This window comes from Nymphaea colorata, chromosome 8 (genome assembly GCF_008831285.2).
Source record: "Nymphaea colorata isolate Beijing-Zhang1983 chromosome 8, ASM883128v2, whole genome shotgun sequence".
Classification (NCBI taxonomy): Eukaryota; Viridiplantae; Streptophyta; class Magnoliopsida; order Nymphaeales; family Nymphaeaceae; genus Nymphaea; species Nymphaea colorata.
This window is the reverse complement of record NC_045145.1, coordinates 10,483,442-10,627,620: the sequence shown is the minus strand read 5'-3', so window position 1 is coordinate 10,627,620 and position 144,179 is coordinate 10,483,442. Positions and strand designations below refer to the sequence as shown.

Sequence of the window (144,179 nt, the reverse complement as noted above, 5' to 3'; positions counted from 1 at the left end):
CACCAAAAGAGACAAAAAGGAACAAAGCACCCGCCTGCACCTGTAAGTGATGATTTTTATTTTTTATTTTTTTTTTAACTTTTACCCTCATAAAAAAAGAATGAAGAGCAGCCTCTACACCAGAGGCTACGGACATTCCATCCAATGTTTGCTAGAGATGGAACTGACTTTAAAAACCTGGATTTTAATCACTAAACTTGGTTCGGATCAGTATAAATCGGACGATATTAGATTACAGAATTGAACATACTCTCTTTATATTTTTCTTTTCTGTCCACCTGTCTTATTAGATCCAAACAGAACCTTATGATGGTGCGGATAATTCCTGTGCATCAAAGCCCCCTGTTTTGAGCCGAACAACGGGCCGTCGTCATTTTCAAAAAAGTCCGGCAGCATTTCCCGCTCCCCCACCGACCATTTCCCGCTCTTCCAACAATCACCCTTTACTGTTATGAGACAGAGCTGCGAAAGTTGGCTTTGTGCTCACCACGCGGCTGCGTGCAGGCGGGAGGGGAGAAGAGAGAGAGGGAAGAGAAAGAGAGAGGGCTTCCTCTCCCCCAACAATCCGGATCATTTTCCCGCTTGCCTAACGATCACTCTTCCAACCACGAGGCAGGAGAAGAGAGAGAGGGACAGACAGTAATGGAGGACGACGGCTTCATCTCCCCGCCGAAGGAACTACGCTGCAGGAGGAGCGACGGAAAGTCGTGGCAGTGCCGCAACTGGCGGATCCACGGGCAATCGTACTGTCAGGATCACTACCTACAGATAAGAAGGAAGCAGGCGAAGAAAAAGGTTTGGGCTTGCGAGCCCAAGGTCGTTAAGATGGTAAGTGGGAAGAAGAGAAAGCGCAGGAGGAATACCGGTGATGGTAGAGCGCAAGGCATTACGATGATCGAGGACTCTGCCGGCAAAAGGGATAAGCAGAAAAGGGGCAGGAAACGAAAGAAACTGAAGGCTGCTGACGAGGGCGAGAAGGTCGGGTCAGACGTAGCGTCTTCGAGTTCGAGTTTGAATGCAAAGACGATGCACCAGAGCGACGACGGCATGAGAGTAGCCCGAGCTCAGGTGAAAGAGGTCTCCAAAGTGGCGCTGACAGAAGTATCTTCTTGTCCGCCTCGGATATCTTCTTGCAGCCTATTTGCTGCCCCTCAATGATTTATTGTGTTCTTGTTACTTCCTTCTTTCGCTTGGTTTTTGCTACCGCTATTGTTTTTCTTTTGTTGTTGGTCCTATCTGTTTAGTTTGGTAATGACGTTAGGCTTGTCCTTACTCCTCATTTCTTAGGTTTCTGGAGTTAAGCGTGTGAAGGCTAAACCAGGGCACAGTAACATGTGCCATCAATGTCAGAGAAACGATAAGGAGAGGGTTGTCCGTTGCAAGAACTGTAAACGAAAACGCTACTGCATTCCCTGTGTAAGAAACTGGTGCGTCCATATTCTGCTGCTCACACTTGTCGCCTTAATTCAAAAGAAACATGGTAAAACTGTAAATTTATATGATACCGAATTTCTTTCTATCTGAGTTTTCAGAATTTCATTCTATCTGAGTTTTGGTAAATGAAAATTTACAAAGATGGGAATGTCTTTGTTTGGTAACGAAGATATCATCCAACAAGCAATGAGAAACAAAGGGCAGAAGGCTGGTACTCATCTGATTTCATCTCACAGAACTGAGAAATGTTAACCGATAATCGGACTGAGTCATTTAAGTTCACCATTCACCATTAAAGCATAAGCTTGCTGAAAGAAACATTTCAAAATAAGCTGTGGATGGAATAAACACAAGATGAAACATTACAAATTTTGCTTTCTTTGTTTTCGTTTCCGGGCAAGGGTTAGATGTTACGGTAACAGTGCTTCTCTTCAATTGGTAGGGTTGCGATCTATTGTTAGAAGTTGTCCTTTTTAGTAGCAGTTTCTTTGAAACTCATTCATGCAGTGTAGATGGTTTTTATTTTTTTTTCCCGCTTTAAATTTCGTAGCCTTTTTTCTCATTAAGTTGCCTGTAAATGCTTATTATTAATTCTTCAGCTGATATAAGTAACTGCCACAACTTTTTTTTTTTAAATATTTAAACCATTTATACCGCAAAGGCCTGCCAGCTATTTACTCAAGTCTCCTTGAAATGGATAGTTGATTACACGAGGTTTAGATTCAGTCTTTCTAAAAATGGATTTTCTGAGTCTCGTGCTTTCTTCCTTTAATTGTCGTTTTCAGGTATCCTAGGATGTCAGAGCATGAAGTTGCAACGTGTTGTCCTTTTTGTCGCGGAAATTGCAATTGCAAGGCATGCTTGAGAACCGATGGAAAACTGAATATCATGGTAACTGACATGAATTTTTTTCATTTTCCCTTTACATGGTTTTTTTGCTTTTCTTTCTCCTAATGAGCTTGTCTAATTTGTCATTTTCTATTATTGCTATAGGGTTCTCTTGGAAAACAAAGTCCATGTGATAGATCTCTGTATGCCCGATACTTAGTGGGTGTGGTTCTTCCTTTTTTGAGAAAAATGATACAGGAACAGAACACTGAGAAAGAGCTAGAAGCAAAATCTCAAGGTGTGATTCTGATATTTTGTTGTTTTCATTTATTAAATTTATTTAATATTTGTTGTACTCTGTTACATTCAGGAGTTCCATTGTCTGAGCTGCATTTGCAAAAGACGGTTTGTCCCAGTGATGAACGTTTATATTGGTAATTGTTTTTAGTTTTTTTTTGCCTGAAGTTATTTTGTAGCAGTCATTAATTGGCTGCTTGCATTTTGAATATGTTATCAAAGGATGTTGTTTCCTCATTTTTATCATGTTACTGTTTTGTTTCAGTGACAACTGTAATACTTCTATCGTGGATTTGCATAGAAGCTGCCCAAAATGTCAATATGATCTTTGTTTGAATTGTTGCAAAGAAATACGTGAACGGCAGTTAATTAGTGATGGTGTCACAACATCATCCAATAAGTCTACATCTCCAGAAGCTGATGGACATGATAAAAATCTTGTTTCCGAGGATCTCTTGGAGGAGGAAAAACCAGGTGTAAGAAAATCCTGTTCTGACCATGGAGTTCCTTGTCCTCCAAAGCAAATGGGTGGTTGTGGTGGTTGTCTTTTGGAGTTGAAGCATATTTTCCCTGAAAAGGAAGTCGCTGAGCTGCTAAGAGAAGCTGAAAAAATACATGATAGCAGTGGATTATGTCTGCTGCCGGATGTTTCTGCTCAATGCCGAATATGTGGAGAAGTGGACAAGCAAGCTGCTGATGGGAAGAAAGAAGTTAGAAAAGCAGCTAGGAGGGATAATTCTCATGACAACTATTTGTATTGCCCTGATGCAGATGGCCTTTGTCATGAAAATCTCAAGCATTTCCAGTGGCACTGGAGGAGGGGTGAGCCTGTGATAGTACAGAATGTTCTCAATATGGCATCTGGGTTAAGCTGGGAACCAATGGTTATGTGGCGTGCTATTCGTGAAGTGCACAACTCCAAGGGCACAGCCCACCATAAAGTGATGGCTATCGACTGTCTTGATTGGTGTGAGGTGAGTAGTTAGTTGGCAAGGAAGTACCTACTAGCTAGGTTGTAGTGTTAAAGTTGGTCCGTGGCTACTCATGCTCAAGGTCACAAGTTGACTTCAAGTCTCTTTTTATTATTGGCTCTATGAAATCAATAATCAGTTCTCTTTTATTCTTTCACATTCTTTTGGTTAACATAGCACTTTTGGTCGGGGACGATAATTGCTTATGTACTTTTGTTGCCTTTTCATTGAAAAAGTTTGTTCATTGGTTCACTAACCTATAGAAAGGCTATTCATGAATGAGGGTTGAACTCTATTTGTTAAACACACACTTAGACCCCTAAAACTAGGCTGGTTGCCCGGGCGACCTGCATTTTAGAAATCCAATGCCATGACTGCCCTAGGCTCACTCATGCGCCTAGGCTTGCTTTTGCATTCAAGACTTTTTTCTCTTCTTCTTCCTTTTTCTTGTTCTTCTTCTATTGTCTGAGGCAGAAATGTTTCTTTTTTTTTTTTTGCGAATTGAAGGCCGTTATTTTTCTTCTCTGCTTTTATGCAGATTTTGTTTCCCTTATTCTTTTCGATGTTGCATGTTGTTCCGTGTTAGGAGGAAACATCTCTCTCTCTCCCCCTCCCTCACACACACATCCCTCTTTCTGTCCTTTATTAGGTTAATAACTATGCCATTATGTGGCGTGCTCTTTGTGAAATGTACAATTCTAAGGGCACAGCTCACTGTAAAGTGATGGCTATTGATTGTCTTGATTGGTTTGAGGTTAGTAGTTTAGTTTGTTAGGAAATACAAACTCTCTAGGTTCTAGTGTTAAAGTTGGAGTGTGGCTCTTTGTGTTCAAGGTAAGAAAATTGGCTTCAATTCTTTTTTTTCTATTGTCGGTTGTACAAAATCAATACTCAGATATTCTAATTCTGTTTTTTTTTGTTGACACACTTTTTTGGTTGGGAAGTGATGATTTCTTATGTACTTTGGTTGCATTTCAGTGTAATAGATTTGTTGATTCCTTCCCTGATATATACAAAGGCTATTAATGAACAAATGCTGACCCCTTTGTCAGTTTGTTGTTAAAAATACAGTTAGGCCCCTAAGCTTGGTTTGTTACCTGCGTGGAAATGCCTATGCCATCACCTAGGGTTCCAAGGCTCGCCTACGCACTATGCTTGCTCTTCTATTCAGTGCTTTGCTCTTTCTCCTCAGCAGCCTGCACTTTTTTTTTCTCTTTTCTTCCTCTTTGTTAGGTCTTCTTCTACTGTCTGAGATAGATTTTTTTCTTCAGGAAACAGAAGGCATTTCTTTTTTTTTTCTGCTTCTATGCAGATTTTCTTTTCCTTATTCTTTTTGGTGTTGCATGTCATTTTGCCATATTATATCTGAGAAAAACCTTGCCGTTTAAAACCTGTAAACAATATTTGTGACACTGGTATTAATGTATATATGCATGTATATAAGACAGTTTTATAACAAACAGAGTCATCATGGAGGTTGCTACTATGTTGAGGATTTTTGTTCCCTTTTTTAACTAAAAAATTAGACGTGTAATTTTACAGTCCAGGCTTTTATGCTTTGGATATTAGAATTTTGGTAGCTGGTATAGGTACTTAGATGACTTTGCATCCTCTATAGCAATTGCAAAATAATTGTTCAACTTTATGAAGTTTACTTTGTGAAACTTCAATGGTGTTTAGTGTTATATGCTCTCTGGGCTGCTCAATGCACCTACTCTAGTGTTGCCTAGGCTTCAGGCTTAACTGCCAACCTAGTCTGTCTCGAGTGCTTTTAACAATGCAGTTGAACACATTGAAAAATTGTTCGTGCATGTGAATAATGGCATGGTAGGCATATCAAGTCATTAAAGAATCTGTTTGTCTTTTTAAACATTTCTTTTTCATAATTACTTGTAGTTGTCGATGTGCAACTATGTTGCTTTCTCCTCGGCTCTATGAATATTTACTATCTAGAATTTGTGTTTTTTTTAGAAAAATTACAAAAAAGCACCTATTATTTGAACAAATAACAAATCATCCCTTAATTTTTAAGGATCAAGAAATAAGCTCTCAACTTTTAAGGGAATTCCTCAATGGAAAAGGTTAAAGTATGGGAATACTTTAAAAAATTACCTCTTCTAGTAAGAAATATAACATTTTGCTATTTTAATGGTTTTTATCCAAAGGCAGTTTGTAAAATTTTCTCAAAAGTTTGAGAGCCTATTTTTGACCTTTAAAAGTTAACTGGTGGTTCCTTATTTGGTCAAAAGTTGGACTACTTTTTGTAATTTTTTCTTTTTCTTATTAGGCTTCGTGTTATGCAATATCTATTTCTTTCAAGTGGTGTCTATGCTTGTGCCATGTGTTTGTTAAATTTCTCCCAACAATCACGGCAAGAAAATGTAGGCAAGAAAGAAGAAGGATGCAGCAACCACTTAGAAGTTAGACGTCTCAATCAGTTGAGATGTGGTGGCTAATTACATTATAATAGGACTTCACACTAATTAGAAGAGGTAAAATAATGCTCTTGCTAATGATGGGTGGATTGCACATGTGAATAAAGACAATATACAAACCAAACAAAGGGGTCTGGATTCATATCCAAACCCAGTACAGAAAGGGACCAAATAGTATGTTTCCCTTAACAGTTTTCTGCTTTTCTTGTCTTTACTCTGTGAAGAAACAGGCCTTAACTAATTCACTCTTTTCTTCCCATTTCTAGACTTTTTGATAACTGACAATATTTTGCAATATAATTTACAGGTTGAAATAAACATTCACCAATTTTTTAAAGGTTATATGGAGGGTAGAACACACAAGAATTCATGGCCAGAAATGCTGAAGTTGAAGGATTGGCCTCCTACAAATTTTTTTGAAGAACGCTTGCCACGCCATGGTGCAGAGTTTATCAGTTCCTTACCATTTCAAGAGTACACTAATCCAAGGTTTGGTATCCTTAATCTTGCTGCATGCCTTCCTGAGGGGATCCTGAGACCTGACCTGGGGCCAAAAACTTATATTGCTTACGGATTTGATGAAGAGCTTGGTCAGGGTGATTCTGTGACTAAACTTCACTGTGACATGTCTGATGCGGTATTCTTTTGTTCACCTTTTGTCATTGAATAATAGTCTGAGGCAATTTTAAATCTCGTTCACTTGAAATTTATAAACCTTCATACTGTTCCGAACTTTTCCATACCATGGTTGTATGCTGGTGCCTATTTGTTTCCCTCTAATTTTGCATGCTAGTCCCCATTTATGTCACCCATTTCCTATCCCTTAGTATCTCATTTTATATAAATACCATTTAATTAATAAAATGGGTCTGCTTGTATGGATATGTTGTTTATGTCAATACTGAACTCCTTGATAGTGTTGTATGCTTGGAGTTACTGATTTTTGAAAAAATTTACAAATAAGCAGTCATGTTTTGAACCTGTAACAAATCCATCCTTAAGTTTCAAAACCTAACAAAGTGGCCCTCAACTTTTGCTCATTAGTCACAAACCACTACCTTTGTGATGGTGGTTGACGGAAAAAAATGACTCAGCTACAAATTGTACCAAACAGCCCTTCTCTACTGCCTAAAACACTAAAAGGCCCTTAACCTGAACTATAACTGAGTGCAAATGTAATTTTTTTTAGAAAAGTCTAAATAAGTTACAAACTTACAACTTCAAATACAACTGCACAATCATGGTGATATGGAACATCATCAATGTGATCCCTTTTTCTTTTGATCTCTTTAGTTTTTTCAAAACGTGAACTTTAAAAATGGTAGTATGAGTATGGGCTTTAGTTCTCTTTCTCGTCCTTCAGAATCTATGAAGAGGCAATTCACAAGAAGAACTGACCCCACCTGAGGTAGAGCCATACCATGTTTGCTTGGGTAAAAGTTAAAGTGGTTTTCAGTTGAAGAGCTTTATATTACCAAAGATTAAGTATAGGCGTGCCTGCATCTCATCCCAAGAGAAGAGTTTTCTGTTAAAAAAAAATGTGAAAGAAGAAATTAAATATGACAACTTTTATGTATCCACCCCAAAAAAGCCTTCATTATCTAAAAAAATAAAATTGAAGAAAATGAATCATTAAAGCAGAGGTGGGGCGATTCCGAACCTACCTTGGAAAGAGTGGCCTGATCTTGAACTCTTCATCTGTATGTTGATTTTCTATCTGGTTTATATGTTCAGAAATTTCTGTGCAAGTCAACATGTGTTTGTTCGTCTTTTTGTTATGGTTTTCTGATGTCGATAGCTTGGAAATAATTAGATATCAGTTTCAAATTCAAAATATTAAAGTAGAATTGACCTCAAGAAGAAAATTAAGATCTGGTTAGTAAATTGATCTCTATGTTGTATGTGTTTTTCTTACTGAGTGATAGATATAAATCAGACGTGAATTTGTCCCTTTTATAATGAAATCTGTTTATATTCAAATCTGAAGGTGATTAATTTCCCCTCAAATTAAGCAAAATTGAATATAACAATGACTATTTGGAATTAATCTGACCAATTAATGTGCCATCTCTTGGTGAACTAGTCAATAAAAACAAGATCTAGTTATTAATTGGATTCAGATTCAACATGCAGCTTCAGCTTTCAGTCTGAAATCCTACAAATATCTGATTCATTTACATATCTTAAGCCGGTCCGTCCTAGATTTTATTTTAAACTGTGAGATCCAAGTTCAAACCTGCAGAATCAATATCTGATTAGTTGGACTCGGTAAAGAGATCAAAGTCTCAAACACCTTAGAACAATGGAAATGCTCCAAGTTGGATCTGGATGATCGATCCTTCTTCATGCTTCCTTAGTTAACCTCTAATGCACATATATACTAGAGCAATGCATTGAATACTACTAAAGAAAGATACTACAAAATGGCCATTGGGTGTGAGTTCTTAATTCATGTAATGTAAGATGTATGTTCATGAAGCAATGCCGATTAAACTTCCACATTCAAAAGGCATAATAAATTGTAGAGGTCGGTACTTCTTGTGCATGATATATGTGTTGGTTAAAGAAAAAGCTTTTGTTCATCTTGCTTCTTTCACTTTCCTCTTCCCACCATTTAGGAGGGTATTCTCGTCATTAAAATAAAAAAGCCATCCTCTTTCCATCTCTGTTGGGTGGTCTTTTGTGAGCCTTGGCTAAAAGATAAGGGCCTCATTGTTAGACTTCAAAACTTGAGGACTGATTTGTTATAGGTGCAATACATGAGTGCCCATTTGTAATTTTTTCTTGATTTTTTATAAGCAAAATGTCTTTTTCCATTATAATTATGCTTGTATAATGTTTTGTCTATTTTCTGACTTCCTGGCTTTGCAACACAATCATTTTGTGCTCTTCTAGGTTAACTGTATGTGGTTGATAGGTTGGGGCTGACTACACAATTATTGACATAGGAACCATAGCTAGATGCATGTTTTAGAGTTATGACAATTATAACATCTTCTCATGTTAGCCGTTACAATGCATTGCTCCAGATCAGTCATTACTCTTGGTGGTAATTTGCTGATAATCACTTCATTTTAAGGTGCTTAAAATTTAATATCAAAAGAATTGTGAGAAAATTGAGAAAAATGAATTTAATTTTTTTAGATATCTCTCTCACCCTCTCCTTTTTTTTTCAGGTGAATGTGTTGACACATACAGCACAAATGACACTGAGTGATAAGCAGCTTTCAAAAATAAGAAGACTTAAAAATAAATTTGCAGAAGAAAAAGGAGAGCAAGTAAAAGATGGTAGAAGATCTTCCTTTTCTAAAGATATCTGTGCTTTGGACATGAATGAACACCAGTGTGTCTCTGATAAGCAACCATTAGAGGAGGGTACTAATGCCTGTGAGAAATGCCATAAAGCATTAGATTCAGGAAAAGTCCAAAATGATGAGCATGCCGTTGATGTCTCTGCGCTAGATGTTAACATGGATGACAGCTGCGTCAAAAGGATTTCTAAGCTTTCTGAAAAGTCGGATGAGGTTGAAATGAGTCGTTTTATGCAATGTGGTAAGCCTGATGGTTCAGACAGTGAAGTAGATGCGAAGCATGAATCTGGTGGTGCCCTGTGGGACATATTTCGTAGGGAAGATGTTCCAAAGTTGGAGGCATACTTAAGACATCACTCAAAGGAGTTTCGACATGTTCATGGTTCTCAAGTTGAAGAGGTGAGGTATTGGGGGGGTGGGGGGGGGGGGAGAGAGAGAGAGAAGTTGGTAAAAACATACACCTAGGTCAGGAAAAAACCAGACTTTTTTTTTTTTTTTTGCAATCTAACCTTATTGATATGATCTTTAGAATGGGTTGATGCAAAGCATATACTAAGTTGATCATTTGTTATTCTTTAATGGTGTTTTTATAATAAGGAGAAATAAACAGCCCCCATGGTGTGATAATAAAAAAATCAACATTTTTCATTGAAAACTTCTCTCTCTGTCTCTCTCTCTCTTATATATATATATATATATTTCACACATACACACACACACAAATCATACATATTTTGGAGGGTCTAAGTTTTTGCTACTGCTATTATTTATTAGGTTGTTCATCCAATTCATGATCAGACCTTCTATCTGAATCGAGCTCATAAACAGAAGCTGAAGGAGGAATTTGGTATGTGCATTGACACTGAGAATCTGAGCATAAAGTGTTGATTTGAAGAATGTAACTGAGATTTTGTTACCTTTATGCAGGGATTGAGCCTTGGACTTTTGAACAAAATCTTGGAGAAGCTGTCTTTATTCCTGCTGGTTGTCCACATCAAGTTAGAAATCTTAAGGTAGACATGTTTGTGTGCCCTTGTCCGGTGGTTTTTCTTCTTCTATCTAGAGTCCTACCATACGTTTTTCTATCAAAATAGGCCATTAGTTTATATGAACTGCCAATAATTGTTTGTGGCCTGGTGTGGTACATCGCCATCATCATTTCTCTCTCTCTCTCTCTCTCTCTAACTAGCTGGGGTTAGGCAGAAACCTACCTGTTTTTGCCAAGTATTGAATTCATGATCTCCTTTGCCTTGAATATCCTAAATCCAACTCCTATTCAGGTGGACAGGACTCTTGTTGTCATCTGTCTCTCTCTCTCACACACACTGACTATGCTCTGGCTTATTGTAGTCGTGTATCAAGGTTGCACTGGATTTTGTTTCACCAGAAAATCTGCATGAGTGCATTCGCTTAACCAATGAGTTTCGATATCTTCCGAAGTGCCACAGGGCAAAAGAAGACAAATTAGAAGTATGGTGTTGCAGCTTCCTATTTTTCTTTGTTTTTCTTTGCTACATTTTCAGTAGCATTTAGTTTGGTTTTGTTTTTGATTTTTCTTGGTTGTTTCTGTACCAGGTGAAGAAGATGATTTTTCATGCGGTTAGAAAAGCACTGAAGGATATGGAAGCATGTGACGATCAAGCTGCACGCTCCGCGTAAGTTTGTGACATGGTCTTTCTTGTTCTAGCTCATGCTTAAACCGGGGAACTGATTGCATTTGCTGGTTCATGTTCTTGTCCTTTCATTTGTTGAATATGGAGTAGTACCTGTTTAATGCAAGTCATTTGTCATATGTGGTGAGCTTATGCTAACTCACCCATTTTTGTTTAAGAAGGCTAATCACTAGAGTTAGCCTGGGTTCATTTTCATTATCCTGTTAGGTGTTTCTTTAGTTTATTTTCTGCTGATATTTTTATATTTTAATTTTGCATTCGATTTTTTTAAAATTTGTTACTGCAGTACTGTCTGACGACTGACCTGTGTATGTTTACATTAATATCTACAAGTCAGAAATGACATTAACAAATACTAAATTTTTTGGTTTACTCTAGACCTATTTTGGAGATTCTTTGCAGCCATGTATTTTTTGTCATCATGGTGATTATCCATGCTTGCTATCGACCTAGTCCTCCAGTTTCCTGGTTCTGAACCTAATTGGCTGCTGGAAATTTATCATAGTCGATTTGCATGAGATAGGGTCAAGACTGCATTGGATATGCCCTGCTTGTGGTCATCTTTGTCCTGCTATACTATGGCTATGCTGTCATTGATCCCTTGACATAACTGGTCAATTTTCAAGTAAATTGCTTATAAACCAAAGCTTCAAGGTTTCTCTAAATTTTCAGATTCTGCCTAGTTCTCTATTTGAGCATTTATGCATGTTGTGTCAGGACTATTATCAAGGTGGAAACAGTGGAACCGGATGAAGTGCCTTCATCTTCTATAGCTAATCGCCCCACATCTCCATCTGTGAAAGAGTCCCCACCACTTCAGCCATTACCTGCATCATCAGGGAGCACTTGATTTTGGCATCAGCTAAACAATACCAGAAAGTGGTGGCTTTTCATCATGTTTCGATTCCTTCATTGAAGAGATTTTGTTAATAGCGCATACATATTCATGCATCACTCGTGCAAATCATCTGAAGCCAGTTTTTGTTAGGTTATTTCTTCTCAATTTCAAATCAATTGGTTTTGATGGTATCTTTAGATATGTGACATGCATAACCACAGATCGTTTCAGTCTTGAAATTTAGGATGTATGTGTTTGTTGCTCTCTGCTGTTTCCCACGGTAAATATGAGTAATTTCCCTACTCTTTTTTTGGTTTACTTGTGCAGGAGAGTGTAAATTTTGTGTTGATGTATCCATACAGCTGAATCACATAATATATGATATTGACAGGTTGTTCATATAACAAAACATTTTTTTTTGGGGCAGCTTTTAATATGTTCAGCCATTAGACAACTTGTGGTTTACCCAATTAGTCCATATTGCTTTCTCCTCCGCAGTCCAGCATGATGTAGTCTTAGCTCATTGCAGACTGTATGCCAACCAGGTGTTGGTTTCTCGCCTATCCAAAAGAAACCCGGAAATTCCGGGTATGCATTGTAGGATCCTCATAAATAACGTAAAACTGGAATACACTTGTGGTAGAATCGGCTAACTTAATCACTCAGTAACAGAAGGAAAACACAGAACACGCACACCCAAATAACCTTCCTTAAGCTAGGGTTACCAATTCGTAATCGGCTTCATTAGTCCTCACCATACTTAGACGGTGAATAGCAGATAACAGATATGGGTCTGGTATTGAACCTAGGACCCACTTGTTTCTCCCTCATTATACTTTGTTGTATTTGCCAAAAGGGACCCAATTCTTTTTGTGTTTACCTAATGTTGTTAAGTGCATTGATGCAAATCGATGTGGTAAGTCTGTGAAGTGATTTGTAGCATACTGATGGGTAAGTATTATAACGATGTGTAATACCAAGATACAAAATGTCTAGTATATGATATCCGTAAAAATAATTTTAAACAACAATCAAAATAGCATGTCAGTAAAGGACCAATGTAAAGTAATCTTTAAATTGACCTTTATTAAACAATATATGCTATGAGTAAACCATGGATATCATGTGCAATACAATCAGATTTAGGTTACGTGCAATTCCAAGTTTCAATCATGCACATCATTATACAATACAAACAACTTTAGGTTAAATATATATGTTATAATAGTTGAAATTTGATTCAAATCCAGTGCAAACTTAATTGAGCAGACCTATTCTACAGGCTGCAACATTCTTCAATCTTCACTATCTAGCGAGTCACCTTCAATCATGTATGGTCTATTTAAAGCTTGTTGACCTGCACTATTGTTCAATCTAATTGGCATTGTACTACTAACGGCACGATATAACTAGAAAATAATTGTTCTAATGGTTTTACTAAGCTACTACACCAGGTGACTTGGTCTTCAATATTTTTTGTTTGAATTATTCTACCATGTAGGCCTTGCATCATGGGCTTTTCGTAATGTAAGTATACCAATGGTAGCCTAAGTTCAGCTCCATCATGTGGCTGACCTTGAAATTGATTTCTCGTATGAGCTTTTGATCAAGTATATTTTTCATTGAGACAAAGCCTTGGATTTAAGTGTTTCTGTGCATTTATTTGTTTTTTCCCCCCCTTAATCATGTGCGTGAAGGTGTGGTTATAATTGCTTGGTGAAGAAAGGCTAAGCGATGAGAAGAGATAAGTGTTAACCGTGGAAAAGTGGAGTTCAAGGATAATTAATGTTGGCCCTTAGGAATATAGTAGCAGTTTTCAAGTTATTTGCCTATCGGTTCTTTACTAGTTGCACATGTCACCACTATATTGCCTTTAGAAAATGTAATAGCATTTTCAATCTAGCGCATGCCACCACTAGATTGCCGGGACATGTAAAATTCCTTTTTCGTGAATTACCCAAAAAATCAACAAGAAAAGGTACATCAAAATTTTTAAGCTTGTGATAAACAAACAACAAAGAAATAGTTCGTGCCTACCGTGTCCCCACCCCGTGCGCTAAGAAAAGAGCGAAAAAAACAAACGTATTGCCAATCCTTAGTTGCCACTTTATCTGGAAGTAGAAGAAGTAAAAGAAGAGGCAGCGTTGGTTGAAAGATAGTGAGGAGAAGCACGAGAGATGCCTATGGCTCCTACGCGCAGTGGATAAACAAACCTAATATGAGTAATTTACAGAAGTAACAGAAGGAAAAGTTAAAGACTGTTAAAACAATGAAAAAAGAAAAAGTGGGTGCGCATCAGGCACGCACGATGGCTCGTCCTACTGCGTGCGCATCATAGGGTGATACGCACGCATTAGGTCCACTGCCCCTCAACCTCATGTTTGGATGCGTTCATCGTGATGATGCATATGCATCATGCGTTGATCCGTGCACAGTCAATAACACCAATGCTAATTACCCTCCCCTCATAATCTACACCGTGTCCTCAATGTGAGAAGTGAGGAAAACACAGTCTCATATTGGTAGGATCAGGATTCGGTGCTTCACCTCCTTTCCACTCCAACAACCATTGAGTAGAGGACTTGTGTGATCCTCTCATGGTCCTTTCTCACAACACGTGCGTTTAGAAGGGAAGGAGGCAGAGACACTAGTGTTGCATGCTCAGAAGTTGTTTGTGGCAGGGTTTCATTTTGGACACATGAAAAACTGAATGGATATTCGTCTCGTCTGGTTTAGTAATTTATAAGCCACAACCCCTATCACGGGCCGACTCCTTCGGACCGTGCGGCATGGCAAACTCTCGCCAGTAAGCCGCAAGGCTTCGCCTCGTCCAAGTGGGCGCAGATCACTTACGTTTTTCGAAAACACAAGACACAAAATACACAAGAGTGTGGAAAGAAAACTCGCAATATATTCACTTAAACAGTTGAGTACATCACGAGGGAAAGCAAGTAAGCTTTTACATTTTACTTACATAGGATGGCCGAAGCCGATTATCCAAAACAAGGAATCTCAATATTACACTTGGAGCAGTTTTGGGAGGGTGCTCCGACACAGGTGAACGCTAAAGCTTACACCAAGACTCAACATAAGCAAAGAAAGTACATTGCAAAGCAAAGGACTATACAGGCTCTAGACGCAGGGAAACATGCACCCCACTTCAAATCAAGCGCCGTCCTCGGTGCTAGCAGCTTCATGGTAGACCCTGACTTCTTCTGGATGCTTTGCTTCAAACGGAAGGCATACTCCATCGTTGGCTGGTCTTCGTCTACCCACTTGACCAAGTATTGCTTCGGTTTGCCAAGGTAGTTGATTTTTGCGCCGAAGGATTTGGTCCAACTGTCGGTCGGTGATCCTCCGGGTCGAAGGAGTTCGTTGCAAGATTGGTTCTCGCCACGGCTGGCTTCTCTTCGGGTCTTCGGCGTCGGCATAGAAGGGATGAAGGTTGCAGACGTGGAACACATGATGCGCCTTGAAGTCTAGCGGAAGATCTAACTTGTATGCCAACTTCCCCATCATCTTGACCACAGTAAATGACCATTCATACTTTCTTATCCTTGCTCGGCGACCTTGCCCTTGTCTTTCCTCAGTGTTGCCGCTGGCACCATGCAGGGATACTTCTCATTCATAATGCTGACACTATTCAAATGCGGCATCGGGACCATCTTCGCTGCACTAAGGAGCTCAATGCCAAGAATCATATGGTAATCGTCCATCGGGACCACGGAGAAGTTGGCTTTCTCTGACCAACTCTCAATCTTCACAACCACATCCCAGACAACTCCATGGATGAGTTTTGCCTTTGAGTGCAACTCTCCCATCTCAAGGGTGTATCATAATCTCCTTGCCTCCACAACTGAGACGAAATTGTGCGTGACCGTATCTATCATAGCCACCGTAGGCTTTCCATTCACCAGAATCTCAATATACATGAGTTCCCTGGAAGACGTCATTATCACCTTGGCTTTCTCTTCACGTTTCAGTGAGTTGAGAAGCTGAAGTGCACCAATCCTTGATCCTTCCCCTTCTTCAGTCCCGTCTTCAGTAGCTCTCGCAGCATTGGCCTATTCGGTAGGTCTCACCCGTTTTGGGCAGACATGCGTATAGTTCCCTCCTCCGCAGACCCAACAAGTCACTTCTCTTGGTGGCCCATTGTTGTCCTTGCGAAAGAAAGGTTTTCTTCCGGCTGGCTTTTGGGACGACGATTCATTTCTGTTGTCTCGCCGTTCCTCTCTCTTACCGTCATGGTCAGACTCCTTCGTAGACTTGAAGGTATCTGTGTAGCTTCTACGTTGGGTGTTGGCCAAGCGCTCGGCTGCCACATATGCCTATTCTAAGGTCTCAGGATTCGATCTTTCCACGTCGGCTTGGGCCCAAGATTGGAGCCTTATGATGAACCAGTGAAGTTTATCTTTTTTCTAGCATCATAGGCACGTCCAACATGACATTTTGATAGGCCCAGATATAATCTCTCAAGGCACCAGTCTATTTCAGGTTTGCAACCAACCTATAGGCGTGCCTTTCAGCATTCACGGGCATAAAATATCCCTTCAACTGCTTGCAGAAGTCGTCGAAGGTCCTAATTGCGTAGTCCCCATTATCGATGTCCAACATCTTGCGCCTCCACCAAGCCACAGTATCTCCCTCTAACAACATTGCTGCGGTCTTGATCTTCAAGTCCTTTTCTACTACGTTCTGCGAGTCCAGGTAATAGTTGACTTGGAACAAAAAGTTGTCGATCGCCCTCGCATCCTGGCTACCACTGTACTTCGCCGGACGTTGAATGTCGATCCTACTGGTCCTCCCTTGGCTACTACTGGCAGAATCAGTATGTAGCAGTCTCATGACAGAAAAATGTGAAGAAATTCAGAATGAACTAGAGACAAAACACTGGATAGACAAGTAGCCATGATGTGACGGGTGCGTCAATCAGACGAATGGATGTTGGCTCAGATGAAAAAAAATGAAGGGAATGGTTGCTGAACTTCTCTCGCTCGGGGCAAAGTCACTGAGGACAGTGACGATTTTGGCGGTGGGAGAATGTTGCCGGCCGACTGTGTGTGGCCCGGCCAAGCCAGTAGAAGGATATGCTGCTTGGCCAGTTTAGGCATAGATCGGGAAGCATGTGAGATCCAATCGAACGCTAAGTCAAGCAGAAAACAATGCATGTGGAATATGCAGCGCGGTGGTGCAGCGGCGAAGTGTATAAATGCATCATGGTGAACAGTCCCTTTGGAAGTGCAAGTCCGTCGTTGGAGAATCAAGTGGGTTCCCTACGAGTAGTGCTTGGATGCACAAGGGGATGCGCGTGGGTTAGGGGCAATTCCTCCAGTGGATGCATATGTTGCATTTTCCAACCGCGTAGAGTCACGCGGGGGTAAGCAAGTGAATGCTCATCGTCAAGTAGGGCGATAGTCGGCCGCCTTAATGACATATAGTCGTCAATTGGCTTCGGCTGGGGACTTCCTCCCAAGAGAAGTCTACCCCCACCCAAATTTCGTATGGAAGTAGATAGACACTTGGAGGAATGACGAAGTTCTGATAGGGCCTCGTGGCCACGGCTTGCCGATGGTATACAATGGGATAAACCTGTGTGATGGTGTGCCGAGTGCTTTCCACTCCTCGTCTAGTCCACAGTCCCAAAAGATTGATGAACGCTTCCGCTAACTCAAGAGAGAGTTGAGCTGGCCGAAGGCTTTGGGGAAAACCTTTGGTGCCACGCGGACCGGATAAGGCTTGAAAAAGTTTGCCCGTGACAACCCCAATCGTTTTCACAATTTGGAAGGGTCCAAAATGTCATGCTGACAGTTTGTGTATCTCTGTTGATCTATGACACACTTTCCCTCAAGGGAAGTTTTTGAGATACACTCAATCACTTGGCTGATATTGTATATCCTTCTTCTTTCCCTCAAGGGAAGTTTTTGAGATACACTCAATCACTTGGCTGATATTGTTTATCTCTCTCTTTATCATGTTGTTTGGTTCGATTTTGCGCAGTGAGGAACCTATCTTTTACGGCCTCAATTGTCTTGTCCGAGTTACATATCTACTTCATCAAGCTAGTTGAATTGTGGTTCAAACCTCCACAATTCTGGTTTTGATATGCCATAAACAACATCGAAGGGGGACGTCCCAATGGCTGATTGGAAGGCTGAATTATATGCATACTCAGCCCAAGGGAGGTATTTAGTCCAATTATGTGGCCGATCCTCAGTATAGCATCATAGATAAATTTCTAAAGCTCATAGATAAATTTCTAAAGCTCTATTAATATCTTCTATCTGCCCATTTGTTTGCAGATGGTATGTTGTACTCATTTGGAGGGCAGTCCCTATAGCTTGAAGTAGTGCTGCAAAAAATGACTAAAAACCAAGGGACCCCCAACACTAACAATGGCCCTGCGCATGCCATGGAGTTTTCCATGTGGGCCTGTAGGGCTTTAGCAACGACCTTAGTTGAAAATGAGTGAACTAAGGCGATGAAATGGGCATAATTCTACAAAAATTAGACTTACCATTAGATTTTGGAAGCCCCTCAATGAGAGAATTGGAAAGTGCTGAAAACAGGAGACCTACTGGGCTACAAACTTTACAAGCCTTCATGTATTCTCGAACATCCCTTTTAAGCCCAAAACAAAAAAAAGTTTGTCGTATTCCTTGAACAGTTTCTCCTACCCCGGGTGGCCAGCCTCCATAGTGTCATGGAATTGCTTTAATATCTTGATAGTTGGAGAGGAGTTTCGTGGAACAGGCACTCACTCTCTTTTGCAAGTATAAATAGAGTTCATTCCACCGGTACCCATATGTATTTTGTGGGTTCTCCTCGAACCTCATTTTAATATCTTGTATTTCTGTTGAAGAACAATGTTCTTCTTCAAGCTATTGCCAAAATTGTGAAATGACTTGAATTAAAATACATAGCTGAGCAACGATGCACGTTTGTTCCCCTTTCTCCTTCTCATAACTATGTGATAAAACTATCAAGCAGAATAAATATACACTTCCTTCTTGTAACGCACTTCAAAATCATATCATAATAATTTTATTATACACTTCTGCAGCTTAGAGGTGATGATTTCCGATCGCATACATTAGCGCTGGCTGCTATGATCTCTATATGCCAAAAAATCTTCGCCCAATGAGTCAGTGATGCCACTTTTGCACAGCAAACAACAAGACAATAAACTCCCTCTCATAGGCCGATTTCTCTTTGAGATGTTTTCCCATAGCGTTACTCACAAATGCTATGAGATGTCTTTCTTGCCTCAGCACTGCACCTATTCCCACTTCAGATGCATTTGATTCAACTATGAACTGTTTGTCAAAGTCCTGTAGAGACAAAATTGGCGCACTAATTATGCCTTCCTTTAATCTCTAAAAGGCTGCCTTTCTTGAGTCAGTCTATTCCTAACGACTCCTTTTAAGCATGCCTGTTAGTGGGGCACCTATCTCTCCATAGTGGTGCACAAATATGCGGTGGCAGCCAGTCAACCCAAGGAAGGCCCTCAGCCCCTTCACTCCTACCAGTAGTTCCCAACCTTTAATAGATGATATCTTATCTTCTTCCATACTCTCTCCTTGTTGTGAAACCGCATACCCCCCCTAGTAGGCGACTTGTGAGCTTTCGCTCGTCTGAATGATCCCTTCACTTAGCATTTTCCAAATTATTTTTTCATTCCCTTTCTTCTTCACGTGGCTATATCGATGGAAACTCTGTTTGACAGGTTTAGCCCCTAGTTCCAACTCTATTTTGTCGTCCAATTCCCTAGTCGTTAGAAGTCCACGCAGTTTTACAAAAACCCTTGAAAATTCGTGCTACATAGAATGAAGAAATGAAGGTATAATAGAGTAATGAAGTGGCTAGACCTTCCTTGCGTTCACATTGGTTGACATTAATAGTAGGTTCAGACATTCCTCTTCTTTAAATTTAACAACAGTTTTTTTTTCCAATAGATTTCCACGATATATAATTATTAAGAGCTTGTATGGACTACTCACCATCATTGCCTATAAGCATCATCTTCATGGCAGCGAAATCTCATTCCACCTTCCCTAACTACCTCAGCCACTGAATCCCTAGAACTACATCAGCTCCACCTATTGCTAGAGTGTATAATTCCACTGCAAATTTTTGTCCCTGAATCTCCAATTAACTTGGACAGCTCCCTTTACATGACAAAAAAAAAAAACTATAATCTCAAACACTCGCACGAAACTCCGGTTGCTCCACCACCTTGCAGCCACATTCCTTTTGACTTTTTCTCACACACGAAGTTGTGTGCTGAGGCAGTATCAACTAAGATACTCACTCAGTGCCCCTTAAGCCTGTCTTCTATCATCATAACTTGAGAACATTATCCCCTGTCAGAGCATGAAAAGAAATATCTGGCATTGCATCAGTTGTATCATCCTCTGCGTTTTCCCCTTCTTCATTCACTAAATACACTCAAAGTTTCTTACACGTTTGTTTAGGAGACCACCCCTCGTCATAGTGAAAACGTAAACCCTTCTTCCTTCTATCTCGCATCTGTTTTGGGCTCAGACGTTTCACCAAAATTGGTTTGCCTTCACTCCACCTTTTAGCTACTGGTAATGAATCAGTCCTTTTATGCTAGGATAGACATTGTTCTTTTAGGTAGAGGTCTTCAACAATTTGGACTCTCTCATGCTACTTCCCTAACACTTAGTCTTCTCTTCGGCCAAGCCTGCTAGCTCAAGCTCTTTAGAAGTATTTGAGGTTTTGCAGCCTGCATTTCAATGCTAATTTCTTCCTTCAAGCCTCCAACAAACGGCCAACTAGAGCCTCTACATGCCAATATGCCATCACCTTACCGTATTGTCAAGTGCTCCGAACTCGGCCTGATATTTGATGACATTCCCCTTTTGTTTTATCTTCGACAACTCTACATTATAGTCGAAATATGTTGAGGGACTGAAATGAACAGTTAAGGCCTGAATGGATGATTCTCCCGTAGGTTGATCGTGTTGCGATACCAGCCACCAGCACCATTGAATGAATGAACCTTCTAAGTCAATAGCAACGAGAGTGACTCTGTTCCCTATTGGCACCGCCTAACATTCAAAAATATATTTGGCCTTGAAAACCCAGCTAATAGGATTTTTACCTGAAAACTTGGAGAAATCAAGCTTGGGGGTTTTAACATAGCCCATATCTTCCCTAGTTCTGTGCGATGTCTCAAGGGAACTGGACGGGAGAGAAGGATGAGACGACGTACATGTGTTGCCATTGGAAGGTGAACATGGGCTGTTATTTGAGCTACCTCCCGTACCTCCACTCTCCGGTAGCTGGTTCTCTGAGGAATGGTTGCATAACGTCGGTCCTACCTTGCTCAACTCATCCCGTAGCATCCCCATAATCGCCTGATGATATGCTAAGCTTGACTACATGTATAGGTCCACATCTGTGATTCTCTGTCCGAGCACTTCGTAACCTTTCTTTACTCCATTCAGACATCCCGCAATGGTCTGGCGATCTTCCTGCGCATGCTTTTGGAGGCCATCTATGGTTGCCAATGATTCTTTGGTAATCATTGACTCCGATACCAATGGCAGTGTCGACTACAGAGGGTGAATTACAGATACGGGTCTGGTCATATAACCCAAGACCCACTTATTTCTCCCATATTCTACTTTGTTGTATTTGCCAACATGAACCCAGTCTTTTCCGTGTTTACCAACTTGTTTAGACCAAAAAAAATTTCACGTTCCTTGTATATAAGTATGCATTCATAATTATAGATGAAACCAACAGTAGCTTCATGGTATATATTTTAACTTGTTATTGTGGCATGGTTTCTGCATAAGAATCAGACACATTCACTTGCAGAAACTTTGCAACCACTGGTATTATAAAATTTCAAACTACAATCTGACATCTACAACCAACTACTGTGGAATCTTAGAGCATTCTCTCGTTATTAATAACTTGCTTACCTTGAATTATGACAAATATAGATGGACCCTTCAGTCTCGCTTGCAAGAAGAGAAATGTCTGACTGCTAAAGAACTTAAGGAAACAATCCATTGATTCCAAAAATTCACAAGACCTGCTATTTGACTTCAATGGTTAAATATTAATCCTAATAATGTATCAAATATTTCTGGAGCAATCAGGTACTTTGTTGTGCGGAAGTCCATTGCCTTGACTATTGTTATCTGGTAGACGAAAAGACCATATGAAAACACTCCATAGCGTTTTCAGTTTTCTGCCGGAGGAAAAAAGACTACCTGAAAGCATATCATTTGGATGACACATTAAAAAACTTGGTTTGTGAAAACTAGGTTTTTTTAAAAATGGGGTTAGAAACTGGTTAGTGTGTTTGGATAATAGTACCAAAACGCATTTTTATTTGTGAATAACTCCATTTTGGAAAACACTTTTTGCCAAAATAAGGTTTGATAAAACTCATTTTTAATGTCACCAAGAAGGAAAACCAATTTTTTCCTCCAAAAATTGGTGTTGGGTTGCCATGAAACGTCCCTTTTGTCTCATCATCAGCTACTATAGAACTAAGAGCATTCCTAATTTACAGCGGAAGTTGCTGCATTTCTCCGTGTTTCTTAGACAACTAGTCTTCAAGGACCAAGGCCCTATCATGTTTACGAATGAAAAATTTTATTGCCACTTTGTCTAAGCCTCGGAAAAGGACAATGCACATTAAGTCCTACCCCCTGATACACTTTGATGCCCATTGCTTGGTTCATGAACATGTTGTGTCAAACATCATCGATACTTTCCTCATGTTCCCTTGAGATGGTAGAAAATGAATGAAGAAGTGATGAGAGAGAGAGAGAGAGAGAGAGAGAGAGAGAGAGAGAGAGAGAGAGAGAGAAAGAGAGAGAGAGATGGAGGTTCCTCTATAAATAGTTAAGTGCAAACCCAAGTGGTCAATATCCTCTCTTACTATAAAATGATGTTGGGGGCATTTTGATTACCCCTGATATAACATACATAGATATAATGAGGCAAATGACACATAATCCATGGTGCATTTACTTATTTACACTAGCATAGGCTCTGATCTTAGTTGAGAACGAGAAGGGTTTGTTCCTAAATTTGTGGACGTAAGACGATATCAGATTTGAGGTAACCAAATGCCCTCCTTGACGAATTAGCTATTTTAGAAATATTTTACTTCACATCCCCATTTTTCAGTTCCCATATTGATGCCCAACGTAATGTATTATTATTTTAAGGTATAAGCCATTCATAACCTTGTTTTTTTGCACTTATTGCATGCTTCAAAAGCATGGCACACAATAGTAAAGGGTTATATAGACTTGTAAAACGACTTGCTTTTTTATCCTAAAACTTATGGTTGTATTTTATATGTTAAATACTTTATATCAAACTCGAACTCTTATTCACCTCAAAGAAAAGTTTGGAAAATAAGTTGATTCACTATGATATTTGGGGTTGGTTCAACATATCATTCAAAAAAGGAGAGTGATGATCAGGTTACTCCTTGAATGACAGTCCCATTTACTCCAGCACTCAATGCCTTCAGTGGTAGGAGCAGAACCACAAGGACCTAACTTGTTATCTAGAATATCATAGAGATAAGAGGGAGAGACTATCAAAGAACTTGAATGCTTAGCAAAACATGAATCCCTAGTGCAATCCCAATGAACTAGTACAAGGTCCCATCTGTTGGCACTCACACATATTCAACAACCTCTTAATGAAGACAAACAGTGTAGGGTATATTGTTACTCCAAAATTATCAAATCACATAACATTGAACCAATTGGGAGATGGGCCTTCTTACACAAGGTACTCTAAGGATTCAGCCAAGAAAGTGCATCCAAAAGAGTTCACAAGGAATGTAACTCCTATGCAAGTTTCAGCCAGGATGGGTATGTTTGCATGGAGTTGGAAATCAGCCTGTTCAGTCCCAAGAGCTCAATCATCAGCTAAGATCCAAAGTGGCACCCCACCTAATTGAGTTGTGTGCACACCTCTGTGCACGCAACAGGTATGCACGTAACGGGGCTGGGCCGCTGGGGGTATTTTTAAAAATTTTAATGAAGTAACTTTCGTGCTTCGCTTATAAGCCGAACGGGAAAGTTTCTTCCCCGAAAGCATGTCTCTTTGCATACGCCTGCGTAATCTGTTATTATGAATCTTTGTGTTTTATGTTAGAAGTTCTGGCCCTAGCCAGGATCTATGCGTAGAACCATGCTTTATATGGAAGAACTTGCTGTAACATGTTTTGTTCATGATCTGATTCCCGTGTTTTTGAGTTCTTAATTCTCTGGACGAGCCACTGTGTAAATCCTTTAAGACCAAAAGGCTATTGTGGAAAAGAAGTACCCGTTAGGCGAGGAGGCCGTTTAGGGGAAAAAGTACACAAACGGTGAGGTTTTAATGGGATGACAAAGGTGTCGCACATGGTGTTCTATGAAAGGAGAATACAACAAGTTTTTAAAATCGGGGGAATCATACCATAAGCTTACCATGTTTCAGTTTGTTCTTTTTTATAATAGATGTGTTATCTGTTCATAGAACCCTGTTTCTGTGAAAGGAATTTTTCCAACTTAAAACTTAAGACTCGTAAACAGAGTATGAAGTTGTATGCATGATACATAGGACTGTGGGATTAAAAGAGATGAGTACCTAGTAGGCTCAAGAATCTTTTTGATTTCGAAAAATCATACCTTAAGCACCCTTTGATTTCTGAACACTGTGTTTTTCATAAAATCCAAAAAATTTCATATTTACTATAATAGCCAAAATTAGTAGTTTAATTAGTTTACTGAATTTTCTTTCGTATTATTACATGCATAGAATAGAATATTTGAATCCTGAAAAACATAAGACCCTAAAAAATAGTAAACCTTACAGACACTTATGTGTGATAAAGAAGACATCTACATACAAAGTCTAAAAAAAACAAGAACCTACTACCCCGATGCAGAAGGACTAACCAGATACGATCCCCCCAGTAGTTCTGATAAACTTATAGTTCGTCAACTAAACCTGATAATCATTATGATGATAAAACTAAACCAAAGACTTAGCCATCTCGAACGAACCTTAGGAAAAAAACCAGAACCACAGGAAGCAAACTTAGAGGAATTAACCAAAAGACTAGACAAACTAAACATAGGAAATGGTGGGATCAAACCTACTCCTACCCCTATTCCTAAAAGTATAGCTTTTTCTAGAAGATAATGACTGTAAGACGTTCTTTTTCTAGTCTTAGTAGAAACCTCAGTGATACTAATGAAATAAGGCGAATAGACGAAAATCTGTTAACTAGAATGATCCGAACCCAGGGTCCTAGCCCTAGAACATTAGAAGAAATAATAGATGTCAACAGAGATTTAGAAATATACAATAATCACCAACTCTCTCTATTAAACCCTCGAACTTTATATAGGACAAGGTTTTGGAGTATTAACCCACAGTTAGTCAGAATAAGTGGAGAAGAAGAAGTTTGTGTAACTACTGAACACCAAAACATTGGCATCGTTGGTCATGACAGTATTAAACAATTATTACGAAACCAAAATAGATTTATTCATCTTGGTCTGATAATTATAGGAATTAAAGGCCTAGCCAGAAGAAATCTAGGAACTAAAGTACTAATCACTCTACTAGATAAGAGATGGGCAAACGATGCTAGGAAGGCCATTATAGCAAGTATGGAAATTGATATGTCTAACAACAAGGGCATATTTTATTGTGCACCTGATTTCTTGCTAAGCATAAGAGACCTTGAACATATTATCATAGGAATTCAAACTAAAGGATATGAAACATTTTCAGGAAAAGCTAATTTACTTGTAAATGTCGGATTCTTAGGAAAAGTGACAAATAGTAGTATTACAAAGTACAAAATCGATACTAAGGCCATAATCGAATCTATGACTAGTAAAGGTATCAGGATGATTAAGCCTATGGCTATTGATTCGGAAGAATTAGAAGGCTTAGATTGGAATATTAGTAAAAATCTAGAAATAAAATCTAATCTCAAAGTTCCTGAAGAAAGTTTAATGTTTAAAAACCCCAATGGTAGCTATGCTGTGAGATTTTTAGACTATAAAGAAAAACAACATAAAGAAGAAAACGAAGCTGAAGAATTTCGTAGCCAGATAGAAGATTAATGGAAGCCTTGGAACATAATTGTATTCTACTTCCTAAGAGATTTGACTTATCAGAAGACGATATCCTTAGACTAGAAATAAAATTAGTAGCAGAAGGAAAAATTCAAGAAGAAGACAACCTATATATAGATCCCACGGGAAATATCAGGATAAATAGACTAGAAGATATGCATATACAGAAACCTATAAAAATCTCAAAAAATCTTATGGAAATAGATGCTCCAGAATCATCCCTCGTGACCAGTAGAAGATCACCACAAGATCAACAACAACCTCAACACCAAACACAACCCCCAATACAACCCCCGTCAACTTCACCTGTACTATTCTATTCACCAGGACAACCCCCTAGAAGACCTTATGTAGAATATAAAGAAAGAGATACCTATACACCTAAGGGTAAAATAATGCCTTTAGAAACCATAGACAGAAAAGATTTAATAGATGAAGGAAGAATTGTGAACATAAGTGCTCATGATCCACAATTATTACCCTCAGTAATAGACATGTGGACTCAACGAGTTGCTAGGAAATGGGATAGGATGAATCAAGAAATGTGGACAACAGAAGAAATGTACAATTGGGCCGAAAATTTTTTAGGAGAAATCGCTAGAGAATCTTGGGAAGCATACAAAAGAGAACACCCACAAGACTTACAAAGAGAAATTCTTTTAGGCAAAAATATTTATAACTTCACCAATAAGATACAATTATTCTTACTAGGATACCAACCAAATACAGGGTATGATAAACAACATCAAGACTCTATTAGAAATCTAGAGCAGCTCCAAATTAAAGACTGGCGCTATATTAAACCTTTTTTACAAGACTTCTTTTATTATAGTTTCTTAGCGGGCTGTTTTTATAATAAAGAGATAGGAGAAAGCCTATTTCTCAAATTATCAGATCCCTTGGGTTTTGAGATTCATAAAAAATATAAATAAAAAGAGATGATGCCCCACCTAGAAAACATTAGTATAAGGATTCAATTTATTATTGAACAATTAGTAAAGAAATGTACCGAGATAACCATTTCAAAACAATTAAAAGGAGAATATAGCTTTTGCAAACAAATTTATACACCACAAAGATATGATAAAGAACCTAAACACCCAAAAACCTATAAGACAAGATATAAAGATAAACGACGAAGATACTACCTTTGTAAATCTAATGCTAGAAAACCCTATCTTGACAAACATAAACATGTTAGAAAATATAATACCCAAAGAGATTATAAAAACAAATTAACATGCTTTAGGTGCGGCAGTCCTGAACATTTAGCTAGGGACTGTTCAAAACGAAAAAATCTCTACAATAAAGACTCTATTCTTGTCGACTGTGTAAATGAGGATGTATTGGCTTTAGATGAATATATTAGCGATACTGAAAGCATTTATAGTATTGTATCCATAGAAGAATCATTTCATGCTCCTAATTCTTCTGATGAAGAACCTTGTAGCTATAGCTGCATGGGCCATAACATACTCGAATCAAATAGAAAAAATGGTGAGGAATTTCAAGAAAAATTTTCTACTTTAACGAACCTACAATACATATTAGATAACATGGATGATGACTAATATTGTTCGATAGCTTTTTGAGCATCATATAGGATAAGTTTGATCTTCTGTAAGTAGACATTAGCCACGGTAAACAAAGTAGAATGCATTCTTTTATTTAACAACAAAATTTTGTTTCAGGAAACATGGCCTTTTCTAGCCAAACCCACCTTGTCCAAATCGACCTAGACCTAGGCCTACCTATATTACCCCCAGATTCCAATCTTACATTTTTGACCTTGCCTGGTATGAATCTTGACCAAAAAGACCATATTATATTGGACAACCTCTGGCACAATAGGAAAAACCCAACCTTCTCTAAAGTCCTTAGCATCCTTGCAACCTACCTTAGCATAAAAAACACACAAAACCAAATCACACAAAGCCAACTTAAGCTCTTTCTAGATCCTACCCCTAACCCCGTATTTTTAGACATAGCCCAACAGTTAGAGGCTGCTAGTAAAGAGTTAACTCTTTGTAAAGAGACAATAGAGGATCTGACTGAAAAATTAAAACAATCAACAGCCGAGGTCGAATTACTGAAAAAGCAATGGGAAAAGGAAATGAAAAAACAATGGGAAGAAAAAAGAGAAAGCTTTCCCCCAATAATTGATGAAGCTAAAGAGCAAGTCTACAAAATCGTACTCCAAAAGCAGAAGAAGGAACAAGGATGCATCCAAGATATACTAAGATTTCTTGCAAGGAACCCTGGACTACGAAAGAAAGAAATGAAATTCTGTTTAGTCAAATATCAGCAAGAAAGACATATTGATAACTCTTTCTGTGAGTGCAATAAAGGATTTGGGATCGTCCTGGCAAGCATCAATATCAAGAAATGGGCAGACACAGAGATGTTTGATATGCAGGTCTCCTTGAAAAGTTTAATGGAACAAAGATATGTAAAAAGGATTATCGTAACAGCCGTGGAGCAGACTCATATGCTGTGATTCAATTGGCGTCTGGCCCACATAGTAGAACAAATCTTCCTAAACAACTGAGTTACAAAGGGATTTATAAACCTGGACATCAATACAATCCCACCAACATATGATTATCCATGTGATGCAAAACATGAGATAACTATTCAGACACACTCTTTTGCCACCCCTCTGCAAGCCTCCCTACCTCTCGCAGACATACCAGAAGCAACTACAGATGAGTGGTATGATGAACTTACAAGATGGAGGGAATTCAAAATGTTCCAACAACTGAAAACATGGCATCACCCACATAACCTTATCTTAGAAGACAGAAATACTAGGATATACACATCTGACTCTGAACATGTAAAAATGGTGATACCATTCCAAAATCATGTTTGTATGAAACCAGGCTTGTGGGAACATTTTGCCCAAATTAATGTAAGATGACAAGTTCATGAAATAGGAGACACAGGCAAAGATGGTGCTACAACTATTCTCCAATTCTATCAGCATTCAGATAGTGAAGGAGAAACTGATCCAGCATGGTAGTAGACATCCTCTAAAAGAAGTAGGGACGAAGCTGCTGAGTCCTTAACCCTGCAGCCTAACGTTTGTCAAGACCAGAAAAACTTGGCCCTTGTAAGTCATGGTTAAACTTTCCATGGGTACAGTGCTTCCCATGTAAAACGTAAGCATCATCCGTTTGAGAAGAAACGTGATAAACTTCTCTTTGGGAAAATCCCCCAAGTTAAACATAGAATTTGCGTTGTAGATCATCGCTTCAAAATCTACCCTGGAAAAACACTCTAGGATAAATATGAGTTTACGTTTGTAAATTTTCGGCATAAAAATTTACCCTGTGACGCACCTCATAGGATAAGCTCTGGGTCACATCCTGAAGCAAATAGTTTCGAGGCGCTTCTAGAAGATTGTTGTAGTTGCCGACCTTCTTTATGTAAATAAAGCAACGTTGTGTGAATAAAGACGAAGGAATATTACACACGTCAAAAAAGTGAACACGTGGCATCCTCATTGAAGAAAAGACGAAGCGGCTACTATAGCAGTTCCTGTAGCAATTACTGTAGCACTTCGGCGGACACTGTAGCACTTTTTGGCTTTTTGGACACGTTCGACTGCCACCTCATCCAGCACACGACATCTGTCCACATTCGAGTTCCTTCGAATGTAACTACTTTTGTTTGTTTGTGTTTAGCTTGTTCGGGAAGGAATCCTATTCCTTTTCCATATTGTAATTTGTTTTGAAGTGCGGTGCCTATAAAAACACCACCCCAACGTCTGTATCCAGCATCCTCTTCTATCCTCACATCCCCCAACACATCCTCACCTCCGAGCACTTACTTCCGAGTGCTTGAGTCCCTCTCCCTTCCTCACTCCCCTTCCTTTTCTTCTCCACTCCCATGCTGTTGTAAAAAGCGAACCGGCGCTTTCATTTGTAAATCCGGCCCCCTCTTTTAATAAAGTATCTGCTAGGAAGATGCGTATATGTTTATCTTCAGCAACCATACAAGTAGATCTTGTCCACCGGGTATGTTGGTCTGCAACTATGGTATAAGCTCTCCAACGGTTTAGTTGTGAATATATATCTTGAGTAATGAGAAAGATATGTTGGTCGTTACATGTTCCTATGCACAATTTTTCGTGCACAGGGGTCTGCACATAACCAACTTTACCGTCGAGGGCTTCTCAAGATGTCTATTCCTTTTTCTTTCTCCATTTTGTCAAGCATGCCTTCTGTTGAATCATTATAGCACGCTTTTTAATGCACTAGCACCTCTGGTTGTATCATTTTGCGTAGAGTTTAGTCATTCTAATGCCATCTAGCAAATTACATTTATCTGGCAAATGACATTTTCTTTACGAAAAAGTTTGCACTCGTTCACTAAATGTCGTGCAATGTTTTACATTTAGGGATGTTAATAAATTAGATTTAGATATGATCTCTGATCGAACCACATAAAAAATTGGGCATGGAAAAAAAATTGAATCCGATTAAGTATTCACATCAGATTCAGATATAAGAAATGGCGTCTGATTGGATTTGGATTTGGATTTAAATAAGTAAATATTGACCAGATCAGATTTGGATTCAAATTATAATTTAAGTAAATATTGACTGGATAAATATTTAGATTAAGATCTGATATAGTTTTAAATAAATGTCCTATACTGAACGTCTTTACTATGGTTTGGAATCAGTTTAAAAGGTAGATTCAGACTCGTACGTTAATCTAAAAATTGGATTTGGATTATGAATACGGATTTCGGATTCAGATATGGTAATTATTTTTCTTCATCCGAATTCTAACATGAATTTAAGTTTCTGCTGCAAACCTGCTGTGGGAGAGTTCCCATTCTTTATTATAAAAAACAAATATATACAAATGCAAAAAAGGACAAACGAATGCACTTTTTAGCTTACAAGAAGAGTGTCCCAAAACACTGCCGAACCTAGAGGACATGACATCAGAACGGAAATGATTTCCAAAAGAGGGTTTGACAGTGCCAGCACTAAACGTTTTCTACAGGAAAAGATGAGCGAATTCCTAACTTGAGCATCAAATGGCCTACTTAGGTATCTTATTACATGGCACCTCCAACTGGCTGGGCTGATTGACAAAAAGGCACTAGTAGTGGGATGGGAAAGCTGTGGAAGGGTGTCGTCTGTCTAGTATCTAAACAACATCACCAAAGGTGGAAATGTGGCAGCAGAGCAGTCCTACTTTAAACGTTGAGCCATCTAGATAGAGGATGAGGTATGCAAACTTGTAAATGCTTTCCTTCTGAGCAACTGTAATTTGTAGGTGATAGCACTTATTGTCCGGAGTTGGCCATGGATCCTCCCAAATGCCGTGCGGAGCGAGACCGTGGCTTCCTCGAAAAGGTGATTACTACAATTGCTGCATATGTAACCAAATGCGTGAGAGTGAGACGACAGTTCTAGCCGAGCGAAGAAAATCAGCATGTAAATTTTGATTCTTCAGCTTCCACATATTGCCCAGAACCAGAGGGGGAATGGTGATCCACACCACACGCATCCACCCTCTTTTGAAACTGGCATGGTACCACCAAATAAGAGTATCTCTGATATCCTTACCAAGAGGAACTGCTCTACCGAATCTCAAGGCGAGCTGGCTCCAGACTTTCTACATATATTTGCAGTAGATGAACATACAGTCATTTGTCTTTTCCTCCTCCCTACAAAGGGCACACCGATTGGCCAACATAATGCTATCCATTTGTCTTGGGTAAAGAGTTAACCATTGGCAGCCAGTTAGCAGAACCAGGAGCAGCTAGGAGGCGCTTTAGTGTTCCACAGGCAGGTTCTCCACTCTTCAGCCATTTCGCGTGGTTGGATTTCCTCGTAGATGTCCACATTTCGGGAAGCACTTGCGTCTCTACCATCCCACGTAAGTAAATTTGGATACACTGTCATAGCCTTGATAACCATTTTAATCCAAGGGGATGAAATGGAATTAACTAACTGGTCTCCCTGCGTAACAATATCTTTTACATTGAATCCTAGCGAGTGTTCCACCTTCCCATAATCCTCAGCCGTAAGGATGGGGGATAGAATAGAAAGACCCCACCCCCAAGAGTCATACCAAGACTTGACGCAGTCACCTAGGCCATAGTCCCAACAAATAAGGTGCACAACCTCAATCCAGCCCCAAAGGATGGATTTCCACGAGGCTGAGTGTCCACTAGACAACTTAGGGCACCATAAGCTGGCATTTTTGGAGATATTTCTTTCTCACTAATACTGCCCACACTGAGTTGTCACGGTGAGCCTTGATGCCCCACTTGATCTGAAAAGCCTTGTTCAGGGAATGGGTATTCTTAGACCCAATACCCCCCTCCACCAATGGAAGGCAAGGAGTGTTCCAACCTACAAGATGGGGTGTCTACTCCCCTTCGAGTCACCATAAATGAAGTTGGCCATAACATTGTTGATCCTCTTTGAGGTGTCTTCAAGGATCTGGAAAGACTTGGCCCAGAAGCTGAAAATCTGTATGATAAGGGAGTTTCAAAGCATACTCTCCCGGGATAAGAGAGTAAGGTTCTTTTCCACCCACTGAGTTTGTTGGTGATCTTGTACATAAGGGGCTTGAATAGTTCATCCTGCCCACAAATAGAGAAGGCCGAGGTAAGAACTAGGGAAGTTCTTTAAGGACCAGCTTAAGATGTCCTTGCTTTCCTCAGCAAGCCTATGAGGAACATGAAAGACTGTAATAGTAGATTTATCATGGTTACATTCCATACCAGTACACTGCTCAAATTTTTGGAAGGCAAAGAGTGTTCCAACCTACGAGATTCCCCTTCGAGTCACCCTAAATGAAGTTGGCCATAACACTGTCTCTTTGAGGTGCCTTCAAGGATCTGGAAAGTGTTAGCCCAGAAGCTGAAAATTTGTATGATAATGAAGTTTACAAAGCATAATGTTCAGGCATAAGAGAGTAAGGTTCTCTTCCACCCACTGAGTTTGTTGGTGATCTTGTACAGAAGGGGGTTGAATAGTTCATCCGTTGGCCTGCCCACAAATAGAGGAAGGCGGAGGTGAGAACTAGGAAGGCTCTTTAACGAAGATGTCCTTGTTTTCAACACCAAGCCTTTGAGGAACATGAAAGGCTGTAATAGTAGATTTGTCATGGTTACATTTCATGCCAGTACACCCCTCAAATTTTTGCAAGGCAAAAAGTGTTCCAACCTAAAAGATGGGGGTGTCTACTCCCCTTCGAGTCACCCTAAACGAAGTTGGCCATAACACTATTGATCCTCTTTGAGGTGCCTTCAAGGATCTGGAAAGACTTGGCCCAGAAGCTGAAAATCTGCATGATAACGATGTTTACAAGCATACTCTTCCGGCATAAGAGAGTAAGGTTATCTTCCACCCACTGAGTTTGTTGGTTATCTTGTACAGAAGAGGCTTGAATAGTTCATCATTTGGCCTGCCCACAAATAGAGGAAGGCCGAGGTAAGATCTAGGGAGGTTCTTTAAGGACCAACTTAAGATGTTCTTGCATTCAACAGCAAGCCTTTGAGGAACATGAAAGGCTGTATTAGTAGATTTATCATGGTTACATTTCATACCAGTACACTCGTCAAATTTTTGGAACGCCTGTTTCAAACACTGCATTACTCTTTTTGTTGCTTTGCAAAACAAAACGATATCATCCACAAACACCATAGCAAGAGGAATGTGCAGGGCTCCTCGGATCTTGGAAACTTCTAATTGGTCTGAAATAGAGTGAAACTTTAACTTCCTTATAAACATTTCCATGACCAGGAGAAAGAGATAAGGGGGAAGGGGGTCCGCTTGTCTCAGTCCCCTTTCCCCTTCTAAAATCATGCATTCTCGACCATTAACGATGACTACATAAGAAACTGTGGTAACACATGTCATCATTTTCCTTGTCCCACTTTGTCCATGACTGAGGGAAACCCAAGCAAAGGAATTCATAAAAAAAAGCAAAAGTAAACTTTGTCGTAAGCTTTTGAATTCAAAAGGAATGAAGGGACATTGTGGTGGTGCATACTATTCACTAGTTCATGAGCATGAAGGACTTGTTCATGGAGCAATGGCTAGGGAGGAACTTGCTCCTTACCAAGAATGCTACCAAGGATAGTTCGCATGCGGTTCAACATTACTTTAAAGATGAACTTGCAAATGCTGTTACAAAGAAAGAGAGGCCGGAAATCCTTGACATTTGTAGCCCCTGTGAACTTTGGAACCAAACTAGATGAATTATGTTAATTTTTCTAACCATTCAACCGGTTTTGAAAAAGTCCTCAATGGCACTACATAGATCGGCGCCCACCACACCCCAATGGGTTTTAAAAAAGCCTATGGAGAACCCCATGCGGCCCTGGTGCCTAATCACTATCAGACTCGAAAGCAGCCCAACGGATTTCCTCCAAATCCACAGGTATGTCCAGAGAGCACGTTCACTATTTGACACCACTGGACCGTCAAGGCCGCCTCCCATTAGGTGACTTCTAGCATTCCCCTTCTCGAAAAAAATCCCGTAAAAATCAGTAACTGCTCCCATAATTTCATTCTGATGCCGCACGACTCGCCAATGCACAAAGTAGAGATAAAATTATTCTTACCTCTATAGTCCGCTTGAGCCTGAAAACATCTCTAATTCCTATCTCCCTCAATGAGCCAGCTAATCCTTGACTTCTGGCACCAAAGGAGGTAATCTTCTTCCAATATCGGTGGATTCAAAAGCATTATCCATATTAGCACTCTCCTGAAGATTACAAAGCTCCTCTTTAAGTTTGCGAATACGATGCCCAGTATTACCGAAAGCGGAAGTGTCCCAATTAACTAGCTGTCTTCTTGTAGTTCCTAGTTTCTGGATGAACATGATCACGCGGCAACCATAAACCTCATAAGTCCAGGCATCACCAGCCAGTTCAGTGTATCCAGGCCTTAAAGCTGAATAGTTAGAGCATTTGAAAAGTCCCCTCCCACCCGGTCTAGAGGGGAAGTCCAAAAGGTGGAGAATCAAGAGGTTGTGGTCAGATGAGGTCGAGGAAGGATTTTCAACCAGGGATAAAATACGGCAAGTTGCTCCAAGCATGGAACACTAACGCACAATCTAGTTTACAGCAGATTGATCGGTCCCCACTTATTACACCAGGTAAAGCTTCTCTTGCCGTCCTTAATGATCATTAGACCTTGCCTACTGACAGACTCATTAAAAGGGCTGCAATTGAAATTACTAGGGGCTGATCCAATTTTATCCCCTGCCCCCCACATGGCATGAAAAACGCCCAGGAGACAAATCGGGTCCTCAATGTGACTAACTACTTTGTTAAGCGCTGCAAACTCTTTCAGTCTTTTGCTTGGATTCCGGTTCACGTACATGCCCACAAAAATGAAGGCTTGGGATGTTTTCCTGCATAAAAATCACCCAAGGCCTATGAACGAATAGTAGGATTTCATATAACCACTATCCACACTATTGTCATAAAAAATAAAAAACGTGTATAAGTATTATACAGCGAAAAATTTCTCGAGTATAATATGATAAAGTTGTATATCTCGAGAATAATCTCGATCAATTTTTTTAAAAATTAAAACATGTAATAAATCTTAAAAATTATAAAAAAATAATAAAAAATGAAAAAAAGACAAAAACAGTAAAAACGAAAAAAAAAGATATAATACATATAATATAGGTATTATACACTTTTTTTTTGTTTTTTGGTGTTTTTTCAAAAAACGTGTTTTTTTCATGTTTTATACGACTGACTTGTTTTTCAAAAATATGTGTTTTTCTCGAATAAAACCCATTTTTTGTCACAATGGGACTCCATAGGTTGTCACCAGAAACTACTGCCAAGTTCCAGAGATTAGCAGACCATCTAGTCAGATTTCCCGAAGACAGTAAGGTGTCAGAAAACATGGGAATGTCAGATGAATGGTCTTTCAAAATTAAACTCAGATCCCTCTTAGCTGCAATATGGCCGATGCCTCTTACATTCCAAGCGAGGATCCACCTAACAAAATTTGTGAATAAAGAGGAAAAATCAGCTCCCATTGGGGTGTACTGCTAGTTTCCTCACACTCTGAGTATGAGAACACTCCAACCTCCGAAACCTGGTTTATGCAATCTACCGTATAATACATATGCTCCTTCACTCTATCAAATTTCTGAGTCTGTTGAGCAACATGCTTGCTGGACAGGATTCAGTTTGGTCGACCATTTGCATGTCAGGGCCTGGGTCCATAACACCCTCCTGAACCATGCCTAGAACCGTCGAGGAGCTGGTCTTCCCCCCAACTGAATCACTCCGCCTACCACCAATGTTCCTGCACAGACCCACCTGGGCTCCCCTTCGACAACGTCAACAGAATCAAAATTAAGAGCACGATTCAGAATTACCTCTCGAAGCAGATGACTACTCTTTGCACGGGAGCCAGCTTGTAGCTGCGCTTCCTCCAGATTGGACTTAGCCATCGCTGGTTTAAAGGATGGGCATCCAGAGATCTGAAGCTTCACTGGTTTCACTTTGACGGGAAACTTTTGGAACTTCCACTTTATTTCCCTTTGTCCTCGACTGGAAGCCTCGCCGGGAATCTTCATACCTTGTTTGGGAAACTTGGAGGGAGAGAAAGCGGGGAAGTATTGCTATGTACCCCATTACTTCCATGCATAGGGGTTTTCAGACTTCTCTTGGTAGTCTGTCTTGGGACAAATTTCCCACAAGTCCTGGAAGGGTGATCCGAATTGCCTGACGAGAATTTGAAAATTACAGATTGCTTCAGCCTCGCTTGCCGGTTCTGTTCATCGAAAGCCGATCGAAGTAGAGTCTCATCTCCAAGCTAATTTCCTGTGACAAGTCAAACCTGTTATGTGTATGTTCGCCCGTAGGAGGGACAGTGCAACACTCTGCTTCTTCCTTGGTTTCTGCAAAGTTTTAACATCTGTCTAGCCCATTGCGAAGACTAGGATTGGACTTTCAATAGGGGAGAGATCCTTGGTAAAGGCGCTCGACTCTGCAAAGTGCGTCGTCGCCTTATAGGTAGCACAAATTCTCACCCTCTCATCATAAACTATTTCCTGATGGATAATAGTTTCCTTTGTGGCTACCATTTCCACTTTGGATTTTGGTAGGAAGTCCAGTGGAACTGATAGGCGGATACGAGCAAACCCCATATGCATGAGGGTCTTTGTGAGGGCGCCACCTTTATGAGCGCTCCCCCCAGGCATCTAGCGACAACATTGAAGACGCGAGGGCTCCAAAAGATAGTCTTCAGGCCTGGGAGCCTGACCGAAATCGGAATTTTCAAGCTTGAAAACTGCTACAGGCTATAGCTTTCCATCCAAAGCTACAGCTCAACCAAAACCAAAAGCAAAGCTTAAGCTTGAAAGCTGCTCCATAGGGTTGCACACTAGCCGAGTCGAGCCCGAGCTTGGCCAGCTCGAGCTCGACTCGGCTCAAAGAGCTCGAGCTCGAGCTTGAACTCTACTCGGCTCAAAGAGGTCGAGCTCGAACTCAAGTCGAGTTCCCTAACACGAGCTCGACTCGACTATACATAGTTGAGCTCGAGCTCGACTCCTTTAGTTTAGGCATTAACGCAATGAGTTGCTTGTTTCAGATGCTGTGGAAGAAGATGGCTGTGGCAGAAGGTAGTTCTGCAAAGAACTAACAATAATAAGTACAAAAAATATAAAAGAAGAAAAAAAAGTATCTTTCGCTCGAGTGAGGTTTTGAGGGAGAACACTATTTCGCTCGAGCGAGGGTTTGAGGAAGAACACTATGTCTCCCTTGGTCTTCTTCACAGAGCCATAACCAAGTGCCTCTTTGGGCGCCTTCTTCTCCAAAAACAATCAGACACTTCTTTCTCTTTCTTCTTCTGCAAAACAAAGCTAGAAATCATTGGGTTCTTGAGACCCCTCCTCGTTTGAGGGAGAGAGTTTCAGTTCTCTGATTTAGCTGATTTAGGGAGAGAGGGGGAGAGAGAGAGAGAGAGGGAGGGAGAGAGAGAAGGAGCGAGGCTGCAAGGGTTTGAGGAAGAACACTATGTCTCCCTTGGTCTTCTTCACAGAGCCATAACCAATTGCTTCTTTGGGTGCCTTCTTCTCCAAAAAAAAGTCAGACGCTTCTTTCTCTTTCTTCTTCTTCTTCGCTTCTGCAAAACAAACCTAGAAATCATTGGGTTCTTGAGACCCTCTATCGTTTGAGGGAGAGGGTTTCAGTTCTCTGATTTAGGGAGAGAGGGGGAGGGAGAGAGAGAGAAGGAGAGAAGAGAAGGAACGAGGGTTCCATCGATCGCCAGAAAGAGGAAGAGAGTGAAGAGAGAGAAAAAAAGGACGAGAAATGAAGATGCGCGAATGAAGAAAAAAATAAATATCTTTACCTAATGAGCCAAGTTGGGTTAAGCGAGCTTCCTTAACCGAACTCGTACTCGGCTCGATAAAATAAACGAGTTGACGAACAACTCGAGCTCGGCTCGTTGAGTATAAAAACTGGCTCGAATTCAAATTCGAGCCGAGCTTTAACAAGCCGAGTTCGAGTTATTCGGCTCGTTGTTTAGCCCTACTGCTACAGCTAAATCAAAGGCTACTCCTTCCTTTGCTTTAGCTAGGATGAAAGCATAAGCTCTCTAAGGAAAAAACAATCTCATTGAGGCGAAGTAGGTAGGGCCCAATTGGGTGAAAATTTCGAATTAGATCGCGCTAGTTTGAAATAGGATGGTGTTTTTGGTAGTAGTCCAAGGGGTTTGTCTTGTTGGGACGAAGCGACAGAAGTATTGAAAATCAAGATAAGGTCACTATTAGTACTCACTATACCAAAAAAAAAGTTATTAGTGTTATCATACAACAAATTGTATGTTAGGTCACTATTAGTACTCACTATACCAAAAAAAAAAGTTATTAGTGTTATCATACAACACATTGTATGTCATTAGTATCCATAATTACACAATTATGAAACGACCCAGGAAGCTATAAGTACTTGGGCATGCACTTTCATGCATGCTCCACTTGGCTCGAGGGATATAGCTCAGTTGGTAGAGCTCCGCTGTTGCAATTGGGTCGTTGCGATTAATTGTCCAAGCAGTCCTTTGGAACGTACTACTGCCCCAAAGTGGCGAAGAGCCGACATGGAGGTGTCAAATCTTCCGTATGTGAACTCTAGGGATGCAAGTATGATAATTTATATGCTGTTTTATATTTCCATAAATCTAGGAACTTTAGGAACTTTAGATTGCATTATATCATTTGGTCTACTTACATAAACTGATAACATTCCGGATTATGCCAACCAATGCCATTACCGATGAAAAGGCCAGAGTACGATTGGATTTGAAATACCCTGTCTTCGACAGCCAGAATTATCAGTAGCAGTCGTAGTCGAAGTGGAGTTAGTGAGCCACCGACTGGCCACAAGGAGGCGGCCCCCAAGTTTCCACACGCCTGTGTGCAAAATCACTGCCAGGTCTTGCTGGCTGTCCACCCGAACAAGCACCCCGCCCCAGGAAAGAGAAACAAGGGGTTGTTTACCTCGCACCACAAGCGGAAGCGTGAGGGGCCCATAACCCACAGGTCCCAAGATCCTTCGCTACATCAAATCTACAACAAGTTATGGGGTCTTCTTATCATCCCAAAGTGACATGATAGTCAAAGCCTTTTGTGATTCAGATTGGACATCTTGCCCAATGACAAGGAGATCCACTTCAGGTCTTTGCATTTTCATTGAAGAAAGTCCAATATCTTGGAAAGTTAAAAACAAACAACTGTTTCAAGGTCTTCAGCAGAAGCCAAATATAGAGCAATGGCTTTGACTTCTTGTGAGATGACTTGGATAAAGTACATTCTTAATGATTTTGGAATTATTCTTCATCAACCAATGGAATTACATTGTGACAATCAATCAGCAATACACATATCTGCAAATCCGGTGTTTCACGAAAGAACGAAACATATTGAAATCGACTGCCATGTCATTTGAGAGAAGATCCAAAGAAAGGAGATTTGTACTAAGCAAATTGACACTGAAAATCAAACTGCAGACATTTTTACTAAGGCATTGGGAAAAGACTCGTTTGTAAAATTCAGATGCAAGTTGGGTCTCATCGATCTTGGAGCACCAACTTGAGGGGAGTGTTGAACGTTACTTTCTGTAACAGTCGAAGAAGATCACCCAAAATCAAGGAATCAGAGATTGCCCAAAATCAAGGAATCAGAGATCGCCCAAATCAAGAGGATGAGTTGTTAGACGTTGCAAATTGAGAAATCACAACGAATTAGGAATGATGATCTTGTACGAGCAGAAATCAGGGATAGGATCGTTTCTTAATTCTTATCCAATTGCCTCTATATATACCTTGTAAATGATTCATAAAAATACAATGAGAAATACAGTTTCTTTTCTCTCACCATCGTTCCTATTCCTCTTTCTTTAACAACCCCAACAAGCACCCCGCCCCCAGGAAAGAGAAACAAGGGGTTGTTTACCTCGCACCACAAGCGCTTTAATCCATTCATAATGAATGAGAACTCCGGCCCCCTCCTGCTATCTCCACCAGCGAAACAGCAGATAGCCGTCCAGCGAAAATGCCTCTTCAAAAGTTCCATGTCTTTCTGGGGGATGAAAAGCCGTGGTTGGGCTCCATCGCAATCGACTTCAAGGGGCTCCCCAAAGTCATCCTCTTACATAGGTTCCTGCAGGAGGAGCTCCGCCCAAGATTTGAGCAGTGGATGCTTCCTCGTTAATGCCCTAGCCCCTGCCACACGATGGTGGATGTGAGCACCCGGTGCCCCTTTTGTGCATCCGCACCAGACGTAAGGGGTTAGTACAAAAAAACTCGCGACGTGGCTGCCGGAGGGTTCGCCTCGCTGCCGGAAATCGCCTGAAACCATTCCTTCACCCTAAGCCCTACCTTCGCTCGGGGCCATTGATACATTCCATGAAATTGAATTTGAATACGTAGATATATGAAAAAGCGGATATGGTACAGTATACATTTAGATTCCAATCCATTGGAATCCTTACTTATGTCTCATGCCTTTCATGCCCAATGGACATTTTGCCGTCCTCTTGTCAGAGCATTTATTAGAATTTAAGAGTGAAGAGCAATCTTCTGACATTCGATGCAACGGCATATTAAACTTTACAAAAGATTCGTGTAGTTCGACTGTACAATTTGAAGACAATTCTTAATGAGGTTTCGTAAGGAGCAGCGATGGCCATATTAAAAGAAAAATATTTAGGGTTTGATGCATTGGAAAATTTTATAATATTATTTCAGGATTAAAGAAATGAAAACAAAATCCAAATTTTTAAAACATGGTTGTGTTTGTTGTACTTGGGTTTATGTTTCAGAAATAAAGTTATTAGTTTCATAAGTTTGATAAGAATGAAAAAAGAAAAAACAAAATAGTTGGATTAATTATTGCTTGAAAATCCAACGGTAAATTTTTTCAATCCTAATTTTTTTTTTCACCCCTTAAAATGAAAAGAAACTTTGGAAAAAAACTTTTTGAAAATCAACTCTCTTTTTCATCTCAAGTTTAATGGACAAGAATTTTTTTAAAAAATTTGAATTTTATTTAGATTGCTACAGAAAATGTCCTGCCCATCAAATGGGCCCTTAGGAACTTCCTAATTTGTTTTATGAACGAGCTGCATGCTTTAAAAAAATGGTTTCCAACCATTTCGTAGAAATTCTTTTATTTTTGCGACAGACGACACAAAAAAGTAAAACATAGAAGGGCATTATGCTGTTACCATATATGAAGGAAAAAATTGGATGGCAATATTAAACATCTTCATATTATTTGTAATTGTAGCATTTTGTAGCAGGACACTATACAAGCTTGGAATCTAGCTTGTTTGGGGAGGAGGACCTTTCCCCAGGCCAGGACGCCTTGGACCCCTTCTGGCTGCCATGTGGTATCCTTTCTCCTGCATCTCCAGTTTCTGCACAGCACATGAATCAAATACGTTAGTAACCACAATAATTTTAACTAGCAAGAAAGATAGTTCCACCTTATTAAGGGTGGGGACTCATTGCCTATCTTGCCAAGAAAGGGCCCCCAATTTTCTCTTGAGAAGCCAATCGACAAAGCTAAACGGAAGATGCAGACAATAGATCACCTGTTCACTGAGCATCAGCTCTGGTTCTTCTGCACCGTTTTCTTCAAGCAAAAGAAGAAACAAGATAAGTGAGAAAAATCGATTTAGATCGCAAAAAAAATGAGATATTGCCTTCCAAACAGTTATGTAGACAGCCTTAGTTAAATTTCCAACTGAAACGGCGATGCAGGTGATGGAAGTGCTAGTAGTTCCTTACCTTTGTTCATACAGAAGCTGCCTTTGCAAGGATTCAGGGTTGAGCAGAGGGTGAGAAGTTTCTTCCTCAATCCATGAGGTGAAGCCATACGTATAAAATATGCAGATGGGAACTTAACGTCTTGCAAGCTGCAGTCCCTGAACGTCGTATGTTACCAACAGTCCAACACCCATCCTGCTTGGGGCCAGAAAACATATAAAAAGCGTCGGGATGTCAAATGGAATAAAATACCCTTTTCCAAAAGCGAACGGGTGAGTGAAAAAGATAACGGGAATATTGAAAACGGTACCCGTGAACGGGAAAAGGTTAACTTAACTATGACTCACCTGACAAGATGTGCAGTTTCTTTATGCATTGGTCCCCAGACCATGGGCTGCTGCCGTCTCTTCCTTCCCATCTCTCTTTCCATTATCAACAAGGCAGTAAAGTAGTACCGGCCTCTCTTACTGACAAATTCGTCTTTTGTATTAGCATTTATAGCTAATTTTTGTAGTACATAGCTAAAACATATTGGTTTATTATTATTATACATAATTGTATATATATATATATATATTAATTCATTTATTTATAAAAAATCTTATCAGTATTTTAATGGCCCATCCTGTTCGGTCATATGTTTGTCAGTTTTTTGAGATCCGACGGCGTGAATGGATCAACACTTCTCTGTGTTTGAAAAATATAAAGGACATAAAATTACATTCCTATATTTGTCTTAAGGATCACATTTGACCGCATATGCTTGGACATTTCAACACGATTAAGGCTGGTGCGATCGAGAGAAAGTTGCGCAGTAAAGGAGTGAAACACATTTTGGTAACTAAAAAGAAATGTCCTTCATTAGTCTTTTTACATTTTTCTATTTTTAATTTTATCTTTAGAAAAAGTTTTTTTTTAGTGTGAACAAAAGATGCTTTAGTCAGTAACCATACTCACACATAAAAATACTACACTAATATAACAGGTTAGATTGCGATGGCCATGGTTGTCATCCATGTAGGATGGCATTTTAAAATGTTTTTTCGAAATATTTTTCCATGCAATCTAATTTTGTTGACAAAAAGAGTAATTTAATTGAAAACTTATAAATCAATCATTTTTTAAATCTAAATATGTTTTCTTGTTCACCAAATTAGGAGCTAGCTCTTATAACATCAACATTTTGATGCTGAAAAAAATCGATATTTTCATGGAAACAGCTGAAATTAGAACATATTTGTAACCTAGTAGTATTCAATGACATGTTACCATATGTGTACCTTGTTAAAAATATTTTACGATAAAAATTTAAATGGTCTAATTTTTGTCTCTGAAGTATTGTATGTGGTTGAATGGTACATTAATCTCATTATTAGCACATTAGACAAATAGATCTATTCCTCTAACATGCTACTAAGAAACTTGTACCGTCAGAACCGAACACAAGGGAGGACGATTTTGTGAAAAAACTTCACGTGTTTGTAATACACGTAGCTCTTATTGGATCTTGTCTATTAGACCTGGATCCAAGCCACAGCAGCACACGGTGGTCAATGTATATCATGTTCTAGTGTATTGTTTTCTGCTTATAAAGACGTGACTTTGAGCGAAGATGCACAGGTTCATGTGCATAGCACGTACCCTTAGGAATGGGTCAGGGGTCCAATGAAAGTCAGCAAAGGGGACAGATATAGTGCACAGAGGGCTGTGCACGGTGTACACCTGTACACGTAACCACGTGTCGACCTTGAGTTGGCATGCAAAATTCGAACAGGTAAGGTGAAACTTTTCATGTTCGAAACTCTGTAAACCAGGGGCCACTTGAGCATCTGTATGCCCTAACAGGGACCATCTTCCAAAAGTAAGCTATAGAGCATATATTTTTTCCTTTGAGAGAAAAAGAAGAGATTACATATAACCGGCCAGTACCAATGCACGATGGAGAAGAAATTCTTATTCCCCAATCCCTTCTGCCTTGTTGGAAGGGGTGGCATTATTCTCTCAAAGTGTTCAAGTTGTTCCCACCACCTTAACCTTTCCAATATAAAAATATCATAGCATTTCATTCTTTTTGTGTTGATGCTAGCTCGCAGTCAGGCTATATTATTCCCCCAAAAAAGTTGAGGGGAATATTTGTACATCTCTTCTGTGTTCAAGCCTTTCCTTTCAAACAGAACTTTTAGATCGCGTAGGTGCTATCTCTCTCGCTCTCTCTGTCCAGCTCTATACATGGATGGACGTATGACTAAGAAAAGTTACTTTAGTTGAATGAAAGAACCATGGCTTCTAATTAGTAAGCTATGCTAGAAGGTGCAGTGAATACAAGAATGATGGACTACTGTTACAGTGAATAAGCTTTGATGTTGAATCTATTTGACATGTATGGAGGTTTGTAAATTGAATTCAATTTTTTTTTTGATGGAGATATGAACTCAAATCCTATTCCAACTTTCGAGCCAGTGGGGGAGCCAAGAATTTTTGGCTAAAGAGCATTGATTATAAAACTCTCAGACCTTAAGGGGCAAGTACATACTATATATGAATAAGCATATTTCTTAAAGTACCAATTTGAAAGTAAAGAGATTCTATGTGGCTGGGGTAGGCAACTGCTCACACCTGCCTATATGCGGCTCCGCCACTTTTTGGAGCATAATGGCGTAAGAAAATCTGTCCCTATATCGAATGCATGGTTCTTCTTATGGAGGCCATATTTTTTTCTCATATATGGTTGAAATTTCACAAACCACTCTACATTGGGAAAAAGTATGGTCTCCCATTATTGGTTAACAGATAATCAAATTTACCAAAGAGTCATGAAACCACTACAAAAAACCTAGGCATTATCGATGGCCAGAAAATGTCAATGACACAAAGATACACATCCATAATGGTTTTACCAAAAATTTGCGATATTGTTGGCGGAAAGAGTGTCAGTAAAAATCATCACCGATGCGGTTAACCGTAGGTAAATATTGACTGTTACTAACATCCAACCGCTTCGGTGGTAGTATATTATTTCCAGCATCTTAAAGGACGTTGGTAAAACCTCATACTGATAACGGACTTGGATGTCGGTAAAACTTTTTGCCGACAATTACCCGAACATTCAGAAAAATTTTAATTGATGTCCGACTAGCATTGCTATTATTCTTTATTGATGCAAATTTATGCGTTGGTGAAAGTGTTTTATTTTTTTCCCCATTTGAGTATGATAAACAAGTGTTTATTTTTTCAATATCTATGACTCAATGGAAGCCATCGACAATGACCCATATAATACATCTTTTTGCTATGCTTGAGTCTGCATTTACGTGTATCTTTATAACAGATGGGACAAGTTAGCTTGCCCTTCCTACTCCAACCCGAAATGTATGCATATCCTGAAAAATCATGTCTGGTTCAGAATAAAGCGCACAAATTTGAAAATATTGTTGCTTATAAAAGTCAAATACACGTATTACTTTAGCCACTAACAAAATCAATTCATCAACCAATGATTGTAGACATACATCAATGTTATTTGCATTTGGAGCCATTGGTCCTGAAATGATTAATAATAACAACATATATAGTTGCTTCATGCACATCCAAAGTGGAAAATTATATATCACCAGCACCACATGCCATATGCTGTAGGTTGAACTTAAATTTTCAACTGGGTTGAATCCATCACGAGCTAAACCCAAGTATACATTCTGAGCTTTAAATGCAAATGGTGAGTGCATCTCGTGAAAATTCTTTCATGTTGCACCATCTGTTGTGTCTCTAAGGGCTCCATCATTTTCATGTTGGTCATTGTGTAATGTCATGTTTTGCAACTTTAGTCATTGTGAACATTATCTTCCAACGTGCGGTTAGGAAAAAATACCGTAGAGTCCTCGTTGATGTCCTTTGACAGTTATTGGCATTTGTCCACCTCTGTTCATTATAATTTTATCTTCATTGCAAACTACCACTTTGTCACACATATTTTTTGTTGCATCTTCATTTTTGAATAACATACATGTTAGGACACATATCATTTTTTTGGCAATCAAACCCCAACTCTCCAATGATCTTTCTTGCCTCATAAACCGACTTCAGCAGTTCTACCCTTGTAGGAAATGCTTCCATTAACAACTTAAGTAGCAAACTAAAGCTTTTGTTGGTCCACCCACATAAATTTTTTATATGAAATAACCATATTAAAAAACTCATCTTCGTAAACCTACTACACCCTATATACAGTGGATGTTCAACATCTTTGTTCAATCTTTCATAATCATCGTTGATCTGACAATCTTTCGTACTATTCGCCACATGAGAAGATGATGCATTCGGTTGTATATGCAATACGTCTGATAACAACACTTAAATGTTTTTCACAACTGTTTTCAATGCACGTTCATGTGAAATTCTTCTCTCCCCACAATATTCTTGACAAACATAAGTTTATAGAAAACCATTACATATGATGTGATCGAGAACATCTTTAACAACCTAAGTGAGAATATTATTACATCATACACAAGGATATGTTATTTTTTCATTCACTATTGCATTATGGGGAATAACATAGTTAAAAAGTTGCTTCACACTAGTTACATGTTCCAAACTGTCTCTTTTTTTCGTAATCCAAGTTTGATAATCCATTTTTTAAAACCTGTACAACTAACTTTAATATAATCAACTCCCCATATTGTCAATGCTAATTTTTATCTTTGGTTTCTGATTAGTGCAAATGAATACCCGTTGCGTAGTTCGTCATGCAGTCATTCAAACAAGTACCTAGACATTTTATTTGGACAATCCTACATCTTTCAAGCAACATAAAAAATGATGCCTTTAATATATACGCAATATATTAGCAAAAGATTTATTGCACCGTACAATGATATAACATGCTACATAATGCCTAAAAGATGCTACTATCTGTTGCATAATGGAGAAGGCGGAGAACGAGAGAGAGAGAGAGAGAGGGAGAGACGAAAAAGAGATTCAATTCATATCGTGCTCTAATGTCTACTTAAAGAGAGATTAGGGTACGACTGTGGCTGTTACAAAAGTAAGACAACTAAAATAGTAAAAAGACAAAAGAGAACCCTAACTTTTAAATAATCAAATGACTACCACACTTAAAGCCAAACTTTATAATTTCAACACTCCCCCTCAAGCTAGAGTATAGATATCAACCATGCTCAGCTTGTCACAACATCTAGAGAAATCACCAATCGGAAGAGCTTTCGTAAACATATCTGCTGCTTGATCTTCAGAAGCTACATGAACCGTAGACACCACACATTCTTTTATAAGATCTCGAATATAATGACAATCCACCTCAATGTGCTTAGTTCTTTCATGAAATACTGGATTGTTTTCAATATAAGTGGCAGCCTTATTAATTATCACAATACATTTTTATAGGTAGAGGAACATGAATACTCATATTCGTTAGCATGGATTTAACCCACGTCATCTCAGTCACCGTTTGAGGCATTGCTCTATATTCAGACTCTGCACTTGATATAGAGACTACATTTTGTTTCTTGTTTCTCCATGATATGAGATTACCCCCAACAAAGACACAGAAGCCAGTTGTAGACCTTCTATCATCAACAGACCCTGCATAGTCAGCATCACTGTAAGTAGCAACTTCTAGAGATTCACCTTTCTTAAAAAAGAGGCCTTTGCCTGGGGATGATTTTAGGTATTTCAACACCATCAACGCCGCGTCCCAGTGGACTTTTCTAAGCTTTTCCATAAACTGGCTTAATTTTCTGACAGCAAAGCTAATGTCTGGTCATGTTACAGTAACATAAAGCAGTTTTCCAATGAGAGACCTGTAAGATCGGGAATCTACTAGTTCTGATTGATCATCATGAAGATGAATACGTGGATTCATAGGAAGATTAGCCGGCTTGGTCCCGAGCATCCCTGTGTCCTGCAGTAGGTCAAGGACATACTTCCTTTGAGACAATAGTACACCTTCGTTGTTCTCCACAACTTCAATCCCAAAAAAATATCTCAAGTGACCAAGATCCTTCGTGACAAAATGCTTTTGAAGGAAAGCCTTTGTAGCAGATATTTTTTGACTACAACCACCTGTCAAGATAATGTCATCAACATGTACTATCATGACAACTATACCTGTGGGGGACTTCTTGATGAATAGAGAATGATCCAAAGGAGATCGTTCAAATCCACATTCTGAAACCACCTCTGATAATTTGTGGAATCATATCCTCGGACTTTGTTTAAGTCCATAGATAGCCTTCTTCAACCGACACACTTTACTATACTCCCCCTGTTTCTCGAACCCTGGAGGTTGCTGCATATATACAGTCTCCTCAAGGTCACTTTACAGAAAGACATTCTTCACATCAAGCTGATACATAGGCCAATTAGAGTGTGCCATAACAGAAATAATAAGGCGAATAGTGCCCAACCTGGCCATTGAAGAGAACGTCTCAAAGAAGTCAACCCCGTATGTCTGAGTGTAACCTTTAGCCACTAATCGAGCCTTGTATCGCTCTAATGACCCATCTGAATGATATTTGACTGTAAATACCCATTTGAAGCCAACAATGTCACAATCTTCAGGTGGATCAACCAACTCTCAGGTACCACGCTGTACGAGAGCATCCATCTCACCTTGCATAGCTGTTCGCCATTTACAGTCTAGTAAGGCCTGTTGATGACAAGTTGGGGCAGTATGAACTGCCATAGCCTTAAGAAACTGTTGTAAGTTATCATCAAGATGGGCAGTGGAAACAAAGTGAGAGATAGGATGCATGGTACGCTATCTCTTGCCTTTGCGCAGGGCTATAGGCAAGTCATCTAAAGGAACAACATCAGGTCTAAAGGAACAACATCAGGTATACTTACTTCAGTGGAGCTCACATCTTGAGAAGAGTCTGATGATCAATCATGAGAGGGGTCCTGTCGTCGAGTGTAGACCAATGAAGGATCCTGAAACCTATTCATAGTCAGAGTAGGAGATGGAAAAGATTGCAACGGGACAAGAGGGATAGGTAAAGGGATATGACATGACATTTCAGATGACACAAAATTAGGACTAAAGGAAGACTGAGATTCAAAAAAAGTGACATCTGCACTGATATACTCTTTGTGAGTTACCAGATCAAAGCACTTGTACCCTTTTTGGTTTCGAGGATAGCCAATGAACACACACTTAATGACTTGAACAACAAGTTTATCACGTTTAGGCCCAAGGATGTGAACAAAACAGGTATAACAAAAAACTTTTGGTGCAATGAAAAATAAGCTTCGATTGGGATAAACAAGTTTAATCGGTACTTTGTTGTCAATGGAGGATGATGGCAAACGATTGGTCAGGTAACAAGCCATGAGTATGGCATCACCCCATAAGTATGTAGGTACATGATTATGTAGCATTAGGGTACGAGCAACAGTTAGAAGTTGCCTTTGTTTTCGTTCGACAACTCCATTCTGTTGTGAGGTATGAGGACATGTAAATTGGGGAGAGATACCATTTTCAGTATAAAAGGTCATTAAGGTAGATGATTTGAACTCAAGATTATTATCAGTGCGAATACACTTAACCACAGAACCAAATTGAGTCTTTATTTCAATAACCAAGTTTTTGAGAATACAAATTACTTCAGACCTTTCCTTCAAAATGAATACCCAACTGACTCGAGAATAATCATCAACAACAACAAGAAAGTACCTAAACTTAGCTCGGCTAGCAACCCTGCTAGGCCCCCACACATCAACATGAAGAAGATCAAATAACCCCTGACTTGAAGGACTAAGACTGGAAGGAAAACTACTACGTGTGTGCTCGCCAAGTTGACAAGGCTCACACTCAAAAGACTCTGGAACTGAAAGATTAGGTAGGAGAGAACAAAGCTTGGGTGCTGAAGAATGACCAAGCCGAAGACGCCACTGAAAGAATGTAGGCTCTGATGTAGAAGAGGTAGCAGCAAGACCCATAGGAGCCGACAGGATGTAGACGCCCCCTTTCTCATAACCACCACCAATTGTCTTCCCAGTTTGCAAGTCCTGAAATGAGCATGAACCAGAGTAAAAAATAATGCGACAGTGTAAATCAGTAATCAAATATTTAATAGAGAGTAAATGAGATGGAAATTCAGGAGCATATAAAACATGTGGAATAGTCATAGACTGAGAAAGCTTCACATCTCCATAACTCAATATGGGTGACAGTATACCATCTGCAATTTTGACATGACGTGCCTGAGGAAATCTATGCAAAGTAGTGAAAGACCCAGATCTACTGCAGAAATGTCTCGATGCTCTTGAATCAATAATCCACGAAGTACCCGAGTCAGACATGGAAGGACCCGCTGAGAAGGCTCGATCAGTCAACACTGTGGAAGTTGAAGCCTGTGATGCTTTGTGTGCTAAAAATTGCTCATACTCAACTTTGTCAATGCTAACTTTAACGGACTCTGGTGCTATACTAGACGAAGAGTCCTCCATTATAGGAGTGGCAGCCTGTGCAGAGCCCATAGAAGAGTGAGTAGGGCTCTTGCCCTGTTTGGTGACTATATTTCTTCCCTGCGACAAAGAGAACAGACGACCATGTTTATCCCAACAACGATCCTCTAAGTGTCCAATCTTTCCACAATAAGTGCATTGGAACCTCCCACGACCCCCAGTTCCATGACCTATACCTCTTCCTTTGACACTATAGGTGGTGCCATGACCACGACTACGACCACCCCCCACAGTAAGAGCAGAAGCTGGCGTCACACCAGCTGGTTGAGACAAGCTAATAGCCAGACGACTAAGTCTGTTGTATGCATCAGAGAGATCAGGAATTTCACTTCCAATGAGCATCTGATCCTTAGCAGCAACATACTCAGGAGAGAGACCAGCAAGAAACTTTGCAACCATAGTAAGTTCAAAGTGTGACTTATAACAAGATTTGCATGGAGGAGGCAAGAATTTCAGACGTTCATAGGTAGCTTTAACTGTTGCAAAGTATTGTGATAAGTCCTGATTTCCCTGTCGGAGGTTGTGCAACTCTTCTTCAACTTGAAGGATTTTACTCACATTCTTATCTTGTGAATATGTCTGTCTAAGGAATTCCTACATCTCCTTCGCAGAAGTATAGTAAGTAATAGTAGAAGCAATTTGTGGTTGGACGCTATTCGTAATCCAAGACATAACCATGCTGTCGTCCTCTTCCCAGGATATGTACTTCCCTGACTTGTCAATAGGCTCATCCTCTTCAATTATGTGTCTCTTTAGTTGTCCTTTGACTGACAACATAAAGGACCTGGACCACACTTCATAGTTGTGTCCATCTAATTTAACCGTAAATCCATAGGAGAAGAGATTTCCAACTCCTTTATGATCGTTACCACCCTCTGATTTATGGTTCTCAGCTATAATGAATCACAACAAGAAATTAAGAATGAGAATACCAAGATAAAATAATATGCAGCAACTTCACGCAGACGTCAGGAACAAAATGAAGAAATGTGCACAAGCTTCTTTTACAACCCCGAACAACAAGAAAAAAGGGAAAACCTTGCTGAAAATATTCTGCTGAAAGCACATAAGAAAAAAAAGGAAATCCTTGCTGAAAATATTCTGTTGAAAGCACAACCTTACAAACAAATTCTACCGCTGCTTCTTCTATTCCCAACCTCAACTCTCAAACAGCAAGTCCACGTCTTGCGTAGATAAGTTCTGCATATATTCTACCTCAACTCTCAAACAGCAAGTCCACGTCTTGCGCAGACAAATTCTGCATATATTCTGCTTCACCAGAACCTTTGATCATGCCTTAAACCATAGCCACACAAACAACATATCAACTTTGCTTCAATACTCTAAACATCATCCATGAACAACACATAAAACATTCTCCACACACTCCACTTAAGGATCTGTTCACGCCTACCACATTGGCGAGATCAGGTCCTCCTCCACGCAGCAAGAAAGATGAGAGAAATCAGTGATCACGCCAGCAGCAGCCTGAGATGGCTCTGATACCATGTTGCGTAATGGAGAAGGGGGAGAACGAGAGAGAGAGAGGGAGAGAGAGAGAGAGACGAAAAAGAGATTCAATTCATATCGTGCTCTAATCTCTACTTAAAGAGAGATTAGGGCACGGCTGTGGCTATTACAAAAGTAAGACAACTAAAATAGTAAAAAGACAAAAGAGAACCCTAACTTTTAAATAATCAAATGACTACCACACTTAAAGCCAAACTTTCTAATTTCAACACTATCCAAGTGGTTCAAGAAATTATAACTTTTCAATCGTTTAAACAATTTGTCGAACACTTAGTGGGTTGCGAAAATGGCTAGGGACCGAAAACATTCAAACATCTACAAAAATATTCAAATGACAACTAATCAAATTAATATTTCACGAATAAGTATATATGTACTTGAATTAGACATAGTCCAAATTTGATGTTGGAATCTAGCCACAATGCGGCTGAATCCGGTGATGACAAAAATTAAAGAAAAATTAAGGGTTTTGTGATTGTGCAGAGATTTTATGCAATTAATATGTCAAATTGAAAGTATTAAGCTCAACAAACATTCTTGCAAAGTTTCACGGCCAAATCCTATCGAAAAACAACAATATCTTACTGAAAAAATTTAGATATATACCATACAAGTATGTTATAACTTGAAATCATATGCAATTAAAAAAAATGAGGACGAATTTGAGGAATCAACCTTCTCAAGTTTCAAGCAGTCCAAAACCTCACCAAAAAGTTGTCGGTGGGAGGAGAGGACAGAGAAAAGAAAAAGGAGAAGAAGGATTCAGGCAGAGATAACAAGTCGAAGAAGTGTTTACCGACCTGTGCAAACATGTCAGTAAAGGCTTACTTAAAAACAAACATTACCGATGTCCGAGGGCATCAGTGAAAAACGCATTAGTGACGAGTCAACACGTTGATCAATGTAAAGTTTTATCAACACATGATGCTCGGGCCAATAATGTTTTAATGGGATACATTTCAACCACTAGAGAAAAATCATGCATCGCTAAAAAATAGATCGATACATGTACTTTTTACCAACGACCTCAGTTGGACATCGGTAATCTTTAACAACGAAATGTTTCATCAATGCAAGAACGATAACGTGTCAATAAGACTGGCCTTTTTTTTTCTTTTTTACCAATGTTAAAGGTTCAACTTCATTCAATAACACAATAGTTCCACGCATTGATGAAGACTGTTTTTAATCAACGTCTCTTCTATTAAACGTTGGTAAAAGTTCATACTTATCGACATTTAACTCTAAATGTCAGTAAAAGTCGAGTTTCACTGATGTTATATTTTCCATGCATAAGTGAAACCATCTTTTTTTTTTGTAGTGAAGGCAATGGTTCTTACATTGGACATTGATTTATTTATAAGTAATTCGTTGAGATCGTGCGCCTTTCTCTATTATTAGATTACAATAGCAAAATATAAAGTGTAGCTGGTTAGTTCCAGCCCTTAGAATACACGATTCACTCCCTTACCAATGCGTTTAGACATACGGAAATCCATCGAATTGAACATGAAGAAAACTTGATGATTAGCTCAACATTTCTAATATCAAGGAAACTTGACGTCACGACAAAAAAATATAACTATAAGAAAATCATCATATAGTCACTATTCATTAGATGATAAATTTTGACAAGAATTTTCACGAAAATTGTCAATACTAGGGGCATCATTTGAACGATGTTTGAAAAAGTATCTCCTGCAATGGTGCAGCAGTCTTTACACTAGGGCATCTTTTAAATAAAACGTTGAACAACCATGTCAAGAAACTTTTACAATGACACACAAGTTCACAAATTGGGGCATTTTTTATTTTTTAAGAGCACCAAATTTCTCATCCCCATGCTTCATGAATTGAACATCACATACATATCTTCCAGGTTAGGAACCTTTCCTTGTTCATTTTAGTTTCTTTTATGAATTTGGTGTGTTTTACCTTTGCCACTACACGAATGTCTTACTAGCTTAATAATGAAAAAAGGAACATCTGTAAATACTCCAAATTTTTCACAATGACCAAATGACTACTTCACACCTCACAATGGGGTTTTGAATAGATTTTCTAACATTAATTCAAATGTAGCAGTCATGGACAAGAACCAGTGCTAAACTCATCTCACCTAGGCTCCTAACATTTTGACCATGATCACCTAGTTGCTGCCACTCTACCAATTGACCATTTTGTCCCCAAGTAAAGCCATTTTCCCCTGAATCTCAAACAAGCTTGAGAACTTTTAGAAATGCTTGAACCTGGTCCAATCAAGGTTGTTCTCACTCTTACGAGTCTTCAGGAGTCATTAGAGTCAGCATGACAACCTCTACTTTGCTTAGAACCAGCTCATTCTATCCTGAACAACTCATTGCACCAGATCATCTACATTTATGGATCACCAGGACCTTGTTAGACTGAGTCAATCTCGAAATAGATTCACATCAATGCAACCTGAGTATTTCCACAGTTGCTTTTAGTTGAAGAATCTATATTTCAGTTCTAAAAAAGTTGTCTTGCAGCTGCAATATCACTTCAAATATTTGGCAAGTTCCAAGCACAAGTTTACCCTATTCAGAACAAGTCAGCCCACACTAAGCTGAGATCATGTTCTATAGTGCTTGGATCTAAATATTTCTAGCTTTGTTTGAGTTAACACTTTTCCAATGGGCCTGAATTTCTTTTCTACAAATTCACTAAGAATGTCTACTTTCAGACATGTCACTTAGTGCATAGTTCAACTTCCAGGCTCATTTTTTATTGATCTAGGAGTTACATTTTTTGTTTCTTGGTATTGTTGCAATCAAATACACTTGAAAGCATTTCTAAGTTCCATTTGGGTTGACATGTTTTATATTAAGTTTTCCATTTTATGCTTGGTCATCACTATATGTCATTTTGATAATTGTCAGTTTACCAAAATGCATTTTTGAAGGGGCAAACAATCAAATTGTCACTTGGAACCTGACATACCCCTAAAACAAAGTTTGACCTGCCAGTCGGTCCACATGACCCATAGTGCTCTGTATGCTAGGAGGAAAATCATCCTTTTCCATACAAGCATTATTTTTCCATAGTTCTATTATCCAATGTCATAATCAAGATCCAAATCATAATCAAGTTTTATCTAGATTTAGTATTTCAAATTGGGATTCAATCCAATTCCAAAGAGATTTTGTCTCTAAATTCTCAAATCCGATATCGACGTGTCTCATATATAAGAACCATTCCTTAAAGTTTTGATTTAAAATTGGATTTAGATTTAACTGAAACTTAGGGTTTTAGGATGAAGTGACCTAATTGAGGTTTTTTGGTAGATCAGGAGTCTAAGTCAAGGTGAAATCGACATGATTGGGCTCTGTACTGGGTGAAGGTCTAGTTTATGGTAATGGACTCAATACCCAGTGTAATTTTTGCATTTAGGGAGACTTAATGGGGGGAATTAAGTCTAATTTTTTTGAGTTTCATGTAGTGGTTCTATGGACAGCTTGAGCTAGGGATTGGAAGACTTAAAACATCAGTGGGTTCTAAACCAAGTTACAATCAGTATGGACCTAGAGGTTTTGGAAAACTTCTGCAAGAAGAGGTTTTGTTTTAGAAAATCATTTTGAAAATTATGATTTTAATAGTGTCTCAATTTTAATTTAACATCAAATAGGTTTTATGTGCTCAGGCTGGCATCAAATGCCCATTGCTATCCTAATTCCGACTATTCATACTTGATATGTGAATATGCATTGTTTAAAATCGAATATACATGATCTTGAATTTAGACAATGTATGATTTAATTGAAATGAGAAACTATATGATTGATGCATGCTAAAGTTTGAAAATGAAAGCTGAATTAAACTTAGAATATATGAGGAGGAAGGTATGAAAGTGACATACCTCACCTTCATGTATACCCTAACTTGCAAGAATTTAAGTAATCAAAGGGAAAACCAAAATAAACTATTCTAAGCATGCTAAAAGAAATTAAACTGAACTAAGGCATGCATTAAACAGATTTAAGAACTAAATCAGAAATAAATTAAACTAAGTATGCAAAAAAAGAAATTTAAACTAAACTAACGTATGCTTGAAACAAATATAAGAACTAAAGTAGGAATAAACTAATTTGAGCATGCAAAAGCAGAAAAGGAAAACCTAAACATTCTTCGAAGAAAACTAATAAAGAAAAGAACTAAGTTGCAAGTAACAAACGAAAGAAAAGAGGGAAAAGGAATTACCTAAAATGATGACCTCATGTCTTACACCTCCTATAGAGTATCACTTGGCTCTATAAGACTGAACGTTTGTGTACTTGGTTATACTTCAAATAACTAAACAAAGTTCTTGACTCAAACTTAAAAGAACCCTAAAATTTTCAGCCAAATGGCTTTTTTCACCAAGTTATAGCTTTGTAAAAGTACTTGTTGAGAATTTCCCAACTTCTATCGAAGCATGGCTTGGAATTCAGTGTGTTAGCAATCTCTTGCCCAATGGTTTATTTTAAAGTGCCCCAAGGAGGTGGGAGACTTGTCTGCAACTTTAAATACAAGGCTAAACTTCCTTGGGGAAAGAGTCCTTAAGCAAACCATATGATAAAATTTTAAAACTTTATATTGTACTTAAGACCAAAACAAAAAATGTTTGTTTTGGAGCCATAAAAACACCGATTTCATCTAAGCTTGAGTGCTCAGCTCATAACCGTGCATAAGTCACGAGCATTTACACGAAATCGAGTATGACATTTATTACATATACTCACATTTTATGCATACAGATCTTGGATCGGGACAAGGTTTTGAGATTCAGATCAAGAGAAAAATTCTAGGGAATGCATCATGGATATGGTTTTGAGATTCAGATCAGGGTCTGAATACTAGGAAATGAATCTTGGATATGATAGGATATTTGGATCAGAATTCTAGAGAAGAGATATCAATTACAATACTTCATGGATCTAAAAATATTGACAAAGAGATTATAATTGATGTTCCAAATATTATAAACTCCATAATTGCAGAATGACATTATTGAAGAAGAGGTTTTTTTTGTCTTTGGGCATGGGTAGGAGATCCAAAAAAAAAAAACTATTTTGCCCTTGGTTGTAAATCTGAATAACTTGCAATGTATTTGAAATAAAAAATAGATTTCTAACTAGAGTTATAGAGATCTGAAAATGATTAAACTTGATGAACTTAGATATATATGACATATAATCCTAAGTTCAAGTGAAACATATGGATACAAAATGACTATTTTACCCCTAAAATATGATATTGGATCAAAACATGCTCAAATCAAGCATTTAGTTCAACTTGAGACTCTAGAAATTAAGGGAAGTAATAAACTAATGTATATGTGAGATATAACTTGAGTTTATGCAGAAAAATGTGATTGGAAGAAAGAACGAGTGTTTTACTCTTGGTATATAGATTTTGGACTCAAATAAGCATAAATCATATATTTGACTTGGGCTACAACTCTAGCAATCAAAGCAAACATAAATTAAGATATAGGTGACATTTGTCTTATGTTTGAAAAGAAGAATATGGTCAAAAGAAAAGTGTCCATTTTGCCCTTGTGTGATTCCAAAGTTTTTTGATCAATCTGATGCAACCATCTTGTGAGCCTACTTCTAAATTGGCTTTGGTTAAATTAACTGAAAATTTCCTCCTAGATTGTTCTAAAAATCAAATTTTCTAGATGGACATGACTCGAAATGCCAAACTATAAATGGAAGTTGGGTGAGGGTTTGAAAAACTAAGTTATTATTGTAATTTCGATCGGTGGAGCTAGGGATGCTTAATTCACCACTTACCAATAAAGATATGCTGAAACATTAAAAAATGTTGATATGATTTGGCTAAAATAAGTTCGACAGTGATTATAGAGTGTAGTAAGTGCTAGGAATGAGTTACAAAATCTTTGGAATTGAATTGAATTCAAATTGACATAAATGAACTCAAACGGAACTGAGGCAAGATAGGCTTAAACACGATGAACAAGATTCTAACTTGGGTTTGGTTTACAACATTGGGTTGAGCTGAAATTCAACTCAGGCTTGTGAAAAACAAAAGAGAGTGGACTTTGGGACATTCAAAATTGAATTGAACTCAAACTAGGATAAATGTATGTAAATCAAACTCAAGAATATATACTTAAACATGACAAAAATGATCATATCTCGGTTTCAGCTCACTCAATTAGGTTGAGCTCAAATTCAGCCTATAACCTTGAAAAACATGAGAAAGTGTAGTCTTTGCGACCTTCAAAACTGAATTGAACTCAAACAAGAATAAATAAACTCAAATTGAATTAAGGGAAGATAGATTTAAACATGATGTACATGATTCTAGCTCAGTTTCGAGCTGACTCCGTTAAAACTGAAATTCAGACCCTGTTCAATAGGAGAGAGAGTAACCCAATGGAAACATGTAAGTCATTTTAAAATTGAAATTTGGGCTTTGTAACTCAAAGTAAGTGAGATGGTTTTATTTTTACACTGAAGAAAACTTATCCTCAGGTCAGTTGGGCTGAAGGATGTGTGGTTGAACTAAAGATTATAGCTTTAGATCCCAATAAAGTGTTTTTTACACGTTCAAATTCAACTTAACCCATTTACACTAGAATTGAATGACTCTCAACCAACCTAGCCCAAAGTGAGTTAGGCCAGGGCATGCCCAATCCAAATCTCTATCAATTTCTTGATCCATCATATACAACTATTTGGATTCACTTCTCATTTCCAGATGTTTATCTCAAATCATCAGATCCCAAAATATCGTATCCAAATCCACTTTCTAGAACTTTCTCTAGACCTGAACTTGCTATGGATCTCAGAATCAAATATTGATCCAAGTTCCACATTCTACAAATCTAGATACTTCCATTTTTGAGCCATATATATGCATATATTACAAGGTTTTGTGCCAAAATTCTCTCTCAATTTTGTAACACATGTTGCATGTTAGTAGAAATAGTTGTTCATGGACTATGCAATTTTTTCTGCAGATCAATTTACTTCAAACAGAACTGCATGTGTTGTTGAATTGACTCTAGAATGAATGAAAGATTATTTATGTTTGAAAGAATGCATGATATAATATATAGTTTTCCAAGTTTTAACCTATGATTTTGAGGATACACAATTGTCAAGAAGAATTTAGTCATGAATCAAAAGTTTTAGAGCTTATTTCTATTGCTAGAGCCTATAAAAGGGATCGTGACCCCCCTTTCCCCACACATGCTTCCAAATAAGCTTCTTAAAGTAAATCTAAAAAAATTCCAAACGAATACCCAAGTCTATTTTTGAAAGAAAATTAAATTCTCTTTAGTCTATTAGGGTCTAGGTTAGGTCTTTTCAAGTTGCAGTAGTACTTAACCAAGAACTATACCAGGTTCAGTAGAGCTAGGAGGGGCTATGGTTTCGGTTTAAGTTAGGTTATGCGGTTCAAGTAATTTTCCTTTTCATTTCCCTTTCCTTTCTTATTTCCTATTTAGTTCTTTATTTTTCTTGTTTTCTAACAGCATGCCTTAGGTTTTTCTTTTATGCTCTTAGCATGCTTGGATTAATTTATTTCTTTCTTAGTCTTGGATAGTTCTAATTTTCATAAAACATTTTCTAGTTTAGCTTTTTCTAGTTTTGCTAGATATATCTTTTAATTTTCAGTCTTTAAGGTAGGCAAGAGGCCAGGTATGCCTCTCTATCTCTTTCTTCCTTTAATATGAGTCTTTAATTTCAATATTTCAATTTTAAAACTTTGTCAAACATATCATTTTGCTTTTGATATAATGTTTTAGATTTATGCATGCATTGCATTGGTTTTCAACATGCAACCTAAATCACTAGTTACACACATAGGAAGAACTTGCAATAACTAAGCTAGGTTAGTCTGGTATCATTCCTTGAGGTAGTAGCCCTAGCATGTGAAAGGCTAAACTTAGCTCAGTCTCCATGCAGGTACACTTTAAAATCATATTGTTATAAAATATATCTCAAAATAAGTTCTTTCTAAAGTTGCTTTCCAAAACTCATGCATGATCAAGGTCTAAAACTAGTTTGAACACACATTTACCTTCTAGGGCCTTGTAGACACCATAAATTTCTCATAGGTCAAAAGACCATTTTGCGCTTCACAAAGTGATTTCAAACTAATTTTTAAAGCTAAATTTCAAGAATTGAATTCTTTGTGGATATTTGAAATAAGCTTACCAGCTCTTTTAACCAGCTTATGTTAGCTCTCATAGCTCAAATCAATTCATTGAATCTAAAACTGCAATTTATAGTTGAAACATATAACTTTAAGCCCAACCAAGTTCAAGATAGATTTACATTAATGGAATGAAAGTATTATTTCACTTACTTTGAGCTACCAAACCCAAATTTCAGTCTTAAAGTAACTCACAAGTTTTCACTAGCTCAATGTCACTCCTATTTAGCATGCTTAAAGTAAAATTGACCTTAAAATGATAGAGTGAGCTGAAACTGAGTTAGGATCATGTTTATCATGTATAAATCAGTCTTCCCTTAGTTCAGTTTGAGTTCATTAATCTTGGCTTGAGTTTAATTCAGTTCTCAAAATTTGGGAGTTCATTCTTAGTACTTGTTACACTCTTGCCTTTCACTCTTCCATGGCTATATAGCCGTCCAGAAAGACAGAGAGAGGGGATTTGACAATTCAAAGCCAAATTGAAAAGTGAGAGCTAGGCAGCTATTGATCTTAATTAAACTAAATTTTAGATCAATTTTTTTTTTATTTGTAACGTTTCCTTATCGGTAAATGGCTAATTTAAGCACACCCAATTTCTTTGAAAATCCTACTTAAATGTTTGGAAAAACTTAGGAGAGAACAAAAAAAAGTTAAGGTATAAGTTTAGGCTTGATTTGAGTCACAATAGTAATGTTAACACCTCAATTTTTTCCATTAAATTGATGAAGACAATTCCAAAATATATACAAAGAACTTCACACAAACGATTGTGAAAATTCTCAATTTCAAACTGAATATGAACTCAAACTCAATTCAGGTTCAAATCATGAATTTAACTCGTAGCACAAATCACACTGCAAGATTATGAGTCCAGATCCCATTCAAGTATACAATACTGGATCTAAATTAAGATTTGCAACCCAAATCCATTTGTAATTGTCATTTGGAATTCAAATCTAATTATGAATCCAAATCTGGATTACAAAATCTAAAGTTGGACCCAACTAGAGACCCAAACATCATGTGGGACCCACGTACATGGCATGCAGGGCCAAGGCTCACCCAAAGGTGGCACCAGACCTAATAGGCTCATTCAAACTTGAACTCACTTATCCGAGTCAAGACAAGTCAACCTATTAATCAATCTAGTCATGGACCAAAATAGTCATTGACTAAACCCTACATAACTTTGAGTAAGCTTAGTCGAATCACAATTCAAATTAAACTTGACAAAACCATAATTCAATGTTTTCTAGGTATCAAAGCCATCAAACTTGTCGAATTCAGTCAAAGTCAAAACATGAATTGGATGTTGACCATGGTTAAACCATCCAGTCAATTCAATTTTAGGTCAAAATTGTCCTTCTCAATTAAGCTCGATTGATAAAACCCTAATTTGGGTTTTAAGCAAGGCAATTACGTATTTGAACTTGTAAGCCATACAAGTCAAATATACAATTGTACAATTTCAATTTCAATTAGGGATTTGACCAAGTCGAACCTATTCTCAATCAAATTTTGGACGAAAATGTCTTTGACAATTAATTTAACCCCATGAATTTTAAAATTCAATCAAATCATTGAATTTATAGATAGAGAAGTCTATAATTCAATGCAATTTAAATTTAGGTCACTAGGTCAAAGCCTAGTAGACCCAGGTCAAACACAATGATACCCACGAGAGAGAGAGTGTGTTCAAAGACAAAGTCAAATGCTTTTCTCATTAAAGTTTGAATTATAATTTAAAACTAGGTTTAAAACCCAAAAAAAATTGAAATTAAAATCACAATTGGGCTTGGTCAAAGTCATGTTGGACTTGACCTAGCCCAAACCCACCTAGATCATGCATGTGGGCTAGGTGAGCCCATTCTTGAAAAAAAAATAACAGTCTTTCTTGGGAATTAGCATGGGTGATGTGGCAGCCACATCACCCTAGCAATGATGGCCATCTTTCCAATTAAGCAAGCAACCATTGACCATGCCACCTCATAAGGGTGGCCAACCCAAGGATGCCACATCAAAAGAATGTCCCCCAAGGGGGAGAGGATTTGAGGATTTTCTTTTTCAAAAAGCTTTTGAAAAAGAAAAACAAGGAGGGGGTGCAGCCCACTCTTGCTTCTCCATTTTAGGCAATTTTTTTTTAAAAAAGGAGAAAAAAAATTCTATATAAACCCACCCTTGAGACCCAAGGGAGGAGGGTGATTTTCTCATTCTAACACTTGTTGTCTCTCTCTTCTCCTTAGTTGTAAATTTGCTAAACTAAGAAGATGAGGAGCTACCAATCTCCAAGCTCTCTACCTCTCTCTCCCATTCATTGATTATAAATTTGCTAAACTAAGGTACTTCATTGGACCCTTGCTTAGGATTTCTAGTACAAGAAAAATCTCTTTGTCTCCCATTTTCAGCAAGAAGACCCACTTCTTCTAGCCTTGCTAAGATCGAATCCAAGCTTGTATTCTTGCTTAGGATGACTTGATTTAAAGAAAAGAGAAGTTACAAACACCAAGGCCAACCACAAGGCAGGGGTGATTTTAGCTTGTTCTTCATTTATTTTTCATGAGAGGGTTTCATTTTAGTTCTTATTCATAGCTAGGAATGATGTCCAACTAGAGGATCGCTATGATCAAATGTACATTTTAATGCATTCTTCATGCACGAATCAGATTTTCTAAAAGAAAACCCATGAATTTATATTTTAAAAAGGCCCCAAGGCCATTCCACTTTCAAAAATAGCTTGCCTGAACTCCTTTTTAACTCCCCACCATGAGAGGGTTCCACGGTGTGAGGGTGATTTATATTTGCTATAATATAGGGATGAATGCATTCTTATGAATGTGATCTATCCTTACATGGCAAAATCATAGAGAAACTTGCTTGAGCATTCTTTTAAATTCTTTCATCTTGAGTCATTTTAATTCATGCATTTATGATCTAATCAATTAAGGGTGGTGGCAGAGATATAAACTTGTTTTCACTCTTCCCACATAAAAAAAAACCAAGCCATGTACCTTCATGGTTTGTGCGCTAAGAGGTCCCTTATCAAAATTTCCATTTTAAGAGACAAAATACACACACACACACACACACACACATATGTTTATATTAAATGCATGTGTAAACCTCTTATTAAAACTCACTTTGTCCCCCAAAAATCAAGTTGGAACATGTTTCCAAACTGATTTTAAAGAAAGGAAGCCTTCGTTTTGGTCTTCTATGCACAAGCATATAGAATTATGTCAAATGACTTATGCACAATCCAATAAATACTTAGTCTTTAGTTTGATTACCATTATTAAAGGTTGTAGGAACAGTTGGACCTTGTATTGACGGGCAGACCCCTTTTTGTTAAAATTTTTCTCAAAACTCAATTTGAAATTTTACTGATTTGCATAACTCTCTGCACTTAATCAACACCTCAAGTGACCATGATGGACCCGTTGTCATCTGTTTAAGGATTTCTTGGATCATATACAAGTCTTTTTCACAATGCCAGACATCAATTACATGAACCTTTCATGGCCATACCTACCGACATCATATTTGTGTGCATTTAGGACTAATTGAGAAGAAACCATGTTTCCTTTAATTATATCCTATCGCTCCTCATTTAGGAGTTATATGGAGCCCATGTATGCTCTCTTAAAATTTCAAATCCATGTCTTAAGAATGTATGCAATAGAGTCATCTATTTCGCATCTCCTCGTGAATTTTGAAACAATCCTTACTTATATCATGTCCTAATCATCATGTTGCCAGACTCTTTTTAGGACATTAATTCAAGATATAGCCTTAAAACTGGACTAAACAATTGAACTGAAAAGTCCCTCCATTAGTATTAAAATGGACAATAGTCACAGTATATCGACGTGTGAACAAGGAAAATTGGAGAGACCAAATTTAGAAAAACCCTTGGAGGAGTCTATATTAGTACCATAGATTTGGTATATCAGCATACCTCATATTTTAGATAAATTGGAACCAATCAACCCATTTATGCCCCATAGGTTCCATGAACAATTTTCAAAATAATACATATAGGCAAGAGTTCTAAGAAACACATTCTCGGTTGTTTGATCTATCTTCAACTGCTTGCATGGATGTATGAGATTGAATGTCCTACCTTGTCTCAAAGTCTATGTCCAAACCCAATGTCAAACTTTGCTCGAGTCTCTATTGGGTCAATTTATGTCAATATCTAATCAAACTTTCTCTTATCTAGATGGACTGAGAAAGCATTTTCCGAAAAGAACATATCATATTCAGGTTGTGTCAAAGACGATCTGGACTTCGCATCATCCCAACGGAGTCTATTTGCCTCAATGATATCTTTCATGGTACCTAACTTTTTGGTGTATGTTTCTAGACCACTTAGAAGATTGTGGTTTTGAAGAAACAACCAATCTCGTCATACAATGCGTTAACGACAGTCTAATCCATGCAATTGCTGAAAGATAGAACCCAAGAACCAATACATTTAGATTCTCATGGGGTGAAATGACAATCATCCAAGATCAATTTTCAAACATCATGTGTTTGCCCAAGCCAAAGGGTGACCCAAGAGGACCAATTGAAGACCAGTTCCTAATCAATCAAGGTCAAGTCAAAACTCTAGAAGTGATGTGTAAACTCATGGAAAAATGGAGTTAACTATTTTTAGAAAAAGGTGGACATCAATACCTCCAATTAGAAGAACTAGGTGAAGTATATTCAGAATATGCCAATCCTGCTTCACTCTCCAGATGTGTCACAGATAAGTGCAAGAATTTCATGGTAACCTTCAATGTGGGCTCATCTTTTTCAACAATGAAGAGCACATAAAGCCTTTCATACAGCTTGCCTTATCAAAAAATGAGGGTACGTCAAATCATGGATGCATATGTGAATGATTTGCTAATTAAATCAAAGACTATGGAGAATCAGATCAGTATTCTTTCTCAAGCATTTAATAGACTTTTACGATACAAACTCAAACTAAATCTACAGAAGTGTGTGTTTGCTGTAGAATTGGATAAACTTTTAGGATTTATTGTCAGCAAAAAAGGAATCAAACTGGATCCCTCCAAGACAAAGGTAATCATTGAGATGCTGCCACTAGCGAATGTGAAGGAGCTACATAGTTTACAAGGTAAAATTCAGTTAATGAGAAGGTTTATATCTAATATTGCCATGAGATGTGAACAATTCAATCATTTATTGTGGAAAGGGGTCAAGTTTGAATGAGAACATGAATGTCAGGCCTCTTACAAAAATATCAAGAAATATCTCGTTTTCCCACCAATTTTGAAACCTCCAATTTTGGGGAAACCTTTACTCATTTACATCACAGTCAACAATTCAACATGTGGTGGATTTTTAGCACAATATGAAGAAGGATGTCAAATAGAGCATGTGATTTATTACACCAACAAAACATTTGTGCAATATGAAAAGAATTATTTGCACATGAAAAAGACCTGTTTAGCCTTCGTGTGGATGTGACAAAAATTAAGGACTACCTAACTATCATGCAAGGTCAAAATTCATCCAAGCTCAACCTGCTCAATGTTAAACTTAATTTTTAACATCAGATTGGAACTTAAAAGACATTGAATTTTAGATTTTTTAGATCCACATCCTAAAACCCTAGTAACTAGGCCTGGCCAATGTTTGAACTTAGTTTTGCATGAATCATATTAGACTTAGGTTTTGCTTGCATGGATTAATGATGATAACGAACATGAACTAAGTGCCTTACATGTATTATTAGTTCATGCCATTCCAAAGTCTGAGATCCACACAGAATTCAAAACTCTAAAATTTTTAAATTTAGTGTATATTTATTTCTATTTCAGTATGTTAGGATGATAAGATAAAACTTAGGCTTAGGTTATACCTTCATATGATTAACCTTAGTAAAGACACTAGGAATAATCAGATATCGTACTGACAGCACAGGTCTCATCTCTCGGATTCTACATAAGGAAAGCAGAGGCAAGTATGAAATTGTTTTCTAAACAAATGGTCTATATACAAAGTTGAAAATTTTTTGCATGTAAACACATGCACATTATAATAGTTGTTTGTATAATTGATGTATAACATGATCTATCCTACAATGATAATGTATTCTACTCTACAATAGTAGTGAGGGTGCACATATTTGCATCATTGCAGAGCACATTTAAATAAACATCATCAACATATATATGAAAATTGTCATGTACATGTGTCAATAGTATATACAAACATCACACTTCAAACCAAAATGTGGTACATGTATACATTAGAAAGCACCTCAAGCCAAAAAATTTGGGGTCACATAAGTCCATGGCATCATCAGCCCAAAATTTACCCTTCTCCTTAGGCTAGTGCCTCGAAAGGCAATAAGATTTAAACTCATCACAACAACCACTGAGTACGGCTTACTTCCTTAAGTCTAGTAGTTAGACAAAATGGGAATTCTAGCATGGTAAGGGTGATATGTGTCAAAGTGAGAGTTTAGTCTTGCATGAAGATTGAAAGGAATCTTTTAAGGACAAATGAAAGTGTTAGTTAAAAGATAGAATGCCCTAGTTCCTACCCCTTTAGAGGAAGGAACTAAAGCTACTATGGGTTGGTTGGGATCCACGAACTAGGAGCTTGAGCCCGATGTGAGAGTATGTTGGGTTGTGACATTTAGTATGAGAGCCATTTCAACACTTGGACACGGCGAACCATATGCATGGATGTTTTTGCCTTTATGTGGTGCAAATGAGAGTAGTCTTGTATCAAAGATTGAAAGGAATATTGAGGACATATAAAGGGGCCGGTTAAGAGAGAGTGTTATGGTTCCTAGCCTTTTTCGAGGAGGAAGTGAATCTGCTAAGGGTAAGATTGGGATATGCCAGACGAAGAGCTAGAGCTCAAGGTGAGAGTGGGTCAGGTTACGATAGTCAAACGTGTCAAGCGATACATACATGTGCAACATTATGGTGTCATGAGCATTAATGCATGATAGACATTACTCACACATGCTCTTGAGCAAGGGAGATGGTGCCACCCCCGCCTCAAGTGTATAGTACAAAACACTGCACACGTTAGGGTTTCAACAAAACTGAGCCCGTGGGAAAAAATATGGCATGAGACAACCCCAATGGTGACTCCAACACAAGCTTGATGAACTCCGAAAAAGGTTGCTACAGCAGCACAACAATTTGCTGCCATACAATGAGGACTAACTCCTCACTAGTAGCTTGAGTGAGAGGATCACTTTCCATATAACCCATTTTCAGAATAAACATGTTACTGAAAGTCTGTTCTTGGAAGTTCCATAGTCACAAATAACGTCTGTGAGTTTTAAACGGTGACGTTTTTCTCAAGTATAACTTAAAAAAAAAGGAAAAATATGATAATTTTTAAAAAAATTTAAAAACAAAAAATAAGAAAAAAAAAAGTGAGAAACTAATAACACAAAGTATAGCCACAAATAACATCTTAGAGTTTTAAATGGTGAGGTTTTTCTTGGGTATAATAGAACAAGTTTGAAAAAAACGAGAAAAATACGGCAATTTTTTAAAAATTTTAACAAACAAAAAATATGAGAAAAATAAACTGAGTCAGAAACTAATAACACAAACATTAAAAGATAACTAGATTTGCAACAAATAAAAAATGAAAAAAAAAAACTGTTTGGCATTAAAAAAAATGAAAAAAAGGAAAAAAGTGAAAAAAAACGCTTTAAAAACGCATTTTTTTCATTTTTAGCGTTTTTTTAAGAAAACAGGTTTTTTAAAGTTTTAAACGGAAATTTAGTTTATCACGTTTTTTTGTGTTTTTTTTAAAACAAAAAACGTGTTTTCTGTGACTATGTAGTTAAAACCCAAGCCACTACACCACCCAACCCAACCCCTTCGGCAATTGGGCTCAACTAGCTTTCAGTAAGTAAAACCCAATCTTGGGACTACCGGCCATAGGCAATCAATCACCCACACCATTTCCATGCTCAGGTCATGAATCCATAAAACAAATAATCAACTTATAATAAAAACATGCATGAATCACATAACGACAATCAAGAGAATATAACTAAGCATCATACATGAAGTGAACTGATTCCTTATACGGTGCACAGTGAAGCCTGCACGAATATGCATGCCTATCATTGGCTAGATGCTATAACTTCATCACAACTTAGATTCGATTTCCGAATCATACAGGTGTAGTTAAATCACACAGTTTACGCCGGTCCAATGTCGAGTAATTCTCGTAGTTCTCTTTATACTTATCGTTGTGGAATACACATAAGATAATTCTTATGTGTCAGGCAATGCAACCATGAAAGCATGTAAGGGTGCACAATACGTTTTTAATCAGTGTGGTAGTGTCGGCAACTATAGTGCATTCTGTAGTATAGTCCGCCAATCCATAGCATGATACTGATATCACAATCACACACTACAGAGGCGCCAACAAATCTATTGGCACAAATAGTGGCTCGAGATGATGGCATGCTCGTTTAAACTTGTGAACTTGCATGAAGAGTGGATTGTAGAATTTCCAAGTTTCAGAGAAATGTTCAAACTTTAATCTTAACAAGTAGTGTTTGAGGTGCAACAAAGTGCACCCTTTGTGTGGGTACTATCCGCACATGGCTTGGTGTGGCCAGGCTCTACTAGACTTGGTATGGTTGGCCAGCCATGGCTGGGCTAGAATTGGGCTATGGCGTAGCCACACCGGCCAGCTTTGGCCATGCCCAAAGGGTATGTCGGTGGATTTGTCGATTGGGCAGGGTAATTCATGATACCTGGGTGCATTAATTGCAAGTCACACCCACCTAATCACATTCCGTAGGGTTTAGACAATTCCTATGGCTAGGATTTAATAGATCTAACCCAATAAGCGTTAAATCCCAAAATTGCAAGTTGGGGGATGTAGAGTCAATGCGCTCAGTTTCAAATGTGATAATATCCTTTTCCTGCTTCGAATCCAAAAAATTCCCAATTTATCTAACAAAAACTAAAACAATCAGGCCATACCTGTAAAATTGAAGCTCTAATTCCTGAGCCTTGCTTCCTTGCATTCCCCCATGTTACTGCATACATGGCCGCCCTTCTTCCTTTCTTTCTTCTTCTTCTTCTTCTCTCTCTCTCTCTGTCTCTCTATCTCTCTCGTGTCTTTCTTGCAAGGATTGCTGCCCCACCCCCATTTTGTGGATCCCATGTCAGATCCAAGTCCACTGCAGATCCATGGCCCATCTCCAAGGGATGTTGATTAGGTCGTGATTAATAGATAGGTTTACTAGTCTAATCAAGTAATAACTAACTTAATCGACCATTAACTGAGTAATTAAGGATCACTAATTCTGATTAATATTCTTAATTCATCATCATTGATTGACTAATCTACCCTTCGTTTCTACTCTAATTACTTCCATATTTCTGCCTAATTACATGGTCTCCCCTTTCCAAATATTTCCCTTCCACGTCCCATTATCAAAACTGGGTTTTTCCTAAGCAGATGTAGTTTCTTTCACACCCAGTTTTGACCATTGGATAGCTAAAATCCATCTCTTCTAGCTAGAGTCTGGCTCATATGCAGATGAGATTTGAAAGAATGTTAATGAAACAAAGTCAGAAATCTATAATGGCTTAAAAGTTAAGTCCTTGATCAGGCACTACAAAAAAGGGGTTTTACTGGCATAAGAAAAACATCAGTAAAAATAAACAAAACGTTAGTAAAAACTATACTAATGTTTTCTTATGAACGTTAGTAAAAGTAGTATCATTGATACTTTTACTGATGTTTTCATGTTGTGTCAGTAAAATTTGACATTTACGAAAGCAAAAGATTAAACGTCACTGAAAATTGGTTTTGATGCTTTATGTTTGTCACTTTACTAACGTGGAAATGGAAATTGTATCACTAAAGTTTTGATACTTCTACTGATGAATGTTTGCAACAAAAAGTTTTTACTGACGCAAATCCTGCGTCACAAAAAAACAATGAACCTATATGTTTTAGAGTATTTTTACCCCTATAGTTTCCTGAATTATCAAAAACAAAAGGAACTTGCATAACCATTCTTCTCAATAGAGGGTTCTTGGTATCTGGCAGCTTAGGAAAACAAAAAACAAAAGATACTAAATAAAGTTAACAAAAATAAGAAAAGAAGAACAAAAAAGGAAAATAAAAACAAAATTCACAACAAATAGAAGCATTTGTATACAAATCTCCATCAAAGAATAGATTTGCTGCCTCAGTGAGATAAACAAGGACTGCAACAAGTTGGCACATCAACAAAAAGTTAGTACTTTGACGGTCCGACAAAGAACTAGGCTGGACAGCATTCGGCGTCCTCTTTTTGTGCAACATAATCTAAAAGGAAGAGGAGCATAAAAAAACGATGCATATAAAATGCACAAAAAGAAAAGGAGAGACGGCAAGAGAGGGAGGAGCATATCTTTTAAGCGGGGGTAGGAAGGAGGAAATGAGGAAGAGGAAGCATGCAAGAGGAGGTGAGGACATCTATGTTACAGGGCGACGAGAGGTTTACTGACACAAATGTTTTTGCGACACTAAGAGAGTAGACATGGGCGAAAAAGGAAGAACAGGGGGGGAATTTAAAAATTTAAGGTTAGGAGTAATTGAAAAGCGGATTTATTTTTTATTAATTAATTGCTTCCTTTTCATCTATGGATCAGCTGTCTATCTTGCTTACTCTTTAGATATATTTGGGCCTACTATTTGCAAGTGAGACTTCAGAAATGTCCATTGAGGCTATTAGAAAGTTTTTTGAGCAATATGCTTGTCGCTCGGGAATTGTGCTGATAAACATTCACTATTATTATAAAGGTAGGAGACCTATAGGTGTAAAAGATGCATCTATCTACTACCTTTTTGTTTATGTTTTGTGTCTTGTGAAGTTTGTACTGAATGGTATTTTTTTTTTATTTTCCATTGCGTTCTACATTCTCCATCATTGGAGTCTGATGGTAGCCCCTTTGTGCTTGAAGCGGGATATATACACCGGCTTGTGCAGGAAAATTTCATGCATAGGCCTTGTGATGCTGCCACGTGGTGACCAAAGGTTTTGAAATTTGATAAAGCACAAGCAAATGATTGTGTAGGTTGTTATGACCAATATACTTCTGAGTGGCAAAGAAACTTTTTGTTTTTTTGTCATGCTCAAGTTGTTATCTTATACCCTTGTTAGTATCTCATATGTTTATCATTATCTGATACTCCTGTCGTTATTTCATATCTCTGTCATTATCTCATATCACTTCCTCCAATTATCTCAAACATTGTGCATATAAGATAATGACGGACGTATGAGTGAACGAGTATAAGATAATGACAATATGAAATAATGATAGAAATATGAGATAACAAGTGAGTTAAAATGTATAATGTTAGGGTATTGAAGTAAATATGCATATTGGTAGTAAGGTCCACCCTCCAAGATGGCATATAGAACTCATTCTCTTTTGTGCTGAGTGTTTGGCTGATTGTGGACAAAAGAGACGCTACAAGGTAAATGGATAGGGTGGAAAGAGAGAAAGATAGAAAGGAAAGAAGATGAAGTGTAAAGAAGCGGGAAAGAACTAAATTGGGACTCTTCAATAAAAACAGATCGAAGGGTCTCATACATTGGAAGACAATCCAGCCGTAACTTTCATGCCTCTCTCTCTCTCTTCCATATATATATATATATATTATTCCTAAAAATAATATTGCATGTGGCATTAAAAATGGTCAAGTTTAAGGTTCACATATACAGGCTATTATGTACCTAGGATTTTAACTTCTGTCAAGGCATTTTGAGAAAAGATGGTTGGCCAGCAAAAAATCTCAGAAATTGCATTTTAAAATCACATAGAAGGGTAGTAGGAACGGCTGCCCTCACTTTTAAATAATTTACGCTGAAGGCCTTCCTTTGTGTTGTGCTTTCCCATCGTCTTTCCACATGACGGTGAAAACCCCATCCCAACTGATTTTCCATCTTACAAAATAGGTGGCTACTAGTATTCCCTTTTCCTTTCAGGTGGCGCAACCATGAAACTCTAACCACTGCTTATCATGAACCATATTATTTGATCTAGCCTAACCTCTACTAGGGTGGAGACTGGTGAAGAACTTGGATTATGAACCTTCAAACCCTTGGCCTTGCAGGACGTCGGACAGAAAGAATCCCACTTCTTAACAAGGAAAGCTGGTAGCGTGAAGAATTTGGATTATAGAACTTCGAAACCGTGGACCTTGGACACAAAGAACACCCCAGTTCAAGGAAAGCTGGTAACCAGGTGTGTGTGCGTGTGTATATATATATATATATAATGTATCATTCGTGCACCATAAATCATTGTTAATACTCCTGTGGTGACTTCTCCACGACAAATTTCAACTTTTAGCATATAGCAATGTCCGCATTCCGCAGATTTGAACTCAATAAAGAGAGAGAGAGAGAGAGAGAGAGAGAGAGAGAGAATGTGGTCCATTATTTATTTGAACAATGCTTTTCAAACATGCATGGAAGCCTTGAACAAAGCAGCTTCTCATATCCATGTTAAAATCTTTCGACAAACAAATACAGGTTAAAAAATAATGCACAAATTTTTGGTCTTACAAAGACATAACAAGAGAGGCAGCAGTATGTACATGCCAGTGCACCCCATCACCGATCCTTTTTTGCCCGCATTCTGATAGCACGTGCAGAGGTGATCTCAACCACTGAAACAAGACCTACCATATGCAACGCCAACCAAAACAACAGCTTGGTCGAACATTCCAATGAATAATCAAACAAGCCACTTCCGTTACAGCTCTCTTTCTGTCTTTAGCCTCTTCCAATTGTGTTCAAAGTCTCCGCTACTTTCCGGCCTTAAGCGCACCATAACGTCATTACTAGAAGGCTCTTCATGGTCCTGCCAGGACACCAAAGTGCAAAAGAAGCAATTAGAGGAGAAATTAAGTGCCCTAACAGTAAAAATGCTAAAGCTGCTCCTCAGATTTTTTAGCACTTCCAGAGCATGCACATGGAAGTTCTGTCCTTTTAAGTTTTAAGTAAATCACAAATTCAAGACACACAAATATGTAGGATAAGAGCGAGACATGGTAAGCAGATAACAAAAAATGAGTTCAGCAGTTTACTCTAATATAGAACAAACAATGTATTTAAAGTTGATAGTTACAAATAACGTCTCGGAGTTTTATACGGCAAGGTTTTTCTCGAGTACAATACGGCGAACTTGAAAAAAATGAGAAAAATACAGTAAATTTTTAAAAATTTTAAAAAACTAAAAATGGAGAAAAAATAAAATAAGTGAGAAACTAATGACACAAACATCAAAAGATAAGTAGATTTGCAACACATAAAAAATAAAAAATGAAAAAAAAACTATTTGACATTAAAAAAACTGAAAAGAAATGAAAAAGCCAAAAAAAAATGAAAAAAGGGAAAAATGCGTTTATTTCCTTTTTAACTTTTTTTTCCAAAAAACACGTTTTTAAAGTTTTAAACGGCTAGTTAATTTATCGCATTTTTTTCGTGTTTTTTTTAAAAAAAACGCGTTTTCTGTCACTATATTTTAAACAATAGCACATTTCATATCGGATTCCAAACAGTAGCTTCAGCATCTCTGATAAAACAAACCGGTATGAAGAAACAGATGTGCAACATCAATTGCTCCACCCTGCTGTCTGTGGATGGATCAAGCTCACAGAAGTTGGGTGCTGCACCTATCAACTATCCTTGGTATAGTTACAAGGGTAGAGCATGGTTAGCTGGTAAGAACTAGCAAGAAATTATGCCTTTATCCAATGCAGAGAAGCACAAAAGCTACATGAAGAGCTTGCAGTAGAACAGTTAAGCTGGAAGTAGAGGCAAACCTAACTTCAATACTACTTGTTATGATAATGATCACTTTTTATGGTAATGGTTACACATTTCTACCGTAATTACCAATGTTCCTGTAGTAACGTTTCAGCTTTTTCAGCCATAATGTGTTTGCTATTGATATAGACTGGAATTGTCCCCTAGAGCATTAGACTTTACTCTTAAAAACTTAAGACAAGTAAACCTATACCGGCAGCATTTTCCCTAAAAAAGTGTCGAAGGAAATCCCCTAGAATGAACAAACCTACTTAAAATGATGTGGAAGAATGAGAATAGTACATGAGATATAATATCTTCCCTTTCCCTTTCCTTTAGATGATAACATTATGTTCTCAACCTTTCATTAGATAAGCCATAGATGAAAGAACAAAGTCACAAACCTTGCCACTTAAGCTAGTTGTCGATGGCCTGTCAGTATTACGCTTGCCAAGATTGACCTGAACTGAGATGCTGGCTTGTGACAAATCCAGGCCAGAGCTCCGTAACGCTTGAGTGAGAGCAGACAATAGCCTACACCGCAGGAGAGACACACCATTATATAGATGTGAAACACTCCAAAAGATAAACGGTTGGTATTTGAGAGTAACTGACAATCCTGAGAGACAAGTAAACTAACATGTGCTTGCACAAGCCATGGTACGGAAAAATGTCCATTACCAAATATAGTGCATATTTCACACAACGAAATTATGGGATTTCTACAAAGTGTAAAGCATAGAATACACAGGGGACCGACAGTTCTAGCAAAAAGACAAACATAAGATAAGTCCCACAACAAACAAATGTTTTATTAACCATCAATGGGTCTTTAGGCTTCAGCTTTGGCATGGAATTTTTTTTATCCATGTATTCAAACTAATTTCTGGAAGCAACAACTTTAAGTAGATACGCAACAAATAAAAATTAGAAAATAGAAACAAGCAATTTGACACCAAAAAACACGAAAAAAACACTTAAAATAAAAAGGGGGAAAAAAGCGAAAAAAATCTATTTTCTTCACGTTTTTTTTGTTTTCACATTTTTCTAAAAGAAGGGATTTTTTTGCTGACCTATTTTTCTCATTTTTAATGCATTTTTTTGAAAGCAGCCTAGGATGGATTTCCCCCATTTCTCTGGTGAAGATCCCTTAAGTTGGATCTTCAAGGCGGAGCAATTCTTTGATTGCCACAATATCAAGGGGGATCAGAGGGTCAACCACACCGTGGTGCACTCTGATGGAGCCGCGCATCAGGTGATGTAGGTGGCTCGTCACTCAGCAAGGAAGGACGACATGGGCGGGACTGGTCGATGCCATGAAAGCTCGGTTTGGACTATCAGCATACCTGGACTACAATGTCGAGCTGACAAAAATAAGGCAAAAGGGCATAGTGGTTGAGTACCAGGAGCGATTTGAAGATCTCAGCAATATGGTACCTGGGTGGCCCTTAGACGCCTTGATTGGGGCAAAATTGTGGGGGGACTGCGGGACGATCTACGCATTGAGGTTCAGGTGAAGAAGCCAAAACCTATCCAAATGCTTAAAATTGGCTAGTTTGGGGAGGAAAAGCAACACAGAAGGATCTATGGCAGTCATATTCTGTACTCAGAGAGAAGCCAACGTCAACCGACCCTGCGTGCAGATGCAGCCGGCTCTGTCGGCTCATGCCAAAAAAAATCAAGGAGAAGCATAGTCGGGGAATTTGCTTCCATTGTGACCAACCGTGGACATTGGCCACACTTGTCGAAACTTTACATGTATCTAATTGAAGAAGACAATGACTCACCAGATGAGTTGGAAGGAGAAACTGAACCAGCGACAGCCATGGAGGATACCGATGGCCCCCGCCCCCCCTAAAATCTCTGTCCATGCTCTGGCAGGGGACGAAGTCCCTTAGTTGATGAGGATAGAGCGTCAGCTGAGAGGCAGGAAGGTGAGCATACTAGTGGACAACGGCTCCACCCATAACTTCATATGTGAGAAAGCAGCAAGCACTGGGCTGTCGAGTGGAGAACCAGCCTGCATTTGACGTGGTGGTAGGAGATGGCAGCACATTGAAGTGTAGGGGGAGGTGCACCCAAGAGGTCCTAGAAATCCAAGGTCACAAGTTTCCAATGGAGCTCTTCACTCTGGCAATGGCAGGGGCAGATCTAGTATTAGGGGTGCAGTGGCTACGCAGCCCAGAAGTCATGTGGGATTTCGTTGGGATGAGGATGCATTTTGGGCAGACAAAGGAAGGGTGACAAACTTTTGAAGTAGTTCCAAGAAAACCGATTAGTGAGCAGAAGGTGTCGAAGATGCTAAAGGGCCCAACAACTTCTCTTATGCTGTTAATGACTGCGGTAAAACTGGAGGAAGAGACAAATCAGAAGTTGGAGGAGCATGGATACATTTGCCAAGGACATCTGCAGACCATATTAAAGTGGTTTTTGAACCACCCAAAGGGTCTGCCCCCACAGAGAACCTATGATCATAACATCGAACTCCAAAGTGGGGCTGGAGTAGTCAATAGACAACCTTACTGATATAACCAATACCAACGACAAGTGCTGGAAGAGTTGGTAAAGGAGATGATTACTGAGGGCATCATACAACCTAGCTGCAGCCCTTTTGCATCTCCAGAATTGCGTACACGGAGGGTGGAGATTTTGCGTAGACCTAAGTCACACGGATGCTTCATTTTTGCTAATGCACCAGTGTCGACATGACGTCACTGCGGGTGCGACCCAGATTCGCACCCAACCGCAGTCAAGAAGAGTCGGGTGTAGTCAACCATACCCGACCATTTTTGTCATTTTTGGACGCGCACCCGACTCACGTCAAACCACGTCATGGACTTTTTTATCTACTACTACCACCAGACGGTCAGCAGGGGTGTTGCTCCTCCTGTGGCAAAGCTAGCCGGATTTTTTCCGACAGCTTTCTCTGGTTTTTCAAATCCCATCTTACAGTCGCTTTGTTTATTTTATTAATCTATCATGCAATTTCGTTTTTACGTTTGTTCGTTTTTTCATTAGATGTTAGTTTAAAATTTTTAACGATGCTTCTTATTGGTCTCTGCTGTCAGAATGAGTGAATGTTTCATTGTCAGTTTTTATTTGTTTTCTGTTTCTATTTTTTGGTTTATGTCGTCAAGACTCAGCAAGACAGCCACTCAAGGCTTATGAGTGCTGCTAAGCCTGCTATAATGCTGATTTTTCTATTCTAACTGTTCTGTTTTAATTTTTGAACATTAAAATGATTAAATGAGTATTTTTTGCTGCAGCCTGCACCAACTTTCACTGTTTTACTGTTTTACTTGTTTAGCATGTCCTTTTTACCTGTTTAGCATTTCCTCTTTAACCATGGCGTGAGTTGTGACTGTGTCCTGGGGAATGGGTGGGCAGAGAGTAGAAGGGCTGAAGGGCTAGGGAGGAAGAAGGTTGATGCTCACGGCATCCATTGTTGTTCAGCCTTAGAAGTATTACGGATTACAATATTACTTTATTAATGTAGAAACAGTAAAAGCGAGGGAACAAAGAACGAACACGGATGTAACGTGGAAAACCTCTCAACAAGAGGGAAAAAAACCACAAGTGAGGAGGACTGATGCCCACTAGCAACCAGACACACTCTCTCTTAGAATATTATTCACACCGAAATTAGGGTTTACACAGGTTAAGTAGGGCCATAACATAACACAATGGATCGGGTCCAGATCCAGACCCGAATAGGCGACCCAAATACAACATATGTCAACACTGCCACTTAAGTTGGGCATACATATCAAACATGCCCAACTTGGATACATTTCTCTCAAACTGAGTCACAGGTAACACTTTAGTCAGAATATCAACAGTTTGGTCTTCAGATTTCACATATGGTAGAATCAACTCTCTGGCATCAATTCTTTCCCGAATGAAGTGACGGTCAATCTCGACATGCTCTATTCGGTCATGTAACACAGGGTTGTTGGCCAGATTGATTGCGGACTTGTTGTCACAGTACATCTTCATAGGTCCTTTCGTCTCTATCCCAATATCAGTCAGTAATACTTTCAACCACAGTAATTTTGACACTCCAGTAGCAACGACCCTATATTTAGCCTTTGCACTTGAGTGAGAACAAACATCTTGTCTCTTGCTCCTCCAAACAACAAGATTTCCCCCCATGTAGATGTAGTACCCTGAAGTAGATCTTTTAGTATCAACACAACCTGCCCAGTCTGCATCTGAATATCCTTCAATCTCAATCGGCCCTTGTTTCACATATAGAAGCCCTTTGCCTAGATTCCTCTTCAACATAAGATTTTGTCGACAACCTTCAAGTGAGTATCTGTAGGGGCATGCATGAACTGACTCATCACATTCATAGCAAATGTGATATCAGGACTAGTCAGAGTAAGGTAGATCAATATTCCAACTAGACATTGATACCTCCCCTTAGTTTCTTCACAAAGAGGTTCTTCAGCCTTAATACTGAGTTTGTGTCCAACATCCAGAGGACACAAACCCCCAAATCACTTAAAGCCTTATAAACTTCCTCATTTTGGAAGAAGTAACAAGGAAGCCAAGGGGAAGATATTTTGTTTTTATTGCCATGAGCTAGGGGTACATTAAGCCAAAGTACCCAGATTTGAAGAAAATGATAAAAGAGTTGCCATTGCCAGAATCCAAGTCACATGGGTACCTCAATAAGGTCCCCATACCACCAAGGTACTCTTCGGGTTGAAAGTTGAAACTGATCTAAATTGTTTAATTTTACTTAATTTAGCTTGTTTCTGACTCAGTTTTCATTTCATTTTTTCCAGTTACAGGTCATTAAAATATACTATTTTTATTTATATTATTATTTATTTAAATGATGCAATCATTTTGAACTTTTTGTGGTATTTTGCATATATACATATACACTCTTACATACCCTTGTACAAACATTTTTTAAAGTTGTCTTGCCCATATACATCTTTGTACCTGTAACCAAACCCATACCTACACCCAGTGACTTAGGATGGAAGCTATGCAAGAAGATTCAGATTCACCATCCTTGAAATCAAGCCAAACAACTACCAGTGCCATGACTACCCATGCTCAAGGTACGACTCAATGGCTCTTAGATTTTGAAGCATTTTTCATATGACCCAAGTGAAGAATCATGCCATTCAAAAATTAGAACTATTTCATATCCTAGGTTTTCATCTACTGCAGATGAGACTTCGTTACAAATTAAAATATTGGAACCTCTCAAAAAAGAAGAACGAGGTTCAAAAATTTTCAGAGTACCAAATGTAAGATGCATACCTAAATTGAATCTGAACTTATTTTCTGTTTGTCAAATTACCAATCATGGATGTAAAGTTTTTTTTATCACCAGAAAAATGTTGGATATAAAATCATCTATAAATAAAGATAATTGGCAAAGGATGTGGAAAAGCATACTTATATTATATATATAGCCTTTTTGGATTTGTGTAATTCATGTAGTTATGTTATCAAGGAAAAAAATGTCTCTCTGTGACACTTAAAGACTGCATACTATTTTAAGAAAAATTACTTGTATTCCTTCATTGAAGAAATTTTGTAATGAAAATCTTTCTTGCAACAAACATATTTTGGGGAAAATGAAGTGCCTTCCTTTTGGAAATAAAATAATAGATTCAACCAGAAAATCTCCTTTTGAAATGATTCATTTGGATATATAGGGTCACACTCTGATTACGTCTAAAGGTGGTTTTTCTAGTTATGTTACATTTATTTATGACTTCTCTAGACATGTTTGGATTTGTTTCTCAAAACACGTTCAAAGTCTACTTCAAAGTCGTCTACCAATTAGTTAAAAATCAGTTTAAAACAAACATTAAGACTCTAAGAATCTGAATTCTGGAAAAGAATATCTTTCAAAAGAACTTTTCAGAAGATAAATGGAATTTTTCATCATAGATCTTGTGCAAAAACTCCACAATAAAATTGTCATATTGTTGATATTGCAAGAACCCTTCTTCTTTCAAAGGACATCACCAAAATTTTTGGGCAGAAGCAGTTTGAACCTCTGTATATCTAATCAATAAAATGCCCTCAAGTAGATGACCTATCTCCTTTTAAAAAGCTCTATAATACAAAACCAAACTACGATTGACTAAGAGTTGTCAGTTGCAAACGTAATATTTTGGATAATCAAAATGATAAACTTTCTCCTAAAGCTATAGAATGTGTTTTAGTTGGCTATTCTAACAGTCAAAAAGGGTATTAGTGCTATAGCATTGAGAAGGATAAACTCTTTGTATCTAGGAATGTTGTCTTTCTTGAAGATGAAAAATAAAAAATTAGAATCCAAATGTAATCTAGATTGTTCCCTTTTGCATGATTTATTATGATATTGAGGAAGATCATGATTGCTCTCATGATTATGGAAGTGAAATTCCTCAAATTAATTCTGCAAATTGTCAAGAAGACCATGATAGTAACAAGCCATCTAGAGGTTATCTCATAGCGTTTGAAGAGAAGAAAGATCCCACAGAATCAATCTTTCTTTAGTTGTTGAACCTCTGTTTGATTGATCAATGTGAGATATTCTGAATCCTCATTATTAATGCACCTGAAATTCTCTCTAGATTGATTACAAGATCTTTTCAATTGGGTAAAATTCGTTACTACTGACCACATAAGTAAACATCTAGAAATGAATCTATAAGTGAAACAGAACTAGAACCCACCAATAGGAGTTCAGATAGAAACATAAGACCTCCATAAAAGTTTGTATCTTATGACACTTTCTCACCCAAATGTAAGAGTCATCTTGCTGCTATTCATTCTCACACCAAATCGACAAAATATAAAAGTTTGCTCAAATTCCAAAATGGGTTGAAGTTATGAATGCTGAACTGATGGCCCTTTAAAAATATCGCACTTGGGAAATTCAATCATTACCTAAAGGAAAGAAAATTATAGGGTGCAGATGGGTCTACAAGATCATGAATACAAGTAATGAATTTCTTGAAAGATTTAAAGCTAGGTTAGTGGCCAAAGGTATTCTCAAGAATATGACATAGACTATAAGGAAGCATTTGCAACTATTGCTTGTATGACATCTATTAGAACCCTTGTAGTTATAAGGACTAAAGGATTGGCCTATACGGATGTTAAAAATGTATTTTTGAATAAAAAATTGAATGAGGTAGGTTTCATGACGTCTCATCCAAGGTACAATATCCCTAAACTCCAACGGAAAAGACTTGGTTCTAAAGAAGACTTCTATGGACCAAAACAAGCTCCTAGAGCCTGATATGATTGGTATAGTAAAGTCATGAGAGAGCATACATTTAAGTCTTGGTATATAAATACTACTTTATTTACTAAAGATACATTTAAAGATTTGTAATACAACTTCTCTATGTCAGTGATATGATGTTCACAAGAAGTGACGAAAATAAAGTTAAGCAAATTAAAAACATTGGAAAATTTGAATTTAATATGTCTGATTTGGGTTTTCTCACATTTCTTCTCGGTATCCAAGTTGCCTACTCAAAAAGAGGCCATTTGCTCTCACAAATCAAGTTGGTTTTTGATGTTGCAAGTAGATCGGAAACAACAGATGACAAAATTGTTCACATAGAGGCACCTAGAGTGAAGATGGGAATCAATGATTGTAAACCATTGAAAATCCTGCACATGTCGACAGTTGGTGTGGGCCCTATTTAATCTGACAATCACTAGACCAGACATGATGCTCCCATGTCAGTTCATAAGAGAGCAGTTATAAGAATTGTTCATTATTTTGAGAACACTTAACAAGGGAGTATTTTTATCATCTTCCTCACCTCTGCAAATTAATTGCTTATACTAACACTGAGTGGGAGGTGATCCCAATAATCAACAACCCATTATTGGTTTTTCTGTGTTTCTAGGTATCTCTTTAATTTCTTGAAATTATAAGAAAGAGCATAAGATCTTTTTATCGTTTAGAATACTGGCTATGGCTATGGACATTATTTGGTTGAGAAATTTTCTCAAAGATATGGGGATTGATATTGAAGAAGCATCTAAATTATATCGTGACAACAAAAGTGCAATTTATTATCGTAAGCCATTACACGTTCTACGAATGAAACCAACATACTAAGGTGGAATGTCACTTTGTAACAAAAGGAGTTTCTAAAAAAAGATCATTGAACTTGCCTTCCACTGAAATTCCAGTCAGCAGATTTCTTCACCAAAGAGTTTAAAGCACCCAGGTTAATTTTCTTCTTAACAAACTTTTGGTGATCTCCCAATAAATGTGACTAGAGAGGAGGGGGTTAAAAAGTATTGCAAATTTTGTTTTTCTTGTATTTCTATTTGTTGTAATTTTATCTTCCTTTTGTATCCTTTTGGTGTTTCCCTTCTTTCATTTTCCCCTTTTTTCTTCTGGGTTTTTTATTTTTTAGAGCTGAAAGAATTCAGCTGTTAGAGAGACGTCAGGCACCCAATGGCTCCCCCTCTTTGTAATTTCATCTTCCTTCTGTATTCTTTTGGTGTTTCCTTTTTTTTAGCTTTCCCTTTCTTCTCCTGTATTGTTTATACCTAAAATAATTCAGCTGTTAGAGAGACGTCGGGCAGTCAATGGCTCCCCTTTTCTTAGTCTTTTAAAGGGTCTTTTAGCCTCTCCCCTTGTAAGCTTCTCGAAGTTATTCTTTGAGCCTGTGACTGTTATTGAAGAGTTCAAAAATTAAGGCATGAACATATAAATGTTGGTTCCTTACAAAGATGTCCAGAAGTCGGGCAGAAATTGAACTTCAAGACTGCTTTCAACATTCATGAAGACAAAGAAAAAAAAAAGTTGCTTCAGAATTCAGGTAACAAGTAGGGATTCGTATCGGGCCAGCACATAGCCCGTGCTGTAGGTCCGCCTGGCCCGGCCAGCCTGATTATGATAATATATATATATAAAATAAAATAAAATAAAATTGTAAAAAATTATTGTGCTCAGTCGTGCCACTGGTACCTGGCCCGACTTTGTAGTCCAGGCCCTGCCCGTGCCAAGCCGGGTAACTGGCCCCAATGCCTAGTCTTAGTATCAAGTTCTTGTATGGGCATCATGTGATATGGATTGAACCGAAGTCATGTCATGTGTATCAGTTTACTCAAAAACCTAATCCAGTCACTGTCCAATTAATCTGCATTAAGACATCATTAAGTATGTGTTAAAGATGCAAAAGAGTTTTTCTGAAATATTAGGAAGTTAGGGAGGAGTTCTTTAAATGCTTTCTTATTTTTATTGGACTACTTTTGTAAATTCTCTAACCCTAATCTCACGTAATGAATATTCTTTTCGGCTCTCTCTCTCTCTCTCTCTTGTAACATGGTATCAAAGCAGGGGTTGGCATCGACTGCAGGGTGGGTTTTCCGGTGACCTTCTTCTCCGACGACAATCTTTCCGGCGAACAGCCAAGTGAGTTCCTTATTGTTTTATCGTCCTCTCTCTTGTCATCGCCATCCTTTATTCCCTCTTATCACCCAATAAGGAGACGGTGAGGGAATAGGGGTTGGGCGTGCTGTGTGGAGAAGGACCTGATCACGCCTATGTGGAAGGCGTGATCAGATCCTCATGTTGATCGTGTGAAGCAGAGTGTTGTGGGTGCAGCGTGACTTGTGACGCTGTGGTTTGTGGTGTTCGTGGATGCTACTTCAACAGTGATTGGAACTTTCGTGTGAAGCAAAGTGTTGTGGGTGCAGCGTGACTTGAAGCTGTGGTTTGTGGAGTCTATATGTTGATTATGAATGCCATCTTGATATGAGCAGAATCTTCTATAGATTGTGGATGCTTTGTGGAGTCTATATGCTGTTTATGAACTCAGTTTTGATATGAGCAGAATTTTTCTATAGATCGTGGATACAAAATCAGTAAAGTAAGGCTGCGTGAGGACTGCTGTTGATTCTTAGTACAAGATTTATTGATATCGTGGATTCCTTTGACACGTGGACAGCTAGTTTTATGAGAACCAGTTGCTGTTATAAGTCGCAGCAGTCTTCAATCGATTGGGGATTCAATTTTTTCAGTCATCGGCTGAAACAAACTTGTAAGTGATAGGGATTTCCTAGTTTTTTTTAACTTGTGCGTCAATCTGGTCTTCTTTATTTACTATGGCTGAAAACAGTAAATCTGAAGGGTCTACTGACTACAAGATGGCTGAGAATTCCTTCTTATATGGAACCACAATTAAGCTTAATAGTTCAAATTATGAAATATGGTCTAGGGTATTCATAATGTCGGTGGCTGGTCATAGGAAGAAATATATTCTGGAGGAGGATGAACCTATTGAAAAAAAAGGGATATATGCTGCGTGGGATGAAGATAATTATATTGTTATGTCTTGGATTATGAATAGTGTGGAGTCTCATATAGCCCCAACTATTGCATATTATACCAAGGCCAAGGATATGTGGTCTTTCTTGAGGAAGACATACTCGCATGCTACTAATGTAGTCAAAATCCTACAACTAGAAGAGGAGTTATGCAACATTCGACAAGGGGATCAGGACCTATCTCAGTATTTTGCTACATTGACTGCTGCATATGAACGGTTAAAGGCTCTTCGTCCACCTTGTCAGCATTGTTATGCATCACACGTTGAGACTGGTATGGTAGCAAAGTTACTATTTGGCCTATCTTCAAAATACTCTGTGGCAAAGTCTCAAATTCTCACAGGCAGTGAACTTCCAGATTTAGTAGACACGTATAATAAGCTGAGTCGTTTTGCAGCCATTCTTTCTCAGAATACGAATGACACACCAGTCTCTGCACTTGTGATATCAGGAGGACGGGTTCCTAGTTCTTTTGGTGGCACTAGGGGACGTGGTATAGGCCGTGGTGCAAGACGTGGCAGATTTCAGTGCTCTTATTGTGGCAAAGTTGGTCATCTAGAAAATCATTGTTGGGACAAGCATCCTCACCTCCGTTTGAACGTCTCTTCTGGACGTGGTGGAGGTAGAATCGCCATCGGCAAAGGCCCCTCTTCATCCCAAGCAGCCCATTCAAAGGCAACAATATCAATGGTTGACTCTTCTACTGATCCTTCTATATCCATGTCATATTCCCTTAAGTAAGGATGAATATGATCGTGTTCCTGCTCAACGGTCTGCCTCTACATTTGTCTCTACATTTGTTGATGTTGCTGTTATAGACTCTGCATTCTCTGTTGGTACTCCCAATGATGATCCAGGTATGACATGGATGATAGATTCTAGTGCTTCTAGACATTGTTGTAATCAACTACAGAATTTTTCATCTTTTGTCAGATTCTCTACACCACAGCATGTCAGATTGGCTGATGGCAAGCTGTCCCCGTTTCTGGGCAGCGGTGATATCTACCTCCCACATTTAGGCACTGTTACACGTGTGCTATATGCTCCTCAGTTTCCTGTTAACTTGTTATCTGTTAAACAGATAGCTATTGATTTAAAGTATAAAGTCATTTTTGACCCTGGTTCTTGTTCTTTTCAGGACTTACTAACTGGAAAGATGATTGGTTGCGGCTATGAACGTGAGGGACTTTATTTTCTGTCAATCCCAGTTGATGTTGCTGCATCTTCAGTTCCTTCGAAGCCTTCTCCTTTTCAATGGCATCTCAGATTGGGTCATCCGTCAGTACCAAACTTCGTCGCATGTTTCCTGATATTCCTGCATCAGAGTCATTCTTGTGTGATGCTTGTCAGTTGGGCAAGCATACACGGAGCGTCTTTACTTCAATTCAGAGTCCGTCGAGTCAGAGTCCTTTTGATCTTATTCATGTGGATGTATGGGGTCCTAGTCGGGTTCCTTTTCGGTCATGTTTTCGATATTATTTTGTTCTAGTTGATGATTTTACTAGAGTCAGTTGGGTTTTCTTATTAGGGAAAGATCTGAAGTCATATGTATTCTTCAAAAGTTTATCAAGGAAATAAAAACTCAGTTTAGATTCATTGTCAAAAATATTCACACTGATAATGCTCTTGAATTCAAGTCTTCCATTCTACTTCAGTTTTATGCCGACCATGGAATTCGACCTCAATATACTTGTCCACATATGTCCCAACAAAATGGTGTAGCTGAACGCAAACATCGACAACTCCTAAACGTAGCTCATACCCTCATGTTACATTCTCACATTCCTGCCTAGTTTTCAGGTGATGCTATTCTTACTGCATGTTACCTCATTAATAGATTACTCTCTTCCTCCATTCAAGAACGTATTCCAATTCAAATTCTATATCTAGTACGTTCATTATTTCATTTACCTCCCAAAGTTTTTGGATGCACTTGTGTTGCACACATCCTAGGCCCGAACAAAAATAAAATTGCTGCCCAAGCCATCAAATGTGTCTTTATTGGCTACTCAGCCAATCAAAAAGGATATAAATGCTTTGATCCCCTGACTAAAAAAGACATTATCAGTGCGGATGTTACCTTTTTTGAGTCTCGTCCTTATTTTCCTCTGTCAAGTCCCTCTTCATCTGAGATGCATGCACCTATACCACTTCCTATTCCACCAATGTCACTTGAGTCTTTTCCACCATCTCAACCTAGGTCACATGAACGTTTTCTTGAGCCTCCGTTGGTTTATACTCGTCGTCTAGGTCCCTCTCTCAACCGTCCACCAACATCGTCTCAAGAGGTAAGCTCCACTGATAAGACTGACTCAGGTTTAAATGATGACAATTCTGCAGTAGATCTCCCTATTGCCATTAGCAAGGGCAAGCGACAATGCACATTACATCCTATTTCTAATTCTGTCTCTACTGCCCATCTGAGTACAAGTCGAGAGCAGTTTGATCAAGCTCTATCTAGTCATGTTATCCCGTCTTCTCACCATCATGCCCTTTTAGATCCACGTTGGCGACAAGCTATGCAAGAGGAAATTGATGCTCTTCTTTCTCGGGGGACTTGGGATTTGGTAGACCCCCCAACACACTGTGATGTGGTTGGATTACGATGGGTATTCACCATCAAGTATCATTCTGATGGTTCAGTTGAAAGGTTCAAGGCTCGTCTTGTCGCAAATGGGTACTCGGACTTATGGTGTTGACTTCTTTGAAACATTTTCGCCTGTGGCTCGGTTGGGCACTATTCGACTGATTATATCTCTTGCTGTACAACGAGAGTGGCCTCTTTTTCAGCCCTTTCTGAAATCGTCTATATGCAGCAACCACCTGGTTTTGAGCGACAAGAGGAGTGTTCCAAGGTATGCAAATTAAAGAAGACTATTTATGACTTAAACAGAGTCCCCGTGCATGGTTATAAAAACTTACTGAAGTGTTATCTAAGTGTGGATTTCGCCGATCCCAGCTTGATAACTCATTGTTTATCAAGCGAGGCTCTGCAGGACTTGTGATATTGATTGTGTACGTGGATGATATTGTTCTTACTGGAGTAAATGATCAAGGGATAGCTCAAACAAAGGAGTTTTTACAGCAACACTTTGTTACAAAAGACCTTGGACAACTCCGTTATTTTCTTGGTATTGAGGTGACCCGTAGTAATAAAAGAGTTGTAGTGTCTCAAAAGAAATATGTCCTTGATCTTCTACAAGAAACAGGACTATTAGGGGCTACGTCTGCCACACTTCCCATGAATCCCCGCATTCATATACATGATGATGACTCAGAGCCGTTTGACTCTAGATCTTACAGGTCCCTGATAAGGAAACTGTTATATCTGACTGTCACTCGCCCCGACATTAGCTTTGTTGTGAATAAGTTAAGCCAGTTCATGGAAAAACCGCAGACGGTTCATTGGGATGCTGCTCTAATGATTGTCAGATACTTGAAATCTTCCCCAGGAAAGGGGTTATGGTTCAAAAAGGGAGAATGTGTTGACATTGAAGCGTATAGTGATGCTGATTATGCAGGCTCAGTAGATGATAGGAAGTCTACTACAGGTTTTTGTGTCTTTGTGGGCGGTAATTTCATTTCCTTGAGGAGCAAGAAGCAGAATGTGGTGGCTCGTTCTAATGCTGAGTCAGAATATAGGGCTATGGCTCAAACTGTGGCTAAAATGTCGTGGGTTAGATCACTACTTTTAGAGTTGGGTGTTTCAGTGGATCTCCCAATGCAGATGTATTGTGACAACAAGGCAGCTACATATATTGCTAACAATCCTATCTTCCATGAGATGACTAAACACATTGAGGTGGATTGCCACTATATTCGAGACTTAGTTCAAGGAGGAATTGTTAGCACTATTCATGTCTTCTCAGAAGATCAGGCAGCAGATATCCTCACTAAAGCTCTTCCCATAGGCGATTTCCTGAGATGTTGTAACAAGCTGAGCATGATTGATATATATGCTTCAGCTTGAGGAGGAGTGTTAAAGATGCAAAAAAGTTTTTCTGAAATATTAAGAAGTTAGAGAGGAGTTCTTTAAATGCTTTCTTATTTCTATTGGACTACTTTTGTAAATTCTCTAACCCTAATCGCTTTTAATAGAGATTAGGGTCATGTAATGAATATTCTTTTCGGCTCTCTCTCTCTCTCTTGTAACAGTATGAATATGGCCTAGAAACCCAATCAGGGATCAAACAAACCGTGCATGAGGAAACTACATGCAGTGACAATTGACAAGTTATATGGTGACCTAAAGCCTGATCATATATATATGACCATGCATTATCAACATTTATCCATACCCAAAACATGCTGAAGCGATCCAAATAGTGATCTGTCTTCACTCTTCAATAACAACTAGATCTGTATTTCCATGAAAACTACTGCATGCAATACGTATCCCAAATTCTTGTCTCTTCACAAGGCTACAAAATTGCAGAATCTAAAAACGCAAATGCTTCCAAGTGGTAAAAAAACATGTTTTGCAGCTTTTTAGAAATAACAGTCAAATTAATGGAACCTTAAAAACAAGAAATTATTTAAACATGCATGTGAAAATATTGAGGCTTACTCCTGGGAATAGATGCTTGAAACGTTGATCACACCATCTTCAACTACCAAGTTCTCTCGTTCATTTCCAGTTAAGTGAGACACATCACCTCTGAATGGTTCATCTGTGGAATATGGCCTCGGCCAGAATTCTGATTGAGATTGAGGAAGACTTGAGACATTTTCAGTGTCCTCAGGCACTCGGTGATGTGGATGTTTCGACATGTTTCTGATAAAGGGAGAGTACAAGGATGAATGTGGACAAGGAACAGAACCAGCAGCATTGCCAGGAAAGCAAGAACTATGTTCCTTCTCTTTGAACGGAGAAGATGTATTCAGGGTTCCAGGCAGTGCCAAGTTCTGAGAATTGGCAACAATTGATGGGGCAACAGAGGCATTACTGTCATCAAATTTTGGTCCAAAGACAAAACTTGGGCTGTTTTTTTGGACTTGTAGATGATCCATGTTACTCGCCACCAGTCCTTGGCCGCTCTTCTATCCAAAAGAAGTGTGAGAACATTAGAGTGTCCACCAATAACAATGAATATCTGAAAGCAAAAAGATCTTTCCCCAGATTTGTATATGGAATGCCTAGTAGGAGGCATGCACATAATAAGATAGAAATGGTTTGCAACCTATTGAATTAATTCCTTTGTTTATGTCATGTACACAATCCGTTGGATGTAAAAAGCACATTTAAGGTATCCAGCAAAAATATTGGTTTTCATTTTATATAGAAAAATGGCTCAAAACAGCATATATCAGCTTCCTAAGACACAACCATGGAAGACGCTCCCTAATAGAAATCATAAATATGAAGCATGATCGCTTCAGTGACAAACTCATGCTCAATCCCTTAGAATCACACAAAATACCCTTGAAATTCAGCCAAATCATCATTGAACACAATGCATCCGAAAAGGATACAGTTGTCTGGGAATGATAATTATTCAGTTTCTGAAGGAAAAACTCAATATTATAAAAGAGAAAGATAACTTTTTTCTAAGATGCATCAAATATTTATTAGGACCTCCATAAACACAAATACTGTGCCAAACTATATGCAGGCAAAGCATACAATATTATGAATTTCCAGAATGAAAAAAATAGCAACAGAAAAGGATCGGGAAAATAGAGCAACACATTACCCATGCCATCATTTTAATCTTATCCTCGTCATGCTCTTGATATAGGCTCTCATACTTCTGAACTTTTTCTTGCAATGAGTGGATATACTCAATAACCTGAAAATAGGAAGCAAGAAATCAAAGCTAGTAGATTTGAGATAAATGCCTCTGCATAGTGTTTTTTGTTGTTAGTGTATATTGTGTGCATTTCTGTATTACTGTCTCTATGTGCAGAAAAATATTATTCAAGCAGAAAGATGATTTTGCATATCTAATACACCGTATAGTAGAGCAAAATCATATTAAACCAGCTCTCTCTCCCTCTCTCTCTTTGGAAAAGCTTATAGCCTCTAGATGTTAACTTTTTTCACTGTATCAGCATCCATGTATTTGTCTTTCTACACTTCCAACATGTTTATGCTTCATGACCATGTCTGACACTGATATATCAGTGTCCAGAACTACAGACAACATGGATGAACATATTCACAAACAAGAATCATACAAGGTACCTCTAGAAGGAATGATGCTTTATCTCGTTTTTGGTCACTATGAGGAACCAGCTCCCTAAGCATTTGGAATCTGCAACAGAAGATCATAACAAGTTACCAATGCACAAAATGATGGCTTTGAAAACAACATTAGAACATTAAAAAACTGAACAAGTGAATAAGAAACTGAACTGAACTTGGTGGTTGTTGTTATCATATAATTTTATCTACTGAAATATGAATAATATGCCACATGAATGCAGGGTGTGATCATGGAAGCAAGTATGGCATCTTTTCAAAAACAAAAACATGGGTGCAGGTAAAAAGGGCTCTCTCTCTCTCACACACACACTCACATAATATGCCACATGAATGCAGCGTGTGATCATGGAAGCAGGTATGGCATTTTTCAAAAATAAAAACTAGGGTACAGGTACAAAAGGGCTCTCTCTCTCTCTCTCTCCCTCTCTCTCCATATGCATCTGCACCAGACACCAGTCAGTTCTCCTTTAAAAAACGTAGGCCCCACACATATATACATTTTGGTGGATATGGTGTTGGCACATCGGGTACTATATATATATATATATATAGAGAGAGAGAGAGAGAGAGAGATCCAAGTCTGCTGAAAGGCTAGAAATAAAAACTTGCTAAAAGTACCATAAATAATTATTAAAGGACCATGAACTATCATTGCACAATACATCGTTAATGCTCCTATGGCAACTACATTTTAGCAATGGATTTTTAATTTTAGCCATTAGCATCTAGCAAAGCTGAAAAACTGAACTCTCTCTCTCTCCCCCCCCCCACCCCACACCTCTCTCTCTCTCTCTCTCTCTCTATATATATATATATATATATAGGTGAAATCTTTAGGCCATCCTACCCAATGAATTGCAATAGGTAGTGTGCTATGAGAGGCCAGAAGATTTTTTCCGGCCAAATGTGGATGGAGTAATACAAGGGGGGTTTTATATATTACATGTGCAAATGCACATGTCCACAGAAAGAACTTCTTAAATTGTAAGAGAAGTTTCTGCAAACTATAAAAGAATGTCTTCATTGTAAGTGTAAATGTGCATGTGCATCGAAAGAAGTCTTAAAATTCTAAAAGGAGTTTCTGCAAATTATGGAAGAAGGTTTTCATTGCAATTCAATAAACCAGAAAAAAATGAGGTTGTTATAAGAAAGTTAGAAACCATTGAACTGCTGCAATTTTATTGAAATTGTGATTATCCATCATCCAACTACCGGTGTTCATCCTTCTGAAAAGAATGGGGTTGCCAAAAGAAAACAGAAACATCTTCTTGATATAGAATGTACCATCATGCTGCAACGAAATATGCCTTCTTCATATTAGGTAATGCCATTCTCGCAGTCTACCACTTAATTAACCTTGCACCTTGAAATCATTGGGAGACAACTTCCACTAAATTTTCTCTATCCTAATTCTCCATTTTTTCCATTTTCTCCCAAGGTCCTTGGGTGCACCAATTTTGTTCATAAATTGGGACTAGCAGTGACAAATTAGCGGCCTAAGCAACTAAGAGTGTCTTTATTAGACACCCAGAAAACTAAAAAGGATACAAGTGTTAGGACTTTATTGCTATAAAAAAAGCTGAAGCCAATGTATGCCTACATCATCTTTTTCTCTAGAGGTAAGTACACCCAACCTTATTAGGATCTCTATAGCGGATGTTGACAGACTCATTGATATCATAGTCAGAAAAAACTTTGTCGCGTTTTAGACAGTGAGGTTTTCCTCGGGTATCATACGGCGAGCTTTAAAAAATGAAAAAATATGGTAAATTTTTAAAAAATAAAGAAACTAAAAATGAGAGGAAAATAAAATAAGTGAGAAACCAATAACACAAACACCAAAAAATAAGTCAATTTGCAACAAAAAAAATTAGAAAATGAAAAAAATTGGAATTAAAAAATATGAAAAAAAATGAAAAAAACGCATTCTTTTTTGAATTTTTTAGCATTTTTTTATTTTACGTTTTTTTCAAAAATTGGCTTTTTTTTAAGTTTTAAACAATAATTTATTTATCGCGTTTTTTTTTTTGCGTTTTTTGTTTGTTATCAAAAAAGGTAAAAGACAATGTACATTACATCCTATTTCTATGTTTGTTTAAGAAGCAAGACTTGCAGTCATCTATTCAGAAGCGGTGACTATGATTTCTAAGAAGAAGTTCAATAACTAGGAGAAGCAAAAGGCAGATTATTGTAGCCGGATCAAGCGCTCAATCTAAAAGGAAACCTTACAAAGTTGACAGAAATTAAATACTCCTAACATGCGCACTGCCTTTTTTCATTCAGCCATTACTTTGTTATTCCTGAAAATTTTTAGCCACTCAAGACTTCCCCTTCCTATCTCTATTAGCTAAAAGAACAAAAGAGAAGCAATAGTACAAGAAATGGCTCAAACAGTCAAACTCTGCTTAACTAATCTATGTCACTCAGAATTTCCTTCACTTAGCAGCAAGTAGAAGCAAATAGAGCAACTTACAACAGATGTTCCAACTACAATATCACCTTGGTTTGGGAGACAGAACATCTAAGTAATATAAACTAATGAGGCATAAAATGCACCATCTTTTTCCATGCATTCATCCAGGAACTGAGTGCTTAAATCTCATATTTTATATATGATCTTCAATTTGTTTCAGTGTTAAGAATTGATGCCTCGAATTGTATAAATTTTAGGGGTCAATTGGAGAAAATATCATAATTTGGGTGTTTTAAAGCGAAAGCAAAATCACTATAGAAGATCCAGATCCACATCCAATAACCAAAGCAAGTCAAATCATGGACCCAAGGCCCAAATACACCTTTATTGAAGACCTTATAATTACAATATAGATCAAAATAGGGCCTTCTTAACCCTTCTATATAATATAAGCATATACAATATTTTTATTAGATTTTGAACAAATTTGACAGTTTTATGAGCTGTTTTGAAATAAAGGAAATTCAATTCCAAATTTTCCCTTTCATTTATAGATGGTTCTCCAAGGGAGAACCTCATCATTGCCTTTTATGACTTGAGAGTGAGACCTATCCATCTCCATCTTCAAGTACCCATCAGAGCTACCGGTGCACTGTTTGACCCCTTGGAAAGTGGAACTGGCTAGGTCATTTTTTTCCCTGTTTTGTTTTGTTTTGTCATTTCTTCTTGTTCCTTTCACCACTTCTTTGCTGGTTTTTGTCGGTTTACATCAATCTTTGGGAGGAATCGCACGCTGAGGGTTTCTAGCCCTTCCAAGCTTGGTGTGATTGAGGATTCTCGTGGCTCGAGTCATCGTTCACCTCTCTGTAAATTTCTTCTTCCTGAAACAACGCATGGATTTTTAGAGGTTGGTGTGGCAGCAAGTGACATGAGAGAGAATCTCTCTCTGTTCAGCCTTGGGTCATAGAAGTCGCTCGTCAAGGCACCAACTGGTTTAGATGTGGGTCGGTGTTCCCATAATACAAGATTGAAGCCCTGAAACAACTCAATATTGGAGATTAAACTAGTTAGGATTTTGTTTGAATATTTTTGTGTGGTCGATTGAATGAATTGAATAGCAGTGTGTTTAAAGGAATTTCTCTCTGTAAACATTTAATTTGCTCGATGAATAAGGCATTACTCTTAGTATTCATGTGGATCCAAAGTAATATTCATACTTGTTCCGTATGGGTTCAACCCTTTCTCACTGCTCTTTGGGAGCAAAGGAAACTTTTTTATTAGTGCAGACTCTCTTTGTTTTGCTCACAATAAAATCTTTTCAAAAAGGATTTTCACGAAAAATCGCATCAGATTCTCCAAAAGGGTTTGCCGCACTTGGGTTGACACAAGTGCGAGTGCGACTCAAGTACACCAACTAACAATTTTCCTCTATTTTGTTGTTCAATCTTTGATAGAGCCAAAGTTTTTTAATTGTTAAGTTTGTTGTGTGTGTGTGAGTCCATATGTACATATACATATATTTGTATGTGTGTGTGTGTAGTTGTAGACATCGTACGATACGTACCATCGCTTTTTTAAATTTACGATATGATACACCACCTATATCGCAGATAGGTGGTGTATCATATGTGTATCGCATGTACCGTGCGATATACAGCCTGTATCTTACGATACATGACGATATACCCTGTATCGCATGATACAAGTTTATTTTGAAAAATATGGGGTTAAAACTACCCTTTTTCAATCTAATTTTAGAACTTGCCTTCCTCTTCATTTTTGAACATATCTGATAGTTGAAGGAGGGGGAGATTATGGCAATTTTCAAAAGGAATAATCAGTTTCACCATGAAATCGTTGATTTGAAGGCATATTTATGTATGGATGATTGATTCTTGTTTTAAAGAGGGTTTATATCTTCAACGAAAGATGAAAATGAGAATGAGATGATAAAGATTATGAATGAAGTTGTTTTCATTTGTTATTTGCATTAACATTGAACAATTTTGTCTTCTGATCTGATGTATAGTGTAAGTAAAACTTTGTTTTTGATGTGTTATGGATCTTCTGACTTACTTATGAGTTATTATGTAGATCATCTTATAAATTATGTTTCTTGATGTCTTATATCATATCGTGTTACTAGATGATATTATAACCACTTATTAATGTTTGTGAAGTACCTTCATACCTATAATAAGCCTGCCATTATTGTATAACATGTTTTTTTTTATTAAAAAACATATTTTTTTATTTTTCTTGATTTATCTAATTTTTCTCTATTTTTTTATGAATTAAAAAAATAAATTTACAATACACATACGATACTTTACAATGCAATGTATCTATTGGTCGGACCAATACGACTTACGATACGTTTTTTACAATGGGTGTGTGTGTGCGTGTGTGCGTATGTATGTGTGTGCACGTATGTGTATGTATGTGTCTATGTGTGTGTGTGTGTGTGTGTACATACACACATACATACACAGATGCACACAACAAGCTTAACAAGTAAAAAACTTTGGTTCTATCCAAGATTGAACAACAAAATAAAGAAAATTGTTAGTTATATGGCCAACTATAACCCATGTTTTTATGGCACCTGTGTGTCATAGCACATTTATTGAGTAAATTAATCCAAAGGCCCAAAAACTGGGCTTCAGGAAGGGACCTACCGAAACATAATATATACGGTAGAAGCATTAAAAAAGACTTTGCTGATGAAATAAAAACAGAACAAAAAAAGAAGCAAAATCAATTCAGAGTCAAAGAACACGTAAGACAAAGCACCAAAAAGAGTAAGATGGAAAGACAGTCTAAAGGACAGCATCATCAAATGCAACAGGCAAACATGCCAAAAAGAGGAGCAAAAACCCCATACTTCTCCCCAACCACCCGTTTGTGAAACACCACATGCGGAGTAGGTAGCAAAAATTTGCTGGAGCAGACACTTGCCTGTCATTGATTTTGCTCCTTCGGCGCTGCTCCGTAGCAGAGTGCTTCGACCGTGGCGTGTTTGCCCTTTGCTCGCTGCTCCTACCGTCCGATTTTCCCGCCATATCGCCTGCGGTAAACTAATATATACCACTCAGCCAACAAAGCTGAAGAAAAAAGGAAACTTGAGAAAGATGAAAACCCAAAACACGTACTGATAAAACTCTTAAGAAATTGCCAAGGAACAAAGAAATAAAGATTAGCATTCCGGAAGCCGGCGCCACCAATCCATCAAAACCATTTTTACCCTCCAATTTCATATCCTGGCTTCACTAAGAAGACCCCCCAACAGAAAATTACCCGCGACACAAGGAGATAAGGATTTCCACAAAGATTATCAAGGGAAAGAAAAAGAGGAACCGAGTAACATTATTGTACCGTGCTGGGAAGAGCTTTCCCTCTTGATTTCCCTGCTTCTGTCCATAAACTCCTCCTCGTCGTCTTCGTCCTCCTCAGACGCCCCCTTGATGCTCTTCATCATCCCCGTGAAGCCTTCATTGCTCTGTCCCCTCTGCCTGCCAAGTTCGACCCCCTTAATTTCGCATATGGTTAAATCCTTCACAAGTGAACACCCCCATTTTTCTCCTAAATTTACACGAGTGTCATGGCGGCATTAAGAGAGAAAGAGGGACAGAGACAGAGAGAGAAACTGATCAGTTCACCCAACAATCATTCACTGAAGAGGCGTCAAGCAGCAGCAGACGCGCTGGGGCCCCGCCATGCCTAATGCCTTCGGTTTGTTCAGGTGAGTGTAGAGGGACCAACAAAAGGCACATTTTGGTGGTGACCCACCTCTACTATTCATTATCTTTTTGTTGGGGAGATCCCCAAATTGAATCCTAAGCAGGTTACTTGTTACCCGGGTAACACGCTAAGCCGTTTAGCGGGTACGCTGCGTGTCTTTGTTCAAATGCCTGGAGACATTGATGTCAACTCATAGCATGAGCCATGTAGATGGTATATTGTATTATAGATTGTCAGAGTAGGGTCGTATAGATGACACATTTCTGTTTCATAGCGCGACTTTTCTAGAGCATTAAGAGTAGAAGTACGCTCCATCAAGGCAGCCCGGTACCCACCATGCAGTCCAAGATTCAGAAAGCAGACAAGAGGAATGAATTTCGGTAATAAGATTACCACTCACTCAACCAAAAATATTAACTTAGTGGTGTATTGCGACTGTCACCGTAAAGATAAATACGTAAATGCTCACATTAACCGGTGTATGAATATGGATAAATAACTATCCTTAAATAAAAAGAAACACGGTAAAGCCTTTCTAAACTCTCACAAGACCGTGAACTTCTAGCTGATTCTTCACAAAACCCTCGTAGTAGACACCTCGAACTCTCGTTGAAACCGAAGAATCGTCATGTGGAGGTACCTCAAATCATCAAAGACCACATTGTTTCGTTGTTTACTCTCACTTACCATTGTTGGCTTACCTTGACTGCCTGAGCATGCTCGTCCATTTCCAAGGTTTCATTCATCTAGCCTCACAATTCTGGTTAGGTATATTCACCTTTTTTGTACTGTATTCTAATATTTCTTGGGAGCACATTTCCTAGTTTTATTGTGAGAAGTCAAGATGTCATGGTTCAATTTCATTAGGTCATTATATAAAAAAATAAATAGTTACATAGAAACTCTCCAATGCATCGCTATGTGGCAAAGTCAATCATTAAATCTATACAAATTATGCGTGTGTGTTGAATGATACATACTTCACTCCACTAATTAGTACATTACGTGAAACATGTGGGCCCAACTAGTTTGTCTTGCTCTAGGAATAGATGTGCTTCTAGAATGCAGAGTAGTAATTTGCTAAACAATATGTAAAATCCATTCAGCTCATAACTGCTAAGAATAAAATCGCCACTTTGTAGATAATGTATGTTGAATGATATGTACTTGTCACCTTGCGTACATGTTACAAAAGCATAGGTTGGTTTGTAAGAATAGATTCACTCTTGGTATGCTTGACAGTAAATCACCAACAATATTTAATCCCTTCAATATTTCATTATAAGACAAAATTTACTTTTTAAAGAACCTTTCGAGTGCATCGCTCCATTCGACAATATAAACTTAAGGTGTCATTTACATATTTTTGAAGAATCATAGCATGTCAATTGGCCCATCTTCTTGTAATTCAAGTCTTTTATTGATATACGTAAATGTTGGTATTATTACATATGTTTGACATTTAAATTGTTGTACTAGCATTTAAATTGCTATACCATACAAATAGCATGGCTCCAGTTAAGAGGGCTCAAACTACTACAGCTACGGCTTTAGTCTAGATGCCCTCAAGGTCCATTGTACCTCGGAATGGCATGAAAATGGATGACAAGGTATAACGGAATAGGAGAGAAGAAGAGAGAATTGAAATCAATAGCAGAGAAGAGGAAACTAAGAGGAGGGAAGAGGAAGCTGAGAATAGGGAAGAGTAGATAGAACTGGAGAGAGACGAGGGAGTTCTAATGACAAAGCTAGGTGAGAGAATAAGTGAGAGGGGACATAAAAGGGATGTGAGGTGGGGAGAGAAGAGGAAGAGAGGATTTATCATATACAAATATCAAAAGTAGGTTTATAAAGACAAGGCAATTTTATTGTTGGTCCTAAAAATTAGTTTACATGGTGGTTATCATTTTTAAGTGAAATTTTTTAGTGTTTTAGTGAATGATCATCATGTTCTATTACGTCAAGCTATATCAATCTTGATCATCTTCACACTTTTCTGTTGCAATTTTGTAGCATTCACTAACATTCTTACAAAATTGCTTGGGATCTAAGCCTCCTTGATATGTGTGATTGCCTACTTGGCTTTCCGATGGCAATCTCTTTTCATGCCCAACTGTAGGATCTAGTGTCCAAGGGATCTATTTAGTATGGAGGAAAGAAAGACCAGTCCTAGTATTGATACATTTAGAGGTGTTTTCTAATATAAAGTTTAGTCCTATAATGCATTTTGTACTGCCATGTAGTTGCACGTGTCTAATAAATGTTTTAGGCTCGGGTTGGTAGGCTGTATGTTTTTCTTTTGAGAACTTAATAGTTATTTTGTCTTTGCATATTTCTTTGTAATACCTATGCAATGATCTGTCCACTTGTTCTACCCATAGTTGGTTGGCAAGATCTAATCTCCTATGGTATCTTGAAGATACAAGTGCTTTATCTAATACCGAAACACTGCATCAGGTATCAACTAAGGCATTTATTTGTAATATCCAGTCATCTATTTTAAATATGCATGAGATTCTTATAGCAGTTTTTTTTTGCACTATGTTTTTTATGATTAAGCTCCATGCTAGGAAAAATTGTGGTAGTTAGCATTCTTTCAACCTTTTATATTATTGTCCCATTACCTTTGTTGTTGGTATTTAACACCACGGGGCCAATTCTGTCTTCTAAGTTACTTATCCTAACTTTCACTGTTTCAAGTCTTTCCATTCTTCTTTCTAAAATATCCTTTTTTGTTTCCATTTCAGTCATGAGTTTTTAAAAATTATCTATCTTATTTTCCTTTACTAAAATTAGTCTTTCCACAGCATCATCTTTTTGTCCCACCTTAATTTATATGGCGAATCGGTAGTGCTTTCCTTCTAAACAAATCTTACATGCTTCAATTGTGCATATTTTGCATTCAAACCTTGGGTAACCATTACCAATATATGCATGGGTGGTCACTACTTTTTGATCTATGTTTCCATTTGTGCTCATGTTTGTGCTCTAATTTGGCTAAGGTTTTAGAGATGTAGTTTATATTCATCGCAAAATTATTTGTTTGATTTCATATAATATCTTAATTACTTCCATATAGTTTTGGTCCAAATCTCGTGATGTTTTACTTTTTCCAATCTTTGTTTTTTTGTAAGATCTCAATATTACCTTTATATTCCTACAAGCTTTTTAACTTACTTAGGATAGTGGTTAATTGATCTTTCAAATATTTTGGTTTTCTAGTACTTCTTTTAAAGTATTATTCTTTACGGATAAAGTATCATATACTGGCTGCCAAAGATTCTGATTTTTTATATTATAAGATTCTAAGTTTTGTGGTAAAGTGTTATGTAAGTCACTTATACTATTTAATTGGAACATAAAATTTTTGTCTTCACCTTGAAGTAAATGTTTAAAATTTTGAAAATAACAGGTATGGTTAAACTGATTATTTTTTATAACATTTTTGTTTTTTGATATAATTCAAATATTTTAATCTATTCATACGATAAATTTTTTTAGAAATCAAGAATTTCTAAGAGTGGTAATATTTATATCAACTTAAAATATGAAGAAAATACTCAACTATCTAATAATACAACAACAATAGTTTTAGCAAATCAGAAATGTCTATAGCCTACTTGGTATTTGTCTCCCTTAGTCCTCCTGTCTCATGTATCCTTCATACAACTCCACACTCTATTTATGAGTTTCTTTTTTTAAACTGAAAAATTTCTTTTCACAGGAACAGGACTCTACGAACAGGTGATATATCTATGACAAAAAGAACAAACTAGTGCATACTTCGCTTATGGTATTATTCAGTTAAATTTGAAAACTTTTTTGGATTCCTTTTTTGTAGAACACCATGTGCAACATCCATCATCTCATTCAGACCTCTCGTTTGTGTATTATTTTTCTCTTAAATGGCCTCTCTGCCTCAGTGGGTACTTATTTTCTACAATAGCCTTTTGGTCTTTAAGAATTTACATGGTGGCTCCTCCAAGGAATCCATAATTCAGAAACACGAGAACAAGATAATTTAATTAAATAAAGCTTGGGTTTAATTCTTAGTTTAGAATCTTTAATATTATTTTCAAATATTTTCTCTAAGCAATTTTTCATTTTTAAATATTTATTAAATAAACTAGTTTGTCAATTGAATATTTAGAATTCTTCCTCAGCATTGCACAAAATATTTTTTTTCAATTAGTTGCACAGTAGTTTATTAAATAAATAAATTTGTTTATAGTTTCATATTTTGTCATATTTAATTGGTATAGCCAATGCTAGTGATTATATTTCTACATAATAACAACAAATAAAATTCAATTTTTAAATATCCACTAATTGAATAAATAAATAATTTTCTCTATTGCTTAAAAATTTTCTTCTACAATTAGCAAATATGTTAATGAAAAATTTAAGCCCCAATAATAGTGGTACCAATATTTTTGACTATTCAACTGCACAAAATACCATATTTTATATTTTTTAGATATTAAATCTTAACAAAATATAGTCATAATTATTGTAATTCTGAAATAGTGTTTTGTAGCAATTATCGGCCATTACTATTACTAACATTGTTTCTATCATATTAGCTCATATGAAGTTAGTAAGCATTAGCTTGTTTCCTTCATACTTTTAGTTACTTGATTAATTTATGATGAGTCTTCCATTTTTTCATATTAATTATACTTATTAAATTTTAATTTTTTATAGTTAAAAAAAAAACTTTTGCTGAGAATTTTCTTGGTTAAAGTGCCAACTATTTTCTAATAGACAAATACATTATTTATTAAAACTTGATTAGTTGGCCGGGTTAGTTAAAATAGTTTGTTTTATATAAAATTGTTTAATTTTACCCAACAATCTAATAAATGATTGCTTTTTTTTTCATATTATTTTCAATTACTTTTATAGACCATCATTTTTTTTTATTTTGATGAATGAATTAATTTTTTTTTGTAGCTTATTTGATCCAACAATCCAATTGCATAATGTAGTAGACTTGTTTAATTAACTAACAGAAATTTTGTATGCATAATAAATGACTTATTTCAAATGACAATTTTGAGTCTTAAAATATTTATTATTCTTGTACAATTAATTTTGTTTTCCTAATGTTATCTTATGTTAAGCTTATTTAGAGAGCAGTAGTTTTTAATTCTGATTAATGTTTTTTAATACAATATTAGTTATTTATTTTTAATAATTAAAATTTGTTGACCTTGGTTTGGTTCAATTCTAATTAACATCAGTTTGATTTCAAAGGGAAAAAAATACGTAACCACTTCTTGAGCTTCATATGACAGATCCACCCATTGGGTGCAAATTTTTATATGAAATTTACATTCATTTGTTGATAGAATCTTAAAGTTGTGCCTTTGGTTTCTGCTTCAAATCACACTAGACCAATGAATTGAAACTAATTGCAAGAGATGTTACCTGTCCGAGTCAATATTTAAACTCCATACCAAATCAGATATTACTTTTTAGATTCAAATATCTCAACTTTGGATCAGACGGCTAGATGATTTGGTTTCAAACATCCAAGTCTACATTCTAGTTCATTATCAAATCAGGTTTTTCCTTGAATCTGAATCTGATTGGATGTGAATTCTTAAAATCGAATCAGATCCAATTTCTTAATTGGATCTAAAATTGTTTTCCATATCTAATTTATTTGAAACGGTTCAATCCATCGACATCTCTAAATATAACATTAAGAAATGTGATTATTGCAATTGCTGACGTGGCAACCAGTAGAAAACGTCCCCGACTCGTCAGGTATGCACAAATCAGTTTTGTTAATTAATCACCAAAGTTGTCAACTCTAACAAAGTTACTGCACTATATTTTAGTGGTGTTTAATTTTTTATTTTTAGAGACCTAATTAATGAAGTTCAAACAATTTTATGAGAATTGATTTATCTATGAATGCAATGAGCAGCTGCAGGGCGATTCAGTGAGTCAGCTAAACTGAAGCAGAAACAGAATAGTTATTTTAAATTGATAAAAATTATTTTTAAAAGTAAGAAAAAATTGATAACATAATAAAAGGAAACAAGGCAACTCTTGGCTCCATTGAAATAGGGGGTGCTTAATTTTTCACCGAAATCAGTTAATTTTAATATCAACGATGCCAGACTATTTCTTTAAAACCTTTACAAATGTGTGCTTAGAAAGCAACAAAACTTGTCTTTTCTTTTTTGGCAATTAACAGTCCAGAACGCTAGTAACCAATTTACAGAATTACCAACGTATGCATTAGGACGATCTACACAGAAATACAGATTAGGAGGCTTGAATATTAAAACTGTTGCCAGAAAGCAATTTTGTTTTTAGAACTTCACACAGACGCCTAGAGAACCAGTATGATCGGAAACCGCAGTCGGCAGTCCCTTTAATGAGTTCAGTTAACAGTTCAATCATCACAGTCAACCTTTCTCACTCAAAATTTACGCGGTTCTTCCTTCCTTCCTACGCCTTGAGTGGGCTGTCGCAATTTTTCACATTAAATCGACAGGCCCCGATACAGATAGGTGCGCCGTCCATTAATGGGCAGTTCAATTAGAAACGTCCACCAATGGGCACTTCAACCAACGACATTTACAATACTTGACCGGACTGGCCTTCCCTCTTAAAGCCCATAAGTTTGGCAGGGTTGATTGATGGACAATCCTCACTCATATGACCAAATACTTGCACTTCAACATGTTCAATTGGAGGGCATTAATGATCGAAGTTCCAACCTTCCCCTTAGCTTCAGTAATGTGCATTTTCTAAGCAATTTAATTAGTCGGTTATCAAGTTTCTGAACAATGTGGACATCTCAGTCATGAGGAAGGCAGTGCCCAATAACTAAAAAAATATCCAAGTGGGTAGAAGGTTGAATTCCCTCTATAAATAGATGCTCCGGCCCTGCACTCTTCCCTGCACCAGCCAACGCCGATTAGTACTGAAGCGGCGGCCATGGCAATCAACCATCCCCTCCTTGCCTTCCTTCTTCTCCTTGCAGCTTCGTCTGCTATCGCGGCCAGTCCAAGCGGGCCGTGGGTGGAGCAGCCGAATGTGAAGGCGGACAGGCGCTTCGTTGCATCTGCTCAATTCGCGCTGGCCGAGCATAACAAGCAGACCAAGGAGCAACTGCAGTTTGTTCAGTTGCTGGAAGGGCGGGTATGGTCCATGAAATTGCTGAGGGCTACCCATCACCAGTTTGTGATTCAGGCGAGGACCAAGTCCAATCTTCTTAAGATTTACAAGTGCAGTGTTGGATATTGGGCGATTTCCCGGAAGCCAACTCTCGAGTGGTTTGAAGCTGTTCTTCCTTGATACACATATGTATACGCCACTTGATCTATATCTATCTGGCCAGGGTTGAGATACATATATAAACGGAAATAAATAGCTCCTTCTGTTTATATATGGGGGTAAAGCTGTTATTGTACCCACCAGGTCATGAAGTTTGAGTTCATAGACTACTAATAAATTTGAGTATTACTAAGATGCTGGGATCTGCAGCTAGACTCTGTTCAGAAACCATTTCCATAACGAACATTAAATGGTTACTAGAACTTTTGTTTTCTGATGAGTGAAACTGTCGTTCTCTTTCTTTGCACTTCAGTTAAGCTGCAAAAACTGAAAGTTAAGGAGATTTTCCATGGAACTCTCGCCAAGGAACATGGTATTTAGGATAGTACTGTTGACCTTGTTCAACTACAAAGTTTTTAGTCCAAGGGCGCAGTTCCCGCATGCAGCACACTAATGTTTCTATCCCTTTTCTGTTCTCCATGAAACAGTTAATATTTCTCGGTTTAACCCAACGTTTCAATGCGAAGTCGATCCGACGTTCGATCTTACATTGGTATGAAGAGGCCAGTTCCCATTTTAGTTTACGATATTTTTAAGCTTCTCAAGAGTGCTTACAGCATTCAGAAGAAAGTTGTTTTCTACACTTTTTCATTTTGTCTTTGTGGAGGGGCTTGTTTTGTGTTGCTTATTGACTTTCTATGGGACGGACCATCCCATTGGATCCGTAATAATGCCAACGCTCCTCCATCGGCACATGGTATGTGGGACATAACATAAACGGAGTGCACGCAGTAGTCATGGGTCGTTTGACAGCAAAGACTTTTTGTGAATGTTTGGGCAAGGAAACGTTCTACAGCTGGTTGTTTTCAATTCTTTTATATATAATAAAATTGGTAAATGTTAGATAGGGACAAAGACCTGTTGTATTAAAATTAATTATTAAAATATTTTTTTTGCAATCTAATCTTCTATATGTATAGTCTTAAGAGTGATATCAAGATATATGGCATATATGAAGTAAGCCATTTTTGTACTTTAATAATGTTTTTTTAATAATCGAAAAAATGAACAGCTCTTACAACAGCAAAATTTGGTAGTAGAAATGTCAATTTCTTTTACAAAATAACTTGAACTGAAACATAATTTCTATTAAATTAGCACTTACAAACAAATTATGAGGCTCACATTTGTTTAAAACACTTTCTAATGTAAACTTAATAAGTTTGGTTGTTGCCCCTTATCTAAAAAGTCTAATATTTACCAATTACTTGATCTCCCTTACATGCATCATTGTGTTGCCCAATAACACGCATCCCGAAGTCTTTCTAACTAGCAAGTGCGATCAAGTCAATCCGTATAAGCAAGTAAACAAATACAAAAACAATAAATGTACGCATGATCTATACAAATGCAAGCATAGAGGTATCTTTAGTAAACAAACTAGATGCTTGGTCACCTAGAAAAAGGTTACTATAGGTGCGCAACAAAATGAAGAATGCTCTAGGATTTGCACTCAATGTGGGTTGCTATTAATAATTATTTAACAAAAGCACAAGTACATATTCCATATACATCAACAACAAAAAATAAACTAAGCAATTGTATCCAATTAACAAATGCAAACTAGTAATCATTAAACATAAAAATAAAGCAATAAAGTGAATTCCTAGACCTTTTGATCTGCCCGGCCATTCTTCGGCATTTTTTTTTTAAATTTGGTATTCTTTTTGTGAAAGTATTATTTAACATATCTTTTAAGAGAATATTAAGTGTAATACCTGTTTATAAAGAGTAAATACCGAGTCAAACCACAATCATTAGCGATGAAACAAATCCATGAATTCCATGCAAACTACACCCTTACGTGTTTGACAGCCTGGATTTCCATTGTTCAAGTGGGATCTAAATTCAAATTTTGTAAAAAAGTACGTTTTCCACAAACACTAGATTTTAATCCTCGGTAATTTGCGCAAGACCAGGATTTTGATCTTGGGATTTCTGTCGCACCTTCAGAGGCGTGACCAAAACCCACGGGAATTTTTTTTTTGACTGTTGGGACACTCGATCAAAACCTTTGCTTCATTAACCAATCAACCTCTCTGGGAAGGAAGGAGGAGGAGATGACATAAGAAAAAATTAGTTGGTGGGTCGAAGAAAGCGGAGAGATTTGTGGCCAAGGGTTTAGAAGAGGGGACAAACAAAAATCGAATAAATTCTAGACAAGGGCAAGGACAAAAAACAACAGTAAGTAGTGGGTGTAAATCAAAGTAACTTTTGTAGAACTGTAATGAAGATTGAATCACTAGGGAAGTGAGGGTTTATATGTTATAGGGTTCATGTGGATTTCTCTTCATGCCTCCACAAACACTGGATTGGGATCCCTGGGATTAACATCTCTATCAACCAAACACAACTGATTTCTAGAATGGAGATGCAAATCCCTGTCAGCTGATTCTAGGATTAAAATCTTAATTTTTTATCCCAATATTTTCATCTGGTGCTGCCAAACGCAGCCAATTGTAAGTCTAGTTTCCAAGTCAAAGCTGTGGAATCTCTATAAAGCTCGATTTTTCCCACAAGACATCCTCTTTCATATGGTGTGGGCATATCCTTCACATAAAAACCAGACAACCAACCATAAAAGCATACGAAGTGCCTCTAGAGTAAACTAGACTGGGAACCAACTAACCACTATACTAACCACTATAAGCGAAGCCTAACCTACCTAGCTAACCTTTGCTATGATCCACGACAAAGAATTGCAGGCAGAAAGGAAAAAACTAGACCAAAAAATAAAAGCTACCTATCGTTGAAATTCATAAGACTAAATCTAAATAAGCAAGCAACGAGGAAAAATCTACTTTATTACTATGACTTCATTAAAAAATATAACTCATAAAGTTCTCCCATATTAAACAATCTAAACAACTTGTAAAATTCAAATAAGACTAAAATACTTTTGGGCTCTATGTACTGCTAAGAAATTGTAAGTCGAAATAGAAAGGAAACTCCAGACTTTTGCTCCATGAAGAAAACTCTGGCTTTGTGGAAATGCACCAATTGAACAAAAATATGGCAAAAAGAAAATGTAGTATCTTAAAGAATATGAACCAAAAAATGACCAACAGAATAAAACTCTTTCAAAATTAGAACTTTAAAATCCTTCTAGATGAGCTCGAGGTGCCCAACTTTATTAGATGAACACAACTTTCACGTTAATAAAACAAATTTGGATTGATGTTGATTTCAAGTTCTAAATACAATCTACATGAATTCAAATACACAGGCCAAAACCTATTTTTTTGGAGAATATATTAAAAAATGATTCAGATGTGCTACCAAAAAAAAGGAAAAGACTGAAAGTGTATTTTGTGCAAGCAGATTTTACAAAATAGGCTAAAATCAGAAACTCCTATATAGCATATTAAAAAAATTAGGCAAAAGTTATACTCCAAATGTGGACATGTGGGAATCATATGAAACTAAGAAACTTGAAAAACAAAAGATTAAAGAAACAAATCTAGGAACTTGTGCTTACTATTTCCAAACCTGTTATATGTGCCATACTGGTACATGAATTTTCGTGCGCCAATACGGTTAATGACTAAAATACCTTTAATTCACACCGAAAAAAAAAACTTTTGGTAAAGATAAAAATGAAAATCGAAAAAAGTAAAAAGATTATAAAGGACATTTCTTTTTAAAAATTACAAAAATATCCCATGCTCCTTTACTGCATACCATGCATCATTGTGCACACAGCTTTTTCTCTACTGTTTCTGACTTCTATAGACATGTTCTGTTATAGTTAAAAAAATTGGTCTCCTTTGGCTTATTTGTTAACATTATAAATTTACGCTCAAATTTAACTAGGAAAACTAGACACAATTTCATGATAAACAAACATTTTTAAACTAAAAAAGAGGGAGAGAACTTATCTATTAAATAAATGTCAAGATCTACATATACATTTGAACTCATTTATTAGGACATGTGGGGTGGACGTCATACACCATCATTATCAAGAGCTCACTATTTTTAATATTGGTTGATAATTCTGGACTTACTACACAGATCTAGCTTATGCACCACAAAGCCGAATTTTATTCCATCATACAAATTTTTTTTTGTTGATGGTTGAAACTCAATTCTCAAAATAGGTAAAGAAGATTAACTGAAATAGCGGAGGTAAGTTATGTTCCAATAAAATGTAAAATCTTTTAAACATGAAAGAGATTGAACCACAATATTCTTGTGTTGGGACACCCCAAAGTACAGGTGGTGGTGTTTGTAAACACATTGATGTCCCTAATATTGATCAAGCCCTCATGTTTCAAGCTAAACTTCCACTCAAAACTTGGAGCAACACCATTTCAACTGCCACTTGTCTCATTAATCGCCTTCCGACCAAGCCGATTATTGATAAAGCTCCTTATGTTTATACAAGAAAACTCTACAGTAAGCTCCTTACCTTTAATTTCAACTGCCACTTGTCCATACTTTCTTTCTATTTACATTGCCAAAAACAATTACTCAACTTCCAACATCGCTGTATCTACCTCCATCTTGTCTATCATAGAGCCAAGGTCTTTTTCCCAAGCCATGTAACACTAGCATGATGCTATAAAGACCGAGATTCATGCCCTAAAGGAAACTGCTACTTGGAAAATTGTACTTTTCCCAGCAAACAAGACACCAATTGAATGCAAATGGGTATATAGAGTAAAGTACAATTCAAAAATTCAATAGAAATATACAAAGCCTGCTTTTCTGATAAGGGGTAGACACTAATAGAGGACATTGATTACATGAGACATTCCCCCCTATCAATAAAGTTGGCACCAGTCTATGTATTTCTACTACCAATGTGTTCCATAGATGGGCACTATCAAGTTGATGTCAACAATGTCTATTCATAAGGGTGTTCAAGAGGAGTGTACATGAAACTCCCTCCACAATGGGAGCTCCACTTAATCTGTTAACGAATCAATCCATGTAAACTGTTCAAGGTTACCTATTCACAAAGATAAAAGACATATGTGCATATGCATATCAACATTTCTAGGAATAAATAAATAGAAAGTTTACTAATAAAGAGAAGGTGCTTTGTGGAAATAACAAAATAAGTGTTCAAACATACATGAAAGGACATACCCCAAGAAATAACAAGGTAACAATGTGAGGCCTATATTCCCATTTAGTACATGGATCTATTTCATTAGCTTCGCTTGACGATATGAGATCACCATTTCCTTGACTGACATCATTTCTCATTCTATTACATCCATTGGATTCCATAAGTAGCTCCCTTGAGTAGAACACCCATCTCTACCAAGTCATGAGAGCGTTTAAGATGGCAAAATAATTGTTTTAGAAAAACTCAACAATATTAGAATAAGCAATCAACTGAAAAAGAAGAAACTAGCAAATTGCATTGTCACTATGAAGTAGACATCATATTCAATTATATCATATTATTGAGAACATCAAGTTATAACTTATAAAGAGCACGAAAAGATGTCATCATGAATAATAAAGTTGTGCTCCAAGAAACATCATAATGCTACATGCTCATAGGAAGTAACGTTATTGTTGTAAAGCACAATAGGAGGGAGAAAAGATAATCAAGTGTCAATGCTCCCCTCAAGTGGGACCATAGATATTGATCATGCTCAGCTTATTACAACATCTAGATAAGTCACCAATGGAAAGAGCCTTTGTAAGCACATCAGCCGCTTGACCTTCAGAAGCCACATGAATAGTAGACACTACTCCTTGAAAAAATCCTGAATATAATGACCATCTTTCACAATGTATTTTGTTTTCCATAAAACACTTGATTGTTGTCAATGTATGTGACAGCCCTATTATCACAATACATTTTCAGAGAAAGAGGAATTGCTATACTTAGACAAATAAACATAGATTTAGCCCAAGTCATCTCAATAGTACTTTGAGCCATTGCTCTATATTTGGATTTAGCATTCGATCGAGAGACCACATTTTGTTTCTTGATTCTTTATGATATAAGGTTTCCACTTACAAATACACATAAACTAGTGGTGGACTTTCTATCTGACCTTTCACTAAAAGCTTCAATTTCTAATGTTACCTTTGCATGGGCATAACTTCAAATAATTTACAACTGTCAATGCAACATCCCAATGGACTTTCTTAGGTTTTTCTATAAATCGACTTAGCTTCTCAACTATAAAGCTAACATGACGTCTAGTCAAAGTGACATAAAGAAGCTTGCCAATGAGAAATCTATGAAATCGTGAACTACTAACTCTAACTAATCACCATGAAGGTAGAGATGTAGATTCATGGGTAAAGTAGCAGGCTTGGCTCTTAACATCCATGTAAGCAGATCAAGAACATATTTTCTTTGTGATAGAACTACACCTTCCTTGCTATGAGCAACTTTAATCCCAATAAAGTATTACAATGGATTGAGATATTTCATGACAAAGTGCTTTGGAAGGCATGCCTTTTAGTTGAGATCTCTTGATCTCAACCACCTGTTAGAATAATATCATCAACATAGACTACCAAAATAACATACATTTTGAGGTCTTCTTTATAAACATAGAATGGTCAAGCGGAGATTTCTTAAATAAACATTGTGAAACAACTTCAGATAGTTTGTGGAACCATGCCCGATGACTCTGTTTAACTCCATAAATCTCCTTTTTTAGATGATACACTTTCCTACACTCCCCTTGAATTTTAAATCTGGGAGGCTCCTGCATATATATGGTCTCCTCAAAGTCGCCATTCATCATGCATTTTACACATCAAGCTGATACATGGGCCACTCAAAATGGACAACAACCGAGATAATGATACAAATAGTTCTCAATCTAGTCACTTGGGCAGACTTCTCAAATAAGTCAATTCCTTAAGTCTCGGTATAGCCCTGATCTACCAATTGAACCTTATATTGTTCTACAGAACTATCTAAGTGACACTTAACTGTTTGGAACCAATCACATCACAGATCCATCTCATCCTTCATAGCCTATCACCATTTACAATCCAACAATGCATGTTGGTATGGTAGGAATGATATGAGCTGTCATAGCCTATAGAAATTGCTGCAAGTTGTCAACAACATAGTCTGTCGATACAAACTGTTAGATAGGATCCATGGTACATTGTTGCTTGTTTTTATTCAATGAAATGGAAAAATCCTAGCAATGGTTAGGAACATCCATATGTGGAGCAGACGAATCAGGTTTACTCACCTTAATTATACATCTTGACAAGACTTTGGTGATGAGTATGATTGGGGTCTTGTTGGCACGTGTAGACCAGCAGGTGGATCACAAAACTGACTCACACTGAGAAATGGGTCAAATGAAAAGGACTGTAGTGGTACTAGAGGAATAGGCAAAGGAACTGGGCTTGGCACCTCAACAAGAATAGGTGGCTGAGTAAAGTAGAGCTGAGACTTGAAGAAAGTTACATCCACACTTTTTTGAGATAATGGATCAAAGCACTTGTATCCTTTTGGTTTTGAAGGTAGCTAATGATGCACATTTGATTGCAGTATTCACCATGAGATTTCCGCAACCACTTTCCACTTCCACAAGGGGAATCTATTCATGCCTATATGAACTACATGATTAGAACCCACCCCCCCCCCCCCCCCCCCCACCACACACACACACACATGAAGACTAGATTAGGGCTGATCCTTCAGCAGATCAGATGTGGGACGGGCCTAGCCAGATCTAAGATTTAGCAAGTTAGATCTAAATCAGTTAAAGAGACAGACATATGAAGCAGAGGGTGGTCAACTAGATCTGATACAGATCTGAGCAAAAACATATTAGATCTGACGGCTAAGGTAAGAGAGTAACCAACCACCCTAAAAAGGTCTTTTTCAGTTGGTGCTAGAAAATGATCGCCACCGGTGGAAAAATCTCGATCATTGCTGGTGGCTCTGGTACCATGTACAGCACAATAGGATTGAGGAAAGTTAATCAAATAACTAACTATAATCTCAAAATAAAAGAGATTGAGGATGGCACATAAATTACAAAACTAGTCCTGCTTAAAATGAGCAAATATTAAAGACGACTCTAACTTTCTAATAATTCAGAAAAATACCCAAAGATATTTTAGTTTCGACCATTGTAAATAACCAAAACTAGATGTATGAAGGTCTGCATGGAGGTCCGTAAGGAAACATCACAAGGCTAATTTACAACAAAAGCTTGCCAAATTAGATACAACAATTTGAAGTGTTGGGGGACCAGTTAACCATCCATACCTTAGCTTCTGGATTAGATAGTGCCTTAAAATTCATTTTTGTCTCAAACTATGATAGCTCCAAATTTGTTTCAGATCACATGTCCTAGCATATCAAAATGAAAGGTAAAAACAAAATGATGTAAATAAATTATTTTGCAAGTTGACATTCGACATACATGGAGATGGGCAAAACTTTAGTTCTTATATAAGGAATTAATATTGCATCATTCAAATTTAAAGAGAAAACAAATTGAGAACTTAATAGTAGTACTACCAACTTGTATAAAGTTGTCTTTCACTTCTCAGGGGATATAGCAACAGATGTTACTTTTTTTCTATTTTTTTTATTATTTAGTGATTCCATATTTACATAAAACAAGACATCAAAACAAACAAGAAGTACCTTTGCTTGAAACAATCAATTAGATTTTCATAAGATAGACACTTTTTCAAGTAAGCAACTAGTTTTTTGGAAGAAGAAATGACTTGCATATAGAAAAACTTACCTACACAGAACCATCCTCAATTCCCTACTAATACATTTGCCTTCATGGCCCATGCGTATTGGTAACTGGAACTCTTTCTGGCCATGAAAGCATAGGTTTGATAACCTTGTCTAGGAAAGAACAATTTTGTAAACTATTATCACCTACCCTCCCATATACATCAGATAAAACCACTAGCAGTTGTGATGTTACCAACAAAATAGTTGGTTAAAAGAAAAAAAGATAGGCCATGTAGAGCTGCGTATGCTGCTTGAAGTCCATTGCTACCCATCCTGTTCTAGCTTTATTATTGACAGACAAGCATAGAACCCATTGTTGTCATGCCCATTAGCTTAAGTGGGGCGCAAAGGACCCAAAAAAAGACCACCCAAAAGATCTAAAAGTAAAGAACAAATCCATACTGAATAAGTTCCATCAAATTGCGAATGAGCAATTCCTTAGGTTCTAAATATCAATAGTACTCTAAATGTATGGGATAGTTGTAAATGGGAACTTGGAGCTACTTAGGTTTGCATATAAACAATTGATGATTTCAAGCAGATCTTTTAATCCTCCAAATTAATAACACTAAGCTTATCAACTAGTCATGTAAACCAACTACTTACACAAAACATGATCACCACTCATGTCTAGATGAATTTCCAACATAATCCAACTGAGTTGTCACATTTACTGACCCTCTAAAAAACAAACCAAGACAGAAAAAATGTAGTCACAACTGAAATAAAAGAATGACCACGCTTGATTCCCATCACATATATACTACACTAGTGAATAAGAAATAAAATCTTCTGAAATTTTCAAATGCAAAGGTCATATAAAATTTAACATGTTTCAAAGAGCAACAACTTCTTTCTTTCTCTTCCCTTGCAATATTATCAATCATAATAGGATATTTTAAAATAAAGAAGAAAATTGGAAACATTTTCCTTTTGTGAATTATTGCTTTCAATTGTACATGTGAAATCTAACAAATTATCAAACAATAGCTGGGAACAAGATAGAAAGAGAGAGATAGCGAGAAGAGACCTATCACATCAGTACATTCTCGATGGCAGGCCGGGTGACAGCCATGAGAATATAAGTGATGGCAATGGGAGGAAGAAAGAAAAGAATAACTAGAAGTTGTGGCATTAGGAGGGTAGGAAGGAAAGGGATGGAGGGAGAAAGAAGAAAGGAGAGAGGAACAAATGTGTTATGCTTCTTACCATTATCAGCATTCTCTCTTCCCTCTCTTGATCTACATGTTCTTTTGGTAATTTCTCAGGGCTTTAGCAATTTCCTTTGTAAGTTTTATGAAATATCCTTGTGTGGTTGTTTTCCCATTAACACCTACTGTGTGAAAGCAATCAAAAGTTTTATGGTATTGCTTCTATGGTGATGGGTTAAATAAACAATCATTGTGAGAATTACTCACCATAACGGATTGGTGTTCTTGTAATTATGTGCATGCATTTTTTGTTTCTATTGCACAAACATCGCTTGTGACATGATATCAGAGCACAGTCAGATCTGGTGAATATTGCTTCATGTGCAATGTTATTCATGGTCAAATTAGAGAATTTATTGGTACTTAAAGTTTGTAGCATCTATGAAGCAAAAAGTGAGTGCCCATATTCAAAATATAACTCTGATCAGGATCGTATCATGTGGATCACTACCAAGTCATTCTTTGGCACCAATTATGTAAGCTAATTAAAGTTTGTGAAATTGGTTCTAAGTGGGAATCAAAGTAGGGGTATGTTACTGAAGAAAAACAAAGATCCAGTTCAGATTTTGTTTTTTGAGACGTGGGAGTCATAAAGTGACATTATTATGGGTTAGTTGTGAAGTCAAGTCATTCAACATGTATGTTAGGATGTTTCATGCGATATTTGACAAGGTGCAGCAATGTCGCTAACCAACAGGAAATATTTCTCAAAAGCGCTTTGAAGGACAAAGTATTTTAAGCTTCTCACTAGTCTTGGACATTATTACGAATAGTTTAGGAGCCAAATTCTCTTGACCTTGCTGCTGCCCTTTTCAATTTTGTTTGATCCTTGATTTGATGGGATGAAGCTCGAAGAAAAGTGATGAACCCTCCACCAAGACTAAGGAAGATCAACCTGAGCAAATGGTGTTGCAGGCTAATCTCAAGAAGATGTCATTGCAAATGGAAGAAACTACAACTAGTTTCAGTTCTGATCAAGCCAAAGAATGCTTGAAGTTCAATTGCACTCACTCAAAATCAGGTCATGAAAAGAGTGATGCTAGGATCTTATAGGCAAATCTGCATGCAATAAAGTTTTGCCTAATGAAGAGTCATCTAAGGTCAACACATAAAATTTTTGTAACTAAGGAGGAACTCCCCTGGTTCCTTGAACAAATGTCTAAGCCTAGCATCAGCACCACCAACCTGTTGTTTGCATGTCCCATGTTTGACCTACCACTGAGCAACACATGTAATCTTTCAACTTCTTATCTTTCTCGTGTGATGGATGTTGAATGAGTGATATGTTTTGAAGTCTCCAATCACATGACTTAGTCAGGATTTAAATTTAAACATTTTTAATGATGATCAATCTGTTTATATGGCTGATGGCTCAAGAATGCTAGATAATGGGAATTGGCAAGGTAAATTTTCTCAATCATAAAGATGATTATGATGTTATAGTTATTCCCAAGATTGCTACTAATCTTATTTCTATTGATAAGATTACAAAGACTCATAATTGCTTAGTTAGTTTCTCTCTTAAGGACGTGATTTTTCATAATATGAAAATGTAGACAGTGATTGGCAGAGATTCGAACATTTGGCCTCTGCATTGTCAAGTAGTTTGTTAAAGCCTTTCTTGGTCAGAAATCATCAAGCATGGACTTTATTTTGTGATACTCACGTGTTGGTCATACTCCATATAGGATTCTAAAATTTATGCTTCTTGAGTTGTCTTATAGAGATTTAGCGTGTGATGCTTTTGAACTTGTTGAAGCAACTTGTTTGCCTTTGAAAAGGTTCTGAGTTCATAAGTAGAGAGTTGTTTGATTTAGAACATTTTGATGTTTGGAGCCCCGCCCAATGAGTCTGCTTTTAAATATTGTCACCTTTATTGATAATAAATCATGTGCAACTTGGGTATATTTCTTAGAGTATAAGCATGATGTAGCTAAAATTTTGAAAAGCTTCTATCACATGGTAGATACTCAATTTGGCTTGAAAATTAAATGTATTATATATGACAATTAGGCCTGGGCGTCGGGCCGGGTTTGGGTCCAATATTTTTCTTATCAGGCTCAACTTGAGTGAGCCTGGCCCAGCCCGAGATCTTAACGGGTCGGGCCCGGTTATCATTCTCTAGGCCCGGCCCGACGGCCCGTTAGGTCAATTGATGTATCGATCGACATTTCGTTCCTTTCTTGATTTTCTTCCTCCGCCACGCCCTCCCAACCGTTCCCCCTTTTCTCTCTTTTCTTTTTCCTCTATGCGTGCAAGTTTTCCCCTAAGCTGTGAGCTCCACCGCACGAGGCCGTCCAAGCCTGCTTCCATCGACGAGAATCAAGGGAACAATGTGGGTGGAGAATGAGTTGAGCTCGTCTCAGGTTTCCATCCTCAGGAATGAGAGAATCTGATCAGCTCCACCGTCCTTTTGATCCAGAGGCCACCATGGAAAGGGGGATGTGAATGGTGAGTGGGGAGAAGACGAAGTTGACTTCCCTGAGTTCCCTCGCTTCGCTCAGGGCAATGCGGCTCGCCAGGATCAAGCTCGACTCTGTCTGGCTCTGTATTGAGTAGATGATATCCATCGGCCCCTCTTCATGTTGTATCTTCTTCTTCTTTGCAGTGACGAAGAACCGTAGAAAGTCAACAGGACGGGAGGAGCTGGAAGATGAACTTCCAATACATAGGAACAAAGGCCCGAAAAACGTCAAAGCTTGAGGAGGCTCCTCCCATGTTCGCAAAATCTGGGGTTTCCGTCCAAGATTGAGGAGGCTCCTCCCATGTTCAGAAATCTGGGGTTTTTGTTTTGTCTTTGGGATCCCGTTTCGCTTTTTGATTCTTCTCTTGTCGACCAGCAGAATTCGGGTCTGGGCATCGGGCCGACCCGACCTGGCCCGGCCCACCAGTTAACAAAAACGGGCCGGGCTGGGCCTAGGGCATGGTCAACCAGGCCCGGGTCTTGGGCCTGACGGGCCGACCCAGCCCGATGCCCAGGCCTAATGACAATGGATGCGAATATATAAATGGCATGTTGAATGCCTTTTTAACGAAAATGGTATGTTGTAGAAGCCTTGCGTCTGACACTCCTCAAAAAAGTGGAGTTGTTAAATGCAAGAATAGACATCTCACCATTGTTGCTCGTTCTATATTATATTTCACATGAATGTCCTGTAAATGTTTTGGACTGATATAGTGCCTATAGCATGTCATCTCATTAATCATTTGCAAAGTCAGTCTAGAAAAGCATGTCATTGTAAAAATCTCCATTAATCATGTTCAGGTATTTGGCTGCAAGTGCTTCACTCAGATACAAGAAAATTGTGCTATAAGCTTGAACCATGAGCCGTCAAATGTATTTTTGTGAGCTATCCTACTTCTAAAAGGAATTCAAATGTTTTGATCTGTCACCAAATGTTTTTACATATCTTGAGAACTCAAATTCAATGAAGGAGAACCTTATTTTATGAAACGTGTGTCTAAGGATGTGAAAAAAGACTTGAAAAGAATACAAAAGTGAACATAAATCTTTCAATACCAAGTTCCCCTCTTGGTTATGAACCTCAGTTTGTCAAGGGTAACAATTTCAATTTTGTGACTTATGAGGCTATTGAACCTGGACCCTTCATGGATGATGTTGTTGTTGAAGAATCATCACACAAAATCAAGAATGATAAGGAACTCAGACGCACCATTGGATTTCTAGACATCTTACCAAAGTAAGATTTTTGAAGTGTCTATCTTACTTTGTTCTCATTCAAAGTTTGCAGCTCACTTTATTGAAGAATAATTTTATTTTAGCAAGCTTAGAAAAGGCTACAGTGTGTTTATGACCAAGCCTATGCTGGCACAAACCCTGACTGTTTGAGGAAACTTTCAAAGACTCTAAGTGGAAAGAAACAATGAGTGAAGAACTGACAACATTACAAAAAAAGAAACTTGGAGTATGGTTTTGTTACCTTAAGGGAAGATGACAAAGGGCTGCCATTGGATATATTGATTCTGGTGTTAAATGATCACATGACAATGATTGGGTGTTCAGTCATGGATCTTAGAGGGACTGACCCAATGTTTTGCATGCTAGGATTAGTTTAGAAGATGGTGTCAAACGGTCTCACCAAATGCAGCAATGGTTCAATCTGAATATGAAGGAAGTAGTGAAGAAAGTGGTGATGAAGTTGTTGGATGTTTTGACTATCTACCCTTCTCTGTTAGGGAATGCGTGAGCCCCACCAAGTTGTGCAAAGAAAGTTTCAGCTTTCTATTTTATAGAGAGGGCTTCCCATGAAACCACCCCAAGATGGAGAGTTTGCATGAATTATAGGAAGCTCAATGAGGCCATGTGGAAGCATCACTTTTTTTTACCATTCTTTGACCAGATTTTAAAAAGTTTGGTATCCCAGACCCACCTCTACATTCTTGATGGATATTCTGAATAAAATCAAATAGTTGTTCATCCTAAAGATCAATAGAAAACCACTTGCACATGTTTGTGTTCCCTGTTCGCAAATGGGAGAATGTTGTTTCGGCTATGCAATGTCCTGAGTACTCTTAGAGGTGTACGATGGTGACATATTCTTATCTTGTAGATGATTGTCTAAAAGTCTTCATGGATGACTTTTGATTTGATTTGTGGTTCATTTGAAGATTATCTTAGAAGATTGGAGAAAGTTCTCACCAAATGTCAAGAGACAAATCTTGTTCTAATGTAGGAGAATAACCACTTGATAGTCAAACAAGTGATTGAGCTTGGTAAAATTTGTCAAAACATGGCATTGAGATAGATAGAACCAAAGTATAGTCCATTGCCAAACTCACTCCACCTACCTTAGTTCGTCAAGTTCAACCTTTATTGGGTCATGCAAGATTTTACAAGCAGTTCATGAAGGCTTTTATTTGCAAGATCTCAATACTATTTTGTAAGCTAGCCATGACAGAGCATGTCTTTAGCTTCATTTATAACTGTTTGAAGGTGTTTAATGTATTGAAAGATGCTTTGATTTCAGCTTCTATTTTGTGTCCTCTAGATTAGAGCAAATCATTCAAAATATTGTGTGATGCTTCTAACTAGGTCATAAGGGTTATATTGAGATGAAGAGGTGGATGAGAAGATATTGTTGATCCATAGGATTAGCATTCTTTTGGAATTTTCTTTCTTGTATATTAATGGTGGGATTTTCTTTTTCATTTTTTTGTATATAAACTCTATGAATATGTACATATAAAAGTGCATGCATAACAATTGTTTGTCTATGAGTGTGTGAATTTCAAGTATGTATGACCACTCGAGGAGAGCATCAAAGAAATAAGCTTTGAGAGCATTACCACATCGTGAAGACTGAGTGGAATCACTTGATGCACCATTAGATTGTATTTTTCCATGGTTCCAACTGCTTATATTCGTTTAGCGTCATCCATGTAGTTCAGTTTATGAATGCGGGCATTGCTGATGGTGGCAATGTTTAAGCATAGGGAAATGGATAGATATCTCAAAAATTTGTCTGGCATTTACTTTTTAAAAACTCACTACATTAGGTAGAAGAGGAACCCTTTTTTAATTTTTATTTATTTTAATTACACAAATTAGAAGATTGCAAGAAATTTTTAACCCCCTTGTGAAAATTTTTCACCAATCTTAGAGGTGTAATGCTTTTGTATAGGATTTGATAAAGTCATTGTATGCAATAGTCTAGACTTAGATATAGGTTTTTGTGATAGTTTAAATTAATGAATAATCAATGAATGCATAATTAGTAGAATGAGTTCGGGGTGAGTGTAAGTTTCAAAATATTTATATGCATACTAAATATGATGTTTGGGGGTTTCATCATTGGAAGCGCTCATGAGACAAAACTTGTATTTTATTGTGAAACCTTGCTAGTCAAAAGGCTTGTTGTATAGTTAAATGCAACCCCATGTCCTGAAAAGTGGATTAGAACTAAGATTAGGAATAGATAAGGAATGTATATATTAGTAGTAGTTGCTTTTTTTTTTTTGTTTATCCAGTACTGGTGTTGCTCTAGCTCTAGCAGCATCTTAGCATTGGGGAATTAGATAATATATTAAATGCACTAAACCTTTTATAATATTTTCACACAATCTTTAGGCATTTTAACACTTAAACATCCGTATTTGTCCTTGTGCAGAGGGTCCAAGGCATTGTTTCTGAAGTTGATTGAAAATAGAGCTATGAGTGAAAATGCTCAAAACTGTGAAATTGGGCTGACGGGGTAAAATGATTTTTTTAATCCTTAAACATCCAAAGTCTTTATTAAGCCTTGACCCTTGATTTCTACCTTGTGCATGACCTTGATTCAGTTTACATTTTTTTTTTACAAATTATTTAATTTTAATGAAGCCTGGACAAGTTCTTTAGTGAAGAGAAGAAATAAGAAGTCATTCTTGCAAAATCTGGCATTAAGGGAGACAAAACCAAAAAAACTGAAAAAAAGGAAACCCTAGCTCCTTAGAATGGTGAATCCATTCAAATTTTCTCTCTATATCCCTTTGGGGACTCGTGATGCCTTAAGAGGAAGCAGTTGCAACCTACCGTCTAGGGAATTTGCCTTGGGGAATAACTTCCTCCCTATGCAACCCCTTTTCTCTCATGTAATGGAAGTGCTCTCCTCATTGAAGATTCTAGGAGTCGGCTGCAATCTCCAAATCCAGGGTTCAATGGGACTATGCTCCATTTTCAGGTAGCTTCTTTGTCAATTTCATGCATTGCATGCTATATATCAGATTGTTTTTCATGATTTTTTTCCATAGCATTTAGAATTTCTAAGTTATTATAGCTTTCTAATCTCAAATTTTTTTTGCATTTATGCTAAACCTGCATGTTTTCTTCTTACTTCATGTTGCATGCCTCGACTCATAGGTACTTCATGCATCTTAGTTAAGATATTATTTTTATTCGTGGTGGGAATCAAAAGGAAGCTCACCGACAACCCACCAATCCGCTGGTGAGTGCTGGCAAAATCCAGCACATTTGTCTCTTCAATTTCTTTTGGTTTTGTCCAATTTTAGCTGTAAAATTTAGTGCTTAGTTATCTTATGTAGTTTCATTGATTAGGTACAATACAAAAAACCTAAGCATTACTGATGAATACAAAATGTCAATGAAAATGAAATGCACATAGGTAATGGTTTTACTAATGTTTTGTTCTTTTGTTGATAAAGAGAGTGTCAGTAAAAATCAGCAATGACACACTAGATCAAAGCGTCGGTGTAGGGTATCACCAGCATGGCCTAGACATAGGTAAACATTGACTATTACAAACATCGTCTCATGTCGGTAATAATCAATTATTTCCAACATGTTAGTGGTCATTGGTAAAACCTCTACCAACAACGATAACTAGCCATCAGTAAAATGTTTTACCGACAACTAATTGAACAACATCAAAACTTTAATCGACGTCTAACTGAACATTGCCATTACTCTTTATGGATGCATATTTACATGTCAGTGAAAGTTTTTCAATTTTTTTCCTGTCCGACTATGACATAATTTTTTTGAAAATCAGAAATACATATACAACATATCTACTTACGTTTTTCATTTATGAAATGAAGCAAACAAAACAATTACATATGTTCGTCAACCAAACATATAGGTATAACAAATGTTCAAACTTATATTACAATACAACTAATTCACTATAGTTAAAAATTAGAAAACCGTTTTTAACAAAATGACAATATAAACATAAATTACTACCACAATAAACTTCATTGCTAAGGTGGAAATTGTATAAACTTTGGTGACGTCGGCATGTCTACAATGAACGTTAAGAAAATATGTTAGTTCCACTAGAAGTAAAGTTCAACAAATATAACTTATTAGTCATTACAACAAATGAACTATTATGAACCTAGATTCATATCACAAAGTTGTTTTTCCCTAAACTGAATAACTTGAGTTTGAAATTGGAGAAACTGAGACTCAAGTGAATAAACTTTATCCTTCAATAATGCATTTTCTTCTCATAGAGTACGCATGATTTAGAAGACGAACCGAACTGAGAAGGACGAACACCAAGACCCATCATTTGTACTCTACCATGTCTCTGTTGTCCCATCAACTTGGAGTAGACGTCATCACTTTCCGGTGTATCTTGCATCCCTTGAGGCACTGTTTGGAGTTGCTCTTTTAGTTGATCCTACAACATATCATGGAAAATATAATTATACAAGTATATGCATAATATATATGCTGATGAGATAGAATAATGTAATTATTCGGATGAGACTTACAATCACAATATTGGTTTCAGGGTTAGAGTAGTTCGGGTGCATACAACTCAGCACATGATGACTGCTTAGAACATTCTCCAAACTATATATTGCAATTAAGACAATATGTCAACTAATATGTACAGTCATAATACATGAAAGAAGATAAATATACCTCCTTCTCCATGAAACATGCAAAACTCTATGTCCCAGTTGTATGCAAGTATTTTTGTTGTGCACGCGTAAGTGCATTTTTTTTGTTGATTTCTTGAAATACATATTCATGATTTCTGTGTAATGTTGCCTTTATATTACAAACCCATTACATATGAATGTGATATACATACCTTTGACTTATCTTCAGCAAAATAATCAGTAATGGACTCCCAATGATCTTGTGGGATGTTGTACATTCTTATGAATTTCACTATTTTGACATCAGTTTGAGGACCTACAGGTTGTTTGGATAATTTCTACACTCATGCCTCCAATACCTATACAGCCATGCATATTCATGCCTAACCCACTTGTGTAGAGGTGCTCTTTTTTCTTCTCAAAATTCATATTTGTGTTGTTTCTATATTGTAAAGTGGATGTCAATGCAATACTTTAACATACTTGCATACATGACCAAAAATTTGTCTTGAATAATGCTAGAAGCTGTAAAAAATATGATATGACAATAGTATGGCAATAGAATCATGCCCTATGTACTGATATATGTCGTCAAATATTGTGTCCTTCTGCCAATAGGTTAGCCTATCGGCTTCATCTTAATCTTGTGCTTTGAACCATTTCTTAAGTTTGCAATTGCCAGAGCTCAAATAATACCACATATATTTCTACTTGAAGAGCCTAAAAGAACATCGTTTAAAGTTTTTATATATGAATCACAATATGGGTGATATACTAATGAACTATAAATTCTTTCATATTCATTCAAGACGACGTACATCGGTTGTCTGCTCTTCACTACCTATATCTTCGCTCTCCATGGTCCCGTATTCTTCTTTCGTATGTGAGTCAGTCTTATATGTAAAGGAATGACATGTGTTCTCCTATATGTACTCTTCATCTATACCATACAAACAACACAAACACTACATCAGTTTCAAAACAACTTATAAATCACAACAAGAAAAAAGCGTATACAACAGGAAAAGAATGGATTCATGAAATCGTTGTCTGTAATCAAATACATAAAAGAAAGAATCATAACAATTATTAACCAATATTGCATGTTCATCATCCCTAACCCAACAGATATCGTCATCTTTGTTGTCAGCTTGACTATTTGATGAGTTTTGTACATGTATATCACATTCTATCATATGTCCCAATATGTCGTACAAGTATTCTGGTCTTGTTTTAATAACAACATGCCAAGTATCGTCTACTAAATCCTATACATAAAGTTATTGACATTGAGATGCTAAAACAAATGGTTCATCTTTCATGCATTTGTAGTTGATGTTAACACATGCAAACCCCAATTCATCAACTTTAATGCCATTCTAACGTGCAGTCAAGACATCATAATATTCACATTTGAATAACACACTTCAGCCTCCCACAGTAACTAACCTCCATTATATAGTGATATATAGATAACATTCAACTTCACCAACATTATGAATATGTACATTAACAAGAGCATCATTATTCTAGTATTTCACTCATGCATCTTTATCCCTTGTATAAAATCTGAATCCATTAGAGATGAACCCTTTATATCTAAATGCATTCATGTTTGGAAATCTAGATAGCCAAACAATATCTTCTAGTAGATTTTGATTTCCTTGATCGCATTATAAATATTACAATTATAAATATAAATACATACAAGCCTATATAGGAACCATACATGTTTTTCAAACCAATCTGAGAACTTTGTTTTGTGGTATGCTACATGGCATTGGGATTCATCACACATTGTTTGGAAATCAACCTCAACTGTTGCCTATAACACAAAAAATGAACTTAATACCATCATAATATATTGTATGAACATATAAATCTTAAGTTTAGAATATTCTTATGTAATATATGGTAGAACAATCTTGTGATTAAATAATATGTATGTGTGCAATTGTGTTATCACCCCAAATTTTTCAATAAAAGGGTGTATTTCATTTTCACTCAAATCTCAATTATTTCATCTGGATTTAGTTCCTGTACCCTAAGTCAAATCCTAGACACAAAGCAAATTCTAGACTATTCGATCCATAATGAATCTCCAGACCCTTGTCTAAACCAAAAACAAAATTCAAATTCAAAACTCAACTTTAGTTGCGAGATTTAAATCTAAAATCAATCTCTCAGATCCGAATTAGATCCAAAACCTATGTTTAGATCCAAATCAAGAAATTCAAACTCAAATTCAAAGCTGAGGTCAAAACAAAAAAATTTCAAGATATCAAGCGACGTACATGTGCGCACAAACTTTCCCTTTGCTTTATGTCTTGTCTTTGCACCAAAATTGTGTTTTTGAGCCTAAATCACTCACTGGAATGCGTCGGTGACCAATTGAATCCAATCCAGATCTAAAACGAGCTTAAATTTGTTCAAAACAAAGTTGGTTTTGTTTTTAACAAAAACCATTTTTATCATTTTAAATATATAATTAAAATATGATTTTTACGCTCTTTTTATTATTTTTATTCTTTGAACGACCCCCAAGAAACTAGGGAGGTGAAATCCACCCCTTACTGGTTTATACATGACAATAACCACTTAGTCAAAGCCTATATAAAAAAATAAAAAATTATTCAAAAATACTTGAAATTTGAATGAAATTCTTGTTAAATTAAAAAAAAATTCAAATTTTGAATTTTAACTCCAAAACTCCCTATAAATACCCCCACAATCCTCCCTCTTGGGCATGGGTTAACCCTTAAGGAATTTTTAGTGCTTTCTTACTTGAAGTTTTAGAGTTTTTCCTTAGTTTTTTTCTCTCCATTTCTCTCGTCTTCATTTTCTCCAAACTTGGAAGCTCTTTTCCAAGTTCAAACTCTTCAAGAGAATAAGAGGAGACCTCTTAGAGGGATATTTTCATCATTTTAGAGATTCATACGAGGCGATCCTTGGATCATTAAAAAAAGGAGGCTCATTTCTAATATCATCTATGTTCGAGGTATGTGGTCATTCATTTTCTTTTTATTTCCTCTTGCCACCTCCCTATGGCCGTATAAGAAATCTCTAATGATTTCCTATCCGAAGCTAAGAACTACTCTTGAGTGCACCGGGAGTATGAGCAAGGTGAAATAAATTTCATTTCTTTATTTATTTCAAAAAAATATGCTTGTTATATGCTCGAGATGATGTTCATGTGTGATATACTAATTTTCTTGATTAACGAGCAAATGCACGCAAGAATGAGTGTTTGGAATGAGTTTTCTTTATTTCTACATTGATTATTGAAGTTGGGATTTATCCAATATGAGAAGCCCATTCATGAATATGTACATGTTAAAATGCATTTTAATGTCATTCTTACGTTTAGTTTCTTTCTTAATCACCCGATTAGGGACCCCAATGAGTGGTTTATTACGTTGCTTGATTTTCTTCTATACCCATGACAGAAGAAATATATTCTCTTGTGACAAATGAGATAATATATGTTCACATATAAAATATTTCAAATTATGTTTCATAAAGATTTTCAAAAGCAAATATCCTCTTTAATGAGGTCTTGGAGACTTAGCTTAAGCTCATGCATGAATCCAAGTTCTTCTCCGACCTACATAAAACAATTTGAAGTCGGATATTTTGAAGTTGTTTCTTGATTTAAACTCTCATGAAAGCATATACATATATACATGTTATATACATATACATACACATGACTACCTCTCTTTATCATTCTCTTTTTATGATTTAACATATTCTTTTACAAATTTTCATGCACATACATATGAATACATATACGTGTAACTCTCTCTCTAGAATCTTTCTCTTTCTAGAGTCTCATTTTCTCTAAAAATCTCTTTTCTCTAAAGTTTCTTTTTCACTCTTTTTCTAAATCTTCTTCTCCCTCTTCATTTGAGTTAATACTTTCTTTTCATATATATATATATATATATATATATATATATATATATATATATATATATATATATATATATAAGTTCATATAATGATATATATATATATATCTCTCCCTCTCTTTTCTTTTATTTTGTGATTGTAAGATCTCTTTCTCTCTCTCTTTTCCTACTTCTCTCGAATTAAATATTTTCTTTTTCATTCTTTTGGATATTTTTCTCCCAAGATCTATGGTTTTAATTTCTCATTTGTTGGCTTCACTAAGACCAAAACTCAAGTAATAACCCAATATTGGAATAATGTTTGATGGTCTACAACTCCATTCTATTTAAAAAACTTTTTTCTTTTTATAAAAGTGTTTATGGTAATTATTTAAATAAAAGTAAGAAGCTTAGATGTATGTGATGGTAGGAATGCCTTTAGATAAATGTTGTGGTAGGAATGAATGATTTGCTTCTCATCATGTAGGGCCAATGCATTCATATATCCAGATTCACTTAAAATCACGAATGATCACAAGCACCCCTCTAAAAAAACTTAAGCAAGATGAGATGGAGCTTTAGGTAGGTAGCAACCGAATTAGGGCAAAGTCTCAAACCTATTTAACTTCTTAAGAGAATACTAAATCGACTTTAAAAGTGATTTTCAAGGGTTTCTATATAATATTTGTAAAGATCTTCCCATTTAAGATTTCACTCAAATCAAAGCAAATGACTCTTCAAAAAAACTTTCTCAAAAATTTGAAATATCAAGTCTTCAATATTTTATCAAACACTATGCCACATTTAGAATGAAAAAGAACTTTAAGAAAAAATAAAATACATCAAGAATAAACATAGCCATTGCATTGATTACCTCCGGTAAAGGCGCGGGAACGATCGATCCTCATACTGATGGGCGAGTCCCTTTCTCTCTCATTTCAAAACAAATCCTTATTTTTCTGGTGCACTCCAAAAACCAAAATTTTTTTGTGGATACGAACAACTTGCCAGCTATGGTTACCAATTCTAATGCACCTAATTAATATCACATCTCTCCACACTGGTTTCATCTTCTGGATTTCAATCTCTTCAGCATTCTTTTCGTGCCTATTTATTATTGATTCTATACCCCGACAATATGTTGAACAAAATGTCATACACTCATTTGTCAAATAGCCCATTGCAATTGACCCTTCTCCTTGACTTTTATTTTGTATATACCTTTTCAACTTAAATAAATACCTGATACATGCATAAAGTAATAGTGTAAAGACATATGTTCATTAACAACTTTTTATATCAAAACTTAAAACAAGGGGTTTTTTCGTTAATCAAGGAAATAAAGGAGAAGAGAAGCAAAACCCCTAAAACAAGGGGATTTCTTTTAATTCCTACATCTGCTTTTTATTCATGCACACAACACTTGCCCATTGGAGACCATCAAGATGAGCTTCTCCAAATTATGGTATTGGAACATGATCTGTTGGAGTCCATTAGGATGCATTCACAATAAATTCTAAACAGTTTGTCAAACAAAATGGTTCAAGATTGAAAGCAACGGAGAAAGAATAAGAAAAAAAAATCTAAAGAACATGAATAAGATGGAGACACGGGAGAGAAGAAAAGAAGGGTTTATTTAATGGGAAATGGTTTGGATATCAAGAAAGAAGGAAGAAACAAAAAATACCTAAAAATCAGACCCTCTATTGGCTGCCCAAGAGGCCAGCAAGCTATGAAGGGGTTCGTTTGATGTAAGAGGAGGTTTGAGGCTGTCGATCAGACGATTTATGAAGGCATTTGTCTGCTGTGAGAGATTCGACTATTCATTAGATTTGCAAACCCAAGGAACCCGACAAAGGGGTCTCAAAAGGTGGAAAACATATCTGCCTCTGCCGAAACCTAGGGCACCCTATGTCCTTTCTGGCCTTTCTTCTGCTTCTTCCTTCTATATGATTGCCATTAACATAGGGATGACTGGGACCACAAGCCCCAACCATGACAACAAACCCTTTCGTTAGGCTCTATTGGGTGCAGACAGGAGAGAGAAGGTGGCAAAAAGTTTTCAATTTTTTTGTGAGAGCCAAAGCTTATGGTGTTGATTTAATAAGCACCATAGCTCCCAATTCTGAACTCCTAACAAGCGGTGGCTAGCAGGTCCAGCTCTGTTGCTCATTAGGTAGGTGCCAAAATAATTGTACTTCCTTGATTGGCATCATAGCCGATACGATTTTAGTGCCATTGCTGCCTACATTTGTTGTAGTGCCTTCAAACAAGCTCCTTAAACCCATTAGTTTCAAGGCAGTATAGCAATGGAAATAAAGACAATATTCAACAAAGGAACTTGAATTCTAATTCATTCTTCTCCAAAGAAGTACTTGTGTTGAAATAGGTGTTTAAGATCCAAAGGAAGTTAATGGCTCATTGAATGGTGAAATGAATACCTAGTTGTTAAGGGGCATGATGAAAAGGTCAAAAAATTGCTATTTGGAGACATTTAGCCCTATATTTAAATTAATCACCATTCATATTACTGATCTTTGGTGGTAGTCGAGTGACTGAGCTGACTTATGCACTCGATAGCCAAGTGTTAGGTTGGGCGAAGATCCTCACTGGTAGTAGCATCGAGCTGTGTGGCCAAGTGCTTGGCTGCATCCAAGTGGCCAAGCAGTCTCACACCTAAGTAGTGGTTGACCATCTAGAGTGCTGTATACAGCCAACAAAAAGTGGCCTAGAAACTCAATAGCAGTCAAGTGCCAAGGGATCAAAGCCTCATCCACAACCAAGGCTGAGTGGCCTCGAGCCTTGATATTAGTGAAGCAGCCATGACCTCAACTACAACTAGTGCAGAGCCAGAATTTTTTTTTTTTTTTTTTTTGGGGGGGGGGGGGGGCGCACTTATTCACATATTTTCATATTTGAAGAGACATTCATATATATAACCGAGCAAATATTTGAATATGTTAATGTAAAAATAAAGAAGAATTGATAGTCCAGCCCATATGACCACTGGTTACAAACGGGGTTGAGTGGTCTAGTGCCAAAGCTGTGGCTAGGCATTTGGAGCCATGCCACCTATCAGAATACTAGCTAGTAGTGTCTAGACAATAATGAGGCCAACTAAACCCTTTCAGAGCTTTTGCTTCTAGGGTCAATGTATACATGATAGAGAGGGGCAAGCTTATGGCTGTAATGTATTCATACTGTACGATTAGGAGTGTGGGTGCACAACGGCTCCAAAAGGATTCAAACTCTTGACTTAGGATGAGGATAACTTAATGGACCGGGTTGATAACACTGCAGCTATTCCATGGAGTCTACACTGGTTTCCAACAAGTGAGGAATGAATGGTATACCGAAGGGTTTCAAAGGAAACAAAAGGACAACACTTATTGGTTGGTTGATTTAGGGATGGTAGAACAGGTGGACAAGATCTATGGTTGTTTTTTATGCAATTTCAATGCCAGTAATAAAAAGGGATAGTGAATAGTTGTGGGATGAGGAAGTGTGCACAGCTTTCACTCTGAGGGTTTTGTCCTAAGGGTTTCACTTGTGGAGATCATCGGAGGGGATTGCTTCTTGACGTGGAAGCACCCTAGCATGGGAGTTTCAGCGAGAAGCTCGGGGATGTAGTTGGGATGTTGGTGATCTCTCGTGGGGGATGCCAAGCATCCGTGAGGGAAAAGTGGATTTGAGTGAGGTCATGGACCTGCAACCACCTGAACCTATAAAGGAGGGAAATCAACTTCAAGAATCAGAAGTAGAGTTTATGGGTGGACTGTGTGGTGAGGCGGAAGGGGCAACAATAAGTAGAGTTGCTGCCCTTGATGGTAGTTCAATGAGAGGGCAGACCTAGGATATTAGTTATGGATGAAGATTTCAGAGATATGACTTCCCCGTATAGGCATTTTGCCATATGCTACTTCATGGGGACCTCCAAGTGGAAACATTTCTAAATTTCTCTCCTATTTATGTATCTTGAAGGATAATTTCCTCCCTGTTATGTTGCTTGGAAAGGGAGATTTCCTTGTTCATGTCTCTAATAAAGAGGAGTTTGATCTGGTATTGAAACGTAGAGAGTGGAAGGTTGGGGGAAGGTGCTTGAAGAAATGCATTGGCACCTTGGATGCCCCTGGAAATCATCCTCACCATTATGGCTCCACTTTGATTTCGACTCTCAGGGCTGATGCCATATTTCTGGAGTCAGTAAATTTTAATGTCATTGCAGCAGGCCTATATGGAGTTTTCCTCGAATCTAATTTTTTCTACCATGGTTATATCTCGTTTCTTTTTTGTAAGGATCTTAGTGGAGATCTTGATCCAATCAAAACTACCATTAGAGGTATAAATTGATCTGGCCAATGATAAGATCCTTGTGCAATCAGTTGTATATGAAGGTTGTCTAAGGTTTTCTAGAGTGTGTGGACTAAACACCCACCCTACTGAGGATTGCCCAAAGAAGATTGGATGCGAGAAAGGAGAGTCCAATGAAAAGGGAGAAAAGTCATAAGCAGTATCTTACTACTCCTAATCGACCCATTGAGCAAGCAGCTCCAACAGGGCATTGTTGTCATTTATTGGCTGAGGCTGAAGAAATCATGGCACATATGGGAGGAGGACCTGGTCACCCAGAGGAAGCATTTTGTTCATGAGGGATTAGAAAAATAGGAGAGTCCTGAAAGGGCTAAGGAGGCAAGCAAAAGTAAGAAGGGCACAACAAGGGGATGCAAAGATCAGTAAGGAGGGTGATAAAAAGGCTATAAGCAACCCATTTGACCAAGAATTGGGTGAGAAAAATATGGAAAGGTTTGACTGCCCTCCAAGTTTATGTTTTTCAGCAATAGGGAATCAGAGTGGCCAGGCAAGAAGAGAAGCTGATCCTAAAAAGGGGGGAGCAGAGGCCAACTGAAAGCTCGAATGACTAAAGGCATTGCTGGGAAAGAGTGTGTGGAGGATCATCTATAGCAATGGACACTAGTGATGAGGGGGGCATGAATTCTACTAAATTTCTCAAACAGGCAAGCATTGTGGAGATCCAAGCAACCGAGCCTATCCAAACATGAATTTCATGTCTTGAAATGTTAGGGGTTTTGTTAGGCAGGACGCTAATAGCGACCTCTTCCACTTGGTGAAAGTTTTTGCTCCTAACTGATTTTGCTTTGTTGACACTATACTTTCAGACAAGAAGTTTCAATGCTAGAAAAAGAGGCTAGGATAGTATTCCATGGTCTCCAACTTCCCAGTTTGTGTGTGTGTTTGTGGGGGGTGGTAGCTCGCATTATTTGTACATGGACCCTTAAGGTGTTGGCTCAGATTTTTCCATGCACATGTGTTGGACTATTTTTTGATGCACTGGTTGGCCTACGAGTGTTAGTTTCTTGGTAGGAGGTATCATGCCAACAAATCCAGTTTTGTGTTAGGAGGCATTTTGGTCTCTCCAAGAGCTCCAAAATTAAGTGGACCCTGCGACACTTATGGAAAATTTCAATTGCATGAAGGATCCTTGAGACAAGATAAGTAGATATCATGTTTCTACATTTTGTCATGTGTTTAACAGTTTCTTTTCAGCTATAGCTTACAGGCTCTTGAGGATGCTCTTAGAAACTTTACTTGGTCCAACAGTTGCCAAGGGGTGGTTCCATCATATGCATAATAGATTGGTGCCTTACTAGCCTATCTTGGAGATGTGTTGATGGGTTGAGTGAGGGCTCTGAGACGTGTTGATGGGAATGGACAAAGGCCCTAGGGTGACGAATATAGAGAATAGTATGCTTTTTTGACTTGTCACTATGGAGGAGATCAAGCAGATCATGTTCTCCTCTAAACTGAAAAGTGAACTGGGTCCAAATGGTTGTCCAACTTCCTTTTTTAGATCTTATTGTCACATTGTGGGAATGACATCTTTGAGATTGTCAAAAGTTTCTTGAGGTCTGGAAGACTAGTCAAAAAGATCAAATGCACCATCATTGCCTTGATTTGAAGCTCAAAGGTGATTACCGCTCATTGCTCTTTGTAATACTTTCTATAAATTTATTTCTAAATTTTTGGCATTCAGAATGAAAAGGGTGCTTCAAATAATTGTTGGGTAGAAACAAAGTACTTTCATCTCCAAAAGGTTGTTATATGATAATTTGGTCTTGGCACATGAGATCGTGCGTATGCTAAGCAAGGGGCTCAAGGAGGCATGGTGCATGAAGATTGATCTGTCTAAGGCTTATAACAAGATGAATTAGAAATTCTTGAGTAGAACGATGGGCCAACTGGGGTTCTCTGATGTTTGGAAGGTGGCACATGAATTCCTAATCTGGAGGAATGGGGTCAGGCTAGAGTGTCAAGGCTAACTCTTAAAGAAGTATGTCATGCCTAGAGGCTTATGGAAAATCAAAACTGCTGCACATCATTCTTGGTTCTTTAAAGGATGTGTAAAGGTTGGAAGCTGATCGAAGACAATGTCTCTTGGAAGGCTAGGAAAGGGGCATTAATTTTTTTCAAAAAACTGAGATGAACGGTGTTAATGAACCACTTATCCATAGAGGAATACATTCAACTGGATGGTAACTGAAGTCTCTCAATGAAGTAGATTCTAGATTTAGACCTTATTCTAAACCCCATGTTCATGCAGATACTTCAAATGCTTGGAATTGTGAGGCCCCAACTAAGTTCTGGAAAAGGATATTTTTTGTTGCTTAATGGTAAGGATGTTTTTGCCCTAAATATACAACACATTTGAAATCCCATTAGGATGAGCCAGGGGGAGAAAAACTGGGGAGCTTGGACTTGGTGGGGGGATGTTCACCCCCATGGAAGGTGGTTCACTTTCTTGGCATGTGAAAGAGGACTTCCAATGATGAACTGTTGGAAGAAAAGAGGTCTCCAAATGGCGAATAGGTGCTGCAAGGTGAAAGAAACAACTCTTTACCTGCTTTTTGGGTGTCTATTATCCCAAAGGACTTAGCAGTTCAATCTTAACAGGTCCACAAGGAAGTACTATAGAGGGAATTGTGTAGTCACTAAACTCAAGAGACAGTTCTATTGTGGATTCAAAAGCAAATGGCACATGCGGTGTTCGAGGGTCTGCTTTCACAACTTAGTGTGTGGGATTTGGAAATGTTGGAATGCATTCCTCCATGGCGAGGATAGGCGGCTGGTGGATTGGTGATGCAATAGATTTGGCTTGGATGTATTGAGAATTTTCAGGTATTAATTCAAGAGAAGTCAGCTGAACTTCAGGAGATGGTTTGGAAGAGCTCATCGGATCTCTTTCTTGATCTGAGAGTAAAGCTAAGTGAGGATCACATGCTCATTCAAATAGGTTTTGTGGTCAAGTGTGGAGCTTGTTGGGTATCTGCTAGCATTAAGGTGGAACCGACTATAAAGAGAAATGCACTCTTTTTACAAAATTTAGTGTCACCCGCACGTCAGATTGACTTCATGTTGCTTATTTTGCAGCAATTCGACTCGTCTAGCAGCTCAAAAATTTTGATTTGCTCTAACAAAATACTTTGGCTATCATGGTTGTTAACACTCCAAATTTTTCCATTCAATTGCAGAAGGCGATTCAAAAAATTTTACAAAGAATTCCATAAGAATGATTGTAAAAGTTCTCAATTTCAAACTAAATTCCGAACACAAACTCAATTTTGGTTCGAATCATGAATTTAACTTGTAGCACAAATCCCAAAGCACGATTATGAATCCAAATATATTAACTTGGGCCCCACATGGCTTGCGCAGTTGAAGTTCACCCAAAGGTGGCACCAAATCTAGCATGCTAAATCAAACTTGAACTCATCAATCAATCTAGTAATGGACCAAAATAGTCTTTGACTAAACCCTACATAGCTTTGACTAAGCTTAGTCGAAGCACAATCCAAATTGAGCTTTGCAAAAATATAATTTAACATTATCTAAGAGTCAAAATGATCACACTTTGCCAAATTTACTCAAAATTAAAGCATGAATTGGACATTGACTATGGTCAAACCATTCAATCAATTCAATTTCAGAACAAAATTGCTCCTCTCAATCAAGCTAAAACAATAAAATCTTAATTTAGGGTTTTAAGCATATCAATTACGTATTTGAACTTGTAAGCCATACGAGTCAAATATACAATCATACAATCTCAATTAGGGTTTTGACCAAGTCAAACCCATTTTCAATCAAATTTGGATGAAAGATGTCCTTTAAAATTAAATTTAACATCAATTGAATTGAATAATTGAATTTATAGATAAGGAAGTCTATAATTCAATGCAATTTAAATTTAGGTCACTAGGTCAAAGCCTAGTAGACCCAAGTCAAACTTGAACACATCCAAGAGAGAAAGGGTTTGAAGTCAAAGTCAAAGGCTTTTCTCATCAAAATTTGAATTATAATTTGAAACTAGGTTTAAAACCCAAAGTTTTAAATTAACATCACAATTGGGCTTGGTCAAAGTCACGTTGGACTTGACCTAGTCCAAACCCACCTATATCATGCATGTGGACTAGGTGAGACCATTCTTGAAATAAAAAAAAAAAAGATTAAAAGTTTTTGGGAATGAGCTTGGGTGATGTGATAGCCACATCACCCAAACAATGATGGCCATCTTTCTACCTAAGCAACCAACCAGCGATTTGTCCATGCCACCTCACAAGGGTAGGCCAGCCCAAGGATGCCACATCAAAAGAATGTCTCCCAGTGAGGGGAATTTTCTTTTTCAAAAACTCTTAAAAAAAAGGAAAAAGGAGAAGGGGCACAGCCCACCCTTTCTCCCCCATTTTAGGTAAAATCAAAGTCAAACAGAAAAAAAAAAGAAAAAAAAAATCTATTTAAATCCCCCTTCAGGCCCAAGGGGGATGATTTTCATTTTCTAACACTTGTGCTCTCTCTTTCCCTTCTCCTTAGTTGCAGCCAGGAGGAAGAAGATGAAGAAGAAGCCAAGTAGAGGTGGAGCTGCTATCGTCCAAGCTCTCTCCCTCTCTCTCATTCCCCTATTTCCTTGCTTCTAGATTTGCTAAGCTAGGGTACTTCATTGGACTCTTGCTAGGATTTCTAATACAAGGAAAATAATCTTTGACTCCCATTTTCAGCAAAAATACCCTCTTCTTCTAGATTTAATAAGCTTGAATCCAAGCTTGGATTCTTGCTTATGATTGCTTGATTTAGAGAACAAACAAAAAAAGTTTCCAAACACCAAGGCCAAGCACAAGGTAGGGGTGATTCTAACTTGCTCTTCTTTTATTTTCACTTCTTGATATTTATTTTCAAGTTCAATATTCATGGGAGGGTTTCATTTTAAATTATTATTCATGGATGTGAATAATATCCAGGTACGCGTAGCTACGATCCAATGTACATTTTAATGCATACTTTATGCATGAGTCAGTTTTCCTAAAAAAAAAAGCTCATTGATCTATTTTCTAAAAAGGCCCAACACTACATCTCTTTCAAAAATAGCTTGCCTAAACCCATTTTCAACTCCCACCATGAGAGAATTCCATGGTGAGAGAGTGATTTATATTTACCGCAATATATAATCTAATGACCTATTAGGGATGGATGCAAACTCATGATTATGATTTACCCTCACATGGCAAAAATCATAAAGGAACTTGCTTGAGCATTCTCCTAATTTCTTCTATTTTGAGTCCTTTTGATTCATGCATTCATGATCTAAATGATTAAGAGAGGTGGTCAAGGATTAGAAACTTGTTTTCACTCTTCCCACATAAAAACTCAGCCATGAACCATCATGGTTTGTGTGCCAAGAGGTTCCGCATCATATTTTTCAACATACACACACACACACACACACACATGTAACCTTCTATTAAAACTCATTTTTCCTCTCTAAAATTAGGTTGGAACACGTTTTTAAATTGGTTTAAAGAAAAAGAAAACTTCATTTTGGTATTCGTAGTTCAAAACTATAAGATTATTTAATATTTAATCCCTATATATATATATATGTGTGTGTGTGTATGTGTGTGTGTGTGTGTGTGTGTGTGAAACCTCTTATTAAAACTCATTTTTCCTCTCTAAAATCAGGTTGGAACATGTTTTTAAACTGCTTTAAAGAAAAGAAAACTTCATTTTGGTCTTCGCAGTTCAAAACAACAAAGTTATTTAATATTTAATCCCAAAACCTTGTCAATTCTAGTAATATATGCGTAAAAGTACATGCATATTGCTGAAATCAGACTTTGATGTCATGAAATTTAGCTTAAAACTTCATAGTTTGAAGTTATTGCAAAGTTAATTTTTAGCCAAAATATTTTTAGGAGTTGTTGGTTTTCATTCATACATTTGCATGGGATAATCAACAGCCAAAAATGCTCCAAAATCATGTTCAAAATCTAATTTTCATTTCTCTCAAAAGAAGAGATCAAATGTGAGGAAATCATCGAAGGAATGGATGAATTTTTTAGCGAAAAATCTGAAATCTAATTTGATTTAGAAAAGAAAGTTTTCCAAAACTTGATGTCTAAGCCCAGCTTGAATGCCCAACACAAATGGGAGCATGTCCTCAAGAGGAAATTTCCTCTTGCTGATTTAAATGCTTAACTTATGAAAAGTTAGGCAAAATTTTAATAATTTGTCATCATTTTCTAAGGAACAGGCTCTCATAGAATCAACGCTTCTAATTTTCAGCTACATAAATCTGTATAAAACCTAATTTTATTGCTATTTTTAGACAAAAGGGGGTGTTGTCCACGTCTCTCATATATTTTCAAGATTGATTTTAACATCATTTACATTATTTTTATTATTTTGGTGATTTTGTGTCAAGTCTTAAGCTGGTGGACTGCATCTCTAGCTCTTGTGCTTGATAATATGTCGCTTAGAGAAAGTCCCACATGCCAACTAAAAATTAACCTTTGTATGTGGTGGATTATGAAATGAATGTTTATGTTGAATGAATGTTGAGAGATTATAAGAGATGGAATAATTAATGTCTCACATAGTTTCCATTTTTTTCATTCATTCAACACGAATTCAATCAAATTGCACACATGTACATTCTCAAAAAATTTAGTGATTCTATTTCAAATTGCAAAAAGTAACAAAGTCTTATTGCAATAAGAATAAAGAAATCTCACTTAGTTTCAAAAGAAAAAAGAAATATGAACATCATTTCCTAATTTGGACAAAACACGTTTGTAAACAATATATTTTCTAACATTTGGGAATATACATTTCATCAAAAAGTGAGATTTGTTTGCACCTAACTCTTCCATAGGAAGAGAACTCGCTTGAAATCAAGTTCATATCTCTTAGACCTAATCATGTGATTTGGCAAAAAGTGATTTGAAAATCAACACATTTGCTAACTAAACTTAACCATTTATCTAAAACTTTGAACATAAATTGACCTCAATTCCAATAAAAAATCATGAATGATCTTGATTTCACAACAAAAAACCAGATCTTAATATCTTCCTAAATTTTCCAATCAAATTCTCAATTATCTATCCAAATTTCCAAATGATTAAGAAAATGTCTAAAGTCTTTGATCAGGACCATGATCCAAATCAATTTTCGATGTCCTTGCCAATGTTAAAATCTAATTCAAATGGCACATTTTTTACCAAAACAATGGTCTCCAATTTGAACATCTTTCAATTTTCCAAAGAATTTGATCAATTCCTCAAAAACAAGTTGAATTTTCAAATAGTTTACCAACTTTATTTTTTAAACAACTTGTCCAAACTTCATTTCAATTTACCAAAAAAAAGTTTAGAAATTGCATGTTCAAAACTAAATTCAATATGAACTTCTAATTTCAATCTCAACCATCTAGGCACAAGCATATAGGATTGCATCAAATGCCTTGTACATGATAGGAGAAATACTTAGGCCTTAGTCCAATTATCCTTGTTAAAAGTGGTAGGAATGGTTGGTCTCAAGCCGATAGGCAGATCCATTTCTCTTAAAACTTTCTTCAAAACCCAATTTGAAATTATGTTGCTTCGCACTCAATTGACACCCTTAGGATGGGAGGGATGTGAACAGATAGCGACCATGATGGAGGCCCATCATCTTCCATCTAAGGATTATCATATACAAGTCATTTTCATAATGTCGGATATCAATTGCATAAACCTGTTGTGGCCATACCTACTGGCATCACATTTAATGAATTTAGAACTAATTGAGGAGATTCCATGTTTCATTTAGTTATATAAAGTATCCTACCCTTCCTCAATTTGGGAGCTGTATGGTGGTCGTGTATGCTCTCAAATTTTCAAGTTTTACATCGTAGGAATATATGCAATAGACCCATCTATTTTGCATATGCTCATGAATTTTGAAAAACAATTTTTACTTATATCATGTCTGGGTCATCATGTTGTTCGGCTATTTCAAGGATATGTCCAAATATAGCCTTACAACTAAACCATCAATTGGACTGAGAAGTTACCTTATTAGTACTGAAACAGACAACAGTTTCGGTATATCGATGGATGAACAAGGAGAAAGGGAGAGCCCAAATTGAGAAAACTCTTGGAGGAGTCTATGTCAGTGCCATAGATTTAATTGGACAGACCTCAAATTTTGGATAAATTTGGATCAATCAATTTTCCATAGGTTCCAAGACCGATTTTTAAAATGATGCATATAGGCAAGAGTCCTATGGAATTCATTATCAATTGTTTGATTTATCTTTGATCATTTGCTTGGATGTATGAGATGGAATGCCCAACCTTGTGTTCAAGTCCATGTCCACACCAAATGTCAAACTCTTCTTGAGTTTTCAGTCGGTCAATTTATGTCACTTTCTCTTGTCGAATTTTCACTTGTGTCAAGATCGATCCGGACTTTGCATCATCCTAAGTGGTAGCTACCTACCTCAATGGTATCTTTCATGGTATCCAATTTTTCGATGTATATTCCCATACCACATAAAGATTGTGGTATTGATGAAACAGTCAATCTAGCAACCCATCAACAGTAGTCTAATCCAGTAGTCTAATCCATACAATCGCCAAAAGCTAAAACCAAAGGACCAACACATTTTGGTTCTCATGAGGTGAAATGATGATCACCCTAGATGAATTCTCCATGGTTTTGCTGAGTCAGAAGGTGATCCAAAATGACCAATTGAAAACAAATTCCTTGTCAATCAAGGTCAAGTCAAAACTCTAGAAGTGATTTGCAAACTCATGGGAAAATTGAGTTGGGTAGTTTTTAAAAGAAAATGGACATCAATACCTCCAATTGAAAGAACTTGGTGATGCATATATCCAATATGTCAATCATGCTTCACTTTATAGAAGTGTTGTAGACAAGCATAAGAATTCCATGGTATCTTGTACGGTAGGTCTTATCTTCTTTAACAATGAAGAGTGCATAATGGACTTCCACACAACTCTCTTCTTTAGAAAATGGGGGCATGTCAAAGTCTTTCACGTATCCATAGCAATGGTAGCATTGGCATTCATGTATAGGGGATTGACCAAATTTTCAATTGGGAATGCAGAATCGATACAAGGATGTGTCTCTACATTACAATCATGGTTCTACAAACACATGAACCACAATCATATCATTTTTAAAACACTGATGGCCGGTTATCCATTATGAAGCACTATCGTGCAAAGATGGAGGAAGTGGATGACCTCACCATCATTTGGGACTTCCTTGACCGAGAAGTCATCAAATCAAGATACACCTACAATCCAGTTAAAGGAAGCCTTCTGCTAGGACCATTTTTCATAATTGACTACCATCTAAAGTGTTGCATCAGACAATTCTAACAGTGTCAAAGGCATGCCTACAAAATTAAATCAAAATGAACCATTGTGGAGTGTGAGCTAGATACCAAAGAGTGGTCCAGAATAAACACCAGCGCCCAACAACGTTGGAATCATTTGCCCACTTGTACCTTATCCTTGGTCCAGGCATGGGTCCTGAATATGTAAAATGGTTGTCCATTTATCCTTATGCCCTAGATCGTCATGTCAAGTTCAAACAATATAGTTAACCATATCAAATTTTGTCAACTTTCGCCAAGTTTTGTCATATCTTGTCAATGTTACTTTACTCACAGTACAAAATTAAAATTTGTCATTTTCTTCATTTGTTGTTTGTGAAAATTATCTCTCAATTAAATCAAATTCTAATATCTTCAATTTTTCTTCTTACAAGGTCAACATCTTCTTTATGGTGGAAACTATAAGCCAATAAAAAAATAATTAAGATAGAACTAGAACAACCAATCACGAAAGACAAGAGAAAAAATCCTCCTCAAGTACAACTCCCAAGATGGAAGCAAATAATCTAGAGTATGAAGAATACAAGAGATTTTGAAAATATATGATTATGTTCAATCAAGAGCAAGCTTAGACAAAGAAAGTCAAATAGAAAGGAAAGAAAACAAAGAAATGTTCCTCAAGTAGCTCTGATTCTTCCATAGACACTAAAGATCAAGTAGTGATGAGGAACAAAAGACTCCCAATAAAAAGAAGGAAAAATCCTAGAAACCAAAGATCCAAGAAGTCAAAAAGAAGTTGAATGCAGTTCAACTTAAAGGAAAGAATAAAAGAAATTTTGCCTTCAAAGACTTTTACGAAAGCTTAGAAAACAACAAGCACATTAAGAACTTGCCTAAGAAATCCATCAAATGGTTATGGAAACCCAAAGGCGGACTTGATCGTGTTCTTTGTAGAATGTTACAAATTCAGCCACAATCATAGAGCTCTCTTTCGATGTTTTTCTGGGAGCTTAGAAGGAATTGCAGCACAATGGTACATGGAACATGTTAACCCTATAGAGCTAAAAATTTTGACAGGCTGGTCAACCTCTTCATTGAAAGGTTCATTCAAGATGTTGAAACTACCCTCACAATCAACACCTTATACTATCTGAAGCAGAGACCATGTAAAAAGTTAAGAGATTTTATTCAAAGATAGAGGTCTTTTTGCAAAAAGATGAGAGACCCAATCTCCCAATCCTATGCATTGGGGCTGATCGCCAACAACTTAAAACAACCATTGTGGAGCTTCATTTGTAATACTCTGATCAAATCTTTCATTGATCTCACCGAAAGGGCTAAATGGATCGAGACATGAATTGAAAATGGAGCTTTTGATGTTGTTATCCCAATAAAATTGAATGAATATGCCAATAAAAGCAGCAGAAGTTAGAATGCTCCACCCAAGATCATAGCCAATGCTGCCACCTTCAAGAAGAAAAAGATAGACTACTCCAAGAATAAAGGAGTAGCCAACAAAGCCAGCAATAGCAGTGACACCAAGAACAAACATCATGGTTGGGGATATGACAGAAAGTTTATCTCATTAGAGCAGAATTACAAAAAATCATGTGCAAGCTAGTTAAAAGAGGTACTATGTTCCTTCCAAAAGTTTTCAATCTTCCCCCCATGATGGGAAAAATAAAAGAGCAATTTTGTAAATTTCATCATGCTCTAGGGCACAATAAAGAAGATTGCATTGTACTTAAAAACATAATGCAAGACGTAGTTGACCATAAAATAGACAAGGTAATTAATGAACAGCAGGACATTCTTAAGAATCTTTTTCCTAAGCATGGAAATGAAACAGCCCTAATGGTATTTTCTAAAGGTTACAAGATCATGGTGGAAAATAAAAAGGGGAAAGTGTTCCTTCACTTCTTTGAATTGTTATCTAGACCAAACAAAAAGTCAACAAATGAGCAAGCTGAATCAAGTAGATGTATATTCAAACAGACGTTGATCAAGGGTCACAAATATGGGATCCAGAACCTTTGAAAGTTCTTTTTGGAAAATTATATTCTCTACTTCAAATCAAGAAGGAAAAATTTATTCATAGTCAGGGTGACACATGGGCTTTCTGACTATACTGCAATAATTCAATCATGTTTTGTAACGAAGACTTGCCAAATTGAGACACATTGCATAATGATGCCTTGCACATAGTAATTGAGACAATGGACATGAGAGTTTCTGATGTCTTAATCGACGAAGGAGCCAGCCTAAACATTTGTCCATAGCAAACAGTCTGTACATTGGGTATAAGGCAAGCTAACTATACTTCATCATCAATCTTGATTCATAGATGTGATGGATCGGGACAGTCTTACCTAGGCTACATATGTCTTGATTTGAATATCTCTGGAACACAACATCGAGTTCTATTTCATGTGGTGAATATAGAAATTTCATTCAATTTGCTAATCGACAAGGCATGGATCTATGCCACTAATGCAGTTCCTTCCACACTACATTAGTATGTCAAACAGGCTCATTGGTTGAATATCGTCACAATATATGCAAAAGATAGGCAAAATCGCCTCATGCATCCAATGATTCCAGTCCCAACATATGTATTTGATATGTTGAGTATCCATATTTGCAAGGAAGAAGAGCTCAACCAAAGTCTCAACAAATTAACCATTCGCAAACCCAAGAAACAAATGTGGGTAGCGAAAGACAACAAGCTAGACCTATCCACAATAAATTACAAAACACATCCATTATTCAAGGATTTCTCACAAAATGAGAAGGCATTTAACCTCTTCATGCATCATGATCATTGTCCATTTAATGACCTTGGCAAACATGAGAATAGAATTTTGGAGCCCATTATATTGATAGGGAAATGAGGCACTTGAGCCCTAGGATGCCGGAACTATGCAGAGGTGAACACATAAGAAGTCCCATTTATCAAAAGCAACACAATAGGTGGATGTTCACCATCTAGTTTAAACAATCATCATTTTATTATTTTGTCATCATTGTACTCCAATAAACCAAGTGTTTTCATTTTCTAATACTTCCAAATATACAATGATATATACAATATGTTTTGTTTTATGCAAAGTGTCTTAATTTTTATCTAACTCTTGCATCATCTTTAGGATGGCACCTAAGGATCAAATGCCAAAATCCTTCAACAAGGTAAATATAGAACTCATTGAGACAAAATGTCAAGAGTTCATTTACATGAAAATACAAGAACAACTACGCCTTTGGTTAATGACTCAATAGAGGAAATTAACATTGGCGTGTAAGAAAGCCCAAAGATGTTGCAAATTGGGACAAGTCTCTCAACAAAAGAAAGAGCAAAGTTGATAAACTTTCTCAAAAATCATCAAGAACTTTTTTCATGGCTTATGAAGACATGCCATGACTTGATACTAAACTGATCGAGCATCGATTGTCATTGAAGCTAGAATGCAAGCCAGTAAAGCAAAAATTGAGAAAATTAGACCTTCCTCTTGAGAAAAAAGTTAAGGAAGGCCTAGAAGAATTACTAAAGGCAAGGTTCATCCAAACAATTGACTATCTTGAATGAGTGGCAAATATCATGGTAATCCCAAATAAAAATGGCAAAATTCAATGCTACATAGATTTAACAGGTTTGAATAAATCCACACCAAAAGATGATTATCAACTTTCAATTATCGAGTTGTTAGTGGAGAGCACCGCAGGCCATGCTATGTTGTTTTTTATGGACGGATATTCTAGCTACAACCAAATCAAGCTCGCGACTCAGGACTAGCTCAAAACATCATTTACAACCTCATTGGGCACTTTCTGCTATACTACAATGTCTTTCACCTTAAAGAACACTATGGTAACATATAAAATTACATCAAATCATGGATGCATATGTGGATGATTTGCTAATTAAGTCAAAGACTAAGAAGAATCACATCAGTATTCTTTTTCAAGTATTTGATAGATTTTTACAATACAACCTCAGACAAAATCCACAGATGTGTGTGCTCAGTGTGGAATCCGACAAACTTTTAGGATTTAT

General features: G+C 37.4%; 3 protein-coding genes across 7 annotated transcripts; 1 reads left to right on the top strand and 2 right to left on the bottom strand.

Moving 5' to 3' along the window:
* Positions 1-332: 332 nt before the first annotated feature.
* LOC116258349 (lysine-specific demethylase JMJ26-like) lies at positions 333-12,105 on the top strand. 3 transcript variants are annotated; one of them, XM_031635461.2, is made up of 13 exons: positions 333-978; positions 1,288-1,427; positions 2,220-2,325; positions 2,428-2,560; positions 2,633-2,696; positions 2,825-3,533; positions 6,273-6,602; positions 9,142-9,675; positions 10,051-10,123; positions 10,204-10,289; positions 10,627-10,746; positions 10,852-10,931; positions 11,667-12,105. In XM_031635461.2, the coding sequence occupies exons 1-13, from the start codon at positions 643-645 to the stop codon at positions 11,797-11,799; spliced, it is 2,844 nt and encodes a 947-aa protein (XP_031491321.1). In that variant the 5' UTR covers positions 333-642; the 3' UTR covers positions 11,800-12,105. The 3 variants fall into 3 exon arrangements, with proteins under 3 accessions (XP_031491321.1, XP_049934902.1, XP_031491320.1); XM_050078945.1 differs by having other exon boundaries at positions 333-1,101; XM_031635460.2 differs by having other exon boundaries at positions 334-1,068.
* A 35,483-nt stretch (positions 12,106-47,588) lies between these two features.
* LOC116259523 (uncharacterized) lies at positions 47,589-52,204 on the bottom strand. The gene is made up of 5 exons (XM_031637385.1): positions 52,110-52,204; positions 51,371-51,479; positions 50,375-51,289; positions 50,038-50,236; positions 47,589-47,986 (listed from the first exon to the last, which is right to left on the bottom strand). Exons 1-5 carry the CDS (start codon positions 52,202-52,204, stop codon positions 47,589-47,591), a joined length of 1,716 nt encoding a protein of 571 aa, XP_031493245.1.
* Positions 52,205-72,848: 20,644 nt separating this feature from the next.
* LOC116258880 (transcription factor BIM2-like) lies at positions 72,849-96,928 on the bottom strand. Of its 3 annotated transcripts, none has more exons than XM_031636320.2 (7): positions 96,554-96,928; positions 96,137-96,245; positions 90,745-90,814; positions 90,254-90,349; positions 89,128-89,600; positions 74,645-74,774; positions 72,849-73,293 (listed from the first exon to the last, which is right to left on the bottom strand). In XM_031636320.2, the coding sequence occupies exons 1-7, from the start codon at positions 96,654-96,656 to the stop codon at positions 73,186-73,188; spliced, it is 1,089 nt and encodes a 362-aa protein (XP_031492180.1). In that variant the 5' UTR covers positions 96,657-96,928; the 3' UTR covers positions 72,849-73,185. The 3 variants fall into 3 exon arrangements, with proteins under 3 accessions (XP_031492180.1, XP_049935115.1, XP_031492181.2); XM_050079158.1 differs by having other exon boundaries at positions 96,137-96,255; positions 96,554-96,683; XM_031636321.2 differs by lacking the exon at positions 96,554-96,928 and having other exon boundaries at positions 89,128-89,597; positions 96,137-96,255.
* Between the last annotated feature and the right edge of the window lie 47,251 nt (positions 96,929-144,179).

What these genes read in the sequence shown, in the direction of transcription:
- LOC116259523 (XM_031637385.1), bottom strand. Translation starts at nt 52,204, where the DNA reads ATGGTATCAGAGCCATCTCAGGCTGCTGCTGGCGTGATCACTGATTTC. An exon ending in GACCTGATCTCGCCAATGTG is followed by an intron (nt 51,480 to 52,109) that starts GTAGGCGTGAAC and finishes AGTGTGGTCCAG; the next exon opens with GTCCTTTATGTTGTCAGTCA. An exon ending in CCATATTGAGTTATGGAGAT is followed by an intron (nt 50,237 to 50,374) that starts GTGAAGCTTTCT and finishes TGCTCATTTCAG; the next exon opens with GACTTGCAAACTGGGAAGAC.
- LOC116258880 (XM_031636320.2), bottom strand. Translation starts at nt 96,656, where the DNA reads ATGATGAAGAGCATCAAGGGGGCGTCTGAGGAGGACGAAGACGACGAG. An exon ending in TCAAGCATCTATTCCCAGGA is followed by an intron (nt 74,775 to 89,127) that starts GTAAGCCTCAAT and finishes CCTGCGGTGTAG; the next exon opens with GCTATTGTCTGCTCTCACTC. An exon ending in CAACTAGCTTAAGTGGCAAG is followed by an intron (nt 73,294 to 74,644) that starts GTTTGTGACTTT and finishes GTGTCCTGGCAG; the next exon opens with GACCATGAAGAGCCTTCTAG.
- LOC116258349 (XM_050078945.1), top strand. Translation starts at nt 643, where the DNA reads ATGGAGGACGACGGCTTCATCTCCCCGCCGAAGGAACTACGCTGCAGG. An exon ending in ACTGTGACATGTCTGATGCG is followed by an intron (nt 6,603 to 9,141) that starts GTATTCTTTTGT and finishes TTTTTTTTTCAG; the next exon opens with GTGAATGTGTTGACACATAC. An exon ending in GAAGCTGAAGGAGGAATTTG is followed by an intron (nt 10,124 to 10,203) that starts GTATGTGCATTG and finishes ACCTTTATGCAG; the next exon opens with GGATTGAGCCTTGGACTTTT.